At 37.6% G+C, this 144,179-nt stretch overlaps 1 long non-coding RNA gene and 1 pseudogene across 2 annotated transcripts; both read right to left on the bottom strand.

Moving 5' to 3' along the window:
• LOC134367790 (archaemetzincin-2-like) overlaps positions 1–4,335 on the bottom strand; it is a 7,983-nt pseudogene extending 3,648 nt beyond the window's left edge.
• A 13,046-nt stretch (positions 4,336–17,381) lies between these two features.
• Positions 17,382–81,885, bottom strand: LOC134367238 (uncharacterized). Of its 2 annotated transcripts, XR_010022391.1 has the most exons (4): positions 81,806–81,885; positions 81,620–81,707; positions 24,033–24,290; positions 17,382–23,802 (listed from the first exon to the last, which is right to left on the bottom strand). It is a non-coding gene; the product is annotated as an uncharacterized LOC134367238 (long non-coding RNA). The 2 variants fall into 2 exon arrangements; XR_010022390.1 differs by lacking the exon at positions 81,806–81,885 and having other exon boundaries at positions 81,620–81,756.
• Between the last annotated feature and the right edge of the window lie 62,294 nt (positions 81,886–144,179).

The raw sequence follows: 144,179 nt of genomic DNA on the forward strand, positions 1-144,179 counted from the left end.
TAACTCCCCAATGCCAACAATCTCTAATCAGGGCATACTTAAAGCCTTCCTTTCTTTCCACTATAAAGCTTTCTCACTCCTCTGACTGCTTTTGAGTCTCTACCAAAATGCAAATGATGGTGGCTGACTCCTTTGCTATAGCCAGCAGTGAATAAACAGCCTTTGATTTTTCTTATTTGGTTGGTATTTGTTTATTTCCACAGTTTGAATGGGTTAAAGAGCTGTTCTATTGCAAAGTTTACAGGACCCACACATCTAGGCCTGTTCATAGAAGTGGTATGCCGGTGCCCTCCCCTGCCACCAGACCTCAAGACAGTCCATCCACCACCAGATTATTTTCTAAATCAAGATGCTGTCTTTGGACATCCATTAGTGTCCCTTTAGTGCCTGTACATAAAAGTCTGTTGGATCTTGGACAGTGCATTTTCACTACAAGCACTGACAACCATTTGGCCTTCTGAAGTAGAATACTGTCTACATATCAGAATATTTACTAACAAATCATTAACATTTAGACATAAACTCTAATCTCTGCCTTGAAAAATGGAAATTTAATATCAAAGCAAATTTACCTACTTTTTATTTCTCAGGCTGACATGTTACTTCAATTATATTCTCAATACATTGGAATTGGTAGAAGCTTTTGTTATGTCACAGCTTGGAAACTGATTGTCCTTTTTTGAAAAAATTATCAGTTGGGTAGAGCATGGTGTTATAACACAAAGGTCAAGGGTTGGGATCCCCACAGCAGCCAACTGCCAATAAAAAAAAATTAAAAGCCTTAAACCAATCTACCAACAACATGGTAGGTAGATAGGAAAACCTATTAACAAGAAATACCTCCTTATTACAATAAGTAATAAGGAAAAACTCCTTATTATAATTTTCAGCCATTATGGAAAACAGTATGGAATTTCCTCAGACAACTAAAGATAGACCTGTTCTACAATCTAGCAATCCCACTGCTGGGTAAATACACAAACAAATGGAAATTATCATGTCGAAGGGAATACCTGCAGTCCCATGTTTATCAAAGCTCTATTCACAATAGCCAGGCAATGGAACCAACTTCAATGTCCACCAATGGATGACTAGATAAAGAAAATGGGGTATATATACTCAACGGAATACTGCTTTGCCATAAAAAAAGAATGAAATTCTGCCATTTGCAGCAACATGGATGAGCTTGGAGAAAGTTATGTTAAGTGAAATAAGCCAGGCACAGACAGAGAAATACTGCATATCCTCATAAGTGGGAGTTAGAAAAATACGCAAAGAAAAACAAAAGAAAGATACAACAATCACAACAATTCATTGAACTTTCAGAAGGAAAGTACGGAACTGAGGCTACCAGAGGGGAGAAAGTGGGAGGAGAGGGAGGTGGTTAGCAAGAAATTGGTAAAGAGCCACAAAAAATGATTACATTGTGTAATGTTGAATATACTAATTACCCGGAAAAAAATACATAAAATTAATTTTTTAAAGAACTTTGATATATACATAAACTCTAATCTCTGCCTTGGAAAATGAAAATTTAATATCATAATGCACATTTATTTAGTTTTTATTTTTCAGGCAGGCATGTTACTTCAATTGTATGCTCAGTACCGTGGAGTTGGTAGAAACTTGTGTTATGTAACAGTGTAGAAACTGAATGACCCTGTTTGAAAATACATATATATATATATACAGACATATATATACACACATCAGTCGCTTAGAGCATGGTGTGATAACACCAAGGTCAAGAGTTCTAATTCCTACACTGGCCAGCTGCCGATTAAAAAAAATTAAAAGCCGTAAAAACCAAACTACCAACTACATGGGAAACCCTCCTTATCATAATTTTCAGTAAGAAAACCCTTCTTGGGGTGAAATTTCAACTGGAGATTAAAATAAAACAAAATCATCCAAAACTCATTACTATAGTGATGAACAACGGATTGCAGATAGTTCCATTTTCACTACTAGCATGTGATGATAAAAATGGATTTAGGAATTAATGGTGATTTCTCAATGTTGCTTCATAATTTAAAACTGTACATCCTGCTGATGTTTTTTCCCTTTAAATATTTCCCCATGAAAAGCTAAGTAAATAATGAAGTAAATGCCCATGCACAACTTCCAATTCCTCCAGAAATTAGTGACAAAAACGAAAAATGAGAACTAAATCATAATTTATGACTAAAACAGCAAAAAAGTTCCACTTACACTTTTGTGGAATCCAGTTGGGTGAAGTATACCAAACAAGTCAGAAAAAGAAAACACCATGGGGAAAAAAGCAGACAAAGAATATTTTGATTTTTTTTGTTTCTGGACTCCATAAAATAAAGAATGACAAGTTAATAATTAAATTATAGAGAAAGACAACTGGTAAATTATGAAAACCAGTTTAATCAATTTTATTCCTTTTGTGTGTGTGTGTGATAAAAGTACCTAAAATCTACTCTTTTAGCAAAACTCCCAAATACGACACAGTATTAACTACAGTATTAACTATGACACAGTATTAACTAATATGATGCTGTGTAGTAGATCTCCTGGCTTCTTCACTCTGTCTTCTACTTCATATGCTTTGACTCACATTTACCCATTTTCTCTCCACCCCCTTACCCCTGGAAACCCCTTGTTCTATTCTCTATCTCTACATATGCAACTTTATGTTCTTACTTCCACATGTAAGTGAGGTCATGCAGTATTTTTCTCTCTGTGTCGGGCTTATTTAATTTAGAACAATGTTCTCCAGGTTCATCCATGTTGTGGCAAATGGCAGGATCTTCTTTTTTAAGAGTGAATAATATTCTAGTGTGTGTGTGCTTGCATCTGTGTGTGTGTGTGTATGTATACCACAGTTTTTTGTTTGTTTTTTAGTTTGCTTGCTTATTTTGGTGGCTTGCTAGTATGGGGACCTGAACCCTTGACCCTGTTACAACACTGTGCTCTAACCAACCAAACTAACCAGCCAGCACCCCACAGTTTTTATCCATTTACCTGTCTACAGAAATATTGGTTATTTCTATCTCTTAGCTATTGTGAATAATGTCGCAATAAACAGGGGAGTACAGATATCTTTACAAGGTACTGATTTTATTTCCTTTCAGTATAAACCCAAAAGAGGGATTGCTGCATCACATGGGAGTTCTTTTTTAAATTTTTTGAGTAACCTCCATACAGTTTTTCACAATGGCTGCACCAATCTACATTCTCACCAACAGTGTACAAGGCTTTCCTCAAAAAATTATGTTTAAACTCAACACGCTGCAAAATTAGAATAAACAATTTTTTTCAGACGCTAATGAGACATAACACAGAAACAAATGACCATGTGACATGTTCAAAGACAACTGCAATGAATTTTATAAAATAAGTGTGTTGTAGATAGATCTGCGATCCCTATGTAATAAAAGACTCAACAAGCAGGCCCAAAAGAAATAGGCCTAAGAGACAGAATTTTTAATAAATAAGTGAAATAAAATGTCAAAACTTGCAAGAAGAATATTTTTAAAATAGTGGGCACTCATATTAATATCTAAGAAGATGTTGTTCTATACATAGAAGAAAGTAAAACCACTAAGCACTTCTAATACTAATAAAAAAACCCTACAAAATAATTAATAAGACTTCATTTAAAAATGTTAGTAAACAAATTAATATAAAGATATCAGAAGAAAAGTATTCATACAGATTTAACACAGATAAAGGCATAATATTTTCTTTATGACATCCAAAACAATAGCTTTGACAAAGAGTTTCCAAGCAACTAGCATTTGCTACTTAATCAAACTAGCTTAATCAAAGGAAAGAACAAAACTAGACTAAACTGAACCCTATAATATGCTGGTAGGTCCAATCTAGAATTTTCCATCATCTTAATTCAATAGCCTGTAAAAGAGAACCTGAGAAGTTTGGAAGCAAGAGGTGGTTGGATATTACTTGTTTCTATGTATTACTCTTTAGGCATTGAAAATTCAAATTTCTCTGAAGGTGTTATTACTTATTTTTTGCATCAACTTTTTGCCAGAGAACATAGCTGTATTGTTCTCCGTCACTGTGGTGGGGAAGGATGGGGGTCGAGGAAGTTATTGTGGAAAGAAGATGTCACCTCCTCCCTTAACCTGCACTGCTCTCTCCCCTCCCATCTGCTCTTCTCCCTGGTCTTACTCCTCTTTTCTCCCTCATCTCTTCCCTAAGAAACCCATTTCACATTAAGCCGTGGCTGACTCCTGGTTCTTTCTGGCAGGCAAGGAGCAGAGTCATCACGTGGACCTCCTCATCAGGAGAAGGTAGGGCTGTTCTGTGTCTTCGAGGTGCAGAAAGACCAGTACAGAGCGGCATGGTGCTCCCCACATTGAGTCTTCCATTAGCTTTGATGAGAAGGAAGCAGCAACTTACAGTCGGGATCTATTGGAATGGGGGAGGGGATAAAGACAGTGCAGAGAGGACCACAGCGCACTGCAGAGGGGCAAGTTTAAGGTGACTCTCTTTTTCTCACAGAGAAAGGCTGCTGTTTGCTGGGCTGAGTATGGGAATTGTGAAAGCTGAAGCTTGAGATAGGGTTGGAAAATACAGGAAATCAGATGATGTCAAAAATACCACTGCTTTTACCATCCTGACAAAGTATTTATGCCTGGAGACATTTTTTCTCAGTTTTTTTAATAAATGCTATTTGTGATCAGTTGTGCAATTCTTATTTTCTTATTAACATTATTTTTAAAAATATGCAAAGTATAAGAAACTATAACGATGATGAAAAACCATAACCCAAAATACAACCACCCAGATAGAAATCATCATTTTTGTGTACTTATTTACTATCTTTATTATCAAATATTTTTATATAGTTTACATCATTCAGAACATCTTGTCCTTTTAAAAATAGTGAAATCAGGAATATTCATAAATTCAACACTGAAGATTTTTAAATGGAAGGAACAACAATAAAATAAAAACACAAATTGCTCAACACATCCAATATAGCATTTAAAGTTGTAGAGAACCACTACATTTTCTTAATAAAAGTGGGACTATTATATCTTTCTATTCAATTATGCTTGTTTTGAATACGGAGAAAACTCATTTGGGGTGTAATTTTATCCAGCAAAGTCTCCAAATCAGTTTAGTCATTATTACCAATTACTGAGTTAGAACAGCAAGAGTCATTAGCTTATGTCATTGTCAACAAGGGCAAGATTTTCTCACTAAACTGTAGGACGAGAGACACATGAGAAATTAAACAAATAAACAAATTAAAAATTAAAAAAAAATTAGTAGTAGATTAATCTTATAATTATTGTAAGGAGACAACTTTGGCAAGCACTGAGAAACGTTTACTCAGAGTTGGAGAATTGACCTGGCAATAAATTAACCAGAGATATATTGAACTCAGGGCATTCAGCCTCTTAAGAAGAACCAATTTAAATAATGATTTAACTATTCTAGATTTTAGTGTTAATTAATTTTAGAAAAGGTCTTCAAGTAGTATTTTGAAAACAGATACACAGGTAGTATTTTTTGTAAGCATTTAACTTTTCAAAGATTAAATTATTTGTCTCCATGAATTAAAACCAATGTAGCTTAGCTGTGGGATTCTCAAGTCACCACATTTTCCCTCTAGGGAGTCTGAAAGTATAAATTCATTGTTTTCTGCTAGTTCATATTGAAAACAAAAAGTCTAAATGCAGCTTTGTTTTCATTCCTTTGTAGGTCACTTTTTTTTTTCTTTCTGGATGTTTCTAAGCTCTTACATTAAACTTTGTGCTATATCCCATTTGACAAATATCTAGAAGTAGCTTTTCTTACATTGCTTTAGTGGTATTCAGTGACCACTTTGATATTCATGTTCAGGTTAATTTTTTTGTTGTTGTTGTTGCTCTAAAACTAACTTGTCATCAGCTCTAACTGATCAAATGGTTGTTTTTCTTCGTCTTTGTCTCTTCACTTATTTCCATACTTGGTACTGACATTATCTACCTTGTCAGCACAACCATCGCTGCATACAGGAATCTCCTGTCTAGTTCTCAACCTTTTAGAACTTCTCAAGCAACTCAGCTGTAATGGAGCACTGCAAAGAAGATCTGGCTTTACTGCTCATTAGCACAGCTTTGATTCACACAGCCTAATTAACAGATGGTTGTGAAAAGTAAATAATACAGCAAATATAAAGCAAAGGGTCTTACCACCAAATAAACAGTGTATACACAATATTGCCTAGTTCTTTATTTTTTTTTTACAATATTGATCCGAAAACTGCATTTTATTTGACCTACAAACTTTTCTTATTTTTTTAAATTTTATAGTATTATAGCTTTACTTTATTTATTTGACAGTTTTTCTGTTGAAAGATAATTGATTAAATTTTCTTATTTCTAATATTGTCATTAAGAGATTATAGTACAAGCTTCAGGAGACCAGCTAGGAGACTGCTGCAGCCATCTTGAGCGATGACAGGAGCAGGAGAAAGGGGATGGACTCAAGAAATCCTTAGGTCACAAATTTGGTAAAATTTGGTGTTTGATTTAAGATGCCAAAGTCATGGGGTTGAAGTTGACAAGAACTGGCTGGGTGATGGCATCCTCAAGTGAGGGAGAGACCAAAGAGGAAACAGCTGTAAGGAACATGGTGAGTTCCAATTAGGACACAGTGGGTTTGGGGTGCCAGGTGGAACTGGCCAGCAGGGGGTTAAATAAATGAGTCTGAAACTTAGGAGGTAGGCTGGATTTAGAATGGAGACTTGCAAGCACTTAACAATCAGATTTCTATTTGGGCGACAACCACCGAGCCACTGGAAGTGCCCCAGGCTCCCAAGCTGAGCTGGAGGGGCCTCAGCCACAGCCCTCGGACATCTGCATGCAGCCCAGCCACGACTGAGCGGCTGCCTGAAGCCCCTGGGCTCCCCTGCCAGAATGAGGGGGTGCCACAGGCCTCGACCACACCACCTTCCCTCCTTTTTCAACCTTCCTCCCCATCATCCCTCTGCCTTATTCTCAATCCTCCTCCCCCCAAGTGCCCCACAACATCTTAGAATGTAAAAAAAAATAAAATAAATACAAAAAAATGAATAAATTTAAAAAAATTTAAAAAGATATAGACTTGAGGCTGTGTCAATGCTGAAACCACATCATCATTTAAGGAGGGAACAGAGAACGCAGAGTCCGCTTCTGACACAGGAAAGTGAAGGTCAGAGAGAGATGAAAATCATGAGATTATGGTAAGAAGCCAAGGGGGTAGTGAGATTCTGGAACTTTCAAATGCTCGAAGCATCACCTGTAGATAATGAAGAATGCCCATGGACTGTAGTAGTTAGGGTTATCACTGGGCACCTCAGTGACAACAGTCTAGCACAAGGATCGGGCTAATGTCAGAAACCAGTGACATGAACTTAAGGAAAGAGGAGACAGTGGGTGTAAGTCAGTCTTGTGGGGAGTTTGGATGACAAGATGGAGAGAAATTCCCCAGTAGCCATGGGGATTTGGGTCTTGACTGGAGGCATTCACCCATTATTCATTCATCATATCTGTCCTGAGTGTATTTTATGTGCCAGTCCCTAAATAGATAAAAAATGAAAGCAGTGTCCTGCTCTCCAGAAGTGTGCTCTGTGAAGTGATTTTCAAATTTCATTCCATGGACCCCTGGGTTCTAGAGACACCAGCCGTGGGACCAAAGGGAAGGCTAAGTTGTTGTGCTCTGGGACTCCTATCCCTCCCCATATGACTCTGTACTTTTCTTTCTCATGGGCTTCCACATTCAAAATATTCTACACAAAAATACACAGTGTTGCTAACGAAAGAGGTCTGTCAGGCAGTGCTCTACAGGATGCAGCGTTCTAAACTGGGGATTGCAAACTTTTTGTCTGTAGAGAGCCAGATAGTAAGTATTTCTGACTTTGTAGGCCATGTGCTCTCTGTCACAACTACTCTGCCATTGTGAAGGAAAAATAGCAGCAGAGAATATTCATGGGTGGGGCTCTGTTCCAAGAAATCTACATTTACAACAACAGGAGGCGACCAGTGGTTTGCACCCGTGTTCTAAATGTTGACGAGGTGCAGCAGGACTTTTTCAACCTATTATTTCTGAAAGTATTTCTCTAAGCCACAGCATGTCATTAAAGAATAGTTGTGTTCTGGCCCATATAGTTTTGCTTAGTTCCTGGTATTCTCTCACCCTCAGCTGCCAACTTTGATGCCTCCCAACTGGAGTGCTGGTCACTTCCTATCCCCCATGGGAGACTGCTCAGATTAGTCTTTTTCTCAACCTGACCTCCCATATTTATCTTCTTAACCAAAAATTATCCCTCGAACTGGGCAAAAACAATCCTTAAAAATGTTGGCTGAAGACCCACTCCCCTCATCAAAACACCACACTCATGGAATGAGTTTTCATTAATGGTTCTTTGGAGAAACATTGGCCTTGAGAATTCTGATGTTAGGAGCCCAATGTCACACCAGAAATCAGGAAACAGAAAAATGGGGCTCCGTGGGCCAGGCCCTGCCCAGGAGGGAGGCTGCCAGCTCCTTGGGAAACAAATTGGAGGCGTAAGGAAACCTCTGGCCGCTATCCGAGAACAGAGCCGAGCTGGATGCTCTCTGGAGCTGAGTAATAAAACGGTGAAAGGCTAGGGGGAGGAGGCCTTCCCTGTGCAGAAAGGAAACACCTTGTTGCCGTGTTTTGGAAAGTAGAGGAAGGAAGGAGGCAGGGGAGAGGGTGAAGGAGTCCAGGAATCCACCATTTGGATTGGGCTGTAGGGCATGAAGCCTTGTGGCCTGGCTTGTGCAGGCTACACAGGCTGGGAGCAAAGGTCCTTGTTCCATAGTATCTTCCTCACTGGCCTGGAACCATGACTGATATTCCTCTGTTGGAATTTCCCTAGGTATGTCTTGATAATATAATAAAAGGCAAAAGAAAAGCTGAGTCTTGAGAGTGCCAGAACCTGCCCAGGAGCCTTCCTGTGACAGGTAGCTTAAAAACAGGCAGGAGGGCAATGATCTTGATAGAGGAAGGTGAGCAGATGGAAAAGGTTCAGAAGTGTGCAGCTGGACTTGCCAGAAGGGATGGTAAAAGAGGAAACCGGGTAGGAGGGGAAAAAGGTCACCAAGGCACTTTTCTCAGGGGCCAGAAAAGTAGGTAAGAGGCCAGTGAGGTCACGGTCAACTCTTAGGCCTCCAGCCTCTGTTACTACCCTGCCCAGCGACTCCTCCACATCTACTATGCAAGTGATGATCTCTGGCCTTATAACAATGCAGATCACCACTCACACCACAGAGTCTCCTTCAGGAAGTACCCCTGGCGTTTGCCCTTTTCACGTGTGCAGCTGGGGATTCTGAGAACCACCGCCTCCCAAGCCATGGCGACCACCTTTGGGGAAGCAGCCCTTGCAACCCAGCAGACTTCCTTTGGTTGGTTCACTGAATGAACATCTCTGGGTCTGGGGATTCTGGGTGTGAGCCCACCCCCATTCGATGGAAGGGAATAATGCTGTTGTGACTTCTAACACGTCAGGTTTCACAATGTTGTTTGTCATTAGTTCAGCTCTTTTACTCTCAGCAGTTACTAACTGTATCAAGTATGAGGTTTATGGGTTTGAATAATCTCCAGTAAAAGTTAATATAAATGTACACTGTAAAGAATATTTATTTAAATATGATGCCCCAAAAGGGAGAGTTAGCTATAATTACTTCCTTATTATTGACAAGTCAAGGACAAGTGGGCTAAGAAGGGACAGAATGAATGAAGCCACAGCCACACAACCAGGTGATGTTTGATGAAATTTCCAGGTCCACAAGTTCCATTTTGTCCCCCTTTCTCTTGGTTTGGTTTGTTTTAGATTCTACTTCTCTCCTCATTACATTTATGTTTCCTTTAATTTCTTAAACATTTTTGCAATAACTTTTAAATTCCTTCTTAATTTTATCATCTCTGTCAATTCCGGATCTTCTCAACTAATTTTTTTCCACATCATAAGTCATATTTTCCTGCTACATGCATGTTTAGTGCTTGATTGAATCCTGCAAATTATGAATGTTGTCAAGTATCTAGATCCTGCTGTTTTCCTTGAAAGAATATTTAGTTCCATTTTGGAGGTTTATGTACTTGTTGTACATCAGCATTTTGTTAATGAGATTTTTTTTTCTAAGCTTTGTTAGGATGGGTCTAAGTTAGCTTTCATTCTAGGGCTAGCATAGCCTTTCTCCTATAACATGGCCTTTCTGGGGTCTCTACTGAATTCCCAGGGTGATCGATAGGGCTACATTACTTTGGTTATGTCCTGGCCCATGTGAACTTTGGGAACTGTTCAACTGCTAGCTCCCTGATAGCTGTCCTTTGTCTGACCATGTGCTTTCTCACCTTATGCATGTGACACTTATTCAGCCAAATATTCAAGAAGAGCCCGATTCAGATATATACGCCTCAATCAGTGCAGAACTCCCCTTTGCTTTGGTATGCTGTCTCACATATTTCAGCCACCTCTGCTTTGCAAACTTTTATCTCTGTCTCTTAATTCAGGAAAGTTCATGGTTCTCAGTTTGGGATCATCCTCCCTCTACCAGCATCTAACAAGCGCCTCCAGGCGGAAATCTGGGACTACTGCAGGGCTCACCCTTTTTTCTTCTCTCAGGGATCCTGCACTACTAGTTGTTCCAGTTTGAAAAGAGCTGTTTCACATATTTCATCTATTTTTCTAGTTGTTCATGGCAGGGGGCTAATTTTATCACCAGTTTTTCTGCCATGATCATAAGTGAAAATGCTCCATCTGTGATCCTTAAAACTCCTTAGTGAATTCAGATGAGCATTCAACGTTGAGTACCTATGTTCTAGTTGTCATTTATCAACTTAACAGGACACATCTGAATGGATTCATGCTAACAGAATATACAATCACCTCTTTTGTATAATAGATCGGTAACATGTTCAATTTATCTAGAACTTCATATAGGCATTTCTCCACTTGAACCTCTACTATTCTTTGTTCCAATATGTCCTGTGTTCAATTAGTGTATTACTAGTTTCTATTTCCCAGAATAAATAAATTTTGTCAATTTCAAGTTATAAACATTTAATTTTCATGCATCACTGAATAACTTGATATAATTTTCAAATAATTTTTTTAAAACAATTATTGAATCAAAATTGATTATACAAACTTTGGGGGTTCAACATTGGGATAGGTTGATCAAATCAATATTACGAGCATATATATTGTTACAAATCATAATTATTCTTTATACCCATGTCCAATCTCTCCCAATACCCATCCCCCTCTCCCTGCCCCTCTGATAACCCTAGATTTCTTCTCTCCTTCTGAAAGAATAATGGTTACTCTGTTGATTTGTTGCCTAGATGATCTTTCCAATGCTGAGGGGTGTGATCAGGTCCCCCAATATTATCATAGAGCAGATGCTTCTTCTGTCACTCTGAAATGGGCTTTGTGGAGAGAAACGTCCTCTTCTTTTCTTTATCTCTGCTGGTGACTCTCCTTCTGTCAACGCTCTCCAGTGGCTGGCGGACCATCTGCATGGTGTTTGTGGCATCTAGCTGGTTTCACAGCAGCTATGGTTATAGTGGTGGCTGTGGTGGGCCACCCACATGGAGGTGATGTTTTCGCATGCTCCTTGGCCCTGGTGCAGTGTGACTGGATGTGGGAGTTGGATCCAGTCCCCGGCTCCAAGCCTCCATTCCCATGCAAGCCCCTAAGCACTGGTGGTGTGCCTGGATGGAACTAATGTTTTGTCCTTAGCTTACTTCTAAAATGGGGAAACTTCCTGTGGGAACCAGTACTTGAGCTGTGTGATTGTTTAAATTGCTGCTTTGCTGCTGTTTCCCTAGGGAAGGCTTTTTGTGCAGCTCAGGGTTTAATGGTTGACCTTCTAAGTACTTCCAGCTCTCCAGAAACCCGTGGATCTGTGCTGTGTAGAAACTGATCTAGGCCTGAGTTTTTTCATCAAACTGCACCCCATGCAATTCTGCATTCCTGAGCAGTCTCCTCTGAGTGGACCTTTGGTAACTGGGGTGCCGGTCAGCTGTCCTTTTTGTGCCCCAGTGTTCTCCAGGTGGGCCGGTCTCCCCTACTGCCCGTGCTCCAAACACTTCCCATGGGAGAGGCCATGTGCAGGTCCCTTGGGATGACTCACCGGCCTCTGAATGGCTCCCCTTTATCATTTGTCCCGGCTCCTCGCTTCTGCATGGGTCCACAGGCACCCTATTAGTGGTCTTGCTGTCCTGGGGGCCACTAAGGCCCCCTTCTCCCAGGCTGCCTCCAAGTAAGTCCATCTGAAGGGCAGAGCTGTGGCTTCTGCTGTCGCCTGCTCCATGTGCTCAGCAGGTCGAGCCTTAAAGCGGCTATGGCCCAAAACGCTCAGAGCAGTTTTTTCTTTCACTCATCATGGTTTCTCCTGCTTTCATGAACTCTGTAGGTCTCTCCTCCTCTTCCCCTGAGCTCCAGCAGCCCCAGCTTGGCTGATGTTTCACTTTTATAGTTGTAATTTGGTTGATTTGTGGGAGAGAGTGATGCTGCAGACCATCTATCCCACCATCTTTTTCCAACCGTATCTTGTAAAATTTTGTTCTGATTTCATGCCAATGAAAGTTGTCTTGGAAAATACGGGCATGAGAATCCATACTCTAAACAAGTAGTTGACAAACTACAGCCCACAAAACCAATCAGACCCATCATTTGATTTTGTAAATAAAGGTTTTTAAAAACAATTTTTTTAAAGCCATGCTCTTTCATTTACTTATGATCTATGGCTGTTTTCACACTATAAAAGCAAAGTAGTTTAGACAGAGACCATATGGTCCCCAGTATCTAACATGTTTATTACCTAGCCCTATACAGAAAAAAAAAAAAAAAATTTCCAACCTCTGTTCTAAACTCATATATTTGAGTACTCTTCCTTTTCAGTAGGTTGTAAGCTAATGATTCTACAGATATCATACTTTTGCTGTTTATTATTTAGAACAAAATAGCACAGTAAGCATAGGAGGGATCTCATTGTCTCAGTTTCTCTTGTCTCCCTAAATTTTATGGATGGACTCTGGAAGTGGGATTCAAGTGTGAAAGGAGATTTAAAATAACAGTAAAACCTTCATTGGATGTTAGAAGCAGTCATTCAATGGCTTCCAACATTCCTCCTGTAAACTATTTCCTCATCTGTGGAGCACAGCTAATATTTATTGAGTTAACAACACTTATTTGTACCCACTTAAGAAAATATATAAACATCATTTTGTATTATGTTATATTGCATTTATAAATGATGTGTGTAAAATATGTCAAAATTAAATAAAACACAACAAACATGACATATACTAATAAAAAAGGCAATGATCAAAGCTGAAATGATAATGTATAATCCAATTACCACATCTACTGGCTGCAATTAGAGTTTGACTTAGAGGTTAAAGAGCTCTTACAATTTATTAATCCCACAAAGTTCTGACCAGGAACCAGATTTAAGGACTCTAGACACTGTCACAAATATAATTGCCTACATTGTTTATACTGTATTATCAAAATACTTTTTTAAACCTGTGTTACCCTGAAATAGTGAACTACTGCAAAAATTAAAATTGACAAAATATATTTGAATTAAAGTAAGTTTAAAATAAAACCTAATTTTGTAGAGCATTTAAAAATGTTAATGTTTTACAATTCTGTTCCCAAATAAATATGTACAATAAATGTTTCAATAAAATTTTTTTTATGAAGAAAAATGTTAAAAAATAAAAACTCCCCAAAAATGTTTTTCTTTTTCCTGCGGGCATTTAAAAAAAATCAACTTTTTATCTTCAGTCATATTACAATGAAAGCCTATCTGATTGACAGCAAATTAAATCATACGGTAAATTTAGGGCTTTCTTTTTTTTTTTTTTTTTTTTTTTTTGATATCCTTTATTTATTTATTTATTTATTTTTAAATTTTATTTTGTCGATATACATTGTAGCTGATTAATGCTCCCCATCACCAAAACCTCCCTCCCTTCTCCCTCCCCCCTCCCCCCCAACAATGTCCTTTCTGTTTGCTTGTTGTATCAACTTCAAATATAGGGCTTTCAAATACCCTTGTGATAATGAGCCTAATGAAGTAATCAGGTCACTGCTATGAATCGAAAATTACAATTTATATTAAGAAACTGCAAATATATGTTCATTGTATATTTCCATTTTAATATAGTTAATTATCTTTATATTCCTTTTATTTCACTTGAGTGATGTCAATGCACCAGGTATTGTTACACTGTACTGTTTGTAGGAGTGGTCTTATTCATTACCCACCAATGATGTGTAGTTTATTTTGGGTCTCAGAGCAGTTGCTCCAGACCTACCCAACTTGCTGATTGATACAATCTACTGTTTTCACGACAATGGGTTTGGTGGTGGAGATACAGTTTATCACTGAGCACGACGCGTGTGTTGCCTAACCTCAAGGAGCTTACAGTCTATAGATTTATTGATATCAAGGCAGTGGAGATCTCCATGTCCACTCTTTACTTCACTTTCCAGTCTTGTTAGGAAAAAAGTGAAGGTGGTAATAGTGAGCTTTAATCTACTCTGCCATCATTGTGAGCCTCTCCTTATTGTCACTGGCTTGATGGTGTTGAGAAATGAAAATTGGTCCTCTTTTCTAAATAACTCGGGACTTCTCTGATTCAGTAAAAGACATTTTTGGTCAGTTTTATATCTTCTTGTCTTAATTATAAACTCTGACTATGAAGTCAAATGTGGGAAGATTGCAAAATGCTCATTATCATGATAACGTGAATTATTTGGAAAAATGAAGTTAACATTTATGTCATAATGACCTCTATCTTTCAGAGAAGTTACATAAACATGACAACAGTAAACTGATAATGTGTCAATCTCCCGGTCTAAGTATATTATGTCCAACAAACACATATCTTCATTATAACCATTTCTGAAACTTTTCTACATTTAGTTATTTATATATTTTACTTTTTCATTCAAACATAGTTGATTATATTTATTAATTGGGTACAGACTTGACTATCAGGATCTGCATGCAATGTGTGTTTTTCTACATTTATATGACGGGCGGGTCCAGTTCCAAAAATCAGTGTCTCTTTGGGAAGCCTATCAAATACAGAAAAACAGCAACGGAGGTTTCTCAATACATAAATAAATTCAGGACGTTTTTATGCTGCAGTTAAAAAACAAAACAAAAAAACTTCTATTACACATTAACACTATTTTTTGAAATACTCCTTTTGATCAATACATTTTCTGATATTATAGTCCTACAAACATGTACACTTTTCCTTCTCTTTCTTTTAGTTTTCTCTAACATGACAATTCATAAAATTCAGAGAAAGAAAAACTGATCGGATTAAAAATTAAAACCGCACAACCACTGCTACTTTCAACTAAAGTTGAGGTATTTGGATGAAATTTCTGTCCAAGGACACACTAGTGACCTAGAAACCATTGGCATTACCATCCTTTTAATGACTTCCTCAATTTTACAAAAATAGAAATTTCAGAATCTTTTATAAGCTGTCTCTAAAGGATTTATCCTGAAAGCCTTTCCACTGTATGCTCTTCCAAGGTAAGGTCACTTGAGAAGAAAGATGATTATCTGTAAATTTTTAAAAATCAAATGCAGGCCCAGACTTTCATCCTACTGTAATAGACTCAAATGCAACTGTCCAGTCACATACATATATGATTGGATATTATCCTGGTGAAGTACAACATATTATCATTTGCAACTAATCTAGTTTAAGGAGCTATATTTCCGCTAGAAATAAATAGCAAGTTTAATTACTCCACAATATTATATATTGCTTATTGCCTAATGAAATTTATGAATTAATTCATAATGGAGTTCAGGTTACATTGATTAAAATATAACAACAGGAAAAAGTAAATGGCATTATTATGTTATCTTCAAAAAGTTTTATTCTCATTTCTGGGTTTTTAGATGATTAAATGGGATGCTAAAATTTTCAACATAATTTATAAAATGATATTTCAGAAGAAGCTTGTATTTCTTAAACTACCCTGATTTTCCTACTCATCTGAAAGTGGTCAATCCAGTTCCACAACCCCTCTTCTACCACACCCCCTACCAGAATAATTATTTACCTTGACTTTTATTCACTGGAACACTTTATTTTTTTCCTACTTAAATATTACCTGCCTTTAGAATCTACAGTGATGGTGTTTATATTTTCACATTTTATTCTCCATCACTTTAAACTGGTTTCAAAGAACTTTGTGAGGGATAAGGAGATTATAACATTTTTAATTTATGCTGCTTGAACTTTGCGTATCTGCAATACTAGTGGACAAGGCATATTCGCACATTTGATACATAAATAACATGCTTTGAGGGCAGGATATAATTACAAATCCCACTTCCCAGAAAACTTTCAAAACTATTTTTTATAAAATTATAATTTAAAAAAATTTAAAAAGTTATCGTGAATGCAATGATTACCAAAATGCAGAAATAATTTACGTGAAAGATACCTTCCTTAAAACAAAGTCACCTATGCTAAAATTCTTGTTGAACATTAATTTATGGTAAGCTCAAATGTCATTAATTTTCTACATCTTTAAAAAGTATTACTTATGGAACTTCATGAAGAACCAGTGCTTTGTATTTTAACCCTATATCTGCTACTGACTTAATTTCAGTAATTTTTTATATGTGATATATTGCAGTGCTTTATTTCTCATTATTATACAGAATTACCAAGTCGAAAATTCATAAATGATTTTGTACATTGCCTGTCTAAAGATCACCATGTCAAACATTTCTCTCCTTCAAACAATACAGAGAGAATCCATTCAGATACAAACAAACAAACAAAAAAAAACAGTTTCTGAAGGTCAAATAGTATTTGATTTTCTCTGACCTACGTTTCGATGAAAAATGTTAGCGTTACGAATCTGGTATACTAAAACAGCCCTTCACTAGAGAGAAGGAAAATAAAACAGAGGCCAGTCTTTTCATTTAAACGTTTCTGGACAAATAAGAAATCCTTTTGGAAATCTTTTCTATTTATATTTACATTGCATATAGATGACAAAAGATCATTTAAGTCTCGCCACTCTTATTGTGATGGAAGAATTGTTGACACTTTTCATTAGTTAAATAAACTCTTCTTTATTTAGAAACCAAGGAACTCATAAAGATAAAAAGATGATAAACATTTTACTTCTTTTTACATATTCTGCATGCTATCTTCTATTCGTTCCAATAGATTTAACTGAGGAACAATAAAATAGTATTTAATAAAATCAAACAAAAACGTTGTAAGATATATGATTGAAAAACATATTTCTCCAGCTTATTCTCTATTGTGTATAGAAAAATAGATGAAAACTGACCATTGAACATCAAAATTAAAATTATGAGCCCTGGGCATTAAAATAATCAAAAGTATGGTTTCAGGATAGAGTATTTTAAGTACACTCTAATTAAATGAAAATACATACTCTTTAGATATTCATTCAAATCTCCAAATATTCATTTATCCAACCAACCAACCAATAGGTTTCAGCATCTAATATGTGCTAAGAGCAGTAAAAAGTGCAAGGTAAACACTGATAGATAAGAAATTGTATTGTCTACCTGCAGAATCTAACAGGTCTCAATATGGTTATGGGTTCTATGGATGATAACAAAACAAACGGGGTAGATGGGGGCTCCATTCTACCTTGAAAGTTTAAGAAACTCTTCATATATATGCCATTCTTAACTTCACCTTTAAAATTGCAAGTGGAAAATTTAGGAAGTCCTGCTAAACACATCAAGTACTGTGATCCCTAACATGGCTTTCTGAAAGACAATGCTACTAAACTTAAACATGAGGCTAACGAGCTGGTCCAAGGTACAGATCGTGGAGGGATCGCTCAAGGCAACAGGAGCCACAAATGGGTACTTCTACCATGAACAGACATTGTGTTTTGAAGGACCAGGGTAGTGTGATTGTGGATGATGAATCTTAAGGATTTGAGTTTGGAGGCAGAGTGACAAGTCAAGACACCACAGCAACAATCAGGTGACAGCAGTTGAACTTGTGAAAAGCATACATGTTTAAAAAATGTTTATAGGTATAAATGAATGGAATTGTTCACTAATTGAATGTGAAACACAGGGATTGAGGATGCCTCTTAGATTTTCAATTTTCCGAACTAGCACCTCACTTAGCTATCCGTGATAAATTGGTACTGACTTTTTAGATGCTGGGTCAGTCCACTGTACACAAATTTCTGCGAAAATGGTGGAGGAGACCAACATTAATAAAGGAAACGTATTTCACGGGACCTAACTTATAGCTCTGTGGGGCAACAGCCCTGTAGTTTTCGGATTGCACGTAGAAATGGTAAGCTTGGGAAAAACAGAAAACTCTCCCAGGACTAAAGTCTCTGTTGTAGATAAAAAAAAATTGTAACACAGTAAAAATTTTGGCTCTAAGGGCAAGCCCCGCCAGCACTATGGATTATACTTCTTCCCCCGCCATGAGAAAACAAGGTGTCAAAGAAGGATGCATGCATTCATCTCATGGAGAAGACAATCATGACTACCGTGCCAACAGGTGTGACACTGGGGATGAGACTTATGGAAGAAATATATGCAAAGAATTGTACTAAAGGGAATTTCATTTCCTTGGAGGACAATGTCACAAAATGGGAACATACATGGGCATTCCCGAAGCAGTACAGAACAGAAGACAGTCAGACTCCGGGGGAGAGTGTCTTTGAGACAGGCCTTGGAGCCAGGGGAACAGGTCAGAGTTCACAGGAATGGCCAGTTTTCTTCACGGGAGCTGATGGAAATGCGATCAGTGGCCTCAATGGACAGGTCCAGCAGAAATAAGCAGTCAAAAAGGGTAACTGGGTCTGGGGTAAAACTTCCTTTGCCTTCATAGGACTGTGAATCCTTCTTTGTACATAGGTACTAGGTTATATCTTGCCAGGTGTGCTTACCACCATGGTGCACATGTTACCAGTTGCCTGCTAACGCCCTTGAGAGGACTGACACAGGACCTGTCGCAGAGAGGGAGACAACCAGGGGGAATCCAAACCCACCATTCTAAGAATCACCACGATAGGGACAGCCGGTGGCAAAAGAAGCGTGAGGCTATGCACTCACTGAAGGACAACAGGACGAAGACTAAGGGCATGACTTTTCTTCCATTACTGGCAACACCCTTCAGCAACAGAAATACTTGGGAGTGTGCCACCACTTGTCTTCATACAGGACATCGACTGTAACCAGCTCCTTAGGGGACAAGAGCCCATGAGAAACGGAAGGCCATGAGTGATGGGAGTCATGTTTCGGAAATCCAGTACAAACCATTGTATCTTTTTGACCATCACGTTCACCCCCAGGGCACCTTCACATGGTTCTCCTTTCATATCCTACAGCACATTCGGGAACATTTCTAAAATTGGTCCTTGAAGGAGAGTTTCCTCACTGATTCATTCTGCTGTGATGCAAAACCTTGTGTATTCATGAATGGAGCCATCTTTGTGGACAGGCCTAGATCATGCATGGGAAGCTCAGTATAAGACACCCAACACTTTTTGTACTTTGGCTGCAGGGTGCATGCTGCTGATAACTAATAAATTCTCTGACACGGAGCCCTGAAAAAACGTCACACTGGGAAAATACGTGGACGTTCCCGAAGCAGTACAGAATAGAAGATAGTCAGACTCTGGGGGTGAACGTCTTTGAGACAGGCCTCGGAGCCAGGGGAACAGGTCAGAGTTCACGGGAATGGCCAGCTTTCCTCGCGGGAGCTCACAGAATTGCGATTGCTGCCCGCAGTGGACACGTCCCGCAGAAACAAGAAGCAGTCAAAACGGGGCAACCAGCTCTCTGGGATAAAAGTGCCTTTGCCTTCAAGGGAGGGCGAATCCTCTTCTCACATAGGGAATAGGGAATATCTTGGCAGAGGTGCTTTCCCAGCAGGGTGCACATGCTATGAGTACCCGGCTATGAGCCTTGAGAGGATTGAAATAGGACCTGTCCTAGAGGAGGAGACAACAAGGGGGAGTCCTAACCCAGCATTCTAAGAGTATTGTCCCCACTGGCTGTCCCTATGGTAATGATTCTGAGAATGCTGGGTTTAAGCAGGTGGGGACAGAAGCGAGAGGCTATCCACTCGCTGAAGGACAACATGACGAAGACAAAGTGTATGGCATTTCTTCCATTACTGGCAACACCCTTCAGCAACAGAAATACTTGGAAAAGTGCCACCACCTGTCTACATACAGGACATCAAATGTAGCCAACGACTGAGGGGAGAAGAGCACCTGAGAAACTGAAGGCCATGAATGATGGGAGTCATGTTTTGCAAAACCAGTATAAAGCATTCTACCTTCTTGACCATCACGTTCACCCCCCAGGGTACCTCCATGCGGTTCTCCTTTCATACCCCACAGCACCTTCTGGAACATTTCTAAAACTTGGTCCATGAAGGAGCATTTACTCTGTGAACCATACTGCTGTGAAGCAACACCCTGTGTATTCATGAATGAACACATCTTTGTGGACAGGCCGGGCTCATGCACGGGAAGCTCAGTCCAAGACACCCAAAACTTTCTGTACTATGGCTGCAGGGTGCATGCCGTCGATAATTAAAAAATTCTCCAACACCGAGCCCTGACATGCTGATTCGAACAACTCCACAGCCCTCACGTCCTCGGTCTCCCAACAGGCACTTGATTACCAGTCATCATACTGCTGGACGAGAGGACCCAGGACTTCTGGCTGGGTATAAGCTCGCTTTCGGACCCTACAGACAGCATCAGAGAGCAGTGCAAGTACCAGACTTAAGTTAGAAACACATGACACGTAATTCTCCGGAAGACCCACACAACGGATCTGGTTCAGACACCCTCATTTCTAACATAGATGTGGCAAACCCCGGGATTGGAACACGAGTGCAAATGAAGCACTTTGAGGGTAAGGCAAGCAAGTCCCGCCACCACTATGGATCACAGTTCTCCCACTTCTGAGAGAAAAGCTAGTTGTCAAGGAGCAGGCATGTAGTCATCTTACGGAGAAGACAGGCTTGACTACCCTGCCAAGAGGTGTGACAGTGGTGATGAGACCTATGGATGAAATATCTGCGAAGGATTGTACTTAAAGTAATTTCATTACCTTGGAGGATAATGTCTCACAATGGGAACATACGTGAGCGTTCCTGAAGCAGTACAGAACAGGAGACAGTCAGAATCCAGGGTAGAACGTCTTTGAGACAGGCCTTGGAGCCAGGGGAACAGGTCAGAGTTCACGGGAATGGCCAGCTTTTGTCGTGGGAGCTGACGGAAATGCGATCCCTGCCCACAATGGACATGTCCCGCAGAAACAAGAAGCAGTCAAAGCGGGGGAACCGACTCTGGGATAAAACTGACTTTGCCTTCAAGGGAGGGCGAATCCTCTTCTCACATAGGGAATAGGGAATATCTTGGCAGACGTGCTTTGCCAGGAGCGTGCACTTGCTATCAGTATCCGGCTATGAGCCTTGAGAGGAGTGACATAGGACCTTTCGTGGAGGAGGAGACAACCAGGGGCAATCCGAACCCAGCAATCTAAGAATAATCACCATAGGGACAGCCGGTCGGGACAGAAGCAAGAGCCTATCCACTCGCTGAAGGACAACAGGACGAAGACTAAGGGCATGACTTTTCTTCCATTACTGGCAACACCCTTCAGCAACAGAAATACTTGGGAGTGTGCCACCACTTGTCTTCATACAGGACATCGACTGTAACCAGCTCCTTAGGGGACAAGAGCCCATGAGAAACGGAAGGCCATGAGTGATGGGAGTCATGTTTCGGAAATCCAGTACAAACCATTGTATCTTTTTGACCATCACGTTCACCCCCAGGGCACCTTCACATGGTTCTCCTTTCATATCCTACAGCACATTCGGGAAGATATCTGTAACTTCATCCTCAGAGGGGCATTTACTCTGTGAATCATTCTGCCCTCATCAATAACCTGTGTGTTCATGACTGGCCCTGTCTTTGTTGACAGACCTGTCTCTTGTGGGTGAAGCTTGTTGTACAATTGCTGCAATGAACCTGCTTGCTATCTAAAATAACCTTTTGCAATCTGGTTCCGGAAATAATAAGACCAGTATCTCCATTGCCCTCTGTCCTTTTGGAGCAGGAATCATGGACCCAAGAGGGAGGGATTCAGTCCCTTCGCCCAGACCTTCATCCACCAATGCCAGGAACCAAGGAACCCCTGAACCACCAGTACTGTGCAGTGGTGATCAAGGTGGTCTGGCCTGTTCTGAGGAGTAGGTACACCCATAGGGAAAAGTTCTACTGGCATGGCACTCCTGGGATCATTAGGCACGCTTGCTGGCCACCATCAAAGCGGCATGATGCAAAGGGAACACACAAGAGGCTTCAGGATGTTGTGTGAGGAGGTGACAATTAGCCTCATGGGCAACCATTTCCATCTGGCCATCATAGCATTAGAACCTTCATTCCCCTGGGATCTCCAGGAAATAAACTGGTCGCTGTGTGTTTAAAGCCCACATGCCATGAGGCAGGATGATGTGTAGAATCTCTGACCGAGATGCACACATGACCAGTTATTAACCTGAGCACTGCTCCAAGGGAAAGATGGTCTTTTCTTGCCTGTGCACTAGATAGACTTGTGGTAGAAAACTTCTAATAGTGCCTGCGTGGCCCTATCAATAAACAATGAGACAGTGTACAACTTAGAAATCAGTGGCTGACATAGGAAACCTGGAGCATCCCTGTCATCATATGTTGTGGTATGCACTAGACATAGGTTCATATACCACTGCACTTTTTGGCAAATGCAACAACCCCCTTTGATTGTAGATGACAAGGATGTCATTCTCTGTGAGATTCATGTAATGAATGTTCAGCAGAGCCTATAATTTTCCTCATGCTGCTGGTTTAATGAAAATTTAAAATGTAGAAATGAAGAGTTTTAAGAGGAATTTAATCATCTCCTTGATAACGAAATTCTTTCAGTAATGTGAACAATCACTGAATCCCCCATACCTTTAACTGCTAAACAAGGCTTTCTTATGCGGCCCTGTAGTGTGGTGAAAAAATGCTGCAATCTTTGGTACTTTTCCATGTTATTTTTAAGCAATGTACCTGCATCACTCCTGTGGGGAGTCACCATGCTATGGCAGCATGCATGGTAGTTTCTAAATCAGTAGTGGTGGAGGTCAATCTGTCTCTCTCATGGGCATATAATTTTTAGGCCCTAATTCAATCTCTATAGCAGATATAACAAGACCAACTGTTTTACCTCAGGGAGGTGAGGGAAAGAAACAGAACAAAACTCAGTACCAATGTTCACCTAGTTCAGCAGAAATTGAAGGAAGCCAACATATGGCATGTGGTTCTAGTGAAATTATTGCCTGGTATACATAATATGGCACCATTTATTTCCTCACACAGAAAATATTGTGCTGGGTAAGTGTTCACAGCCTGCATCATATGCTGCATATATGACCGTAAGTGGACCCGAGGAAAGTGAACACAGAACAAGTCATTCATATGGAAACCAATCCAATAGACTGACCTTTTAAGTGGCATCCAGCAAAGGGGCAGGGAATGGGATGACAGAGGACAGCACATCAAGCACCATGAGAAGAAGAGTTGGAGTTTCCTGAGTATAATTTTCACTCAGGCACTGGGGAAACCCCCGAAGCAGGAAGGGAATCACCTCTGTTACTATGACGTCCTTCCAGTAATGTGAGGAATCACTGAAGTACCAGCACTGTGAATGTTAGACTGCTAGACCAGTTCATTTTGTCTCACCTAAATTCCTTCTGGAAAAAAAAAAAAAAAGCAACTCAACCTACGGAACACATCGGTAGTAACAGATCTTCTCTGCTTAAATATTTGGCCCTACGTTTCTCCTGTTTCCCATTTCTACCCACTTTACACACCAGGGACATTGTGAGGACCAAATTAAATAGTCATTTTGAAGTTACTTTAGAGTGATAAAGCAGCTTCTTGAACCTAATCTCTGCCGGACGATTACTGGGAGCAGCAATACCATGAAATGACAGATCAGCCATTCTCTGCGGGTTTGGTGAAGTACGCGGGTCCACGGCGAGTTGTAGCTGTCGCTGAGCAGGCCGTGAAGGATTTGGAGACAGTGTGAATGAATCTTGGGAAGAACAATCCAACGCAGTGTATACCTGGCACCATCACTGTCACCAAGCTGAGAGGCACGAAGCAGGCATACAGGAGAGTTCATCGCGTGTTTTGAGCAGAAGGGATTCAGACTCACACCCACGAAGTTCCTCATGACCTATGAGGAAAACTGGAATCAGCATTACAATGACTCTGGAGACTGCCCGTCCTTCTTAGGTCTGATGAAGCACATGAACGCCGGCCAGCTGTGGCCACTGCTCAGCAGGTGCTGAGGGCGGTGAATGCAAAGGGGTTGTGAAGATTACTAGTACGGGTTGAATCTCCCTTTGTGTTCACCACCTATGAAAGGAAGAGGAAAATGTTTCAGAAAATAATAGAAATAATTACAATATAATATGGTTATTGCTTCCATTGAAGATGTGTGGAAGTTGGTGTAAAAGCACAGAGAATGAGAAAAATATTGTCCATTCATGTTTCTCAAACTTAGGCTGCACCACAATGACTTCAGGCTCTTGTTAAAACATAAACCTCAAGAGTTTCTGATTCAGTAATTTTGTTGTGTGGCTTGAGAATTTACATTTCTATCATTTTCCCAGGTACTTATGCTGCCTGTTTGGGGTCACAATGTGAGAATCACTGACTTACACTAATGGGGGACACTTGTAATGAGGTCAAAGTCGAGCTGGGTCTTCCAGAGCATATGGAGTCCCCACGGATGATTTTAGCAGAAGGATGTTAGAGACAACAAACAGGCATCCTTTTAAGCCACGAAACAATAGCTATGGGGAGTACGGATCAGGAAAGACCTCAGAGATAACGGGTTTGACAATTGAAGATGGAGTATATGTTTACAAGTGAGACAAAGGGTAAGAATATTCCAAACAGAAGAAAAATATAACATATGCAGAACAGGAGAAGGGGAAGGAAGCTTGTTCCATTCAAATAATTTCTAATACTGAGATCATTCGTGAGGTCAGCAGAGGTGATGAGGACATGAATGACAGATGTTCCTAGAGTCAAAACCTGAGGTCACAGTAGTGCGTGTGTAGAAGAAGAAATAAAGGTGCAAAACAAGGGAATCCTGAGGAATTCATGACCAGTTAGATTAGAGCGAATGAAAAAGCGAGGTACAGAAAGCGGTCTGATTATTCGTGGACTTTTCAACACGATAGTTTGTAAATGTTAGGTCTTGCCAGAGAAAACGTGAGGAAAACTATTCTGTGAGTATGTGTGTGTGTGGCAGTGCTGGGCAGGGGAGTTTGGTGGGTAGGGGCTGTTCTGTGGAGAGGTTTGAAATGTATCAAAGAGGCAGCAAGATGATGAAGAATTCTCAGGCACAGATTTATGACGTGAGAAAAAAAAGAAAGAAGCCAACTACATTGTACATTGGGATAGTTGTGGTCTGGTGGCATTTACTCATCCTTAAATGACCACCTGAGAAGCTATTTTGCACTTTTGTTGGCCACAGGGAGATAAATGGACAGTATGAGCCTGGGATCTGCTAGGGATCAAGTAAATGGTTAGTTCTTTCTATTTTTGTGATCGTTTGTTGATTTTGTGACTGACAGGGCGTTTTTAGAGACTAAGGAGAAAAAGAAATGGAGAAGAAATAGAAAAGGTGGGAGAAAGACTGCCTTCGAAGAACCTGCCCTAATACCTAACATAAGTATGTTTTCAGCATACGTGTAAGTGATATATTTCTCTCTCTCTCACACACATGCGTGTATAAAACAGAAGGATTCTGGTTTGGGTGTAAAAAACAATCTATTATGTAGCCGCAATGAGTAGCTTTGCCACTAACAAAGCATTCCTTATTGAAGTGTTTATCACTTTGGCTTCCAGGGGTCTGTCAGATTTGGCCTTAGTGAACACTTATATCAACATTTAGGCAATTAATAATCAGAGAATTAAATTGTAATTTTATCCGAAAATGTGCATAGATTAGATTAATTTTAACATTGTATACTGAACTTAAGGAATTTTAATATAGGCATTTTATAAGTATTTTATACTGGAAAAGAAAATATTATCAAATAATGCTACTATGTGAAATATAACAGAAGTATAACTTTGAAAACAGTGAGAGTTTTTATTTTATATAATTTTAAATCTCAAATTATTTAACGAGGTTTTTGTTTTCTCATTATTTCTAAAGAACATGTGCTATTGACTTTCTTCCTGGACTCTAATGGATCAGGCCGCGTCTCTCTGCAGGTGCCCTCACTCGACCTTGGTGCCGCTGTTGTGTGTCAAGAACCTACCGTAGATTCACGGGCGTCCTGACCACTGAGCTTGTTCTCTGTGCTCCCAAAGGATCCTGTGTGGCCTTTTCTCACTACTTGATATCATTTCCTACTCTATGAACACTGTTTGTTTGCTTCTCCATCTCTCTCACTAAATGGTGAACTCAAGAGAAAAAGTTATGCCTTATTTTTCCTTATAAAACAGTATCTGGCAAAGAGTAGATGTTCCGTAAATGAGATGGGAGGTGTACAGCAAATAAGAATGTAGGAAAACGTATACACTCAACAGACATTTTCACCAAACAGTGGTAAAATGATATTTTAAACAATAAAAGACTATAATATTTCACCTGTCATAAGAGTTTTCTCTGCAATAATATAATCTAGTTAGTATATGCAATGACCACATTTGTATCCAGTATATATTTCTAGTTATTTCCCGATGATGATGTGGGCATTTCTTTTTCATTATAATTTTTCTCACGGACACTTTCAAAATTACTACTATATAACGACACACACACACATACATTTTATAAATGCTACTACATAATCTAATATATAGCATTAGAGTAGTATATTAATATATTCATATAATACACCATGTATATATACTTTATTCATCAAATTTAGACAAGGTACCTCAAATTTTAATATATCTGCATTTAAAAAATAATAATCATAAAAAGAAACTTTTTCTGCTTCTCTTCATAAAATATTTTATGCTTTCCTTTCTTCAAACTTAAAGACAAATGTTGACTTTTTTCCCAAATAAAACTCTATATTTATTTCGGGTTACACCCTCTCTAAGAGTCTTCAATTCTCACCAAAAAGCAGTCAGAGAGAACCAAGCTACAGCTCACATAATAGCACAGCAAACAACTAATTTTAATTCAGTTTTTAATTATTGCCATTTTTAAAATTTAGGCAGGCGAATCGCATATTGTAGAGAATAATCATGCTTTACCACTCATATATACTGATTATGATGATGGCTATAAAGATAAAGGAGGAGCAAGAAAAAAGCAAAGGGAAGAAAAGGAGTGGGAGAGGAAAGAAGAAAAGGGAGAATAAAATCCTACACAATTATCAGGATATTATGAAGCCACAATGTCCTTACCAAAATTTCTGTTCCTAAGAACAAAAACTCCATCTGTGACTTGCCTTTACAATGAAAGTGCAAAAAGAGCAACTTCTGGAGTTCATTGTGTCAAGACTTAATTCTCAGCTGCATCAGTTTCCATGGCCAGATTACGTACCCCTTAAACCCCAGTAACGTCATCAAACACATAATATCGATCTGTTAATGTCTGTAAAAATTAAAGTAAATAACACACTGCAAGTTCTACGTGCGACACCTGACGCACAGTAGGCACTCAGAAATCAGGGCCTCTCATTACCACTGGTTCCATTCCTCTGTAAGTCATATCCTTCCCTTTAACACAGTATTGCTGTTGCTTAGGCATTTTGGTGTCATTGGTTAATTTGCATGTCCACTTAAGCAATGCTAAAACACAGTGAACATTTTCATAAGCCTGTAGCTATTTGGGCTTTGATCACATAATTGTTCCTTGATGAATTATAAGTGCCCTTTGAAGCTGAGATCAAGTCATGTTTATCTCCTAATGGAACAAAATAGGATATTCTTTTGATAAATATGCTTTCTGTGACTGCACCCATTTTCCTTTTATTGCTCCTATAAATGGCAGTACCTGGCACCAATAATGAAACAACAGGTTACAGTAAAACCACCCTTTTACAAAGCTAAGGGGAATGCAGAAAATGGTATCACACAAAGAGTACATTAGACAACCGGCTCGCAAAAGTGAATAATTGAGAGAAAAGTTGTAAGGAAATTTCAGCACCAATTCTTACTCTGTTATTACATTATGTGAAGTAAATTAATTCCAAGGCACCATTGTTTTTTCTCTTCTGTGTGGAAATGTAACCATTCTATTGAATAACCAGTACTGAATCTGGGACACAAAAAAATGTATTCCCTGGGCCTTCCACTGCCTATTTAAATTTGTTCACTGTCTAAACTGTGCACCCCATGGATAAAATCTAAGTATGTCCACAAGTTTTTCATTCACTGATAGAAAAAATTATCTTCTGGCCACTTTGGTATCCAAAAAAAAAAAAAATAGACTCATTTTAGTAAGTAAAATATTGAAGTACATATAATAATGGTAAAAACTCAAATATTTATTTAAAATTATATCTTCTCTGTCTACCCTGAAACTCAACAACTCTGCTCCTAGCATGTACCCATGAAAAATAAGTGCTTATTTTCACCAGGACAAATGTACCACAATGTGCATACACCCTTATCCAAAGTAGCCACAGACAGGATAAATTCAAATGTCAGGCAACAACAGAATGGACAAATATCCATGTGATGGAACATTCAGGCAATAGAATACTACACACAAAAAGCAAATGGAAACTGATCCTACAAACGACTACAAAGATATTACTCTTAGAAAAAGAAGCTGGATACAGAAAGTACATATTATGTGTCCAGTTAAAAGAAGTTATCTCTTTAAAATGTTTTATTAGCAAACTATATATGTGGCATACACATGAAATACAGAAATAATTAATGAAGTGAACGCATGTATACCTACCAGAAAGAGAACATTACCAATGTCTTTGGAACCCCATATATACACTTCCAAAATTTTACCACTCTGCCTCCTAGAAAAACATACACAAACATACAAACACACATACACACACACACACACCAAACATTTAGTGATGATATTTCCTTGGTTTTCTAGGTAATATTTATTGTATTTATATGTCCTATGTATTTGTCTTTCATAACATAATATAAACAGAGAAGAGTGAAAAAATACCAAATAACTAGATCCATGTACTTAAGAAAAGAGAACACAGCTTATAAACACCACTCGGGTGGAGAATGAAACATTGTCAGACTTTCAGAAGAAGAAAGAGAGATAATTCCCTTTACCACCTCCCATCACAATGCCTTCCCTTTTCTCCATAGCTAATCACTGCCCTGCCTCCTAACATTTTAGACGGATTTTGCATGTTGTAGAGCAAAGGAATAAAAGAAATCCTGTAACTATTTCTTCTCTACCTGGAAAGCCAGGTGGGAGGAAATGACCTCCTTATAAAAGTGCTAATGACATTGGTAATAACTCTTTGTAAACATGCTAATAGTTATCACTGTCTTACCAGAGCGTAACTTGTCTAGCTTGTTTATTCTAAATAAACCTAGAAGGGCAGACTTCAGGAGAGATGTGCGAGGATCTGGGTGAATACTAATCCCTGTAAAACAATCATTGAACTGGTGAATATTATATCAAAAACATTTGAAGTTTCTGGAAGTTAATGGCACATAGCAAATAGAAAAAGAAACATTCAATAAAATCTACTAAATCTTGGTAAGAACAGTAAGAGTCTATGACTGTGACATTTGAGTTATGATCTGCTCTCATGCACCCTCCTTCCAGCTCTGTTACAGAATCTCTACTGCAGGAAGTGAAGACAAGAAGACAATCACTCCCTCCTCTCACAGCATACAATGTAGAGCTCCAATTTCACTTTGGGAGGACAGGCTATGTCTCTCATTCACCACCTCCCCTACAAGCCCTCTGCTGAAGAAGCTCTATTCCAGGAAAGCACGGTCAAGATGACTGGGGTACATTTTTCTCACCTAGCTCCCACTTGTAGGGCAAGGGCTCTGCCCCAGGAGGTAATTTCCCTCTCCTGTGTGTCTTGTTGGGCAGAAGTTGAGTTTTGGAGAAGGCAAGCGAAAAAGGCCAGGTGCTATCTCCTTCCCCCACCAGTGCCCATTCTTACAGCAGAGATGTCACTCTGGCAGAAGTGGATCTCTATCCCCTACCCTAACTAAGAGACTTAGTAGTAGTGAGGTTTTGCCTACGGGAAGAAGTAGGCTGTACGGACTAGTATATCTGCAGCTCTGCCTAAGGGTACTGACTTTGTATGGGACAGAATGTGGACAGTTCATACCCACGGGCTTCAAAAGCAATGGAGACATTGGTGACAAAATATTGAGGGGCTGCTGGCTCCATGGAAGTAGTAGCAACAGGGAAGTTGGAGAGCAGCTAGAAAATTAACAGAGAGAACCAGAGATAGAGAAAGCCAGGAAGGGCCTATTTGTGATCACACTTATGCTTGGGGGTCCAGAAGGATGTTTGCATGTTTGAGGCTGCATCCACTGAGAAGTTATTGGAGTAGGAGGTGGAGGAAGACTTTAAAGCATTCCCAAATTACAAACAGGTCAATCAGCCAAAGGTAAAAACCTCAAAGGCTCAAGTTGCTTAAACATAATCTGACTAATCAGGGGCTGAAAAATAAGCTATTCTGAACCCGGGGGATTCCTATAAAGCCAAGCTGAAAAATAAAATTATATTCAGTCTGTTCTTTCTGATGCTAAAAGATAAAACTTTGAACCTGGAATGATGAAAGCAGTCTCCAAGCAGCAAATAGATCCAAAAGTAAAGGATGAACATTTTTCCACTTTAGGGGCTCAAGTACAACTTTTCACCAACAAGTGTTTTCTGCCGATAAAGGGAGGATCCCTAGGAAGCCAGGCTAAAAAGATAAAAACAGAGAGAAAATCTGAGCAAGGATATCAGAAGCTGCACTATGAAGTAGAAACAGACTTCCAGTCAAGTCACTCAACAAACAATAAGCCTGTTTGGAGAATAGTATCCAGATTTAAAATATTACTAATATGTCCAGTTTTTAACAACAACAACAAAAAAACCTGAACATGCAAAGAAATAGGAAAGTGTGATACATATACAAAACAACAGGCAAACAATAGTCAATGCCTTTAGGGGAAACCATATGTTGGACTAGCAGAAAAATAGTTCATAACAGCTATTACATGGGGAGTTATTGTTTAATGGATCCAGAGTTTATGTTTACAATGACAAGAAAGATTTGGAAATAGAGGTGATGGTCACACAGCACTGTAATTGTAATTAATTTCATGAATTGTATGTTTAAAACTGCTTAAAATGACAAACATTATGTTATATACATTTTTACCACAATGAAAGATATATGTATATCAGCTTCAAGTAAGTAGAGAGATTAAGTGTGTTTAACTGAAGAGTAAGTTTTACATATTCTTTAAGATCATTAAATGAAAAAATCAGCTTTGATAAATAAGTTCAAAGTAGTAAATAAAACTACGTTTAAAGACTTAAGGAAAATGTGATAACAATGACTAATCAAATAGTGAATATCAAGTAAAAACAAATCCAGACTTAGGGAGAGACTTTCATTAGAAAAAAAGGAAAAGAAATCATTAGAAAGAAAGGGTAATAGGGAGAACACTCTGATCTCATTCTTTGCAAGTACACATAAAACATTGTCAAGAATAGACGATACATTAGGCCTAAAGCAAAGCCAAATTAATTCAAAGGAATTGTAATAAAGCAAAGTATGTTCTCTGACCACAACGGACTTAAATTGGAAAACAACAGAAGGAAAATAGAGAAATTTACTAATAAGTAGATATTGAACCACACCATGAAAGACACAGTGGGACAAAGAATAAATCACATAGAAAATTTGAAAATCTTTGAGATGAATGAAAGTGCAAACAAAACATCACAGCAAATTAGGGGATGAAGCTGAATAAACAATTAGAGGAAAATTTATAGCTGTAAGCATCTATATTCACATAGTGAAAAAGATCTCAGATAAATGACTTTACCATAACTAGAAAAAGAAAAGTAAATTAAAACTAATAAAAGCCGAGGGTAGAAATAAATAAAGATTGTAGAAGAAATAAACGGACAATATAAAAAAATAAAAACATCAATGAGAGCAAAAGTTGATTCTTTAAATATACCAACACAATTGATAAATGTTTAGGTAGACTGACAAAAAAAAAAAAAAAAAAAAAGCTAAAATAACTAAGATCAGCGATTAAACAGAGGAAATCACTCTCAAATTTGCACAAACAAATAAAAGGCTTATAAGAGTTTACTATAAACAACTACATGCTAAAAATTAGATAACTTACACAAAATTGACCAATTCCTAGAACGGCATGAACTAATCAACTCTTTCAAAAAAGAAAAAAACAAAACAAAACAAAACAAAACAAAAAACCAGAACTTCTGGATAGAAATATAACAAGTAAAGATACTGAATTAGTAACTTCAAAGTAATATCTTCCCATGAAGAAGAGCCCATACCCAAATGGCTTCACTGGAAAATTTTAAAGAACACTTAAACAATAAATAACAGTGATTCTTCACAAAATGTTCCAGAAAATTTAAGAGGAGAGAACACTTCCCAACTCATTCTATATTGCCAGTACTACCCTGCTACCCAAACCAGACAAACACATCACAAGAAAAGTATAGACCATTATCTCTTATGAATACAGATGCAAAAATCCTTGACAGTATATCAGCAAACTAAATCCAGCAACATATGAAAGATTAAACATTATGACCAAGTAGGATTTATGCTAGGAATACAAGATAGTTTCAATATCTAAAAATCAATCACTGTAAAACACCACCTTAACAGATTAAAAAACTAAAATCATATGATCATTTCAAGATATTCAGAGAAACACATGACAGTATCCAACACACTTTCATAAAAGAAAACAAACTAGGAATAAAAGAGAACTTCCTTAACCTGAAAAAATGCATCAACAAAAAACCTACAGCTAACATTGCACTCAGTGAGAGAGGGTATGTTTTCCACCTAATATCAAGAACAAGATAAATATGTCTATTCTGACCATTTTTTTCAATATGTTTCCCAGAAACAGACATAAGGTATACAGATTGGAAAGAAAGAAGTAAAACTATCTCCATTGGCAGATAACATTAAACTATATGAAAATTCTAAGAAATCCACTAAAAATTAGGAATAATAAATCAATTTCACCAAGGATGCAGAATACGAGGAAATACACAAAATCCATTGTATTTTTATACTGTCAATGAATAGGCCAAAACTGAAATAAGGAAAACAATTGTTTACATCACAAGATATTAATTACTTAGTAATATATTCAATTAAACAAATGCAAGACTTACAGATCTAAAAGCACAAAACAATGTAGAAAGAAATGATTAAAGATTTAAATAAATGAGAAACAATCATATTTATAGATAGCAAGAATAAACAGTTTTTTTTTTTTTTTTTGTCTTTTTGTGACCGGCCGTACCGCACCCAGCCAGTGAGTGGACCGGCCATCCTTATATAGGATCCGAACCCGCGGCGGGAGCACTGCTGTGCTCCCAGCGCTGCATTCTCCCGAGTACACCACGGGTTCGGCCCGAGCAAGAATAAATATTTTTATGATGGAAATACACGGAGAGCTGGAGAAAAATGGACCAGCATCTTTCCAATGCTAAAGAAAAAATAAGATTGTCAACTCAGAATTCTATATCCAGCAAAATTATCCTTCCAAACTGAGAATGACATAAGAAACCTCCACATAATCAAACCTTAGACAATTGGCTGCTGGATAACCTGTAATGCAATTAATACTACAGTAAGTTCTTCAGACTAAAGTGAAGCAACACTTCATGGAAATTAAAAATTACAGGAAAAAATGAAGAGCACACACAAAAAAGAAAATAGGAAAATATGTGGTGAGTGATCTTTTTCAAGGGCTGCTTGATTCAGTTTGATAGTATTTTGTTGAAATTTTTTGCATCTTTCTTCATGGGGATATTGGTCTATCATTTTCTTTTTCTGTTTTTGTTCTTGTCTGTTTAAGGAATTATCCCAGGGATGCAAGAATAGTTTGACATTTAGGTTGGTTCTGCATTTTGGCTATTTTAAGTACAGATGTGATGAACATGGGAGTGCAGGTAACCTTCCACATGATGGTTACCATTCTTTTGCATATATTCCTAGAAGTGGGATTGTACCCCCAAAACATGTACAATCAATTATGCTTCAGTTAAAAAACAAGAGTGGTTCAACAAATGCAAATCAACAAACTGATACATCACAGCAGCAAAATGAAGGACAAAAAGCAAATGATCATCACAACTAACACAGAAAATGTATTTTATAAAATTCAATATCCCATTATGACAAAAACACCAACAAACTTGGTATAGAGAGAACATACTTCAACACAATAAAGGCCACATATGACAAACTCACAGCTAATATCATACCAATGTGGAAAAGCTGAAAGGTTTTACTCTAAGAACAGGAATGACACAAGGATGCCCACTCTCACCACTCATACTTAACACAGTACTGGAAGTTTTACTCATAGCAATTAGGCAAGAGAAAGAAATAAGGGGTATGCAAATTGTAAAGGAGGAAGTCAAACTGTCTCTGTTTGCAGATGACATGATCTTACATATAGAAAATCCTAAAAGCTCCACCAAAAACTCTTAGAAGTGAATAATGAATTCAGTAAAGTTGCAGGATACAAAATGAACATACAAAAATCAGTAGAGTTTCTATAAACCAATAACGAGCAAGCTGAAAAAGAAATTAAGAAAGCAATTCCATTCTCAAAAGGTACAAAAAAAGATAAACTACCTAAAAATAAATTTTACCAAAAGCATGACAGATCTGTACAAGAAAAACTACAAAACAGTGATGAAAGAAACTGAAGACACAAAGAAATGGTAACACATACACATTCCACATTCACAGACTGGAAGAATCAATAATGTGAAAAATACCACACTACCAAAAGATGTCTATAGATCCAACTCAATCCCTATCAAAATGCCAATGACATTCTTCACACAAAATAGAATAACAATCCTATTTGTTTGAAACCACACAAAAACCCTAATAGCCAAATTAATCCTGAGCAAAAGGAACAAAGCTGGAAGCACCACAGTACGTGACTTCAAAATATATGCAAAGCTATAGTAAACCCAAACAGAATGATAGTGGCATAAAAAAAGACTAGAAACTAATAGAACAGAATAGAGAACCCAGAAATAAAGCCACATATTTACAGCCAACTGGTTTTATTTTCTCTTTCTTCAGACTATAAAATGATTAGTTGATAACTTTAGTTAAATCTTGAGTAATTCTTTTTTCTGTTGCACATCACAAATTATATATGTCATAGAAATGATTTTTTCTTCTTATTTTTATTTATATATTTATACATATTTAGGGGGTTCATAGTTGATTATCAGTATTTGCGTATGGTGTGTGATGATCAAAACAAAACTGATTATGGACAAAAACACTAAGAATATTCATTAGGGAAAGGACAGTCTCTTCAATAAATGGTGCTGGGGAAACTGGATACCCATATGCAGAAGAATGAAGTTAGACCCTACCTCTCACCATATAGAAAATAAACTCAAAATGAATTAAAGGTTGAAATGTAAGACCCAAAACTATGAAACTACTAGTAGAAAACATAGAGGAAATGCTTCAGAACATTGGTCTGGGAACCGACTTTATGAAGAAGACCTCAAATGTACAGGCACTAAAAGCAAAAAACAAACAAACAAACAAACAAACAAACAAAAAAACAGACAAATGGGATTACATCAAACTAAACAGCTTCTGCACAGCAGAGAAAAACATCAACGGAGACAACCTACAGAATGGGAGAGAATATTTGCAAACTATGCATCTAACAGAGGATTAATATCCAGAATAAAAGAAAAATTCAAAAAACTCAAAAGAAAAAAACAGCAAATGAAAAATCCACTTAAAATATGGGCAAATAAGCTGAATAGACATGTTCCAAAAGACGACATGTAAATGGGCAACAGGTATATGAAACAAAGCTCAACATCACTAATCATCAGGGAAATGCAAATCAAACCTACAATGCAATATTACGACATTCCAGTTAGAATGGCTAATATTAAAAAGACAAAATACCAAAGGCAGGCAGGGAAGCATAAAACAGGAATTCTTACATACTGTTGGTGGGCATGCAAATTAATATAGCCATTATGGAAGGCAGGACAGAAGTTTCTCAAAAAACTAATAATAGAACTACCATGTGATCCAGCAGTCAGTCCCACTACTGGATTTATATATATAAACAAAGGAAAGGGAATCAGCATATCGAAAGGATGTGCGCACGCTCATGTTTATTGCACCACTGTTTATAATCACAAAGATATGGAATCAACCTAAGTATCTATCCACAGTTGAATGGATAAAGAAAATGTGGTATGTGTACAGGCGATGCTATTTAGCGATTAAAAACAATGAAATCCTGCCATCTGTGGCAACACGTATGAGCTTGGAGGACATTGCATTAAGTGAAATAAGCCTGGAGCAGAAAGAGAAATACCACATATTCTCACCCATATGTGGAAGCAAAGAATTTTTATCACGTGTAAGTAGAGAATAGAATGGTGGTTACCAGAGATTACCATGCTGAATTGTTACCAGAAGGATAAAGGGGTAGGGGATAGTGAGAGTTGATTATCAAACACAAAATTACAGCTAAGTAGGAGGAATAGGATTGAGTGTTCTATAGCACTGTAGGGTGACTGTAATTAACAACAATTTATTGTATAAATTCAATCAGATGGCAAAGAGGATCTTGAATGCACTTGACACAAAGAAACAATAAATGTTTGAAGTAACAGGAAAAAAATACCAGTGGTTACCAAGTTCTCAGGGAGAGAGAGAGATACACAGATGAACAGGTGGAGAACAGAGGTTTCCTGGGGCAGTGAAACTATTGTGTATGATACTGTAATAGTGAATACATGACATTACACATCTAGCAAAACCCATAGAACTATACAACACAGAGAGGGAATCCTAATGTAAACTTTACTTTATAATAGTTTATCAATATTAGTTCATAACAGTAACAAATGTACCACAGCAATGCAGGATATTAATAATAGGATAAACTGTGTGTGTGTAGGGGGGTATTTTCTGCTTGATTTTCCTGCAAACCTAAAACTGCTATAAACTAAAGTCTACTACTCAAAAAAAATAATAAAATGTATGGGGAAATATAAGAAAATTTTTCTATTGTTTTTAAAATGCATTTCAATGTATAAAGCAAAAAATGAAAAAAATAATATCGTATATGGAAAATATATGACACCAAGACCACAAAGTCCCATGTCATGAGGGTACATTTACATGGAGTGGTACAAACATAACTCTCAGTACACCAGGGCAAGATAAAGGTTGATATGCCACTCCCTAGAGCAAAAATTCGACATGGTGTAGATAGTAATCTGGTGACTGTGTCTGTATAATTCATTCCCCCAAACTAATCTGTTTAGTACACTCATTATTTACTGTTTTTGTTTCCTAACAAACTGTACCTCAATAAAAGTACTTGCATCATATGGCTCATACCCTGTGCATGTTAAAAACTAAAGAATAATTTATTAAATCTATGAAATATTTAACTTGAAATAATTATGTATAATGAAACAGAGAAAAAGCACTCTTCAGGAAGATCATTTGCCTTAACAGCAATTGTTTATCTTATGGAAATATAGACTGAATTAACTTTCTATAAAAGAAATAAAATGTACAGATTCAAAAGTATTTCAATAACTAGTATTTGTAGAGATAAACTCTTGCTTAATAGCTGTGTCACATATAGTTCTGGAAGGTGAATTACTATGTATTACTGAAGGTTAATTTATACTAAGGTAATTTATACTAAGTATAGAGCCTAACTAATAGGCAGTTGCCCATTTAAATTTATTTTTGTATATCCTTTGAAGGATAATACTAATCCCACTTTTAAGAACTCTATCAGTTCATAATTATTTGATTACCGAAATTATTATATATGAAGTCTATATACATTTATATATATACACACATATGAGTCATATATAGATAGTATTACATACATTCATAAACCATCATTGCTTTTACTTATGTTCTATATATTGCATTGTACCAAATACTTTTGTATTCTATTTATGTAAATAATTTTACACTTAAAACAAATTTTGCCAAAGCACAACAGTACTGTATACTACAAGAAGCAATACTACGTAACTCTAGGTAGAAAATAAAAAGTAAATAATTCAAACATCAATCCCTTGAGAAACCACTAAAAGTAACACAAAAATATACATTACTATACTAGTTACTATTACTACATAAAAAATTACCACAAAATTTATCTGCTATTATATATTCCACATTTAATTGTTTGCTTTCCCACAGGGCTCTCTCAATAATAAAAATGCAGCACATAATCCACACCAGAAACACGACCAATATCCCTTGAATATAGACACAAAATCCTTAATGAAATATTAGCAAATAGAATTCAGCCATATATAGAAATATTATAAACTATGACCAATCAGCATTAATTCCAGTGACACCAGGTTGAGTCCATATTTGAAAAACAATGAGTGTAATCTACCATAATAATGGGCTAAAGAAAAATAAAAATCACATGATAGTATATATATATATACACACACACACACACACACACACACACACACACACGCACATATATATATGTGTGTGTGTTTTTGGCAACTGGCTGTTACAGGGATACAAACCCTTGACCTTGGTGTTAGAATGTCATGTTTTAAGCAACACAGCAAACCAGTAAGCCATTTAAAGGAAATGTATTGTTTCATTAGGGAATCTAAATCTAATATTTTATTTGTGAAAAAGCCAGAATATAATATGTGCACAATTCTGTCCTTGTTTACCGAATTTTTGTATTAAATTTATTAATTTATTTATTTTTCTGCGGCTGGCCAGCATGGGGATTCGAACCCTTAACCTTGGTGCTATAACATCACCCTCTAAGCAAGTGAATTTGATTGTATCAACTGATGAAGAAAAACAATTAACAAAAAATCAAAACCCATTTATAATTTTTTAAAATACCCTCACAAAAACAGGAGCAGAGAAAAACTTCATACTTTACAAAGAGCATCTAGAAAAACCTATAGCTAACATTATACATAATTGTGAAAACTGAATGCTTTCCCTCAGGAAACAGGGAGGGTACATGTACTCTCTCTATTCTCATGCAATACAGTGATGGAAGGTAAGTTAGGGTGTTAAAGGAAAAAAAAGATTTAATAGGCATACATACAATTGGCCCTATTTGCAGAGGGCATGATGTCTACATAGAAAATCATAAGGAATCTAAAAAAAACCTCATAGAAGTAATGACTCAATTCATCAAGGGCACAGGTCAAGACAAGCTTACAAAATCAACTCTATTTATGTATACAAGCAATGAACATATATACACTGATATTAAAAATACAATAAAATTTATGATTGCTGAAAAAATAAAGCACATTGGTATAAATCAGATGAAACATGTGTAGGCCTTACATGTTGATAACTTCATGATGCTGATAAAAAAAAATCAAAGTAGATCTAAACAAATGCAGAGACGTACCATGTTTGTTGATGAGAAGACTGAACACAGTAACGTTACAATTCTCCTCATATTGATATATTGGTTTAGTAAATTCGTAACAAAATCATAATAAGATTTTTCTTTTTACATGCATATAGGGTAGTTCCAATAAAAATGCAAATGCAAAGAAATGAGAATAGATAAATTTCGAATTAAAAATAAAGTTAGAGGAATCACAGCACTTGATTTCAAAATGTATTGTATAGCTACAGCAATCAAGAAAGTGAGGTACTGGTGAATGGATAAACATACAGATCAATAGAATGGAAGGACAACCTAAAATGGCCCCACAGCAAGGCCAGCTGATTTCCAATCAAGCTGGAAAGGCAAATCAAAAGAGGAAAGCATAATCTTTCAACAAATAGTTCTGGAACAATATGATACCCAGAAGCAAACACATGAACCTTGATCTAAACCTCACAGCTCATACAGAAATTCACTCATAATGGATCATAGATTTAACTGTAAAACGTAATTAAATAAGAAAAGGAAATCTCTGGAATACTGCAAAAGAAAGAATCCTTAGGCTTGATACCAAAAGCATGATCCATAAAGGGAAACACTGAGAAATTAGGCTCCAAAAAACTGAAGACTTTTGCTATTCAAACAGTTTTATCCTGTGCTAAAAACATGAAAAGACCAACTGCAGACTGGAAGAAAATATTTTCATGCCATATGCCCCAAACAGACTTCGATCTAGAATATATAAAGAACTCTCAAAACTCCACAGTATAAAAGGAACAATCCAATTTGAAAATGAGAAAAAGACATAAACAGTAACTTCACTAAAGAGGATGTACAGATTGCAAATGAAAATGAAAGGATGCTACTGGCCATCGCATCTTGGGCACAAGTGGTGACAATCAGCTCTGTATCTCATGAATAATCATAACCAATACAATAACGTGGTAAGAAAAAAATTTAAAAAGAAATAGAAAATGAAAGGATGCTCAACATCACAACCACGAGATAAATGCAAATGAAAACCACAGTGAGCTATCATTACACGTATATCAGAATTACTATATTTTTTTTTTCAAATAGTGACCTCACCAAAGACTGAGAAGGCTGTAGGCAGTCCAGATCACTCACACATTGCTGTGGGAATGTAAAATGTCTCATTATGGAAAACAGTCAGGTTCTTTAAAAATAAAGAAACTAAAATTGCAAATATCATACAATACAGCAATTGCAGTCTAGGGCATTTATCCAAGAGAAATGAAGACTTTTGTTCACTTGGAAACTTGCACACAAATGTTCATCGCAATTTTTTTTAATTTTTAATTTTTTTAAGTTTATTGTTTTCATTGTATACATTTATGGGTTACAGTTTTTTTTGTTTCAATACATGCATATATTCTATAATGTCTAATCAGAATACTTAGAATATCTATTATCTAAACAGTTATCACTTCTTTGTGGATATTACATTCAAGATCCTCTTTTCTGGCTATCTTGAGATATACAATACAATATTGTTAACTATTGTCACCCTAGAGCACCAGAACTTATTCTTCTATGTAACTGTAACTTTGTAACTTTCTACTGGCCTACCAACCTTTCCCCGGGTCCCCCGTCCACTCACTTTCCCGGGCTTTGGTAATCACTATTCTATTCTCTATTTATCTCTTTTTTTCTTCTCTTTGTTATTTCTTTTTCTTAATTGCATAGTAGATTTATCTGTATTGCCTAAACGTGAAACAATCTGAAGTCCATAGAAGTGTAAATGGTTAAACTAAATGTGGTACAGCCATATCAGGAAGTACTATTTAGCAAGAAGTAGGAACAATCTACTGATACATGCAAAAACCTGCGTAAATCTCCAGCAAATCACGCAGTGAAATAAAAGAAATACCAAGCTGACATACAGTATTATTCTATTATACAGCATTGCTGAAATGAATCATTCATGTATACACATGCACACACACATACATATATGATGAACAGATTATTGGTTGCTGGAAATCAGGGATGAAAGGGAGGTGGGGGCTGGAGTGGTGGGATGTGGGTGGATTTGTAAAGTGCAACACGAAGATGCTTCAGACGACTCAAACATACTTCAACCTGGCTGGATCAGTTTTAATACCCTGGTCGGAATATTGCACTATGGTACTGTAAGATGATAAAACTGGCTGGAAGTGGATAAAGGATTCTTGGGACGTCTCTGTATCAGTTCTACATTTGCAAGTGAATCTAGGATTATCACAAGATGAAAAGTCCCAGTGACATTTTCCAAATTTAATACCCCTCCCTCCCCATAGTATCCTAACTCAAAGGAGGATATTGAAGACCCAAGATACTAAGTAGGGTGACACGATATAGCACTGAACACCTATCTGCATTTTAAAATAATGACCATAACAAGTGGTAACAAGAATAGAGAACAAATGTAAATCTCATACACTGCTAGTAATCTATGTAGGGTATAAAATACTCAAAAATAGGCAAAAACATTAAAATTTTCTAACATAGCCATATCATGTCTTCATGTTTACACAATAAAATAAAAACATCCATCATACGAACACTTGTAAACAGTGTACACCTTATATGAGAAGGACAGGGTTATGGCAGGAGGAGGAGCAGGAAATATAAAATTGCACAATGAAACTGAAGTGGAGGGATGAATACACACATGGCCTGGCTTTTATTGATGGTTTCACAAATAAATGTACATATGTATGTGTGTACATATCTACATACTGATTTATACATGAGAGAGTACTTCAAAAAGTTCATGAAAAGATTCCTGTAATCTCTTCATTGTACTTTTCACGAACTTTTTGAAGTACGCTTGCATACACACATATGAAGCTTGTATTATTTGAAGTTGAAGATTTTATTGAAATACAATTATATTCCAATGAATCTGTTATAAAGTGTAAGATGAACCAGTATATGCCCTAAAGGGACATCTATAGCAATAAATGCAAAATGGAAATCCTGGATATTTATGATCTGATAATATATCTCAAGGTATTGAACAAAAAGCAGTAATTTAATACTAAAAACTGGCAGAAATGAGACAAAGACCTCTAGTTCCTAGGAGACATGTAAGGTGCTTGGAAGGTGTCACTCTCATCCTCACAACAAGAAAAGAGCTGAACAAACTGGAAATTAACTCTTCTTAATCCATTACACAACTGATGATGTTACAGTGTGAAACGCTGCCCCAAATACTGAAGAGAGGAAAACACAGAGTCACAGCTTGCTGAAGCAAAAGCCCAGGAGCAGAAGGCCACCGCTGCAGCTAGTACCAAGGGTATTACAATGCAAAGAACTGCACATCTCAAACCTTATTTAAGTCTCTAGGGAAACTAAAAGACAACAGGGAGTCCAAACAAGGACCCTGGAAAAATTTTTGACCTATGACACCTACAGCTACAACTAACAGTAGATGCAGTCTAACACTCAGCCAGATAAAAACATAACACCTTACACTAAAGACTTATTTACCTCAGTTCCTTATACCCAATACCTTATGTTGGGCTTTCAACTAAACATTACAAGGCACACTAAAAGGTCAGAAATAAAATAAAATAATAGTTTGAAGAGTCAGCATCAAAAGCATCAAAATAAGATCCAGATATGGCAGATATTTTGGAATGCTCAGACTGGAAATTTTAAATAACCATAACTAATACGTTAAGGGTTCCAATGGAAAAAGTGGACAACAAGCAAGAGCAGATGGGTAATGTAAGCAGACGGATGGGAAACCTAAGACAGAAGCAAAGGCAAATAAAACAATATAAGATTAGTAAGAGATATTAATTTCAAATTAAAAAGAACAAGTCATCTAAAAGATTTTATTTTCTTAAAGGATTAAAAAAATTGATAAGTCCCTAGCAAGACTGATCAAAGAAAAAAATCTGAATAATTTATATCAGCAATGTAAAGGAAATCCTCACACAACATCCTGGAGGTACACACATAATTATATAGGAACATTTATACTAATAAATTTGATATTTCACACAATGAAAAAGTTCCAAGAAAAACAGAGCTCGACAAATCACAAAACTAGGAAATCTCAATTGCCCTGCAGCTCATAAAAAAATTGCCACTATATTGAAAAATACTTTTAACAAATGAAATACAAATGAATTCTATGCCTGAAATCATAAATTTTCTATATGATGAAAAAAAAATAAGAACAATCTTTTAGAAACTCTTCCACATAATAAAAACTGTAGAAACACTGCCCAGATATTTCATGTGACCTTTATAAATTTTATGCCACAATGACAAGTACATTAGAAGAAAATAAAATCAAATATTTATATTCCTCACGAAACCACACTGCCCAACCAACATCTCCTCCAGCCCCCCCCCCCAAAAAAAAAAACAGAAACGACTTATGTTTGACAAACAGAAACAAAAGCTTCCACGATATAAGGTCATGAATAAACTGGGTAGAATGCAAGCACGAATTATTGCTGGATTAGCATTTTGGAAAGAAACTACTTTAATAAAGCAAAGGAGAGAGTTACATCACCATCATAATAGATACAGAGAAACCATATGACAAATATACCATTCTGTTATAATTTTTTAAAAAACTTACTAAACTTAAGTAAATATCGTAATTAGTGGTGAAACATTGAAAACCTTCCCCCTGAGATTATAGAGATAAGAATGCCTACTATAACCAGTTCCATACAAAATTTTAGGTAGGTTACATAGCCAGGACAATAATGCAAGAAAAATAACAAAATGCATAAACATTGGAAAGAACAAAATGAAACCCCCTTTACTCACAGATTGAATGATTATGTTCGCAGGCTATTAAAAAGTGGTCTATAGGTAAATACAGTAGAATTTTGAAGTGAAATTAGCAAAAAAGCTGAAATTCACAGAGTTAAACCTGAACATATTTTTTCTAGGAATAGCAATTCTTATTTAAATTTTTTAACACACATCATAAGAAATGGCACAAAAATCATACAAGTTCTTAATTTAAACATTTTTTTCTAGGTATTCATCAGCCAAAATTCAAAAGTCATTCTAACCCTGATTCCTGTTACCATTTTTTTCTATTATCATGGGAACAGATGCCTCTAAATGTATGATAAACTGCACAAAAGCATACTTAATATTTAATCCTAGTGGAACAAATAAAAGGGCACTCATTGTGACAATTTTACCTTTGGCCACTAGGTTAATGATCTTGCTGAGTAATTAGAGATCAGCTGCTTCTAAATGTTTCACTATTAAATTATATTCTTTTTCTACATAAATTCTTTATGTATTTTATTATTTCTTTTTTTTAACACTTTACTGTTTCTGGCTTTAAATGTTAGTGTCTTACCTGTTCTGTACTATCTTACCAGGAAAAAAAAAAAATGAAAAAAAGAAAAACAGTAGATCCTCCAAAATTATCACCAGTGATGTGCCTTTATATCACTATTTCTTTGATTTTTCTCTTAGTAATTATCAACCTGTCATGTACTCAATGTAAAATTTAAAAAAAAATAATGTAACTGTATATTCCTTCACAGAAGGAACCATGATTTGCAGTGGGGAGTGTTTTTAAACAAGATACATACAAAAATATTTACATATGTAATACATTTATACTCTCGTGCACATGAGTGAAATAAAGTAGATTGCTTCCCTTTTTATTTCCTTGTGATTGCTTTTGCAAGTATATTAGATCTACCTGACTGGTTGTAAAAGTTACATAGTATTCATTGTATTAACACAGTATATGTTATTTAAAAAATATTTGTTTTGCCTTTTTGTATCCACACTTTTATGCACACATTTAACAAGGTCTGCCAGACACAGTGGTAAAAAGGCAATTACCATATAAAGGACTAGGCAAATTTAAAACTTTGCTAAATATACCAAATTAATTTTAAATATCCAAGACCATTTTATACATCTTCCATAATCTTGTATCAATAAAAAATAGGGCATCTGGTTATTTAATTTCCATTAAGTATTCAGCATATTTTATACACTAATTGCCAATTCATGATTATTTTTGTGTATATCCTTAGTGCATTTTATTAATTCCACTTGTTAAAGAGACTATCATTTCATAATTACTTGAATACCAAAACAATTAAATAGTAAGCCCATGTATACACCTAAAATTTTGTTACTTCCACTTATGTTTATATATTTCATGTTACTTAATTGATTTTTATATATACTACATATAAATCACTTCTCATGTAAAATATGTTTTTCCAAAGAAAAAACTGAACAAATATTAAAGAGTGTTTTATTTCTATTATTTCATTAAAAGACAAATAACACTTGAAACAAAAATGTGAGTAATTACGTAGAGGGAAAATATGTGAAAATTCATCAAATTATAAGGTTAAGATTTGTGTATTTAACTTAATGGGTTTTAAATCCTTTACCAAAAGTAATTGCACTGTTGTGGTTATACAACTTTTTACACAAAGTGATATGATCCTAACTTTAAATAAACCAAGATAAGTAAAGGAATCATATGCTAGCCCCTTCAGCAATGACTGAACATAATACAAAGTGGTATAAGTAATATTCTGGTTGCTATGCCTGCATAATAACAAATCACCAAAAAACACACTGTCTACAATATATTCCATTCTTACTTCTTAGATTTTAATAGATTATACTTCTACCACATAATCCATACCTGGTACATGATGGGAACTAGGGAAATATGTAGAGTATCAAAGGAAAAAATTTAACTGGAGTACATTAAACAAATTATGACAGAAAAGCTCCACGGCTTGGGTAGGTTATTGCCATAAAATATTTTTATATTATTAATACAAATATTATTAATTGTCTATAGAAGGAGAAACATCTAAAACCAAAAACATATTTCAAAAAGAGTATGTGTAGTATTGTCTGCTTTCATTAAATGGCAAACCAGACATTTCCGTCCACCCTTTTTGCCCTGAAAAACCAAGAGAGTGGGTAGATATTAAACACATTGTATGAAAGCACCATAAACCCAAGGAAGCAAGCATTGGAGGAGACTGGATCTCAGTTGGAAGAGAAGCCCAGATGGTAAGACCCAAATGTGATATTCATTTTCCCTCAAGGCTTATACTAATTCAAAAGAGGTGACTGAGAAGCCAGGATGCTATGTAAGAAGTTTTAGATGAGAAGTTAAGCACCTGACCAGGGCTTTCAGCAGCCTCACCTAATCAGGGGACGCACATTGAGTTCAGGGATCACCATGGCAGAGAAGATCTGGAAAACAACCCAAAGATTGACACAACATCCGTCATAGGCTATATTTACTTAGTGGTGATTTAAACTAAAAATGAAAACTCTTTCCAAATCATGACATCCAGCTTCCAAAGGACTCAATCACTGATTGAGATGAGATGAACTACCCCACCCCACCTCTGAAAGCAAAAACAAAATACTCCCAGGATAAAAATAAAATGATCCAGAGCATATAATTATCTTTAAAGTATTTCATACAGAAAATTCAGCACGCAATAAAACATAAGTATACATGCAAAATGTAATGAGAAAGGGTTAGTTTCAGGCCAACGATCTATTTTCTTCATTTGCTGGGGGTACCTGAGACAGAAAGACATACGACGACCTGGTAATTTACAGTCACGGTGAGATACAACTGCACACCGACAAGAAAGCTACAATCAAAAGAACTAACTATAACAACTGCTGGCAAGGAGGTAGAGCAACCGCAACTCTTACTGCTGGTAGGATGGAAAATAGTACACTCACAACCCAAGACACTTTGACATGTTCTAGAAAAAATTAAATATACAACTCTCATGTAATCCAGTCATTTCTTTCCTTCATGTTTTTCCAAGACAATACGAAACAAACAAACAAGCAGAAATACCCAAAGCATATGTTAATACGAAGTTCTGTGCAAGAAGACTTTAATAGCATGTGACTGGTGAAAGGGCTTGAGCAGAAACAGGAAGGAGAAATATATAATGGACAACAAAGAAACTTGATGAGGGCGGATGGACATTTACATTATTTTGCTTGTGGTAGGGATTTCATAAATATATAAATATTAGAACTTGTACTGTTTCTTTTAAAGTTGTACAGTTTAATTTAAATCAATTATAGCTCAATAAGTTATCAAAAACTGTGTAGATGCATCAACACATGGGCATAAAGGAAAATTCATGCCATTATTGCAAAAGAGGATGTACTGAAAATTTAAGACTTGATAAAACACAAAATTAGAAAATAAATGAGGAATATAAATCAAAACTTGAAATAAAAACTTAAAAGTATGATCAATTAATCAAACTAAAAAATATTAAATAATCAACAATACTCAATGGATTTTTCCCAAAGGTTAAATATGTTACATAAACCCTGGCAAGACTGAGCAAAAAAGAACACCACCACCTGCACCACCAGCATCACCAACAGACATACAGAAGGGATCATCACTATAGATTCTGGAGACACAATAATTATATTACAATCAAATTTATGCCAGTAAATTTTAATTTCATGTAATATCAAAAAAAACAATAAAAATAAAAACACCACTCATAAAACAGATAAACTAGGAAATGTCAGTAATTCTCTATTTATTAGATAAAATGCATCTGTACTGAGAACCTTCTTACAAATGAATTCCATGTCCTGATGCCTGAATCCCTATCTTCTCCATGTAACTGAGAAAGATGTAACCACCAATCTTGCACAACCTCTTCCACAGAAAAATAATGTCAAAACACTCCCAAAATGTTTTATGAGACCCCTATTAACTTTGGACAAGGCTGATATAGACATTATACACAGGGAATCTACAAAGGTTTTTATGCCTCATGTCAAAAAAACAAACAAAAATAAATAAATAAAATGTAAAGCTTTCGTTTTACAAAGAGATCAAGAAAAATACCCTATTCAAAAAATGTGTTTCATCCAAGAGAAGATTTTTGTTGTCTTATCATTTTGAACTCAAACTACATCGGCAAACAAAGGAGTAAAATCTTATCACTATCACAACTAAAGATTAAGAAAACCTTTGGACACAATTTACTAATAATTTATGATTTTTAAAAACTTAGAAAGCTGCAGCAAATATTGTAACTATTGGAGAAATATGGAAAACCTCCCCCTGAGATCAGAAGACAGAAGAATGCCTACTGTCACCAGATCTATTCAACATTTTCTGGATGTCATAGCCAGGGCAATAATGCAACACAAAGAGGGGGAAAAGGCATAAACACATTTCTCTGAGAATAGCAATTCTTTCTTTTTTATACACATTTTTTGAAATGGCACAAAAACCTACACAACAAGGTTATATTTAAATGTTTTTTCAATATTCTTATTAGATAATATTTGAGAGTCATTATAACCCTGATTATTGTTGTCGTATTTTCTGAATCCATGTGAATAGATGCCCCAGAATGTAAAATGAACTTGATAATACACTTGGTGTTTAATCCAAGGGAAATGAAAAAGCATTCTTTTTGAGAAGTTTACTTATGGCCTCCAGTATATTGATCTCATTTACTAATTAAATATTTGCTCTGTCTCACATTTAGGTTTGTCTTTAAGCATAACTTCTCATCTATTCTGTACAACTTTAAAAGGGAGAAAATTACATCATTAGTGATATCCCTTCATGTGACTATTTCTTTGATTTCCTTTTATGAATTAAAAATTTAGCAGGTGCTCGGTGTAAAATTTCCAAAATTGCAGATCATATCTCTTCACGGAGGTAACAGTGATCAGCAGTGAAGTTTTTATATGAACAGATATACACATACACATTCACTTGCACATAGGATATAGTTATATACATGCACACACGTGTGAATCAAACTACAACTTACTTTCTTTTTTCATTAGTAGTATAACTTGGACATATCTTCTGCAAATATATAAGAACTACCTGATTGGTTGCTAAGATGTAAAGGCTGTAAACCGTAATAGTCATGCATTGAACACAATATAATTAACTTAAAAATAGGTCTTTGGTCATTTTTTAACAAACTTTTATGAACATTGCTAAGTAGCTATGTTGACTGTAGTCCTAGAAGGAAAATTACTGTTTATAAACGGTTGACATTTTCTAAAATATCTTAAACATACAAATATCATGGGACCCAGCCATTCTATTCCTTGATGCTTTTCCAAGAAAAATGAAAGTGTCTGTGCACATCAAGATTGTATTAAAATTTTCAGAGAATGAAAATGGGGAAGGGCCCGGGCTGGACCAGAAGGGGTAAATCCAAAGGTGCACCTGGAAACCTGGGTGAAGAATGAATATGTTCATTCTATTAATTACGATGATGGTTTCACAAATATGTACATATCTCAAAACGTTATATTATTACAAAGTTCTGTAGTTAATTTTATGTCAACTATAACAAAATAAAGTTGCTAAAAATGTGTAGTACCCATCATAATATGAGTCTAAAGAAACATTTCAGCATTAAAAGCAATAGAACAAATCCTGAAAATTTAAGGTCTGACAGCCACCTCAAAACTTGTGAACAATAGAGTCGATGTAAACCAAAAGATAATTGAAATAAAATAATAAAATTAGAATCAGTTAATGAAACTCAGAGGAAAAAGGTAAAATCAACAAATCCAAAAGTCAGTTTATTTTTAATTGCTTTCTTTTTGAAAAGGTTCAAAAATTATAAATCCTGACAAGACTGATTGGGAAAAAAAAAAAAAAAAAAGAAAGGAAGACATACATTATCAATTCCAGAAATGTAGAGTAGATCATCATTAAAGATGCTGGTGATGCTTATATAATAAATGAAATTATACGAAATGACAAAATTCCAAAAAAAAAAAAATACATCTTAACAAAATACGAAATTCAGAAAATCTCAATGATACTTATGTGTATTAATTGAAGCCCATAGTGAAAATCCTTCCTACAAAGTTTCCACAGCCTAATGCCTGATTTTGTGAACTGTGCCATACAGTTAAGAAAGAAAGAATACCAAACACGCACAAAATCTCCGCAGAATAAAAACAGTAAAAACACTCCACAGAATGTTAGTAAGATAATTATCAACTTTACACTTAACTAATAAGGACACTAGTATAAAAGAAAATCAACAGCTAATATGCATCATGACAAAATTTGTTAAAAAATCATATGTTTGACAAATGGAATCCAAAGACACTTTCAATTATAATACCCCACGTACGAACTGGGTTTAATCCAAGGGACTGGTATTGGTTTAACACACTGAATCTCTTTAACAAAACAAAGGACAAAATCATGTCATGATCACAACAAATACACAGAAACCATTTGATAAATTTACCATCTAGTTATGGTGAAAAGAAAAAACTCAGCATACTGCAGCAAATATCATAATTAGTGATGCAATGTTGAAAACCTCACCCTGAGATCAGGATTGAGACAAGGGTGTCTACTATTTCCATCCATTGAACATTTTACAGAGGTCATAGCCAGGGCAAAAATGCAGGAAAAAAAATGCGTAATGACTGGAAAGGAAGAAATGAACCCACTTTTGTTCACAGATTTTATGTTTATGTTTCTAGCATATCTAAAAGCCATTTACAAATAATAAATTAGAATTAATAACTGCATCCGGCAAAATTGCTGGATTTCATACAGTTAAATCTAAACACACTTTTCTGAGAACAACAATTCTCGCTATTTTACAGATATCATAAGAAATGGCATGAAAACCCTGCACAACAAGGCTATATTTTAAGTCTTTTTTCATATACTAATTAGATAAAAATTGAGAAGATTTTAACCCTAATTATTGTTGTCAATTATTCTGATATCATGACAACAGTGGCTCATGAATATTAGGTAAATTCTAGCTTACACTTGACATTTAATCCTAGCAGAACAACAAACAGATCATTCTTTGTGACAATTTCTCTTATGGCCTCCACTTTAATGATTTTAATGACTAATTAGAGGTCAGCTTCTTATAAATCAATCACAACTAAATTAAATTATTTCTCCACGTAAATTTTCGATATTTCTCTTATTGTTTTTTTTCCTTTATACCTCTGTTCCAACTCTGGCTTTAAGCATAACTTCTTACCTGTACTGTAATGTAGTCATTAAAAGAAAAAAAAAAAAGATCGCCCAAAAGAATCATTAGTAATATGCTGTCACGTAAACATTTTATTTTCCTTTATTAATTACAAATAAAATGTTCACCCAATGTCAAATTTCCAAAAAATACAGACTCATAATCTTTCACAGGACCAATCATGATTAGCAGTGAAGTGCATAATTTAACACATATACATATCACTATATACATACATAAATAATACATTTATGTACATGGGAACACGTGGAAAAATTAGAGTTTGCTTGTTTTTTCAATAACACTATATAATGAAGATATCTTCTATAATTATTAAAGATTTACCTGATTGGGTGTAAAATCTGCATAGTACTTATGGTATCAACTCATCTTATTTTATTAAAAATAGCAGTTTTGCCTTTTGATATCCATATTTTTATGCACTTTTCAAGAAGAGTTCTGTCAAATACAGTCATAGAAAGGCAACTACTGTGGAATAGGACAGGTGAATTTAAAATATTGTGTAAAAATATCATACTGATTTCCAAAAGAGTATTATTTATGTGCTCTCCAGAATCTGGTATCAATGGATAACAATGTGATATCTTGATATTTCATTTACACTAATTAATAAGTATTTTGATACTAATAGCCAACTAATACTTATTATTGTGTATTTCATATATGAATTTTACTAATATCATTTATTAGAGTGTCATTTTATTATTATTTACATACGAAAATTATTACATATTATGTACATAAATATATGCATAAATTGTTACTTTCACTTACATTCTGTAAATTCCTTGTTACTGAATTGGTTCTGATATGCACTCTGTTTACATAAATCATTTCACTAATAGAACATGTTTTCCAAAGCATAAAGTTATTATATATTATATAAAGTAATTTAAATTATTTTGCTAAGGGTAACACAAGTGTGTCATCTTACAGTTTCTCACACTATTCAACATTAACATCAGATCAACAATTATAACGATTGACTTTAATATATGCTTGTAAATGTGCTTACATTCATTTAATGTGTGTACATATAATCGATGCAGATTTTTAATGTTTTTTAGTGAGAAATTAAAAGATGGGATGTTTGGCTTTTGTTTTTTTCTATACGTGGGGTTTTATTAGCTTTTGTTTTGTTGCTATTTACAATCAAATAAATTATCCTTTTATTACACAAATGGGAAAATTTGAATTGAATTGCTATTGAAAATAGCAATAATATTTGAAAAATTTAAGCTGCCAGATAAAAATCTAAAAGAACAACTTAAATATAATAATAAAAAAATCCAATAAACACAAAAGTAGGTACAAAAAGAGGGACAGGAAAAAAGTGAGGGGAAAAATAGAAAACAAACAGCAAGATGGTCAATTCTAAAACAAACTATATTAATAGTAACATTGACATTAGAAGGAGCAGGTCAGGAAGGGTGAAAGCAATTCAATTCAAAAGGAAACTCTCTGAGAACTAAAGATACATCACCTGTCCAGGAATGACGATTTAAAGATGGCTGCCTTCACAACAGAATCCATGGAGTACCAGAAATAATGAGCACAATATTTCCAGTGCTGAAAGAACAAATGAAACAGTCCACAGAATTCTATATCCAGCAAAATTTTCTTTCCAAACTAAGAAATAAGACATATCCACATACACAAACCTGAGACAGTTTGTCATGGAATTGTCAGTAATTTCTGTTGCTACAGGACGTTCTACAGGCTACAGGAAGTGGCACGTGATGAAAACCGAGAATATCCCATAGGCCAGAAAAGCCCTGGGCAGAAAGACTGAGATTGCGCCCTCTACTGACAGAAGTTAGTAATGGCAGTGGGCTGGAACTTCAGTCTAAGAATTTATGTAGCATCACAACTGCTGCACTGTATTACTGGTCTTGAGAGAGTCACTAAGCTTGGTCCAGAATCCAAGCAGGGGCCATAGCTCCATCTCCTTTCTCTTTTCATGACTTTCGCTTGTTTGTTTGTTTGGTTGGTTGGTTTGGTTTGGTTTTTGTGGGTACTGCGATCTGGCCCCATGACCTTGGTGTTATAGGGCTCAACTCTAACCAACTGAGCTAATGGCCATCTCCAAACCCCATCTCTTGGTGGAATGTATGTCAGTGAATGTGTGGGCATATTTTTAAACCACCACAGGTAACAATCCAAAAGAGAAATTCAAATCAAATAATTTAAAAATTTAACAACCATAAAAGTAGGTATAAAAAGAAGAACAGAACAATAAAAAGTGATGGGAAAAACAGAAAACAAATGGCAAGATGTGTAACTTTAAAACTAACTATATTAACAATAACAATGAATTTAAAAAGAGAGGGTCAGGAGGGGTGATTACACAACTCCATACAGAAATTTGGCAGATAACAGTTATGTTTATTATCTTGATTATGCTGATAATTTCATGAGTGTAGGCATATTATAAACTGCATCATATTGCACATTTAAAAACTGCACTTTTTTTTGTATGTCAATTATACTTCAATTAGTCCATTTTCAAATGTGTGGAATGAGCCTCAGCATACATCGAAAGAAAAGTTCCCAGATTAAATAAAAAGAAAAAATGCTGAAAAAAATCCCCAAAAGCTAAAATATCTAAGATCAGGGATTAAACAAAGGACATCACTCTCAAATTTGCACAAACAAAAACAAAGGCTAATAAGAGATTAATATAAACAACTACATGCTAAAAATTAGATAACTTACATAAAATGGACCAATTCCTAGAATGGCAAGAACTAATTACCTGCGCAAAAACAAACAAACAAAAACAAACAAACAAAAAAAAACAGAAATTAAATAGAGTTACAACAAGTGAAGATATTAAATTAGTAATTTGAAATTAATTTCTTCCCATGAAGTAGAGCCCGTACCCAAATGGCTTCACTGGAAAATTTTACAGAACACTTAAACAATAACTAACAGCGATTCTTCACAAAATGTTCCAGAAAATTTAAGAGGAGAGAACACTCCCCTACTCATTCTATATTGCCAGTTTTACCCTGATAACAAAACCAGACAAAGACATCACAAGAAAAGTATAGACCAGTATCTCTTATGAATACAGGTGCAAAAATCCTTGACAGTATACCAGCAAACTAAATCCAGCAACATATGAAAGGATTATACACTATGACCAAATAGAATTTATGTTAAGAATACAAGATAGCTTCAATATCCAAAGATCAATCATTATAAACACCATATTAACAGAAAAACAAAAATCATACCATCATTTCAAGATATGCAGAGAAAACACGTGACAGTATCCAACACACTTACCTAACAAGACAACAAACTAGGAATAAAAGAGAACTTCCTTAACCTGACAAAATGCATCAACGAAAAACCTACAGCTAATATCACACTTAATGAGAGACTGTATGTTTTCCACCTAATATCAAGAACAAGATAAATATGTCCACTCTGACCAACTTTATTCAATATGCGTTAGCAAGAAACAGACACATAAGGTATACAGATTAGAAAGAAAGAAGTAAAACTACTCCACTTGCAGATGACATTAAACTGTATATAAAAAATTCTAAGAAATCCACTAAAAATTAGAACAATGTTCAATTTCATCAAGGTTGCAGAATACGAGGAAATACACAAAATCCATTGTATTTCTATACAGTCAATGAATAAGCCAAAACTGAAATTAAGAAAAATAATTGTTTACATCACAAGATATTAATTACTTAGTAATATATCCAATTAAACAAATGCAAGACTTACAGATCAAAAATCCCATAACAATGTAGAAAGAAATGTTTAAAGATTTAAACAAATGAGAAATAACCATATTTATAGATTGCAAGTATAAATATTTTTATGATGGAAATACACCAATGGGAAAAGAATATTTTCAACATGTGGTACTGGGACAACTGGACATCTACATGCAAACGAAAGAAGTAGGACCCTTACCTCACATCAGATAGAAAACAAAACTGAAGTGGATCATAGAACTAAATGTAAGGGTTACAGCAAAAAGGCTCTTGGAAGAAAGTACAGGAATTAACATGTGTTACCTTAGGTTAAGCAATCGTTTCTTAATTATGACAGCAAAGCATAAGCAATAAAATAGAAGACTGATAAGTTGTAATTCATCAAAATTGAACATGTTTTTGTTTCAAAGAACATCATTAAGGAAATGAAAAGACAATTTACAGAATAAGAAAAAATCTTTAAAAATCATATGCCTGATAAGGGATCTGTATACAGAATATGAAAAGAACTTTCTCAATAAGAAAACGACAATACAATTTTTTAAAAGTTGGCAAAGAATTCCAATAGGCGTTTCTCCAAAGAAGATATATAAATGGTCAATAATCACATGAAAAGACGTCAAACATCATTAGTCCTTAGGGAAATGCAAATCAAGCCCACAATGGTATACTACTTCATATTCAAAAGTATTAGTTTAAGCAAAAAGACAGATAATAAGTATTGGTGAGGAGAAATTGAAACCCTCATATATAGCTCTACAGTTTGGTCATTCTTCAAAAAGTTAGACAGTTAGTATATAACCAAGAATTTCCAACCTTACCTGTCCACTCCAGATAACTGAAAACATATGTCCATACAAAAATTATATCCGATTGTTCATAGAACCATTATTTATAACAGCAAAAAGTAAAAACAACCCAAATGTCTGTCAACTGATGAATGAACAAACAGAATGTGATAGACCCATATGATGGAGTATATTTGCCATTAAGAAACCTGAAATACTCGTCATTCTGAAGCTTGTAAAACTCCAAAAATTAGGCTGAAGTTATTCCTTGCCCCAAATAGTGTATACTTGTCTCTCCTTGCTCCTTTCCACTAGATATAGCCAAAAACTCTGGAAATAATACAAAACACAAGTAGAAAGAAACTCTGAACAGTGGTAAGAAGAGGGCAGGCTTCTAAGTGGAGGCAAAGTGTAGGAATAACAGAGCAGCAGGCATTTGATGACCACCCACCCTACAAAAGAAGGTGACCTAGACCTGGTATTTCTCAAAACCCAGCATAACAACCTATTTTGGCCCATACAGGCTCCTTTCTCCCCTGGACCCAAGAAGAATTCTGCCCAAATCGCTGGACCAGCCAATTAGAATCAGAAAGAGGGGTGTTATTGGCAATACTGATGACAATAAATAGCCAAGGAATGTGTTAGCCTTCCCACCTTGACCTGAGACCCTGCTCCATTCAGTGCATGGCAGGATGCGCTGGCAGGGATCACGTCTCAACAACAGTTTGTATGCAGAAGAAGTCTGTTCATATTCATTGGTGAGTGGCAGTATATTGTGTGATATACCGTATTTAACCCATTCTTAGAAATGGTGAACTTTTAGATTTTGTCCAGCTACTAAGTATTAGTGTTTCTATACACGTTTTTGGCACAGACGTGCATTCTTAGGATAACTATGTAAGTTAGAGTAGAATTACTGAGTCATATTGTATGTATCTATTCAGCTTAATAGAATCTGCCAAAATTGTGCCAGAGTCCTGGCTCTAATTTCTCTTTCCACAAACTATGTATGAGAGTTCCTCACTGATACAAGCTATTGCCAAGGTGTGAGATTTATGTTTGTCCAGGCTCTCTGGATGAGGCAATTTCACCTATGGCAGGGAGTTTGAAACAGGTAGAGCATGGCAGAGTTGTTAAGCTGATGAAACAGAGATTAAAAGTCGAGGCTGCTGTGCAGCTGATATTTACCTGGTACGACACTCTAGATGAGGGAGCTGTTCACAGGACCAAGGCAGAAGTCTGTGTGGAAGTTTACAATAGGTCCTTGGTCAGGGCCTGGGCTGAACATGTGCACAAGACTCATCAAGGCATAGCAGGCAGTGGCTGTGAGGCTAAGAGAGGAATGGAAATAACAGAGGTCTTGCAGTGCCCATTGACTGTGGGAAAGTACAGCAACCTGTAGCAATCTGTTAGATAATATTCAGTCATCAAACATATGCTTTAATCAGAGTCCAATATGAGTAGGAAGAGTAATGGATCAGGGAAAAAAACATATGATTATAGAAAAGAGGTCAAAAATTCCCAACTTTTGAAAAATATATTCTAATTACAGATCCAAGATTAGTGGAACCAAAAATCAAAATAGATATGCATGTGGTACATCATACTTAAACAGCTAAAAGACAAATAATAAAATTAAATGTGCCAGAGAAATACAAATTAATTGCCTTCCTATCTGGGAATAATGATGTAAACAATGGCTGCTTTCTCAAGAGTATCCACAGAGAGCGGGAGAAAAACGGACCAGCATCTTTCCAATGCTAAAGAAAAAATAAGATTGTCAACTCAGAATTCTGTATCCAGCAAAACTATCCTTCCAAACTGAGAATGACATAAGAAACCTCCACACAATTAAACCTGAGACAATTTGCTGCTGGATAACCTGTAAGGCAAGTAATACTGTAGCAAGTTCTTCAGACTATAGTGAAACAACACTTCATGCAAATTAAAAATTAAGGAATAAAATGAAGAGCACACACACAAAAAAGAAGATGTGAAAATACGTGGCGAGGGATCTTTTTAAAGGGCTACTTGATTCAGTTTGCTAGTGTTTTGTTGAAAATTTTTGCACCTTTTTTCATCGGGATATTGGCCTATAGTTTTCTTTTCCTGTTTTTGTTCTTGTCTGTTTTAGGATTGATCCCAGGGATGCAAGAATGGTTCAACATTTAGGTTGGTTATTTATTTTGTCCAGCGTATAAATAAAGCTGTGATGAACATGGGAGCATAGGTATCCGTTCAACATGATTTTCATTCTTTGGGTATATTCCCAGAAGAGGGATTGTACCCCCAAAATATGTATAATCAATTATGCTTCAGTTAAAAAACAAAAGGGTGGTTAACCAAATGGAAATCAACAAACTTGATATATCACAGCAACAGTATGATGGACAAAAACCAAACGATCATCTCAACTAATGCATAAAATGTATTTTATAAAATTCAATATCCCATTCTGACAAAAAGCCCAACAAACTGGGTATAGAAAGAACATACTTCAACACCATCAAGGCTACATATGACACGCCCACAGTTAATATCACACAAATGTGGAAAAGATGAAAGTTTTTTCTCTAAGAACGATGCCCACTTTCACCACTCATAACACAGTACTGGAGCAATTAGGCAAGAGAAAGAAATAAAGGTCATGCAAATTGTAAAGGAGGAAGTCAAATTGTCCCTGTCTGCAGATGACATGATTTTATATGTAGAAAATCCTAAAAGTTTCAGCCAAAACTCTTAAAACTGATAAATGAATTCAGTATAGTTGCAGGATACAAATGAAAATACAAAAATCAGTAGTTTCTGAACACCAATAATGAGCAACCTGAATAAGAAATCAGGAAAGCAATCCCATTTACAGCAGCTAAAAAAAAAAAAAAAACTACTTAAATATAAATTTTACCAAGGGAATGACAGATCTGCAGAAGAAAAACTAAAAAACACTGATGAGAGAAATTGAAGACATGAAGAAATGGTCAGACGTGGACATTCCACTTTCACGGATTGGAAGAATCAATAATGTGAAAAATACCACACTACCAAAAGCTGCCTATAGATTCAACTCAATCCCTATCAAAGTGCCAGTGACATTCTTCACACAAAATAGAAAAAACAATACTGTAATTTGTTTGAAACCACAAAAAAACCCTAATAGCCAAATTACACCTGAACAAAGGGAACAAAGCTGGAAGCACCACAGTACCTGACTTCAAAATATATTGCAAAACTGTAGAAACCAAAACGTCATGATACTGGCATAAAAAAAGCCTAGAAACTTATAGAACAGAATCGAGAACCCAGAAATAAAACCACATATTTACAGCCAACTGGTTTCTTCTCTTCTTTTTTCAGATTATAAAATAATTTATTGATATTTTTTTTAATCTTCAGTAATTTTTTTTCTGTTTCACATCACAAATTATATATGTCCCAGAAATGATTTCTTCTTATTATTATTTGCATTTTTACATATTTATGGGGTTCAGAGTTGAATACCAGTATTTGTGTACGGTGTGTGATGATCAAATCAAAACTGATTTCGGACAAAACCCTAAGAATATCCATTAGGGAAAGGACAGTCACTTCAATAAATGGTGCTGGGAAAACTAGATACCCATATGCATGAGAATGAAATTAGACCCTATCTCTCACTATATGCAAAATAACCTCAAAATGAATGAAAGGCTTAAATGTAAGACCCAAGACTATGAAACTACTTGTAGAAAACATAGAGGAAATGCTTCAGAATATTGGTCTGGGAAAAGACTTTATGAACAAGACCTGAAATGTACAGTCAACAAAAGAAAAAAAAAACAAAAACCAAGAAACAGACAAATGAGATTACATCAAACTAAACAGCTTCTGCACTGCACAGAAAAGCAATCAACAGACACAACCTGCAGAATGGGAGAAAGTATTTGCAAGCTATGCATCTGACAAAGGATTAATATCCAGAATATAAAAAGAACTCAAACAACTTAACAGCAAAAAACAAGCAAACTAATAATCCAATTAAAATATGGGCACATGAGCTGAATAGACATGCTTCAGAAGAAGACATATAAATGGCCAAGAGGTATAGGAAACAATGCTCAACATCAGTAATCTTCAGGGAAATGCAAATCAAAACTACAATGCAATATCATGTCATTCCAGGTAGAATGGCTAACATTAAAAGACGGAAAATACCAAAGGCAGACGAGGATGCACGGAATGTGGAATTCTTACACACTGTTGGTGGGAATGCAAATTAATACAGCCATTATGGAAAACAAGATGGAGCTTTCTCAAAAAGGTAATAGTACAATTAAAATGTGATCCAACAGCCCCACTACTGGATATACGTTTAAACAAAGGAAAGGAAATCAGTATATCAAAGAGATGTGTGCACACTCATTTTTATTGCAGCACTATTTATAATCACAAAAACATGGAATCAACCTAAGTATCTATTCCCAGATGAATGGATAAAAAAAATGAGGTATGTAAACACACAATACTATTTAGCCATTAAAAAGAATGTAATCCTGACATGGGCACATGTGTGAGCTTGGTGGATATTATGTTAAATGAAATAAGCCAGGAGCAGAAAGAGGAACACTACATGTTCCCACTCATATCTGGAAGCAAAGAAAGTTGATCATGGGAAAGTAGAGATAAGAATGGTGCTTACCAGAGATTACCATGTGGAACTTTTGCAGAGGATTCTTAAAGCAAATGCTCTTCAGAGGTCCTGGTTTTCTAAAGCCGTGCAGTTTCAAATATTGACCTTGCAGAGGACTGGACATTTTTCTCAGGCTATAAAGTCTTTGCTGTAAGATAAAGATTTGTGGAACAGCAAGGCTGCTGGCTCAAGGACAGGAGGATTACTGATTGTTATGTGAAGACACTGGAAATTTTCTGGAAAGAGAAGGAATGTTTGCTAAGATCAAGCTTTTCGTCATGGATCACTTAATTGTCTAAGCGCATGTCATCTGATTTGTTTCACTGAAAGTTACCAGCCTATATTGTTAAATTATATCCCCACCTTTGTTCTCTTCCTGTAACTTCCTGCTCTGGAAGATAAATGCATGAAGAGAAACCCAATTCGGGGTAGATTTCCTAAGGAAGGGATGCCTCTCGCTTGTGGGTTCTGGGGAAGTTAACCACTTCGGCGCTTCTCACTGCACAGAAGAGATGGGCTTTGAGTAATCCTTTGTGGCTCCATCACTCAGGGGAAGTGGGGTGACAAATCCGGGGCCAAAGCAACAAGTTTTTAGCAGAAGGATAAAGTGGTAGGGGATAGTGAGAGTTGATTAACAAATACAATATAAGAGCTAGGTAGGAAAAATAGGATTTAGTGTTCTATGGCACTGCAGGGTGACTGCAATTAACAACAATTTATTGTATACATTCAATCAGCTGGAAAAGAGGATCTTGAATGCACCCAACACAAAGAAACAATAAATGTTTGAGATAACAGGCAAAAAAATACCAGTGGTTACCAGCGTATCAAGGAGAGAGAGAGATGCACCGATGAATAGGTGGAGAACAGAGGCTTCTTAGGGAAGTGAAACTATTCTGTATGATACTGTAATAGTGAATACATGACATTATGCAGTTAGCAAAACCCATAGAACTATAAAACACAGAGAGGGAATCCTAATGTAAATTTCACTTAATAATAGTGTATCAATATTGGTTCATAACTGTACCAGCAATGCTGGATATTAATAATAGGATAAAGTCTGTATGTGTGTAGGGTGGTATTTTCTGCTCGATTTTTCTGCAAACCTAAAACTGCTATAAAGTAAAGTCTACTACTCATAAATAAAATAAAATGTATGGGGAAATACAAGACAATTTTTCTACTGTTTTTAACATGCATTTCAATGTATAAAGCAAAAACTGATAAAAACAGTATCGTATACTTAAAATATATGACAACAAGACCACAAAGTAAAAGGGATTAAAAGAAAGGACTAAGTCATGAGGGTATATTTACATGGAGTGGTACAAACATAACTCGAAGTACACCAGGGCAAGATAAAGGTTGACATGCCAATCCCTAGAGCAACCATTCGTCCCGGAGTAGGTAGTAATCTGGTTACTGTGGCTGTATAATTCAATCCCCCAAACTTAGCTTTTTAGTATACTCATTATTTACTGTATTTGTTTCCTAACAGACTGTACTTCAATGAAAGTACTTGCATCATAGGACTCATACCTTGTGAATGCTAAAAACTAAAGGAAAATTTATTGAATCTATAAAAAATTTAACTTAAAATAACTAGGTATAATGATAATAAAGAAATGCACTCTTTAGGAAGATCATTTGCCTTAACAGCAATTCTTTATCTTATGGACATAAAGACTGAATTAACTTTCTATAAAAGAAATAAAATGTACAGATTCAAAACTATTTCAATAACTAGTATTTGTAGAGATAAAAAAAACTTGCTCTAATAGCACACCAGCCTTTTCAGCTCAACCATCCTACTGAGAAAAACTAGGAAAGCTGGAAGATATTAAAGATGTTGTTGGAAGGCACCACAAATCAAAGGAAGAAAGCATTCAAAAAGACACAATCTCAATTAGGAGAGAAGCCTTTGTCATGAGAACCACTCACATTTGTTACCGCTTCTCCCTTGAAGGCCTTTGCTGATTCCAAGGATGTGAGTGACGATCCAGGAGGCTTCAGCAGAAAGTTGGAGCTGAGCAGCTAAGCACCTGAGAATGACTTCTGGCGGTCTCACCCAACCAAGAGGACACAGGTTCAACCTGACAGTTCACAGACGAAACGAATCACAGAAAACAAATCAAGGGTTCATTTGGCATCCCCAAGGGGATATGTCCTAAGGTCAATATAAACCTAAAATAGAAAACTCCACACAAAGCTCGAGATCCAGCTTTAAAAGGACTCAATTTCTGACTGCAGTGTGATTAACTGTCCCCACCCTAACTGCTGGTCAACTGCAAACGTATGCCAGAGAATGATAAAATCACCCAGAAACTCCAGTTACGTCTACACTATTTCATACAGAAAATCCAGCCTGCAATCAAAAGTACCCACACATGCAGAAAGCGAATGGGGTGGGAAAGGACTAGCATCAGGATTGGGATCCATTTTCTCCATATAATGAAGTTGCCTGGAACAGAAAGAACTAAGACTTGGTGATTCCCACACAATTTACAGCAACAGTGAGATACCACTACAAACCTGCTAAATGAGAAACAATGAAAAATAATAACCATAATAAGTGGTGACAAGTACTTAATCAAAGGTGACTCTTTTACACTGCTGCTAGGGTTTAACACAATATGTTCACTGCAGAATATTTACACAAATTCTAAAGAATCTGAAAGGCACAACTATCATGTGATCTAGCCATTCGGTTCCATGAAATTAAAAAATAAATAAATAAATAAATAAAAATTTACATCCATACAAAGACACCTTCAAGAATATCCATAACACAGGAAAGGATGGAGGGCTTTGGCAAGATGAGAAGGGAACAATATGAGGTTCATAAGGAACCTAGGTGGAAGAGGAAAGGATATTTATGTTATCTTGATTGTGATGACAGTTTCATTAACACATGAAAGTCTTTAAACTTTTTTGATGGCTTTAAAATTGTGTGCTTTATTTTAAATCAATTATACCTCAAAGAATTGCTCCAAATGTGCAGTATGCACCAAATATGTGTCGCAAAGAAATTTCAGATCATTAAATTTAAAACAGGAAGTACTAAAATCTGTAAATCTGATAATCAAGCTCAAGTATTTGTAAAATTACCCAGTAATCTTAATCTAAAAAAAAATGAAAAACAAAATTAAGATCAATGGATGAAATTTTTTCAGTTATAAAAAGCAGAATCAACAAATCCAAAAGTTGTTTTTAGATGTTACTTTTGTTGTTTTTCTTTTCTGTAATAGGTTTAAAAATGATGAGCCCTTGAGACATTTATCAACACAAAAACCAGACATTATTACCAGGAATGGAGAATTATCTGTCCAGATCCTTGAGACATACACATAATATTTTAAGCAAACTTACGCTGATAAAATTGAAGTTACATTAATTCAGTAAATTCTTTAAAAAAATGAAATTAGAGAAAAATTAAGAAATCTCAATAATCTTACATCTATTTGACAAATTGCATCTGTAATGAAATATTTCCTACCAGTGATTCTATTCTACACCCTGGTGCCTGAAGACTTGCTGTTTTCCATTTAATGAAAAAGAACCCCAATCTTGCACAATATTTTCCAGATAAAAGAAATGCTTCTCAATTATATTATGAGACTGGTATAAACTTTACACAAAATCAATAATATAAGAAAGATAAGAAAATAAAATCAGTGGTTATAGTGGAGAACAGGAGAAATATAGCACCATCTTTCCAATGGTGAAGGGAAAAGTAAAACTGTCAATTGAGAATTCCATACGTAGAAAAATTATGCTTTCACTGAGAGTGAAATAAGAAACAACCAAGCTTGAGACAATTTACCACTGGGAAAACTGTAAATGAAGTAACGCTAAAGGAAGTCATTCAGGGTGAGGGTAGAGTTATCTCTCCTGGTGCAAACTAAGAACCGCAGGAAGAAGTGAAAAGCTCTGATTAAGTAAAATATGTGAATAAATACACGATTATTTACGATTATTTAATTCATAACTGAGTAGAGCTAACTACTCTGTTCAAGCAAAACATCACAACAAAATAGAGTTCCCATCTTCAACTACGTTATCAAAGGTCCACCCAGACCACGCTGTATGTACCTAGTTAACTCAAATCACCATCACATGGCATCCATAGCGGTGCAGTTGGAAGATGGTACGTTCATACTTGCTATTACTAAAGAGTGCACCCTCCACCACACCACAGTGTTAATGGAGAGCAGGTAGAAAGTTTGGACTTCTACTCTCTGGGAATTAATGATATACTGCTCCCGTTCTTGCTGAAGTGCCGTAAGAGGAAGCTCAGAGAAGAGTAACAGTTTTCACCACAGCCCATGCTAAAGAAGTCACTCTAGATGGTGTGAGTAGTATGCACATGAGGAGCTGTGACCTGCCACTCTCAGTGGAAGCCTAGTTTGGGGACAGAACTTCCAACCCTACCCAGGATTAATGAGGAACATCCCCCACTCAGGAGTCAATGGATGCCAAGGGTTGAATCTGGACTTCTACAATCACCTGGCAACAGAGGCCGTGCCTTCACTTTCCCCCTGTTGATGTGGTGCAAAGGAAATAATCATTGACACTGAAGGCAGAAAAAGAGTAATTACCCAGTCAGGAAACAGAAAGGAAATATGAATAAGGGGGTGGGTAGGAGAACAAAGTCTCAGAGACCTGTGGGTCAATAACAAAGGTTCTAACATTCCTGTCATGAGAATCCCATAAGGAGTGGACAGAGTATAGTACTGTGAATACTTTTATAAATAATGCCTGAAAGCTTCCCAATTTGTCAAACAAAATCTATACGTACACGGCCTTAACAAAATTCTCTCAGGATAAACCTGAAGAATTCCAGACCAAGATACATCATGACCAAAATTCTGAAAACTAAAGACAAAAAAAATATATATATAAATAATTATTGAAAGCACCAAGAGAGAAATGGCATCATACCAATAGAGAAAAAAATATGACAACATTCAAATTATGTTGAATTTATCATCAAAAACCAGGGAAGCTAGACGAAAGTGCCACATTTTTCAAGTGCTGAAAGAAAAGAAATGTGAAATTCTAAACCCCTGAAAAGATCCTCAGGAATCAAGTGAAAACCAAGACATTTTCAGATGAAAGAAAACTAAGAGAATTTATTGTCAGCACAACTACCTTAAAATAATAGCTAAAGGAAGTTCTCTAAACAGAAAGAAATTTAAAAATCAGAAATCGTGGAATATCCAAGAAGAAGGAAGGACAAGGTGAGCAAAAGCCAGGTGAATACAATAAACCAAGTTTCTCTTCTTTAGTTTTCTAAATAAGGTTTTTCATTAGAAGTAAAAATTGTAACATTTTCTTATGTGGACATCAAAGTATGAAGAGGAAGAATTTAAAACAATTATATTAAAAATAGTGGGCGGGTAAAGAGATGTAATATGAGATAAGGTTTTTAACACATCACTAAAAGTTGTGAAATAATGACACCAGATTGTGATAAGTATACATATACATATATTTGTGTATATATATATATTGAGATATAGATATATATATAAAGTTAATAGTAATCAGTAAAATAGTAATGCAGAAAAACACACTTAAATACACTATACATAAATAAAAATAAAAAATCAAATTACAAAAAATTTTTAAAATACCCTCAGGAAGGCAGACAAAGGAAAATGAAGAAATAGAAACAGAGAAAACAAACAGAAAAAAAGTTATAGCGCACTTAAATCCTAACATACAGATAATAACATTAAATGAAAATGACGTATACAATTGTATAACAACTGAGAGATAAATACCGGCTGAGTGAATTAACAAAAAAATGACTCAACTATTTTCTGTCTATAACAAACTTGCTTTAAATATAACGACATAAGCAGACTGAAAGTAAAGGATATGGAAAGATATACCAAAAATTTTCAAATAAAGCAGGAATGGCAATAAGAGTATTACATGAAGCAGAATTCAGAGCAAAGAAAATTAACAGAGACAAAGATGGACATTATATTATAAAATAACAAATGGCCAGTTTAACAAAAAGATCTAGAAATCCTGAATATGTATTTACCCCAAAACAGAGCTATAAAGTATGAGAAGCAAAACTGATACAGTTGAAAGAATAAATAGTTGAATTCACAATTATAGCTAGAGACAACAGTCACTGTCTCTCAACAGTTGACAGAAAAATTATATAGATTCAGCAAAATTTCTGAAGAAATCAACACCACCATCAATCAACAGGATGTGTTCCACAATTACAGAACACTGCGCCCAACAACAGCAGGAGACAAATTTGTTGCCATTGTCCATGGAACATACACCAAGACAAATCATATTGTCAAGCATAAAATAAACCTCAAAAAATTGAAAAGGACTGAAATCACAAGAATGTGTTCTGTGACCTTAATAAAATCAAATGGGAAATCAATAACAGAAACATAACAGGAAAACCTCCAAAATTTGCAAACAAAAATATTCACTTGCAAATAATCCATGGGTCAAATAAAATTTATTTTTAAAAAACTCACTGAAATACATATAAAATAAAATAAATCAACATTTAAAGTAGAAAACAGAAATAGAAAAATAGCAAGCTAAAGAGGCGGAAACACTTCTCAGTTCAATTTATAAAGCTACTATTATCATTATATCAAAATCAGACAAAAATGCATCACAAAAAACACAATCTACAGACATAAAACCACAAAATCCTTAAGATAATGGCAGCAAATAGAACTCAGCAATATATTAAAAGTTTATGCACCACAAACAAGCACATAATTCCAGGGATACACACAAAAAGGTAACCGTGGAATGTGATGGGTATGTAAATTAGTTTGACTATAGCAATCAGTTTGCTATGTCCGTGTATATCAAAAAATCACGTTGTACACCTTAAATATATACAATAACTAAAAAACACAATTAATGTAATCTACCATATTAACGTGCTAAGAAATGAAAATAACATGAACACAGTAATTGATGAAGCAAAAGCAATTAAACAAATTGAATACCCATTTGTGATAAAAACTCTCAGAAAAACATGAATACATGGGGGTTTCCTAAACTTGACGGAGCAGCTGAAAATGCCTACAACATTCAGTATATATAATGGTGGAAAAATGAATGCTTCACTGGTAGGTTCAGGAATAAGGCAAATATGCCCAATTTCACCACTCTTTATTCAAAAGAGTGCTGGATGGTGAGTGAGGGCAACAAAACAAGAGATGGAAATAAAAGGCATATAACCCTGAAAGGAAGAAAAAAAAAAAAAAACTACCTATACTTGCAGGTGTCATGATGTGTACAGAGACAATCTCAACGAAACTACAAAAAAAAAAAAAAAAAAAAAAAAACCTTTAGAAATAAGAAGCAACACTGGCAAGGTTATGAGACGCAAGAGGAACATATAAATCCCGCTGTATTTCTATATACTCATGATAGACATATGGACACGGAAATAAAAAATACAACAGAATTTACAATTGCTTCAAAAGTTAAATACTCAGTGTTAAATGTAACAAAGCATCTACTGGCATTCTAAGCTAAAAGTTACATAACACACATGAGAGAAATCAAAGATTATGGAAAGACAAATCAAACAAATGGACAGACATACTCTGCACATGGATTGAGGGCTAACCATGGTTAAGATTTAAATTGTCACCTAAGTGATGTAAAGGCTTAATACAATTTCTAAGTAAATTCCAACAATACTATTTGGAAATATTCAGAATACTGTCCTAAAATTGATATAAACGGGAAAAAGAACTAGAATACTTAACATTTTGAAATAACAAATTATGTGGGACAACTCACTCCACTTAATTTCAAGATGTATTATACAGCTATAGTAATCAAGACAGTGTGGTATTAATACTGAGATAGACACACAGATGAAAGAAACAGAAAAAGAACCCAGAAATAACCCTACACAGCATGGCCAATTAATTTTTGATAAAGCTACAAAACAATTCTATTGAGAAAGAGTATATTCAAAAATTATGCAATAGCAATTGGACATTCATAGGTCCATAAGTTGACCTCGATCAAACTTCATGATGCCTCATACAAAAATAACATCAAAATGTATCATAAATTTAAAAAAAAAATCTATAAAATAGACTTTTAGAAATGAAATAAGATTAAAAACCTTCCAGACATCGGGCAAGACAAAGAGTAATCAGATTTCACATCAAATATACAATCCATACAAGGGAAAAGTGAGAAATTAGTCTTGGTCAATATTAAACACTTACTATGCTAAGAGCTTTATCTTCTATTAAGCAAACAGAGAGACAAGCTACATACTGCGACAAATATCTATAAGCCGAATATGTGACAGAAAACAAGTATCTGTAATATAGAAAGTAATCTTATAACACACATTTTGAAAATCCAACTGTAAAATGGTCAAAAGAAATAGAGATTTCACCAAAGAGGATATACAAATAGTAAATAATCACATGGAAACATGTTTAACATTATAATTATTTGGTAAATGCAAATTAAAATCACAATGCGATATCACTACACAGCTATCCGAATGGCTAAAATAAAAAATAGTGACACCATGAAATGCAGACAAACTCAGACACTCTTTCTTGGAATGGAAGATGGCGCAGCCACTGTTACAAATTTCAGCAGTCTGAAAAAAAAAAAAATCGCTGAATATGCTAGTACCATATGACATAGCATTGCACTCTTTGGAATTTAGCAAAGAGAACTAAAGACGCATGTTTCCAAGGAAACATGTACAGAAATGTTTGACCCAGATTTATTTGTAATAGCCCCAAACTGAAAACACCCGGATGTCCCTCAAATAGTTAAACAAAATGTGGTATATCCATAGCATGGAATTCTACTCAGCAATAAAAACTTTAAAAACCTATTTATACACGCAAAAATCTTTATGAATCTCCGGATAAGTATATTGAGAAAGAAAAAAAATGTCCCAGAGGTCACATACAGAATGATTCCGTGAATATAATGTTAATAAATTTTTTAAATATTACACTACTGAACAGATCATTAGTTGCCAGAAGTCAAGGATGGGGAGACGAACGACAGGGGCCTGCCTATATCAGGGAAACGAGAGGGATTCTTGTGGCGATTGAAATGTTCTCTATCTTGACTGTATAAATATAAATATCCTGCTTGAGATAGTGCTCCATGGATTTCAAGATGTTAAACCTGGGTAAAAGTAAGTAAAGGGTACATGGATCTCTTCATATTAATTCTTGTAACTGCAAATGAATGTACACTTACCTCAAAATAGAAAGTTAATTTTGTTCATAGTCTTGATATAGAAATTGGGATTAATTGGCTATGGGAGGAAAACAACTATTAATTAAAACTGATTTTAAATAATAGGTTTAGGGGAAAAAAAAAAAAAAAAACCCTGCCTCCTGTAATAATCAACGAGTCCAAGCATCCTGCTGAGAAAAACTGGGAAAGCTGGAAATATATGAAAGATATCCCTTTGAGGTATTACAAGTTTAAGGGGGCAAGAATTAAAGGTTCACAATCTCAGGAGAAAGTAAAGCCCAAGTGGTGAGATCTAACTTTGGTATCATTTTCGCCACAAAGTATTTGTTAATTGAAAGATCTGAATGAGCACTCAAGATGCTAACACAAAATTGAGGCTGAGAAACTAAGCAACTGACCGTCTTCCAGTACTATCTCCATCACAGGCAGCACAAATTCAGCTCAGAGCCCACCAAAGCAGAAGGCTAATTAGTGTTTTAAAATTTTAGGTTCTTTTGACATCCTAGAGGGGATATGCACTAAATGTCTATGTGAACAGGAAATACAATATAACTTGAAATCCAGCTTCAAAAGTTCTCAAGGTCAGAAAGGGCATTTCACCAGGTTACTGCCTCTCAATAGCAAAAGAAATGGTCCCTGGAGGAAGATATAATCACCCAGAGCCTGCAATTATCTCTACACTACATCAAGCAGAAAAGCCAGCATGCAATAAAAAAGAACTATACATGCAAAACATGAATGGAAAGGATTCGCATCAGGCCTTTAATCTGTTTTCTCCATTTACTGGGAATGCTTGGAACACAAAGAACTATGACTTGGTTACACCTTGCAACATAAAGCAACAATGCATACCTATTAGAAGGGCTACAGTTAAAAGTTCTGACCATGACAAACAATGGCAAAGATGTTGAGCACCTGTGACACTCATATTGCTGGTAAGCTGTAAAATGGTATAATGTTGCAAACTACTTTGTCATACTGTATAATAACTTAAAGAAACACTAATCATGCGATCCAGTCATCCATTTCTGGAAGTTTAATTTTTTTTAAGAAAATGAAAGTATATGTCCATAGAAAGACTTACACAAGAATGTGCATAGCATGGGGAAAAGGTGGAGTGTTTGGGCAGAATCAGCAGAGAGGGGATACATATATGCACAAGAAAACTTGGAAAAGTATGTAAGATGGATAGTTACATTATCTTGATTATGGTGACTGTTTCACAATATATAATATCTCAAAACATATATTGTTCATTTAAAAGTTGTGCAGTTTTTTAAGTCAATTACACCTCAATAAAGCTATTACGATGTATGAGTTGCCCCAAAATATATGCAAATGAAAATAAATAGCATTAATTGCACAAGTGAAAATACTGACAATTTAAGATATGACAGCTGACCTCAAGCAATTGAAAAATGAGTAATTTACTATAAAAATAATTGAAGACATGAAACAATAAAATTAAGATCAGTGAATGAAATTTTAATGATTGCAAAGAGAAGATTGACGAATCCCAAAGTTTTTATTGAACTGAATATAAAATTGACAGATCCCTTGCACAAATTATGGAGAAAAATAAAAGAAACCTATTACCAGTACGAGAAACGTAGATTGAATCACCACTACCAATCCTGTAGACAAACACATAATACTACAAATTGATATTTATATAAATTTTATGCTAACAAATTTTAAAGTGTATGGAATGACAAAAAATTTTAAAAGTGGGAAATCTCAATAGTCCTTCAATTATTAAATCAGTAGTGTTTATAAAAAAAACCTTTTTTACAAAAGAATTCTATGTCTTAGTGCCAGAATTCCTGAACTTTTCTGTATAATGAGAAAGAAATAACACCAATCTTGTTCAAAGTCTTCTGCAGAATAGAAGAACACTCTCCCAAATGTTATAGGAGAACTTTGTAAACTTTACATCAAATTGATGAGGATATTATAAGAAAGTAAATCAAACGTTCATATCCTGCATGACCAAACCACAGAAAACTACAACTTATGTTTGATATAAAAAATCAAGGATGCATTAATTATAAAACACAATGCTCAAATTGAGGTTAATCCAAGAACGAATTCTTGTTGGTTTAACATTTTGAAATCAAACCACTTTTTAAAAAGCAAGAAAAAAATGTACTATTACAAAGGGAATAACCATTTGACATAATTTGCCACACTTAAGATTAAAAACTAAAACTCAGAACACTGCAGCAAATATCCTACTCAATGGAAAAACATTGAAAATTTACCCCTGAAATCAGAAAAGATACACCAATATCTCCTGTCCCCAGTTCTACGCAACATTTTATGGCAGTCTTAGCCAGGGCAATAATGCAAGAGAAAATGTAAAAGACCTGAAATTTAAAAGGAAGATATGCAAACATCATTATTAAAACATTACATGTTTATGTTTCCAGACTATCTAAAAGCAATCTGTAGCAAATGTATTAGAATTAATAAGCGTTAGCAAGATTGATGGACACTAAAGAGTCAAACATAAACACATTTGTCAGAGAATAGCAGTTCTTTAATGAACTTTGTATACATATCATCAGAAATGGCAGACAAACCCTAGAGGACAAGGATATGTTTTTAAGGCTTTTTCTATATACTTATTGGATAAACTTTGAGAGTCGTCATAACCCTGATCATTGCTGTCAATTTTCTCCGATATCACGGTAACAGAAGCCCCTTAATATAAAGGAAACTATATAATACACTTGACGTTTAATGTCAGTGAAACTTCCAATTCTGTAGTTTTTAAGCATAGCTTCTTTCCCTGTTCTGCAATAACTCAAAAAAAAGAAGAAAAGCATATGCCACCTTTTGTCTATTTCTTTGATTTTTCATTTATTAATTACACATACATCGTGTGCTCACTGAACACTCTCCAAAATGCAGATCTCCATTCCTTTCACAAGTAACCATGACTAGCAGCGAACTGTGTGTATTAACAGATCTACACACACATATGTATTCACATAAATAGTATATTTACAAATTGTGCACAGATTGGAAAGTAAATTATAATTTGCTTTCTTTTTTAGCAATATATCCTGGAAGTTTTCTCCATAAGTCTAGCTTTAAATTGGTTGAAAAAGCTACATAGTATTCATGGTACAGACAAAGAATAATTTACTCAGAAATAGCAGTTTTGCCATATTCGGACCCATAATTTCATGTACATGTGTGAATAATTGTGTCAGATGTGGTATTAGGAGGTGAATTACATTATAGAAGTTTAAGTAAAAAAAAAAGCCAAATGACTTTCAAAAAACCAGTTCTATTTTATACCACTTTGACAACCTCGTAGCAAGATATTATATAGAGTCTTGCTATGAATAACTTGAACTAAGTATTAAGCATATTTAAGAGAGTAATTGCCAATTTATACTTAGCTTGTGTGTACATCAGTACTTAGATGCAATGTTAAGTCCATTTGTTAACCTATCATTATAATTATTTTAAATACCAAAATTATTACATATTAAGCCTATCGAATTGTTACGCATATCCTCTCATCATTGGCCTCTGTTCTATCTGTCCACAGAAAGTACATGTCCATGCTGATAGATTCTGCTTAGTACTCACAGATTCTGATATTTGCTACATTTCTATGAATCGCTTCTGATATGGTTCTGCCAAAGTTTAATGTTACTGAATGCTGTAGAATAGCCTTAGATATAAAATATTTTGCAATAAAAGTGTCAATTCCTTATTCTCCCTCAAGGAGTTTTGGCATTTCTCATTCAATTTCTCATCCAAGTCACAAGTAATACCAGATCAGAAATAAGAATAACAAACCATTTGGATATTTTATGTGGAAATGTGCTTAATTCATTTCAAGTTGTGCACATGCAGATATCTTTACGTATTGAAGATAAAATTAAATGTTTGCTTTTTGGCTTTTCTTATTTTTCATACCAGCTATATGTTCTGCTTTTCTTTGTTTTATTGTTACTGTCCAATAAATTACCTTCTATTTACACATATGGAATAACCTGCATTGACATAAAATATATTGAAGTTTTTGAAGTCTTAGTAAACTGTATATTTGGCACCTATGTGAAATATAAGTAATATTAATGAAGTAAGCTAATGTATACCCAGGAAATACTTCACAGAAATAGATATAGATTACCCACCCATGAACAATGATTTAAATGACAGCTGCCTTCTTAGCAGGATCCACGGAGAACAAGAAAAATGGTATGCAATCTTTCCAATGCTGAGGAACAAGGTAAAATTTGAAACCCAGAACCATGAGAGCAGTACCCAAGCCACACACATAACCAAAGGTAAAGGATGAATACCTTTTTGGTAAGAAGCTTAAAGATAAAACCTGTGACAAAACAGTGTCTTACGCTGACCAGACGAAGAACTCAAAAAAGCCAAGCTAGAAGATGACAACATGGGGAAATATCTGAGAAAGGATATCAGAAACCGTACTCTGCAGTAGAAACAGACTTCATAAAATTAGTCCAGTTTTGTCACCAAACAAACACCAGACAAATGGCAGCACCAAGCCAGCTGGGGGATAAATGTCCATGTTTCTTATCTTATATTATGCAACATGTCCACTTCTTAACAACAAAAAAAGTTATGAGACATTGAAAGAAACAGGAATGTGTGACACATATAAAGGACAAAAGGCAAACATCAGACACTGCCTTTGAGGGAACCCAGATGTTGGACTAGCAGACAGATGTTACAACAGCTATTATGAATATGTTCAGAGAACAAAAGAAAACCATGTTTTGAAATTTAAAGAGATATACTATTAGCAATGACACATCAAATACAGAATATTAATAAACACTTAGAAGTTCTTATTTTGAGAAAGTACTAAATTGAAATTCTGAAGCAGAAAACTACGATTAACAAAATTAAAAATTCACTGGATGACTACAAAAGGAAATTTGAGATGACAAAGAAAAATTACCAAACTTGAACATAAATCAATAGAAATCATGCAATTGAAAAAACAGAAGGGAAAAGGAATGAGGAAACATGAAAAGAGCCTCAGATAAATTCGGGACACAATCAAGAATACCAATATACACATAACTAAGTACCAGAAAGAGGCAAGAGAGAATAGGATAGAACATATATTCAAAGAAACAATAGCTAAAAACCTCCCAGAATTCAATGAAAAACACTAATCTACACACCTAAGAACCCAATGAATTTCCAAGAAGTTAAATGCAAAGAGATTCACTTCAAGAGATATCACAGTCAATATGCTGAAAGCCAAAAATGAAGAGAAAATATTGAAAGCAGGAAGAGAGAAGTAAATCAGCACATAGAAGTGTTCATGGGTAAGGCCAGCAGATTATTTTTCATCAGAAACGCTGCCAGAATGCACTGGCATGACATATTCAAAGTGCTGAAAGAAAAAAGAAACTGTCAACCAAGATGCCTGTTTCCAGCAAGGCCATCTTTCAAAATGAAGGAAAAATTAAAACTTTCACAGATAAATAAAAACAAAGAATTTATTGTTAATATCCTGCAATGTAAGAAATGTTAAATGAAGTTCTTCAGCCGGAGAGGAGTGATAGTAGACAGCAGGTAGAATCTATATGGAAAAAAAATTAAGATCTCCAATAATAGTAATTGTGTAGGTAATGATTAAACAAAGCATAGTGACTTACTGAGGTTCCTTTCTACTCATAACTGACTTAAAGGACAATCGCACAAAACAATATAAAAGAAATTGTATTTTGGTCATATAGCATATATCAATGTAATATATTTGACAATAAGCACATGATAAAGGGGCTTTTGAATGAAACTACATAGGAGTAAGAAATTAAGACCAGATGGTAACACAAATTCACAGAAAACAAATGAAAAAATTCAGAAGTGGTACATAAGTTTAATACAAAACCAAATGAACTCTACAAATATAATTCACTCTCCTTTCTTCTACCTTCTTCAATGGACATTAGATTGTATACAGCAATAAACATAAACGTATTTTGGGGTGTGTAACATACAAAAACATATGAATAAAAAACAGCATGAAAATGAGGGAGTTTAATGGTAGTAAATATTCTGGATCCTACTGGATGGATGTATAGAATGGATGTATAGATTAATTTCGTGTAAATCTCAGAAGTGGTGGACCAATGAGTACAAAACTATGCTCTCTGTCCTAAGTTAATCATTGGGCAGTATATGCCTGTATTGAATCAACACACCGTACCCCACAAATATGTAAAACTAAATGTTCAAATTTTAAAAATAGTGTAAATCCAAACTAGATTCTGATAAAATTTATACTGTAAGTCACAGAGAAACCATTAAGATAATAACCTGAAAGCATGATGGAAATTATTAAAGAAATTAAAATGGTACACAGAAAAAGTCTACTTAATAAAAGGAAGTAAATGCGGAGACAAGGAAAAAATAGTCATAAGTCATATGGAAAACAAAACCAAAATAAAGTCAGACACAAATCCAACCATATCAAGCACAATATTAAATGTGAAAGGATTAAGCAATACCAGCAAAGGAAAAGATTGTCGGACTAGATAAAAGAACATATAACTCCATGCTGTCTACATGGGACACATTATATTCAAAGTTGCAAATATGCTGAAAGTAAAAGAATGGAAGAAGCACCATACAATGAACCACTCTGAGAAAGCTGGAGTGGCAGAACAGAATATGTAGGCACAAAATCAGGCAAAAAATCAACAATTATATGCAAGATGTGAACAACATCATAAAATAAGAAGGCCCAAAAGACACCTGTATAATACTCCATCCCACAATTGCAGAATAAACATCCTTTGCAAGTATACATGGAACATTTCCAGTGCAGACCTCATACTAGGCCGTAGAAAAAACCTCAACAGAGTAAAAGTACCAAAATGCAACAAAGTATGTTTTCTAGCACAACACACTGAAATTACAAATCAACAACAGACAGAAATTTGGAAAATTTTAAACATGTAAAAATTAAACCACATTGTACAACATAAAAAATATGTCAAAAAAGAATTCAAATGAAAAGTTAGAACATTAAAAATAGAACTAATTTTGCTAAGCAAAATGTTAAGTAATATTTTAAATATAAAATATGATTTATAAACTTCATTGAAATGTTAGATGAAGATCTACACATTTAACTGAATATTCAAGTTTCTCATTTAAAAAAATAATGGAAAATTTCCACAAGACATTTAAATAAAATATAGGACAAAAAGACCACAAAGAAAAGGGGGATAAATGGAATTTCCCTGTTAGGAGGTTGCATTTATATAAACTGCTATTTTCTTAATTCTATGTAGACCAAGATAAGTAAAGGATTCATTTGCCAAACTCTATTTCAACCAGTAAACATAACTCACAACACAAACAGACATAGGTAACATTTTGGTTACTAATGTAGCTTAAAAATTACCACAAAACTTATATCCTATAATATATTCCAAATTTACTTGTCTGCTTTACACTATGCTATACCTCAATAATGTACCCCCACCACATGATCCATACCTGGCACATGTTGGCAACTGGAGAAACATTTAGGCAATCAATGAAAACATTTAAGTGCAGTACATTAAGCAGAAAAAGACAGAAGAGATGCACTCTTCAGAAGATTACCTGCCTTTAAAGTAAATTTACCTTATTGTTATAAAGATTAGGTTAACTTGGTATCAGAGGAAAAACAACTAAACGTCTACCAGGCTAACCATTCGCTGAGAAAAAACTAGGAAAACTTGAAGACATTAGAGACATTATTTGAAGGCACGACAAACCCAAGGAAGCAATCATTTGAAGAGAAAAGATCTCAGAAGAGAAGCCCAGGGCATGACATCCAAGTATGGTAACTCTTTTTTACTCAAAATATATGAGAACTCAAATGAGGTGATTACGAAGCCAAGACGCTAAGCAAAAAGGTGTAGTTTAGAAACTAAACAGCTGAGCAGAGCTTCCAGCAGTCTCAAAAGCTCAGCTTAGGGGACACAGGCAGAGCTAATGGTGAACCAAAGAGAAAAGTTCTGAAAGACACCCAAGGGTTCATTTGGCATCCCTGAGGGATTATGCCCTAAATGTCAATACCAACCAGAAATAGAACACACCTCACAAAACCTGACATCCAGTTCAAAAGGACTAATTCTCTGAGATGAACTATGAGATGAACTTTGTGCCTGCTGACTGCCTCTCAGAAGCAAAAGCAAATGCTCACTAAAAGAAGTAATATTATTTCAGCGTTCTAACCATTTCTATTGCATTTCACACAGAAAATAAAGCATATGATTAAAAATATACATATACGCAAAAGCCTAAATGTGGGGAAAGGATAAGCATCACGATTGTGATTCATTCAGTCCATTTATTGGCGATAACTATGAAAGAAAAAATAATGACTCGTGCATACCTGTACAATTTAGAGTGACAGCGAGATATCACTGCTCACCTATTAGAGGAGCTACAATTAAAAACACTGACCACAAACATCTCTGAAAGAACACCTCTCATATGATTCAGCCATTCCACTTCTTGAAGTTGATCCAAGAAAAAAAGAAATTGCAGATCCATCAACAGACTCATACAGGAATGTGCATAGCATGGCAAAGGAGGGAGGGCTTGGGCGGAATTACGAGAGGAAAGTCCAAAAGTACACTAGGAAATCTGGGGAGAGGGATAAATATGCTCATAATCTTAGCTGTGGTGATGGTTTCTCTCTCACACACACCAAAATATATAGCGTTTATTTTAATTTGTGCAGTTTATTTTAAATCAATTACACCTCATTTAAGCTCTTAATAATTGTGTGGTACATACCAAAATACATGTCTAATGGAAAATTTAGGGCATTAATGTAACAGATGAAATCGTGCAAATTTAAGATTTAAAAATATTTTTTCATAAAATTAAAAAATAAATCAGGAATTTAAACCAAAATTTTTAGCATGAAAAACTAAAGTTAACGTCAATTAATGAAACCGAAAACAAACAAAAAAAGACAAATGCACGAATTTTCTCTTTTTTTTGGTGAAAGAATAAAAATGTGATGAATCCCTGGCAACAATGATCAAGGTGATAAAAAAGAAGACGCACATTATCAACAGCAGGAATTTACAAGGAATCATCATTAGGATACTGAACACATGTGCACTACGTTATGAGCAGATTTGTGCCAATAAATTTGAAATTCATGAAATGATAAAATTAAAAAAAATAGCAAAATAGTTAAACTAGGAAATCTCAAGGATTCTTTATTCAGTAAACTGCATCTTTATAGGGAAACTTTCCTACAAATGAATTCCAAGTCTTCCATCTAGAATTCCTGATTTTTCCCGTATTTGAGAATTAAATAACATCCAATATTTCACAACCTCTTAATAGGAGAGAAACAGCAAAAACCGCCCAAAATGTTTTATAGGACCCTTTAAAATTGACACCAAACTGATAAAGACATCATATGAAAAAAATCAAAGGTCTGTATTCCTCAGAATAAACATAAAAATTTAAGTGGAATTAAAATTTTACGTTTAACAAACAGAATTCGAAGACACTACAACTACAATGCACCATGAACAAGCTGGATTTAGTACAGGAAGGCTGTTCTTGTTGGTTTCACACTTTCAAATCAAACATCTTTGACAAACAAACAAAATCAGGTCACTATGACAGCAGATACAGAAAAGTCATTCGATAAAATTTATCTCCTACAAATGAGGGTTTTTTCTCCTTAAAACAACCCCCCCAAACCTAGAAAACTACAGCACATATAATAAGTGGTGAAATATTGAAAAACTTCTCCTTCATATCAAAATAGAGACAAGGATGTCTACTACCACCAGTTCTATTTAGTCAGGGAAATCATGCAAGAAAAGAAAGAAAAAAAGCATGAAGTTTGGAAACAATGAAATGAGCCCCGCCATTATCCACTGCATAATTATCCCTGCAGAGAATCTAAAAGCAACTTCTAGATAATGCAGTAGAATTAATAAATGAATTTATCAAGATTGATGAATACCGTACAGTTAAACAAGACACATTTTTCAGAGAATAGGAATTCTTAAAACATTTTTCATACACATCATAAAAAAGAGCAGAATAACCACACTGCACAAGGTTATACTTTGAAGATTTTTCTATATGCTTATCAGATAAAATTTGAGTCACTATAACTCTAAAGATTGCTATCATTTTTTCTGATATCATGAAAACAGAGATACTAACATATAAAATAAACATTTATAGAACACTTGACATTTAATCCAAGGGCAACAATAAAAAGATCATTCTTTGTGCAAATTTTCCTACAGTCTTTTGTTTAATGATCTCACTGACTAGTTAGACATCGGCTTCTTTAAAGTGAATCACAATCACTTTTTTTCTTATTTCTTAAACTTTTTTTTTTTTTTTTCTTATTTCTTTCGTTTCTATTTTCTAGTTCTGCATTTCAGCTTGAGTTCTTAACTGTTTCTGTAGTACATTCTGTACTACTAAAAGGAAAAAGAAAGCAAATGTTAGTTGTTTAGAAAACAATCACTAGTTTAGTCCTAAAAGGCAGTATTATTTTTAAGTAGGTAAAAAAATACTTTGCTAATGCTAAATTAATTTCTAAAACACCAGTACTATTTTATACTCCCCTGATATTCTGTTATCAAGATAAAGAATCATCTTGTAATTTATTTAATTTGTACTAATTATTAAGCATATTTTAAGAGTTAATTAAAATTTATGCTTATTTTGTGTAAATTGTTTGATGTCTCTTATTATTACATTTTCACTTTATAATTCAAAATTATTTTAAACACCAAAAATTTTATATATTGAACTTGTGCGTATACTCTTCTCACTTTCACTTATGTTCTGTATTTTTGCCTGTTAGTGAATCAACTCCTATGTGTGCTATATTTAATCTATTTCAGACACGAAATATGATTTGACAAAGCAAATATTTTGCTATAGGTAATACAAGTGTCACTTCATTATTCTTTATAAAAAGTTTTCATTCCTTCCCACATATTTTCTCATGCATGACAATATCAGCAACACATGAGCAATCATAAAAACAACTTTTAGGTTTTTCTTGGGAATGTGCTTAAATTATTTTATTTTGTATATAATTTGTAGATATTTATCCATTTAAATAAAAATGAGATGTTTCTCCATTGGAGCTTTTCCTTTGCTTTTGCTGTGTTTTGTAGTGATTGTCAGTCAAAACATGTTTTATTTTCATTTACATAAATGGAATCCTTAGATTGACACCATAGGTGCTGGAATTTTTGAATTTTTTTTATTAAACTATATGTTAGGCATCTGTATGAAATATACAGAATATCAGTGAAGTGAGCAAATGTATACCAAGTGAAAACGTCTGAGAAATAAAGATACATTACCTATCCCAGAGGGACGATTGGAAAGACGGCTTCCTTCGAGACAGAATCCATGCAGAACGGGAGAAAACGGAGCAGAATCTTCCCAGTGCTGAAAGAAAAAATAAAACCGTCAGCACAGAATTCTACATGAGGCAACATTATCCTTTCAAACTGAGAGTTAAATAGGACATGGCCACATAAACAAACCTGAGACAATCTGTGGCGGGACAACCTGTACTTTGCGTTGTTAAATGAAGTCCTTCTGGCTGCTGGAAGCGACCGGTGATGGGAACTGAGAATGTCGGGAATCCGTGAAGAGCACCCGGCGCGAGGGCTACGACGGCGCCCTCCGCTGGTGGCAGTTGGTAATGGCGGGTGATAGAATTTCTGCCCAGGAATTTGTGTAATGTCACAACTGCCCGCATTGTATGGGTGACCAGAGGCACTAAGCTTTCTCCAGAGTCCAGACAAGGGGCCATAAACCCTACTCTTGAAGGAAGGATGTGGCAAAAAACGGGTGGGTGTATTTTTAAATTGCCTCAAATAAAAATAAAATGAAGGAATTTAAATTGAAAAATAAAAAAGTTTCAATAATCCCAAAAGTAGACACGGAAGGAGGAATAGACAAATAAAAAGTGATAAAAAAAAAATCAATAAAAAAGACTGGCAAAATGGCCAACTTTAAATCAAACAATATTAATATAAACATGAATTTTTTAAAAGTCTAAACATTTCAATTAAAATGCAGAGTTTTTCAGATTAGGAAGAAATAAGTCCCAATTATATGCTAAATGAGAGGCAATTACATGGAAAGGCACAGTAAGGTTGAAAGTAACAGTACAGACGATAACATACCACGTAAAATTAAGCATAAGACAACCGGAACTGGTAGAGTAATGCCAAACAAAGTAGACTTTCCGGAAAGGAAGGTAACTAGAAGTAGAGAACACTGTCTTATGATTAAAGAATCCATTAATCAAAAATGGAAGAAAGACATTATTTATATAAGAAATATCAGTACAGAATCTGGAAACAGACAAAATATAACCATTTACATGCCAATAAATTTGAAATTCTTTGAAATGTAGAAGTCCAAGTAAACCCACCTTAAAGAAAAATAAAACTGAGAAGGTCTGCATAGTCTTAAGTTTGTAAAATAATTACACTTATGATGGAAAACCTTCCTCTAAGTGAGTCCCATGCTCTGGTGATTGAATTGGTGAATTTTCCTCTACAGTTGAGAAATACATGACACTAATCTTACACAAGACAATGCAGAGAATAGAAACAGCAGGCATCGCCTCCAAATCTTTTAACTTTACACTGAACTGACTACATAAAAGGAAAATGATAGAGTTATATCTTTAATGACCAAATGGAAATAAAAAGTTAGTTTGACAAACTGAATCCAAAGTTATATCAAGTCTTTTTTTTTTTTTTTTTTTTTTTTTTTGGCGTTTTTTTGTGACCGGCACTCAGCCAGTGAGTGCACCGGTCAGTCCTATATAGGATCCGAACCCGCGGCTGGAGCGTCGCCGCGCTGCCAGCGCAGCACTCTACCAAGTGCACCACGGGCTCGGCCCATATCAAGTCTGATACACCATGAAAACCTTGGGTTTTATCCCAGAATTGATTCTTGTTGGATTAACACTTTGAAATCAAATGACTTCAATAAAACAAAGGAATATATAATAATGTTATGATTATTACAATAGATGCAAAATATTGACACAACTTATCTCCCACTTAAGATTAGTAAAAAACCCATAAAGCTGCAGCAAGTGTCATAATCAGTGATGAAATATTCACATCTTCTTCTGTGATCAGGAATGAGGAAAGGATTCCTACTATCACCAGTTCCACTCAATATGTATTTAGGGCAATAATACAAGAACAAGAAAAAGAAATACATAAGGATTGGAAAAGAAGAAATGAAACTGCCCTTATTCACATATTGAATGTGTATATTTCTACACTAACATCAATCTATATGTCCCAACTAGAATGAATCAGTGAATATAGCAAGATTATTGATTACCTGGTTACAAAACAAATTGTAACTGTAATTCCAAATACCAGCAACAAATAATTAAATTAATTTTATTAAAATTACCATTTACAACTCCATCAAAATTTCTCGAACTCTTAGGTAAAATTTTAATGAAAGCTTGGCGAAATCATCACACAGCAAACTACAGGGAATTATTGAGGGGAATTCATGGAGATATGAATAACTGGAATGGTTAACAACATTTATTAATGGAAGATTTGGGTTTTTTAAGGCAATCAATTCTTCCCACTTTGAAGCATACGCAATCCTATTCAATGTAAACCCAGGTCAAATCCCAACAGTAACTCAGCATGTCTTGTAAATACTTTAATTTAAAAAATGGGCTAATGTAGAGTAACATGTTGGGAAACGATTAATTAGGCCAGTTCCGAAAACTGCGGATTCCTGAAACTGGTGTTCAACTACGAACTGTACGGACCGTTGATGAAGATGTTCTACTTGGAAATTAAAGATAGGGTGGCTGGCGGCTTGTGACACTTACACTTTATATTATATCTGAGCTGATATGATTCCATTGCTTAAGAGTATTTGGGTATCTGATAACCTACCTACCGGATTTTCTTTCCTTTTTATTTTCATTATTTTTTTTTTTTAATTTAGAAAACTTTTTTAAAAATGATGACATACTGAATTTGAATATGTATGAATATATATGAATTTGATTGTATATAGAATTTTTTATAGCATATTATTCAACAGTGCATCTTTTAAACCATGGAGAGGGTTTTCATTTTTATGATGATTTTTAAATGGCATGCTTATCCAAGGGTGGACATTTATCGACAAGTGTGCTTCCCTGTAAATGAGAGGCAGACACATTCAAAATCATCACAATCAGATTCTCGAATTTGCGTTAAGTGTTGTAATTGAGATCTAATCTGGCCCAGGTCACAACTAATCATTTTTTTCATTTCTCCAGTATGTAATCACAAACAAATGAAGCATTGTGTTTTTAAAAAGTATTTCTGAAAGCTGGATCTTTTTATTCACTATATTCCTCACTTTCAAAATAAGCTCAAAGGTCCAGTGATTTTAATGTCGCCTACATGGTTTTCTGCACTTCACTATGACCCTATCATACAGTCTAACATAAAAGCATTTTTCTCTTTTTAAATTTTAAATGTTTAGATTTTAAAAGTTCTTACGACAAAGAAGCAATAAGTATATGAGGTGATGGATGTTAATGAGTCTGATTTGGTCATTCCACAACGTATACATGTATCAAAACATTACATTGTACCCCATGAATACATGCAATTATTATTTGTCAATTTAAAATAAAACAGTTTCGTTCTTCAAGTTCTCTGCCTCAACTAGCAGGCCGAGCAAGCTGTCCCTGGAGTGTAGTACTGTAACTGCTTCCCCCGATAGCCTAAGGTTTCTGTCTCCCCAAGTCTGCTCCCATAAGCAGGCTATATCCGGAGTAGAAAACTGTGACCGTCTTCCTAGGCTAGGCCAGATGACAATCTTATCCCTAGAAAAATGACACCCTGCTGTCTCTCGGCGCTGACGCCATTTCTCGGCTCAGGCAGGCAGGTCTGCATGTTGCTTGCTAACAAAATCTTCTCTTCTTCCTTTACCTGTCTAGTGTCTCTTTCCTCAGCGACCTTACACAAAGTACTAAAACTTGAAGTGTTTGTAGAGACATAGCTTTTAATAATGGCAGAGAGACTTTATAGCCCAACCATGCTACTGAGAAATACTGGGAAAGCTGGAAACTTTAAAAACATATGTTTAAAGGCACCTTAAAGCCAAGGAAATAAATATTTCAAAAGACAGGGTCGCAATTAGAAGAGAATCCCAGGTGGTGAGACCCAAACCTGGTACCCTTTTACTCCCAAGGCTTTTGCTAACTCAAAGGACATGACTGAGAAGTCGAGATGCTAAGAAGTAAACTGGAGCTGAGAAGCTAAGCAGCTGACCAGGGCTTTCGGCAGTTTTACCATCCCAAAAGACACAGATTGCACCTAAGTGTGCACCAATGAAGAGAGGTTCTCAAAAACAACCCAGAGGTCCATTTGACATCCTGGAGGGGCTAAGACCTAAATGTCGATATGAACTCGAAAGAGATCATTCCTGACAAAACCTGAGACTCAGCTTCTCAGTTCCTGACTGCTGTGAGATAAACTGCTTCCATGTTAACTGCCTCTCAGAAGCAAAATTAAATGCTCGCTGGCTTCAAATTACTTTCATAATATTTCATACACGTGATACAGTTTGCAATTTAAAAAGAACCATACATGCAAAATATGAATAAGAGGGAAAGAATTAGCATCAGGCCTTTGATCCATTTTCTCCATTTATTGGGATGCCTGGGAAAGAAAGGACAATGACTTTAGAGGGACAGTGAGATACCACTGCATACCTACTAAGAGAACCACAATTAAAAATACTGACCATCATTTTGTACACATGAAACTTATAAAGGAAAATATAGTGCTGACCACTGCAAGTGCTGCAAGGATGTACAGCAACTACAAGTCTCATGTACTGCTGGTTGGGTGTACAATAGTATAAGCATATTGCCAAACACTGACATTTTCCAAAATAACTTAAAGGTACACCAATCATACAATTTCATTTATTGAAGTTTATCCAGGAAGAATGAAATTATGTATGTATACAAAGACACAAGAATGTTTATTTCAAAGGAAAGGGGTGGGTACACAGGCAGAAATAAGAAGGGGGAAATGAAAAGATACAGAAGAAACCTTGGACATGTGAGAGAGAGATTTACATTTTCTTAATCGTGAATATGGTTCTACAAATATACACACATTTCAATACTTGTTAATTTAATACTTGCTAATAAAGTAACTTTTTACTTGTTAAATTCAATACTTGTTAGCTTAATAAATATGGATTATTTTAAGTCAATTATATCTCCATGAATCTGTTATAAAATGCATGTAAATTATACGAAAGTACATGTCTAAAGGAACTTATACACCATTTCAAAGCAGCAGAGGAAATCTAGAGAATTTAAGATCTGATAATCAGCCTCAAGAAGATGAAATTTAAAAAAAGAGTAATTTAGTAACAAAAAAAAATAGAAACAAAACGGTAACATTAAGATCTAGAAAAGAAATTTTGAACAAAATTACAGAGAAGATAAACTAATTCAACAGTTGGTTTTCATTTTTGTAAGAGTTCAAAAAAGTAAACTCATGGCACAACTGGTTAAGAAAAAAAGAAGGCTACCGTTAGCAATACCAGGAATGTAGAAAGTATCGTTAACTACAGATTCTGGAGACATAAACATAATACTATAAGCAAATTCATTTTAATACATTTGAAATGACACAAAATGATGAAATTCAGACAAGCACACATAATATATAAGAAAAAACTTTAGGAACTATAAATAGTTTGATATCAACTAAGTAAATTTTGTCTAATCAAAATCCTTCCTAAAAATAATTTCCATGCCCTGGTGCCCTAAGCCATAAACATTTCCATAAAATCAATTGAGAAAGAAATAAAATCAGTCTTGCAGGAGTTCTTCTACAGAAAACAAAGAGTAAAAGCACTTCCCAAAATGTTCTATGAGACCTATATAAACTTTACACCAATCTACTAGGGACAATATGTGGAAGGATAAACTTATCTCTGATGGAAAACAGCAATCATAAAAATTACTGTGATATTTGTACATTTATCATTAACTTACAAAAGCTAAAATAAACAAACAAACAACAACAACAAAAAACTTATTTCTGGGCTGGCTGGTCAGCTCAGTTGGTTAGAGCACAGTGTTAGAAAACCGAGGTCAAGGGTTTGGATCCCCATATCGGGCAGCTGAAAAAAGGAAAATAAAAAACAAAAAGCTTTTTTGTGAGAAATGGATTCCCAAGACACATCAAATATCATGTATCTTACAGCACTGTTCATATGACAGGGAAATCTGGGTTTAATCCAAGACTGAATTATTGTAGATTTAACACTTAGAAATCAAACAACTTTAAAAAACCAAAGGAACAAAAATGTGTCACATCACAATAGATAGAAAAACTATTTGACAAAACTTATCACTCACTTATTATTAAAAAAACAACTCGGAGAATTAAGAATAACATGATTAGTGGTGAAATATTGAGAATCTTCCCCCTGAGATCAAGAGTGATAAAAGGATACCTACTATCACCAGTTCAGTCAACATTTTATAGAGTTCCTAGCCAGGGCAATAATGCAAGAAAAAAAAAAAGAGCATGATCGTGTTTGGAAACTAAAAGGAACCTGTAGGTCATATATTAAAATTTCTTAGAGAATTTATCGAATTTGTTAGATTACATTCAGTTAAACACAAACATATTTTTCTAAGAATATCAGTCCTTACAAAACTTTTATTACACATTACCAAAAATGGCACAAAAAGTCTACATAATAATGCCATATTTTTTGTATATACTTATCAGATAAAACTTGAGAGTTTATTATAATCCTGAATATTATCATTATTTTCTGACATTATGGTAACAGAGGTTCTAATCTTTAAGATAATTTACAATACATTCGAAATTTAATACAAGTGAAATAATAAAAGAGAATTTTTGTGATAATTTTACCTATAGTTTCTTGTTTAATGATTTCACTAACTAACTAGAGTTCAGCTTCTTTTCAATAGCTCACTATTCATTTAAATTAATTTCTCCACATATCGTTTTTCTATTTTTTTCTTAAAATTTTTCCTTTTTAACTGTTGTTAAAAATCTCTATATAGGCTTACCTTCTTAAGCTATCCTGTACTACTCTGAAATAAAAGCTGTGTAGGTTTTTCAAAAAAGGTATTAATAAGAAGTCATCATGTGACTGTTTAAATCTCTTACTGCATACAAATATGGCATATGCTGAAAGTAAAATTTTCAAAAAATTGCTAATGCAGACGCCTTTTAAGAAGTGATTATAAGGTGATATCTCAGAGTGGTTTTGATTTGCATTTCCCTGATGAATAGTGATGTTGAGCATTTTTCATATACCTGTTGGTCATTTGTATGTCTTTCCCTGAGAACTGTCTATTCAGTTTCTTTGCCCATTTTTTTACTGGGTATTTGTTTTTTGCTGTAAAGTGGTCTTTGCTCTTTGTATATTCTGGATATTAATCCCTTGTCAGATGCACGTTTTGCAAATATTTCTCATTGATCAACAGACACAAAGAATTATCACATATTGTAACAATGAATAAGCTAACTATACTGATCTAACCACCACACATTCTACACAATTATTGAAAATCAACGTTGTACTGCACATGTATGTACAATAGCAAATAGAAATAAATAAAAAAAGAAAATTTAAAAAAGAAGTGGTTATGATTAGCACTGCAGTTTGTACACAAGTATACACATGCACTTAAACAAACCATATATTTACATTTTTGTACTCAACTTTGTAAGTAAATTACAACTTGCTTTATTGTTATTAGCAACATGTCTTGGAGATATATTCTGTAAGCATTTAATACCGAAACGAGTGTAAAAGCTGCACGGTATTAATAGAATAGACATAGGATAAGTTATTTTTAAAATAGCAGTTTGGCTGTTTTGCTCTTTTTACTTTTTCAAAACTGAGGTAAAATTTACATAGTTAAATTAACCAACACAAAGTGATGAATACAGTGATTTTTTTTGCCTTTTTGTAGCATATGCGTAAGTAGCCTTTTGTACCATATATGTGTAGTAGTTTTTGTGCACGCGTGTAACTTTCTCAGAGAGTCCTTCAAGGAAAATTAATATGTCAGTTAACAATTGAACAACAACGAAAAAATACTTTTCAAAACCCAGTACCATTTTATACTCTATCAGTAATCTGTTATCAAGATAAAAAGGGTATCCTGTTACTTAAAATTTTTGCACTAAGCATTCAACATATTTAATACACTAATGGCCCATTTATATTTATTCTCCTTAAATCTTTGGATGCAACTTACTAATTCTGTTTGATTTTTTTTTGGCAGCTGGCCAATATGCACATTTGAACTCATGACTTTGGTGTTATAACACCATGCTTTAACCAAAGGAGCTAACTGGGCCCACCCAACTAACTCTATTTTTTAAAGTCTATTATTTCATAATTACTTGAATATCCAAACTATAAATTAAGCCTCCCTTTTTTCTCTCTATCTTCTTCTTTATATATATATAGAGAGAGACAGAAAGGGAGAGAGAAGAGAGGTGCTTAATTCATAAGAGTATTTATAACATATATTGTATATATACACCCATATATAAACTCTTGTTATGTTCATTTATATTCTATGTATCACATGTTCCTTAATTGATTGTGACATTTTAGTATATTTAAATAAATAATTTTTCATAAAGAACATATTTTGCCAAAGCAAAATGTATTGTATATTATATAACTATATTAGACATAAAATATTTGCTGTAGTAAATATAAGTATCACTATCAGGATATTTTGGCTATCATACAATATCAAGTCCAGGATACTTAATGATCACATTATAAGTTGTAGCAACAAACTTTTTCGATATTTTGCTTGTGAATGTGCTTCAATTAGTTTATTTGGTTTATATCTATGCAGGCATTCTTACATATTTAAGTAAGAAATCATTTTTTCTATTTGGTGCTTTTCATGCAGACTATTGCTTACGATTTTTTTTTTTGCTCTTTTTGATTAGGTTATTTTCTTATATAAATAGAATAATTTTCAGTGGTAAAATAACTAGTTATGTTTTTGAAATATTTAATAATAAATTATACATTGGACATCTATATAAAATATAAAGTACATTAGTGAACTGAACAAATGTATATCCACCAAAAAATTCAAATCCATCTGTGCTTGGCACTTTTTTGAGGGGAATAGTAAAGTGCTTTTGAAGGGAGAATTCTCACAATTAGCTGTTTACTCTAGTAGGCCGGTAGGCTAGTTTCTCTTATAATTATACCCTCCTGCTTTTGTGATTTAAGGTGAATACTGACCAACCTTTTTTCATTCCCAAATCTACTTTGGACAAGTGTATCCGTTATAGTTATTTCATTTAATGTTATATAAACTAATAAAATAAGAGCAAACAAAAAATAAATAAAAGAAATAAGCACACAATACATTCCCAGGAAAAATGATTTAAATGGTGACTGTCTTCTCAACAAAATTCATGGAAAACAAAAGTAAATGGGGAGGCACCCCTCCAATGACAAAAGAAAAGATAGAACTTTCAACCAATATTATATATTCAGCAAAATTATCCTTCCTAATTTAGAGGGAAATCAGGCATAGATACATAACAGAATCTGAAACAATATGTAGCTGGCTGACCAGTAATAACAGTCATGCTAAGGAAAATTCTTTATGCTAAAGGGAGATAATACCTGAAGAAAAACATTTGGATAAATTTAAAATGGCAAAATTTCGAATATTTTTGAAAGACAACTGATTCTTTAAAGCACAATGATAAATCTTATTGTAAATGAATATTATATAAGAAGAACATAAAGGAAAGGGTGAATATATGAAATTGTAGTATTATGAAGTTACATTTCTAAAAAGTGATTCTATTTAACTCTACATGGACCATGAAAAATAAATAATTCAAATGCTAATCCTTGAATCACTGAATCTGATGCAAAAAGTTAGGTAAAATCTTAATTAGTATTACTGCGTAATAAATTAGCACAAAATTTATCCTCCATAATAATACCCACATTTACATGTCTATATTCTTACTAGGTTGTTCCTCAATAACATAATTCCAGCACATTGTCTATACCTGGGATGTGTCTAAAACTAAAGTCACATTAATAAGATGAATGAAATAATTACATTAAGAGAATTAAACAAATGAAGCTCCCCCCCCCAAAAAAGATCCGCTGCTTCTAAAGGTAATTTAGCTAAAAAATATTGCTGGATATCTATGGCAGAGAAGATATAGTCAACGTCTTCTCCCCATATTTTACCCGAAGGTCAACTAAAAAATCTGGATATTATATATAAAACAAACGTAAAACTGTAGGTGGAGAGAATTCAAAACTACTAGGGAACTCAGGACCCAAGGAACAATAGGATGGTAAGTTCCCTTTTGTTTTGTTTTGCTTTGTTTTGCATCATACATGCCAGATCCAGACCTGAAGAATCAGGCAATCCCAAAATGCCAAAGGGTATAAACAAAAACAAGAACAAAAAATGGAAGCCAACAAAAGCCCACTCTCTAGACAAAGAACTAAGAAAGACACAGCCAAACAAAACAGATAACCTGTAGACAATAACTACTCTTCTGTAGCCAAACATCATCTTCACCTACACCATGAAAGGTCCAATTGAGAGTCTAGACCTCCACTCTCAGCCCAAATGTGCCCTTTCCTTACCCCAAATGGCTCCTCCCCATGGTGATCTATTTTCTCAATTTACTGAGAGTGACCAAAAAAAAAAAAAAAAAGTATGACTTGCGTACATACATGCAATTTAGATAGACAATGAGATACCAATGAAAACCTATTAGAAGGGCTCAATAAAAAACTTTGATTATAGAGGTTTCAAGATGGCAGTGGCTGCAGCGGTTGGCGCAGAGTAGCTGAGGTGGAAAAGGCAGCCACTGGGCCTCAGGCAGCCGGGAAACTTGTGGACCTTCTTCTTGCCATCTCTTAAGGGAGGACCGCAGCTGCTGGCCGGTCATGGGGGCTGACTGCCACTTTGCCCCCGGCAGGAGAGGCTGCCTCATTTACAGGCAACAGCTTTGAAGTGTGGAGCAGGAAAAGAACTGTTTCTTAGCTGCAGTGAGTCTCGAAACAGGGAACACGGCGCCAGGGCTGCCATGGATGCAGACAGGATCCTGGAGGCCAGGGCCGTGCTGAAGGCGGCCAGCTGCCCTATTCAGAATCTGAGGTTTCAGGCCGGCATTAAAGAAGATTCCTGGGAGCGCCCGAGCCGTGCCGCGACAGAACAACCCGAGGCGGCAGCAGCCAAGAACGGGGAAGGCGGCAAACCAGAGGCAGAGAGTGAGCGCTGGACCTGGCACAACCCTGTGAGTGAACCCTGGACCAGCCCTGTTTCAGGGGCTGACGCCCACCTGGCTCCCGCCTGCATCCATTTTCCCAGGTGCTAGCAGCTCCGTCCAGCTCGGTTGTCACTGAGCCTTCCCACTTACTTGGCCCGGCGCGGCTTTCCGGAGCCTGTGGGCTGGCCTCCCCTCCCACTCCCTCCACGGTTCTCTGGCAGGTTGGTGGCGTGGAGCATCCCTGGCCAGTGTTGGGAGGGCAAGGAAGTACGGGTGGGCCGACTGTCACTCCACCAAACCCAGGACTCCGGCCCCCGGTAAACTTCCTGTTATTGGGAGGCAGATACCATCACTGCGGCCACCAGTTTGGAAAAAAGCCTAACCAATTTCTGGTTGGGAATAGTGTGGTAGGAGAGTTCCCAGATCCGCTTGAACCTGCCGGAGAGCTGGCTGCAGGCGGGCGCTAGACTCGGTTTATACCGGGGGGATACAAAGGTGAACAAGTCTCGAGAAAGATCTACACAGTACTACAAAGGCACCCAGAGCGACCGGTCGTCTGTGCCTACAAGAAACCTGGTAGACTTCCTGGGCGAGGCGGTGCTGAGCAGGGTCTTGAAGGCCCAGCTGATAGATGAGGGTTGCAGAAGACACGCCCCAGCCCAGCACAGTGCGCACAGAGTGGGGAGAAGTGCGGCCAGGGAGGCGGAGACTTGACAGAAACCACACACCCTGTAGGGTCACCACTGCACGATCCAACAGCCTGGGCCAGAGCACACGGAACAGGGAGAAGTCCTGCACAGGAAGTGAAAGCTCAACAGCAATCACACACCCTGTGGTAGGTGATCCACCAGCCCAGCAGAGTCCAAGCTGACCAGAAAGGTGGCTCCCCAGAGAAGCCCAAGACCCGAGGCAACCACACACACAAGGCACTAGAGGCCAACTGAGCAGCCACGGAGGTAGCCATACGAAATTGGCAACCACAGCAACATCCTAGTTAGTCATTAGTCTCAAACCGGTGGACTGTGAAATCCCCTGCCACAATGAATAAACATCAAAAAAAAGATACCAGAAATACAAAAAATCAAGAAAGTACACCAACAAAAGTTAATAAATCTCAAACCCTAGATCTTATAGAACAAGAAGCCCTTGAAATGACTGACAAGGAATTTCGAGTGATAATTCTAAGGAAACTGAATGAGATACAAGAAAACATAGCTAGACATCATGATAAAATGAGGAAAAGTATACAGGATCTGAAAGAGGATATGTACAAGGAAATCAATGTCCTGAAAAAAAATGTAGCAGAACTTGCTGAACTGAAGAAGTTATTCAGCGAAATGAAAAACACAACAGAGAGTTTAACCAGCAGGCTTGTCGAAGTTGAAGAGAGAACCTCTGAACTTGAAGATGGGCTGTTTGAAATAACACAAGCAGACAAAAAGAAAGAAAAAAGAATCAAGGACATTGAAGAAAATCTGAGAGAGATATCAGACAACCTTAAGCGCTCAAATATCCGAGTCATGGGTATTCCAGAAGGGGAGGAAAATGGAGATTCCATTGAAAACATATTCAACAAAATAGTGGCGGAAAACTTCCCAGGTATAGGAAAAACCACAGATCTTCAGATCCAGGAAGCTCAACGATCTCCAAACGTATTCAACCCAAAAAGGCCTTCTCCAAGACATGTCATAGTCAAATTGGTAAAACTCAGAGACAAAGAGAGAATCTTAAAAGCTGCAAGAGAGAAGCGTCAAATCACCTATAAGGGAGCCCCAATCAGGCTAACATCAGACTTTTCATCACAAACACTAAAAGCTAGAAAGGAATGGGATGATATTTTCAAATTACTAAAAGACAAAGATTGCCAGCCAAGAATACTCTACCCTGAAAGGCTATCCTTCTGAAATGAAGGGCAAATAGTATATTTCTCAGACAAACAAAAACTGCGGGAGTTCACTACCACAGGACCACCCTTACAAGAAATCCTCAAGGGTGTACTGGGTTTGGTTCCTGAAAAATAACTACCACTGCCGTAAAAACCCAAGAAAAATAAATGCCCACTAGTATAATAAAAATGGCATTCAGGAAGAGAAAACAAGCAAAGAAAAATGCTATCTACAACCTAAGGAACCAACAAACACAGAAACCAAACAGTAAATCAGAAAGCAAGGAACAAAAGACACCTAAGACAACCAAACAACCAATAAAATGCTAGGAATAAATCAACACCTTTCAATAACAACTCTTAATGTAAATGGCTTAAATTCCCCAATCAAAAGACACAGACTGGCTGACTGGATCAAAAAGGAGGACCCAACTATATGCTGCCTACAAGAGACACACGTCACCCATAAATATTCACACAGACTAAGAGTGAAAGGATGGAAAAAGATTTACCATGCAAACAGAAAAGAAAAACGAGCTGGAGTAGCTATTCTTATATCTGACAAAATAGACTTTAAACTAAAAACCATAAAAAGAGACAATGAGGGACACTACTTAATGATAACAGGACTGATGCATCAAGAAGACATAACAATCATGAATATGTATGCACCCAATGTTGGAGCAGCCAGATTTATAAAACAAACTCTATTAGACCTAAAGAAGGAAATAGACACTAATACCATAATAGCAGGGGACCTGAACATCCGACTGTCAATATTAGACAGAACATCTAGGAAAAGAATCAGTAGAGAAACACAAGATCTAAACAAGACTCTAGACCAATTGGAATTGGCAGATATCTACAGAACATTCCACCCAACAACCTCAGAATATTCATTCTTCTCATCAGCACATGGATCATTCTCCAGGATAGATCACATATTAGGTCACCAATCAAGTCTCAATAAATTCAAAAAAATTGGAATTAACCCATGTATCTTCTCAGACCACAATGGATTGAAATTAGAAATTAATAACAAACGAAACTCTGCAAACTATACAAACACATGGAAATTAAACAGCATTCTAATTAATGAGATATGGGTCCAAGAATAAATCAAGCAGGAAATCAAAAAATTTATTGAAACTAATGAAAACAATGATACATCATACCAAAACCTGTGGGAAACTGCAAAAGCAGTACTTAGGTGGAAATTTATTGCATTAAACGCTCACTTCAGAAGAATGGAAAGATGGCAAGTGAACAACCTAACACTTCACCTTAAAGAACTAGAAAACAAGAACAATCCAAACCTAAAGTTAACAGACGGAAAGAAATGATTAAGATCAGAGCAGAACTGAATGAAATTGAAAACCAAAAAACAAGTCAAAAGATCAACGAATCAAAAAGTTGGTTTTTTGAAAAGATAAATAAAATTGACAAACCATTAGTATGGCTAACAAAAAAAAAGAAGAGAGAAGACTCAAATAACAAAAATTAGAAATGAAAAAGGCGATATTACAACTGATTCATCTGAAATACAAGGAATCATTCGAGACTACTATAAACAACTATACGCCAACAAATTTGAAAATCTGGAGGAAATGGATAAATTTCTGGACACACACAAGCTCCCAAAACTGAACCAGGAAGATGTAGAAAATTTGAACAGAACAATAACAATAAAGGAGATTGAAGCTGTTATCAGAAGGCTCCCAACAAAGAAAAGCCCAGGACCAGATGGATTCACAGCAGAATTTTACCAAACATTCAAAGAGGAATTGACACTGATTCTTTACAAACTATTCCAAAAGATTGAAACGGACGCAAATCTCCCAAACTCATTCTATGAAGCAAACATCATCCTGATACCAAAACCAGGTAAAGATATAACCAAAAAAGAAAACTACAGGCCGATATCCTTGATTAATATAGATGCAAAAATCCTCACTAAAATACTAGCAAACAGAATACAGCAACACATACGAAAAATTATTCATCACGATCAAGTGGGATTCATCCCAGGGGTGCAAGGTTGGTTCAACATATGCAAATCAATAAATGTGATACACCATATTAATAAACTCAAACACAAGGACCATATGATCATCTCTATAGATGCTGAAAAAGCATTTGATAAAGTTCAGCACTCATTCATGACAAAGACCCTCTATAAGTTAGGTATAGAGGGAAAGTATCTCAACATAATTAAAGCCATATATGTCAAACCCACTGCCAATATCATCCTGAATGGGGAAAAGCTGAAAGCTTTTCCTTTAAGAACAGGAAGTAGACAAGGATGCCCTCTCTCACCACTCCAATTAAACATAGTGTTGGAAGTACTAGCCAGAGCAATCAGAGAAGAGAATGAAATAAAGGGCATCCAGATTGGAAAACATGAAGTCAAACTGTCCCTGTTTGCAGATGAAAAACAGCCTATATATAGAACAGCCTAAAACCTCTACAAAAAAACTGCTGGAATTGATAAATGATTTCAGCACAGTAACAGGATACAAAATGAACACACAAAAATCAGTAGCATTTCTTTTCTCCAATAGTGAACATGCAGAACGAGAAATCAAGAAAGCCTGCCCATTTACAATAGCCACCAAAAAAATAAAATACTTAGGAATTGAGTTAACCTAGGAGGTGAAAAATCTCTATAATGAGAACTACAAACCACTGCTGAGAGAAATTAGAGAGGATACAAGAAGATGGAAAGATAGCCCATGCTCTTGGATTGGAAGAATCAACATAGTGAAAATGTCCATACTACCCAAAGTGATATACAAATTTAATGCAATCCCCATCAAAATTCCAAAAACATTTTTCTCAGAAATGGGAAAAACTATCCAGTCATTTATATGGAACAATAAAAGACCACGCATAGCCAAAGCAATGCTGAGCAAAAAAAATAAAGCTGGAGCCATAACACTACCTGACTTTAAGCTATACTACAAAGCTATAATAACCAAAACAGTATGGTACCTGCATAAAAACAGACACACTGACCAATGGAATAGAATAGAGAATCCAGAAATCAACCCACACACTTACTGCCATCTGATCTTTGACAAAGGCACCAAGCCTATTCACTGGGGAAGGGACTGCCTCTTCAGCAAATGGTGCTGGGATAACTGGATATCCATATGCAGGAGAATGAAACTAGATCCATACCTCTCACCGTATACTAAACTCAACTCAAAATGGATTAAGGATTTAAATATACACCCTGAAACAATAAAACTTCTTAAAGAAAACATAGGAGAAACACTTCAGGAAATAGGACTGGGCACAGACTTCATGAATACGACCCCAAAAGCACGGGCAACCAAAGGAAAAATAAACAAATGGGATTATATCAAACTAAAAAGCTTCTGCACAGCAAAAGAAACAATTAACAGAGTTAAAAGACAACCAACAGAGTGGGAGAAAATATTTGCAAAATATACATCTGACAAAGGATTACTATCCAGAATATATAAGGAACTCAAACAACTTTACAAGAAGAAAACAAGCAACCCAATTAAAAAATGGGCAAAAGAGCTAAGTAGGCATTTCTCTAAGGAAGATATACAAATGGCCAACAGACATATGAAAAAATGCTCAACATCACTCAGCATCCGGGAAATGCAAATCAAAAGCACATTGAGATACCATCTAACCCCAGTTAGGATGGCTAAAATCCAAAAGACCCTGAACGATCAATGCTGGCGAGGTTGCGGAGAAAAAGGAACTCTCATACATTGTTGGTGGGACTGCAAAATGGTGCAGCCTCTATGGAAAATGGTATGGAGGTTCCTCAAACAATTGCAGATATATCTACCATACGACCCAGCCATCCCACTGCTGGGAATATACCCAGAGGAATGGAAATCACCAAGTCGAAGGTATACCTGTTCCCCAATGTTCATCGCAGCACTCTTTACAATAGCCAAGAGTTGGAACCAGCCCAAATGTCCATCATCAGATGAGTGGATATGGAAAATATGGTACATCTACACAATGGAGTACTACTCAGCTATAAAAACGAATGAAATACTGCCATTTGCAACAACATGGATGGACCTTGAGAGACGTATATTAAGTGAAACAAGTCAGGCACAGAAAGAGAAATACCACATGTTCTCACTTATTGGTGGGAGCTAAAAATTAATATATAAATTCACACACACACACACACAAAACCGGGGGGGGGGTAGAAGATATAACAACCACAATTACTTGAAGTTGATACGACAAGCAAACCGAAAGGACATTGTTGGGCGGGAGGGCGGGAGGGAGAAGGGAGGGAGGTTTTGGTGATGGGGAGCAATAATCAGCCACAATGTATATCGACAAAATAAAATTTAAAAAAAATAATAATAAATAAATAAATAAATCAATAAATAAATAAATAAAGCTTATGTCTCATTATGTAGTAAAAATGATAGATGACTCCTGCTAGTGTAACTGTGTATAAACTATTAAATCTCCAAGGACAAAAGTATCTCCTGCATTTTAAACAAAATAAAAATTCTTATGTGAGTTTTTTCTTATGTATTGGGAATAAATTGAACTATACCATATTAAACACGTCAAGCTTAAAGGTGGGTTTCCTTATTTAGCCTTTAAATATATCATTATGTCATAACATTAGCTATCTTCAAAAATAATCATGGTAGAACAATTGTTTATGCCTCAGAAGCATCTTTGTGATTTATATTCTGCTACTTATATTAATATTCCTATCAGTAATTTCAGCAGAAACTGTATTTACCCTATTTTATGGACATCAAATTCATTTCATGAGGGGTAAAGATACACTTACTAGCAAACTCAGACAGCTTGAAATGCCATTAAATCTCTCAGTGTTTTCCCCCTAATCCTCCTTCCACAACAGATTTCTATATCATAACACCTCCAGTGTAGAGAGATGAAATTGTGTTTTTGAATCATTCCTGAGAAAAAAGGTGTGGAGAACACATGATCAAGAAACATTATATCACTAAAATCCAGACAGTGACAATCCCCCAGCTGGCCACATTCAGCAAATTGTCTTCTCTTTAATGCTTCTTAATGAAATGCATTAGTGGAATTTTTAAAAGAATGCTTCAACTTACTCCAGACTTGGGAAGAATAAATCTTCAATAACTCTTCATTACTCAAAACCCGAAGGCAGCTTTTTATCTTCTAATGGCCTGCTTTCCTATCCTTGCAAGATGCCTGCTTTGTCTTAATCAGTTCAGCTATATAATAAGCCTTGCGAGAAATCCTTCTTTGCCACCCTATGAAAATTGTAGAAAAGCATGTAAATTTTCTTGGAAAACAAACCAAACAAACCTGACCAGAGTTTTGAAGTCAATTGCATTGAATCTACAGGTCAGCTTGAGATAAATGGGGCACTTTAAAATTTAATCTTTCAAGATAAGAGTATGGTTTATTTCTCCTGTGTTTTGGACTGACTTAATTCCTCTCAATAATGTATTATGATTTTCTATGTATGATTTTCTATGTAGAGGTTTTTACATATTTGTTTAGATTTTTTCTAGCTATTCAAATTTTTTAAATTTCTTATTCTGTTTGTTTCTAATAAAGAAGTGCTTATTTTTCTTTAATTACTTTGTATCTAACAAACTTAATGAACATATTTATCAATTCTCATAATCTTTTCATATAGTCTTTGTAATTTTCTAGAAACACAACCCTACCATCTCTGGAAAAAATGATTTTTATATCTTATTTTCCATTCTTTGAATTTTATGTGTGGTATATGGTTACAAGAAAAGTTTCTTTTCAGAGTACTGGTTTTCATTTGTTTTGGATCATTTATTGAAAAGGCTATTCATTCCCCATTGAATTATCTTGGGACCTTGGCCCAAAATAATTTGAGCATGTGTATGTGGGTCTGTTTCTGGACTCTACTCTGTTCCATTTTGTTTGTGTCCAGGGCACACCCCAATACAGACCTTCTAGACAATGATGGTGACTTGGTCTCTTTGACACAATTCCATGAACGGAGCTCACAGGTCATTTATATTGTCTGCTCCAGTGCCCCTTCCTCCTGGGTATCTGATTATCACTGATTAAGTGTTAATCATTTTAGCAGAAAAATTGAAAAGAAAAATAGATCCTTCTTCTCTTATTCCACTGAACTAAGATGAGAAGTAAGAAAGAAATATGTTTGCTCTGTTAGGTGTCTGCAAACTCCAAACACTTGGGGGTTCTCTGGGCCAGTTCCAGGAGCTGAGCTGCCATCAGTGGGAGGACCCGGTCCAGGTGCACTGTCCTCCGCAGACAGCACATGAGCTTCCTGACCTGACCCAGCGCAAGGTGACCACAGGCTCTGCACCCCGCCCCTCCCCACCCCATCGCTAACGTCCAGCCTCTGCATCTCTGCAGCTGGGAGACATCCCAAATGGTGCTCGGCGGTCACACAGAGCCGCTGTCTCTTAGGAGCCCAGGAGGTGATATCACCAATAAGATCCTGACCTCTGCGACGGTCGTGTGGGGAAAGATGTGGACACTAAACAACTGCAAAAGTTTTGAATAACGGGCCGAGCCCGTGGCGCTCTTGGTAGAGTGCTGCGCTGGGAGCGCGGCGACGCTCCCGCCGCGGGTTCGGATCCTATATAGGACGGACCGGTTCACTCACTGGCTGAGTGCCGGTCACGAAAAAACGACAAAAAAAAAAAAAAAAAAAAAAAAAGTTTTGAATAACGACATATTTTAAAGCCACATACAACCCTCAGTTAAAAGCTGCTCGTGCATAAAAAAGTGAGTGGCTTTCAACTGCGTAGAGTCCTCGTTGCTAGTTATAACTCCGCTTATATCTTCCTTCCATCGAGCTCTTTATAAAAACAATAATTTCATTTATGTAGCTTTTTTCATGTAAATAATTCAAAGTCTTCTGCCAATAGTACATTAATGTTACCTTCCTTCTCTGAGATCATCGAGGAGGTAGTAGAAAGTTTGATATTTAATTTTAACCATAGAATTGCAGTTTTAGAGGGAATCGAAGGTGATTTTCAGTCTCACTCATGCTGCACTTGAGACACATCGATAAAATTCTCATTGGCTGTTGGTCCAGGATTTGATTAAAACTAACACTGGAAGAGTGGCCTTTCCTGCAGGACGGTGATCCTGGCCGGTGGGCCCCACTGTCTCCAGGGCTGTCCATCTCCAGCCTTTGCTTCCAGCTTTCCCTGGGGGAAGCCTTCCCGACGGTGCCTCCCAGGACTTGGTACACTACGGCATGCCCCGTCTCTTCCTTTTCTCTAGGATACTTTATGCATTACTCATCCCGTAGTTCTGAGTCCTCTCTCTGTCCCCCTCACCAGCCCCAGAGCTCCAGGGGACAGTTGTCCTCTGGGCTTCTGTTGCCCACGGGGGGCATTGGGTAGTATCTGGATGCATCTATGGTGTCACCCATGGCCTATATGGGTGGGAGCCAGGATGCCACTAAACACCCCACGAGGCACAGGACAGTCCCTATGGCCAAGAAGGACACCAAACTGCCCAGGTGGGGAAAGCCTGGCCTGTGCCCGCAGGATGCCTTCCCCAGCAGCTGCTCTCTGACCACTAACCACAGAGCAACGCTTATTTTACACCAGCCGGTAGCCTCTGTCCGTCCAGCATGTGGTTATAGAGTCACACTGACTCCTGTGGCCGAGGACAAATCGAGACTGGATGTCCAGGGACGTCAACCGCCTCCTCCCTGTGCTTACCAGGTGGACTTTCAGTCCATGTGCAGGGCCATAGAGGTGACAAATAAAAGTGTGTGTGTGCACACGTGTTACATGTGAGGGCATGCTGTGTGACACACACACAACAAGCTTGCGGTGCACCTGCCGCAGATGCATGCACATCTGCAGGACACGCTGGGTGATCTCCTGTGCCGACAGCTGATGCACATCTGGTGTTTCCAGGTGGTTGCACAGACTGTCTTTGGGAAGACCCCATCTTCCTGGGGGTCTCCCCTCTCGTCCTTGCCGTGGACTTCATTCCTCCTCATCCAACATCCATGTGCTCCACCCTGACCTGTCCTCAGAAACAGGCTCCTTTCCTTCCCTCCTCTCAAAATTACCAACCCTGTGTCCTGCTGCTCACCTGCTAATGGGTCAGCTGAAGCAAGGTGTCAGGGGACAGCTACGGCTCAAAATGCTCCTTTTGGGGGGAATATCTGAATTTTAATAAGAACTTTCAGTGACCTGACCTTAAAAAGAGAGTTCTGTGAGGATTTTAGGTACAGGTTTGGTGGAGTGGGGACAATTGTTTTGATAACTTGTTTCTGAGACTCTCAGATGGTGTGACCGCTTGGAAAGCCAAGCTGAACTGTCCTGCCTCAGGAAGGTCTGTGCAGGGCTGACCACAGCAGCTAGAGTCCTGAGCACAGTGACAGGCTTGGATGGATGCAGCCGCCACGCAGCTGCCATGGAGCTCCGCAGTGGAGACTCGTCTTTGGCTCTCGCTTGCTTCAATGGCAGAGCAAAGTACAAGGAACATGGGCATCAAAGATAATTTTCAAAGAAAAATAGTGACAGAAGGTCTTTTCTATCAGGAGAGAAACTAATGTGAAATGTCATTTTTCTGACCATTGGACTGAATAATCAAATACCTAAAAGAATTTTCTCATTCATCAGACATAAAAGAGGCAGAGAAAGAACAGTATTAGAGAATCATGGCCTCACTTTGTGACTTTAAGTTTAGAAGAAAAGCTCTGGCAAAATGCATGGTTTTGTTTAGCTAAAGTAAGGATCTGTAAGATATGCACAGCACTCTATAAATACTAAGATGGGTGAGGATAGCATAAAGGATTTCCAAGTGGGTTCAGTGATAATCAGTTATCTGGACTATTTGCTGATAGCCACCAGATTACAGACCAGTGATCACTCAGTGATTGTGGTGTTGAGTTCAAGCACTCAGGAGTCAGCCAGGCACACTGGCCACACACGTGTTTGCATCAGTAACTCACACGGAGTGATCTAGTCATGCATGGAGGCTTGGCTCAGAGCCGGGGTTTGCTGCCCAGGAATCCTCTTTGTCAGAGACATGTCTCCTTTCCTGCTGTCATCATATATAAAATCACTTTGTTTTGAAGATCATGTCTAGGGACATGGGATCTGTTAATGGGATCTGTTCAATGTTGAGTGAGTGAATCCATAACTGCTTTCATAAGACACCAAACCCACACTCAGGATAGTGAGAGAAAACCATGTCACAGTGGGTCTGAATCTATAAGCTACCAGAATTCCAAATAGCATATAGAAAATCATATCCAGCAATATATGAAAATCATAGAAAACTTTCACTAAGTAGGTTTTACCAAGAATGGCAACGATTTCAACACTGCAACATGGATGCACCTTGAAGACATCACACTAAGATAAGGAAGCCAGTCCCACACAAAAAAACACACGTCGGATGATTCTGTTTATATGAAGTACATCCAAAAGAGGCAAAAACATAGAGACAGAGGTAGATTAGTAGTTTGCTAAGGGCTAGGGGTGAGAGGGTGAGAGGAATCGGGGTGATAAGTAACAGGTGGGGGTTTCTTTTTGAGGTGATGAAAATATTCTGAAATTGATGCACAGTTCTGCAAATATACTAACAAAATAGATGTAGAACCCCCCAAAATCAAATTATTAGGAATACAGTGAGGTTTCCACATTTACCAAGTGCAATATTAAGAAATAAAAATCAATAATATAATACTAACAAGTGAATGCTAATAAGAAAATGCAAAAGAATAAAGGATTGTGTCTATAACAATGAAATACACAAGACAAAATAATGAAAAGGAGCTTTAAAAAGTCGAATGAAATCACAAGTCATGATTTAAGAGACAATATTATTAAGATACCTGCAAAGGCAATTCATTAGCATAAAAATAACAAAACAACTTTAATTTGACAGTGATTCTAAAATTTATATGAACGAGCAAATGTGCAAGCGAAAACAAGACATTTGTGAGTGGAGGGAGAGGAAGTGGTGGAGTGACGGGTAGAAAATGGGTAGAAAACAGTGCCATGTACCCTGAGTGAATCACGGTGCAGTGTGTGCGTGTACTGAAACACCACACTGCACCACACAAAACTAAACATAAACAAAATTGAAAAAATCTTAAAAAAAAAAAATTATGAGAAAATAGCACAACATGGTGACATATGCCCTACCAGAGAGAAATACATACTATTAAATTATTGTTAATTAAACATTATGTCATTGGCAAAGAGACAAAATTAAATGGAACAAGTGTTTATTCACTAGGAATCTGTGTGTGATGTAAGTTTCACTAAATAAATAGGAAAAAAAATGAATATACTATTTAATCAATGGTGCTAGAACAACTCAAATCCAAATTGGGAAAGATAATAGTGACCATTCTCCTATTATCCACATGTAATAAATTCAATGACATCAATACGTTAATAAATTCAATGATAACAAAAATCTTTGAAAATAAATCTTTAAAGTTATTAAAGAAAACAAAGTTGTGGCTTCATAATCTTATAATTAAAAAACATTACTGAAGACAAAATAAAAAGAGCATTAAAAAATTAATAAATTTAAATATGTCAAAAATAAAAGTTCTTTAGTTATTTAAAACTGTACTGTCAACATAGGTAAGGAAGAATCAGTATCCAGGATACTTAAAGATCTCTCATAGACAAATGAGAACAAAGTGAAAAATACATACACATGTGTAGGTAGCTTATGAAAGGATGTTCGGATGCCCAGCAACTGTATGTAAAAAAACTTCCATCTATAAAAATAAGGAGGTGGTTTAATTAGTTTATTTGCCTTTCTATTACTGAGTTGTAAGAATGACCACACGCAATGACCACAAAAGTAGACCAAGTACTGACAAACGCCACAATGTGGATAAACCTTGAAAATGTTACCACGAGTGAAAGAAGCCGTCACAAAAGGCCGTGTCGAGTGCTGTGTGGTGCCATTGACAAGAAACATCCAGAACGAGCAAGTCCACAGAGACAGAAAGTAGGTTAGTGGTTGCTTAGGACTTGGGACAGTCCAGAAGAGAAAGCCAGAGGGGTGGGGTTTCTTTCTGAGGTGATGAAAATCTGCTAAAATTGATTGTGGTGATGTTTACATATACTAAATATGCAAAGATATATGAATATGCTAAAAAATCATTATTTTTGAATTGTGGACTTTAAATGGGTGAATTGTATGGCATGTGAATTATGTCTCAATACAGTGGCCACCAAAAATAAAAAAGTAAAAAAGAAAAAGAGGTCAGCCTAACCACATACATTTTGTTATGAAACTATAAAATTGGCAAAATTCATCAAACTGTATGGTTAAGATGGGTGAATCTTACTGTTTATAAATAACGACGCAATGCAACTCTCAAACACACATGGTGCACACACACACAGACAGGAAAACCAGGACAGTCTAGATTCACCCAGCAGACTGCCAAATTCATAGATGTTGACGCCACATGTGGCCAATGGCCTGGGTTGCAGAGCTCACCTGGCTCAGCGACTATACTTCAGAGTGTGTGTCTCAGGCAGCAGGTTAACTTCCAGGTCAGAACACTCTACACAGGACTGTTTGCAAAGACACGGCAATAGCTCAACCTCCATGTGCAGGGGCTGAGAACACAGTGTCCACAGGCCATTTCCTGGGGCCAGAACTGGCACTGAGAACCACAGCAGAAGAATCTAACCCAACACCTGGGAGTGATTTGGGGAACCAGCCCCTCCCAGGGGCTCCATGAGGTGGCAGTCTCAGGTCCATGTCTGCCCACCATACGGTGGGCCTGTGGGGCTCCTGGACAGAGACACCACCCCGGGCCATGCAGGGCCTCTCTAAGGGGAAGCTCGGTCTGGGCTGTCCACACGCTAATTTCCTGTGTGCTGATCTAAGCTCTGGAGAGAATAACAGGAGTGGGAAGTCCAGGTGGGGTCCAGGGCGGTTGCTGCCAGAGGGGCTGAGGGCCGAGAGCCGAGCTGACACTCCGTCGGCACCGTGTCTGGAAGGAGGTGAAGCCCTTAGGGCCTGGGAGGCAGTCCAACTGCGATGTGCCTGCAGGTCTCCCCCGAGTCCTCGTCCCAACTCAAGCCTATGCTTGGGGAGGAAAAGGGACACCACATAAATGGAATTTATGATTATGCTCTCAAACAGGGATTGGGTTGGTGACTGAGATGACCAGCAAGGTTAAGGGGTTTGTTAGAGGTTTCCTTTGGGGATGCGAGTAAGAGATGAACTGAGTTTGCTTGAAGGACATTATTAAAGGAAAAACCAAAAAAGCTTTTCTTGTTATAACCTACCATGCTGAGACCACGGAAAACCCAGTTAAGACTACAGTGGGCTGCTATGTAGCCCTCAAAAGGGATCCCTCAGGTCTGTGTATCGACATCGTGCTGGGGGTTAATGTTTGTGCCCTCCCCAAATTCGCACACTGAAGCCCTAATCCACAAGTTGTTGGTGTTTGGAGATGACACCTTAGGGAAGACATTAGGTCGTGACGTGGAGCCTTCATGATGGGATTAGTGCCCTTATAACAAGAGGCACCAGACAGATAATCTCTCTCTCCACATGTGAGGACATGGCCAGAAGGTGGCTGTCTGCAAACCAGGAAGAGAGTCCTCACTGGGGACTGACAGGCTGGCACCTTGACCTTGGACTTCCAGCTTCCAGAGCTTGAGGAGGAAACGTCTGCTGTTTAATCCACCCAGTCTTTGATATTTTGTTATAGCAGCCCAGGCTGACTAAGACACATGAGGAGATTTCAAAATCTATTACTTACGATAAAAATAAATCTGCACAATGACACAAACAACACATCACCATCAAAAATGATACTACATACCTTCTACTGACACACCTGTGCACACAGTTCTTATGCACAAGTATAGGAAAAGGCTGGATGGACACACACAAGTTAATGATGGTGTTAAGTGGGGAGGAGGGAGGGCGTTGAATGGGGGTGAGTGGTGTGCAGTCCTTTACAGGTACTATTCTCATTTTTAAAATGCCAAGTACGATTGTATTATTTATGCAATGTAAAAACATGTACTTAAAGAACAGAAGCCAATATGAACACATGTTCACTGAGGTTAAGGCTGACTATTACTTTCTATTGCGCTCTTCTGCATTTGCATATTTTTTTCAAAAATCATTATTTTAATGTTTGCTTTTTGAGCAAACCATAAAAAATGAGTGATGGAGAAATATAGTTTAAATGAAACTGAATTAAAATTGGTTCTCTTCAAAGGGAAATCGTGTTGGTCTGACGCTGCTGTGGTTTCTTTGAATAACAAGGCATGTTTTGAGGTCTTTGGTCTCGTGCTCTCCTCAGCCTGGAAGGCTTTTCTTCTCAGGCCTCCACTCAAATGTCATCAGAGGAAACTCCCTGACTTGCTTGACTTGCTTGAAAGAAAGCACACACACCCCTGTCCCCCTCCAGCTCAGCTTTCTCTGTAGCCCTGTCATTCTGTGACTTCGTGTATGAATTTTCTAGATGCTCAGCTTGGGGAGGCAGAAGATTGAAGGTTGTGTCCTGGTTATAAGCCCAGAGCTATGCTCAGACATGAAATTAACACTTTCAAATGCATCGTGAGTTTTACTAACGGCACCTGTGTTAGTTTGCTGGGGCTGAAATAGCAGGGACTTACACAGCAGACACGCCTCTTCTCACGCCTCTGGAGGCTGGAAGTGCGAGATCAAGGTGTCAGCTGGGCTGGTCTCTCCTGAGGCCTCTGTCCTCGGCTTGCAGGTGTGTCTTCTCCCTGTGTCCTCCTGTGGCCTCCCTTCTGTGCACACACATCCCTGGTGTCCCCACCTCTTCTTATAAGGACACCAGTTCTGTAGAATCAGGACCCCACCCGTATGAGCTCGCTTTAAGTTAATCACTTCTTTAAAAGCCCTGTTTCCAGAGACAGCCACATTCTGAGGTCCTGGGTGTTAGGGCTTCGACATGAGTGCTAGGAGCACACAGTTGAGCCCAGGACAACTCCATGCTCACATTTCCCTTCTGGGAACAGCCTGGCTGCACCCAGAGAGGACGGCAGTTCACAGCTGCCTCCTCGAGGAAGGCCCGGGTGCTTCCAGCTCAGGGTTCCTCCAAGCCCATGTCTGGAAGCCCCCTCCGAGCAGATCATGAACAAAGCAGGCTCTTTCATTTCTCCCTCAAAACCGCCTTTGCCCTCTGGGTTTCCGTCTGGTGCTTTGAGATCAGCCTGGCACATCCACTGAATTCTGTCATAGAAGAAAAACCACATTTGACCTCGATTTCTTGAAACAGACTCTGAACTGCACTGAATCCAATGAAGGTTGTAATTTTCATGGCAGCAGAAAGCAGCATTTTTGAAATTGTTGATGGAGGGTGGTTAGCCTCTGGCTGAGATGGGGGCAATTTCCCCTAATGTGCATCCACATATTTTCCTCTGAAGCAGGGAAACCAGCAGCAGGTAAAGGATTCAGGCCATCTGCATGTGGACACAGGAGCAGGTGTTCCACCAGCTGAAGTTTCCACAACATTTGAGCACTTTGAAGACATGGAGTCTTGCAATGTTGTGACGGGGCTGACGGTGGCTGCAGCCGTCCTGTTTTCACGTGGTTTTGTGCTGACAGAGACAGGGCACAGCTGCCAGCTCTTCTGTAACACTCTTTAGGTGCTAGAGGAGACATGGGCCCTTCTGCTGTGATTGATGTCACAGAGGTGATTCTCAGACCTGAGAGGCCACCTCTGGACAAGGCCCTCGCCGAGTTCTCTCCAATTATTTCCTGCCTTGGCAACATGATAAACAACTGCATAGGCCCTCGTACAGAGGATTTCATTTTGGAATATGTCCAAGCTTGGTAATATTCTGCTGTCTTCAAACCGGGCCTTTCTTTTCCTAGCGAAAGCACCTCCAACAATGAGAGTGACTGCAGTGAGCCGTGTCAGCTCATCAGTCACTCACAGTACAGGGCTCCAGTGAAGCAGCCGTTCCATCCTGTCCCGGGTGTCCACGGGCTGGGGACCTGGGAAGGACTCTCTGGGGTCCCTGGGCAGCTGCAGTCAGATGCGGCCTCTGCTCATGCTGTCTCGGGCTTCTCTGTGTCCCCCCAGTGTGCCCTATGGGCTCCTCACAGCATGGTGGCCTCGCGGCAGGTAGACGGTATGTGTGGTGGCTCAGAGACAAGCACCAGCGTGCTGCCCCCAAGATGAAGCTGCCCCATCAGGACCAGCCTGGACAGCACAATGTCGTTCCTACTTCATTGCAGTGGCTGTCCCATCATAGGTTGGTTGCTCATTACTGCGGGGGTGGGGGTGAAGACCCCACCTCTCAGGGGGCAGCTCGGAGAGTTTGCAGGTGTGCTCACATCTGTGACTCTCCTGTGCTGTTGTGTCACATGTGCCTTCCAAGGGGACGGTGTAAGGCCTGATTCAGCCTTCTGTGCTTCACGCTTTCACATCCCGCTATGGCAAAAGGGCTGGAGCGTGCACGCGGTTCCACTTGCTGTTGTAGACAAAGACCAGCAGCACCACCTCTTCAAACATGCCGCTGGGACAGCATCCTGAGGATGCAGATGTCTGTGAAATGGTGACAGAAAAACACAGGCGTGAAACTATGTGTCTGATTTCTTTTTTTTTTTTTTTTTTGCCTCACGTATCTTTCTGTAGGGTGCTGAATAACAGCCCCCAAAAGAAAAGTTCACGTCCTGATCCCTGCAACCTGAGAATATGTTACCTTACATGGCAGAACAGGACTTCCAGATGTGATGAGATTGAGGATCTTGAGGTGGGGACATAGTCCTGCACTCTGTGGGTGGGCCCCAAATTCCATCACATGTGTCCTTACAGGAGGGAGAGGCAGGAGATTGACGGGCAGCAGAGGCAGAGGCCGCGTGCCTGCCGAGGAGAGACTAGAGTCTGCACCACAGCCCAGGCACTCCTGCAGGGGCAGGACAGGGCCTCCCTCAGAGCCTCTGGAGGGAGCACAACACTGCCAGCTCCTTAGTTCTGGGCTTCTTGCCTCCAGAACTGTGAGAAAATAAACTGCTGTCCTAAGCCACCGAGTCTGTAGTGAGTTGTTACAGCACCTCTAGGACACCAGCGTGCTTTTCACACCTCGCACAGAGTTCCTGAGATGTCCAGCTGGGACCAGGCCTTTGTTAGGGAGGAATCAATATAAAGTGAATGGCTTAGTAAAAAGTCTATTTTATTTTTAAAATTTTTGATGGAGTACAACATCATTGTACTAAGAACTCTTTGCATAATTCCAGATCATAAAGATTTCCCCTCATGTTTTCTTCTGAAACTTTTATATGTTACATTTTACATTGATGTCAAGGATTGATTTTGAGTTATATTTGTGTATGATGTTAGGTTCAGACTGAGTTTTATTTTTTTTGCCTGTGGACGTGGACGTGACCCACAGCTGTTTTTTGGAAAGACTTCCTCCTGCCATCATTCCCTTGGCATGTTCGGGTCCGTTTGTGCTGATATTCTGGATGCTGTATTCTGTTTCATGGATGTGTGTGTTTGTTACTCTGCCAATGCCACCGTCTTGATTACTGTAGTCTTACAGCAAGTTGCAGAATGGTGTGATGTAATTCCCCCAACATTGTTCTTCTCCAGTATTAGGCAGCATGTTCTAGGTCCTTTTCCTTTCTATGTAAATCTTAAAATCAGCCTACTCTAAAATTTCTGGTGGGGTTTTGATTGGGATTGCATTAATGTACAGATCAATCTGGAAAGAGTCAACATATGAACATGACACCTCTCTCTCTCTCTCTCTCTGCCTCCCTACAGCTTGTATGTAATGCTTAGAGATCCTGTGCATGTTTCAGTTATATCTCAGTGTCTCATTGTTTGGAACTATTGTAAAAAGGTGTGTAAAAAAATTGGATCTCCAATTAAACATTGCTATTATATATAAACGTGATTTGCTTTCTATGCATATGTAAAATTATGGTTTGTTGAGCATAGATCGTACAACTTTTCTAAACATTCATTTTTTCTGAGAGTTATTTATTCATGTATTTCTTGAGATTTTCTGTGAATAAAATCATGTCATCTGCAACTAAGGACAGTTTTATTTTACTTTTTTCCAATCTACAAGCATTTTATTTTCTTGCCTATTGTACTGTCTAGGATTCCCAGCATGGTATTCAGTAGGACTAGCATACTGGACACCCTCAGCTTGCTCCTGATCTCATCGGGAAAGCACCCAGTCTTTCATCATCAAGTGTTAACTGTAGACATTGTGTACATACACGTTCTCAGGCTGGGGAAGTTCCTCTCTAGTCCTTGTTTGCTGAGTTTGTATCATAAATTGATGTTGACTTTTACCACATGCTTTTTGGTATCAGTTGATATGATCAGGTCATTTTTCTTATTTAGACTGTTAATATGGTATATGATATTAATTGATTTTATTTTTTAAATAAGAAATCAGGCTTGCGTTCCTGGAATAAACAACACCACTTGACTGTAGTGTAGTATTCTGTCCATATACTGCCAGATTCAATATGTTAATATTATGGTGAGGACTTTTTTGTCTATGTTTATGAGAGGTTTTGATCTGTAGTTAATTTATTTGAATGTTCTTTTTCTGGTTTTGGTATCAGAATGACTTGGCCTATTAAACGGTTTGGGAAACCTTCTTTCTCTTCTATTTTCTAGAAGACATTCTTTAAAACTTATGACTTTTTTTTATTAAAGATGAGTGGAGGCCGGAGAGGCCGGAGTCCTGTGGAGACCACCCCCCCCACAGTGCCAGTGCACGACCGAGCAGGTAGGCCTCGCCACCGCTGGACCCCATCCCCAGCCCGGCTGAGTGTGCGCCAACCAGAGAGGCGCCCGCCAGAGAGGCCCGAGTCCTGTGGAGACCATGTGCCCCGTGGTGCCAGCAGGTGACTGAGCAGGTAGGCCTCGCCACTGCCGGACCCCATCCCCGGCCTGGATGTGTGCGTGCTGACCAGAGAGGTGCCCCCCAAGAGAGGCCCGAGTCCCATGGACACCATGTGCCCTGTGGTGCCAGCACACAACCTAGCAGGAGGCCTTGCTGCCATCGGACCCCATCCCCAGCCTGGCCAAGTGTGTGCTGACCAGAGAGGTGCCTCCCCAGAGAGGCCCAAGACCTGAGGTGACCACGTGCCCAAGGCACCAGCAGGCAACCGAGCAGACACTGAGGTAGCTGTACCAAATTGACAGCCCTGGCAGGATCCTACACAGACAGTAGTGTTGAACCAGTGGACTGTGAAATCCCTTGCTACAATGACTAAACATCAAAGGAAAGATACCAGAAATGTGAAAAATCAAGAAAGTACACCAACAAAGGGTAATAACTCTCAAGATCTAGATCCTACGGAACAAGAAGCCCTTGAAATATCTGAAAAAGAATTTCGAGTGATAATTCTAAGGAAACTAAATGAGATACAAGAAAACTCAACTAGATAACATGAGGAAATGAGGAAAAGTACAGAGGACCTGAGAGAAGAAATGTACAAGGAAATCAATGCCCTGAAAAAGAATGTAGCAGAGCTTGCAGAGCTGAAGAATTCATTCAACGAAATAAAGAACACAACAGAGTTTAACCAGCAGGCTTGCAGAAGCAGAAGAGAGAACTTCTGACCTTGAAGATGGGTTGTTTGAAATAACACAGGCAGACAAAAAAAGAAAAAAGAATTAAACACATTGAAGAAAATCTAAGAGAGATATCAGGCAACCTTAATTGCTCAAATATCCTAGTCATGGGTATTCCAGAAGGGGAGGAAAAAGGAGATTGCATTGAAACATATTCAACAAAATAGTGGCAGAAAACTTCCCAGGTATAGGAAAATACACAGATCTTCAGATTCAGGAAGCTCCAAAATCCCCAACTGTATTCAATGCAAAAAGGTCTTCTCTAAGACATGTTATATTCAAATTGGCAAAACTCAAAGACAAAGAGAGAATCTTAGAGGCTGCAAGAGAGAAGTGTCAAATTACCTATAAAGGAGCTATAATCAGACTAACATCAGACTTTTCATCACAAACCCTACAAGCCAGAAAGGAATGGGATGATATGTTCAAAATACTGAAAGACAGAGATTGCCAGCCAAGAATACTCTACCCTGCAAGGCTATCCTTCCAAAATGAAGAGCAAATAGTATATTTCTCAGACAAACAAAAACTGCAGGACTTCACTACAACATGACCACCCTTATAAGAAATTCTCAAGGGAGTACCGGGTGTGGTACCTGAAAAATAACTACCACTGTCATAAGAACTCAAGAAAAATCAAAACCCACTAGTAAATTAAAAATGCCAACAATGAAGAGAAAAAAAAATTATCTACAACCCTAAAAACAAGCAAATACAGAAGATAAAGAGTACATCAGAAAGAAAGGAACAAAAGACACTTAAGACATCCAAACAAATATTAATAAAATGCAAGGAGTAAATCAATACTTTTCAATAGAGACTCAATGAAAAGGATTAAATTCTCCAATCAGAAGGCACATTCTGGCTGACTGGATTAAAAAGGAGGACCTAACTATATGCTGCCTTCAAGAGACCCACCTCACCTATAAAGACTCACATGGACTAAGAGTGAAAGGATGGAAAAAGATTTACCATGGAAACAGAAATGAAAACTGATCTGGAGTAGCTATTCTTATATCTGACAAAATACACTTTAAAGTAAAAACCATTGAAAGAGATAAAGATAGCCACTGCTTAATGATAAAAAGATTCATGCATGAAGAAGACATAACAATCGTAAATATATATATGCACCCAATGTTGGAGCGGCCAGATTTATAAAGCAAACTCAATTAGACCTAAAGAAGGAAATAGACTCTAATTCCATAATAGCAGGGGACCTGAGCAACCCACTATCAATACTGGACAGATCATCTAGGCAAAGACTCAGCAGAGAAACAGAAGTTCTAAACAACACTCTAGACCAACTGGACTCGGCAGATATATACAGACCGTTCCATCCAACAACCTGAGAATATTCATTCTTCTCATCAGCACATGGATCATTCTCCACGATAGATCACATGGTAGGTTGCAAAGCAAGTCTCAACAAATTCAAAAAAATTGGAATTATCCCATGTATTTTTTCAGACCACAATGGATTAAAATTAGAAATCAATAACAAACAAAATTCTGGAAACTATACAAATGCATAGAAATTAAACAGCACTCTATTTAGTGACATATGGGTCCAAGAAGAAATCAAACAGGAAATCAAAAAATATCTTGAAACTAATGAAAACACTGATACATCATACCAAAACCTGTGGGATACTGCAAAAGCAGTTTTAAGGGGGAAATTTATCACATTAAATGCTTACTTCAGAAGAATGGATAGATGGCAAGTGAACAACCTAACACTTCACCTTAAAAAAATCTAGAAAAACAAGAACAATCCAAACCCAAAGTTAGTAGACAGAAAGAAATCATTAAGATAAGAGCAGAACTTAATGAATTTGAAACCCCAAAAATGATACAAAAGATCAATGAATCAAAAAGTTGGTTCTTTGAAAAGACAAACAAAATTGACAAACCATTTGCATGGCTGACTAAAAAAAAGAAGAGAGAAGACCCAAATAACAAAAATTAGAAATGAAAAAGGTGATATTACAACCAATACATCTGAAATACAAGGAATCATTAGAGACTACTATAAACAACTATACACCAACAAATTTATAAATCTGGAGGAAATGGATAAATTTCTGGACACACACAAACTACCAACCTGAGCCTAGAAGATGTAGAAAATCTGAACAGACCAATAGCAATAAAAGAGATTGAAGCTGTTTTCAGAGGCTCCCAACCAAGAAAACCCCAGGGCCAGATGGATTCACAACAGAATTCTACCAAACATTCAATTCTCTACAAGCTGTTCCAAAAGATTGAAACAGGGGCAATTCTCCCAAACTCATTCTATGAAGCAAACATCACCCTGATAGCAAAACCAGGTAGAGATACAACTATAAAAGAAAACTACAGGCCAATATCTTTAATGAATATAGATGCAAAAATGCGCAATAAAATGCTAGCTAACAGAATACAGCAACACATATACAAAATTATACACCACGATCAAGTGGGATTCATCCCAGGGATGCAAGGTTGGTTCAACATATGCAAATCAGTAAATGTGATACACCAACCATATCAATAAAATTAAACACAGGGGCCATATGATCATCTCCATAGATGCTGAAAAAGCATTTGATAAAATTCAACACTCATTCACGATAAAGACTCTCTACAAATTAGGTATACATGGAAAGTATTTCAACATAATTAAAGTCATATATGATAAGCCCACTGCCAATAACAACCTGAATGGGGAAAAGCTGAAAGCTTTTTCTTTAAGAACAGGAACTAGACCAGGAAGCCCACTATAATCACTCTTATTCAACATAGTGTTGGAAGTACTAGCCAGAGCAATCAGAGAAGAGAAGGAAATAAAGGGCATCCAGGTTGGAAAAGATGAAGTCAAACTGTCCCTGTTTGCAAATGACATCATCCTATATATTGAACAGCTTAAAGCCTCTACAAAAAAACTCTTGGAGTTGATAAATGAATTCAGCAAAGTTGCAGGATACAAAATCAACACACAAAAATCAGTAGCATTTCTATTTTCCAATAGTGAACATGCAGAAAGAGAAATTAAGAAAGCTTGCCCACTTACAATAGCCACCAAAAAAATAAAATACTTAGGAACAGAGTTAACCAAGGATGTGAAAAATCTCTACAATGAGAACTACTAACCACTACTGAGAGAAATTAAAGAGGACACAAGAAGATGGAAAGATATCCCATGCTCTTGGATTGGAAGAATCAACATTGTGAAAATGTCCATACTACCCAAAGTGATATACAAATTCAATGCAATCCCCATCAAAATTCCAATGTCATTTTTCTCAGAAATGGAAAAAACTATCCAGATATTTATAAGGAATAACAAAAGACCATGCATTGCCAAAGCAATTATGAGTAAAAAAAAATAAATAAATAAACCTGACTTTAAACTATACTACAAAGCTATAATAACCAAAACAGCATGGTATGGCATATAAAAAGACACACTGATCAATGGAATAGAATAGAGAATCCAGAAATCAACCCCACACCTACAGCCATCTGATCTTTGACAAAGGTCTCAAGTCTATACACTGGGGAAGAGACTACCTCTTCAGCAAATGGTGCTGGGATAACTGGATATCCATATGCAGGTGAATGAAACTAGACCCATACCTGTCACCATATGCTAAAATCAACTCAAAATGGACTAAAGAATTAAATGTACACCCTGAAATAATAAAACTTCTTAAAGAAAACATAGGAGAAACACTTCAGGAAGTAGGACAGGGCACAGTCTTCATGAATACGACCCCAAAAGCATGGGCATCCAAAGGAAAAATAAATAAATGTGATTATATCAAACTAAAAAGCTTCTGCATGGCAAAAGAAACAATTAACAGAGTTAAAAGACAACCAACAGAGTGGGAGAAAATATTTGCCAAATGCACATCTGAAAAAGGATTAATATCCAGACTATACGAGGAACTGAAACAACTTTACAACAAAAAAACAAGTAAACCAATTAAAAAATTGGCAAAAGAGCTAAACAGGCATTTCACAAAGGAAGACATACGAATGGCCAACAGACACATGAAAAAATGCTTAACATCACTCAGCATCCGGGAATGCAAATCAGCCCTTCAGATGAGTGGATATAGAAAATGTGGTACATCTACACAATGGAATACCACTCTGCAATAAAAAAGAATGAAATATTGCCATTTGCAATGACATGGATGGACCTAGAGAGAATTATATTAAGTGAAACAAGTCAGGCACAGAAAGAGAAATATCACATGTTCTCATTTATTTGTGGGAGCTAAAAATAAATAAATAAATACACAAATAAACTGGGGGGGGGGGGCGGGGAGAAGACACAACAATTACAATTCCTTGAAGTCGATAGGACAAGTGAACAGATATGAGGTTGTTGCGAGGGAGGCGAGAGAGGGAGCAGGAAGGGAGGTTTTGGTAATGGGCCACAATAATCAACCACACTGTATATTAACAAAATAAAATAAAATTATCTATCTATCTATCTATCTATCTATCTATCTATCTATCTATCTATCTATCTATCTATATATATATATATATATAGTAGAATTTCTCAGCAAAACAAACTGGGCCTGGAGATTCTCACGTTACAAGGTTTGGAACTATGAATTCAGTTTCTTTACTAGTAGCCCGGTCCTGGTCTGTCTTGGTAGTGGATGAGTTTGTGTTTTCTGGAGAACTTGTCTGGTTTATCTGAGGTGCTGAACTGATGTGTGTAGACCTGTCACATCGTTTCCTTCTTTCCTGTGATGTCTGCAGTGTCTGCGGTGATGTCCTGACCTCCTCTCTGGACATTGGCAATCTGCGTCTCCCCCACCCCCCACCTTATTTTTCCTTCAACAGTGTTGCTAGAGGTTTATCAATTTTGTTCCTCTTTTCAGAAAATCAGGTTTTGATGTCATTATTTTTCTGTGTTTATTTTTATTTATAATTTTATTTTTTTCTGCTCTTTATTATCTCCTTCCTCTTGCTTGTGTTTGATTTTTTATTTTCGGTTTTCTTTTTCTACATTTTTAAAAGTGGAAGCCTACATTATCGAGAAGTTTTTCCTTCCCAGTATAGTTATTATCAATAGGCCAGTGTTAATACCCTGACCATAATTGTGTCTTTGTCTATTTGTCCTTTCAGGTTTGTTAATTTTTGCTTCAAGTATTTTGAAGTTCTGTCATTCGGTGGATTCACGTTTCAGGTTCCTGTTCCTTTAACCCTTTCATCACTGTATATTTTTTCTCTTTATTCCTGGCAATTTTATTTACTTTAAAGCCTACTGCGTTTGGTGTTGTGCTCGCTTCGGCAACACATATACTAAAGCCTACTGCGTTTGGTGTTAGCACAGCTTCCCCATCTGCCTTTGATTAGTGCCTGCATGGGATATTGTTTGAAGTGATTTAATTTTATATGGTACATAGTTGTCCAGAAATTAAATTATACATATTTAACTTTTCACAGTTTGCTTAGAATCAACATTTCACTAGTTGGAATTTATCAACCTACAATCCTCTAGGTCTCCTTTACCTGCCTTCTCCATTTATAGTACAATTATCTTGTGTGTTATATCTACACGTGCTGAAAACGCCAACAGACAATATGATAACTTGTTAACCATTCTTTTCTTAGTGTTTTTTTTCCTTGTTAATATTGGATAATTTCTATTCACTTGTATTCCAATTCACTGACTTTTTCTTCCATTCTGCTATTAATCCACCTTCTCCTACTAATCTCACCTGGTGAGGTTTTTAATAAACTTGTTCTTTTTTGAATCCCCACTTCTACAATGTCAATTTGGTTTCCATATGTCTTCTATTTCCTTCCTGAGGTTTTCTGTTTTTCCCTTGGTTGAGGAACATGCATGACCTCAGGTTGGAGAGATTTTATCACAGCTGGTTTTGGGCCTGTGCCTTTGTCAGCAAATTACAACATCTCGATCATCCTGGTGTTGGCACATGTTGGCTGTTTCCTGTGTGAGTTGAGGTTCTCTGGGTTCTTCACATGCCTAGTAATTTTGGATTGTGTTTTGGACACTATGAATATCATGCTGTGAGATGCATCTTGTTTAAATCAAATGGAGAATATTAATATTTTTTGTTTTAGCAGGGAGTTGACCTGATTAAATTTAGGCCATGGGTTCCAACCCACCTCTTGGGGACTGGGATTCCAAAGTCATTTCAGTTTTCAGAGGCTTTGCAGGGCTCCTGCAACTGTCCTGTGCATACGCCAACCCGTGCTGGAACCCATGCACACTGCCATTTATGGAGCCTCCATCCCTCACTCCTCCCTCTCTACAGTCTCTTGGAACTTTCAGATTCCAAGGAAATTCCTGAAGCGTGATGAGACATCACTTCTTTAACTTGGGCCTGACTCACATGCTGTATCATAAGCGCCCAAAGGTCCTTCTTTCCATGAATGTTCACCTCAATTATGTACCAGGCAGCTGAGGGGAGGAGCCAGGTCTGTTATTTCTTTAGGATTGCCCCTCAGTGCTGACAGTATTCCTGAAGGCAGACAAGGCCACCGCAAAACACTAGAGTTGCCTCTCCTGTAGCAGGGAGAGCAACCAAGCTGAATCTAAGCATGTACTTATTGGGGACAGTCGCTTTTACTATTTCTGTTTTTGGCGGCTGGCTGGCATGGGGTCTAAACCCTTCACCGTGGTGTTATAACACCGTGCTCAGACCAACTGAACTAACAGGCCAGCCCCAGGAGAGTCACCTTTAAGGTTGGATCTCATCGACCAACTGGACAAAACAGGGCAAACAGCAGGGAGGTAGAGGAAGGAACACTGTCCACCATGCATTCCAAAGGCGGGCCCCTGTTTGTCCCTCCTCTCTATCCTAGAGCACTCCCTCACCTCCGGGATCAGCCCAAGAGGACTTTGTAAGCAAGTCCCAGCATCAGGCTGTGGAAGGGTTGAAATCGACTCTGTTTGCTCAGCCAACTGTGGGTACAGTCCCTTCTGTAGCCTGAAAAAGTAGTGCTTTTCCTCCCAATTACTAGTCTCAGTCTTTATGTATTAATTTTGCGCAGTACATAAGCATATGGCATTTTTACTCTTATGGACAGAGCCCTTGGTTTAAAAGTTTGGGCAATCCCACTCTAGAACATATTCTCTAAGACATTCTAAGGATGAGAAATCACATGCGTGGAAGATCAAAGCAAATGCTGGGTGTGTCTGGAAGGTCTTAGAGCTCAAGGTGCAAAATTCTGCAGGCTAGAGAGGGTCAAAGGATGGACTGAGAGGCAAAGCTAGGGGAAAGATCACTTTAAACACCTGGAAAACTCACAGGAAAGAGAAAGTACATGATAGTCTCTGCACTCAAAATGTACAAACCTTACAGAAATAAAGAGGGGCACTGAATCATTCAATTCTCAGATCATTCAACTTGACACACTGTTCCAGCCAGCTGACTATCAACCCTGGAGCCTCAGTCAGGGCCCCCCCTGTCTCTAGTGGAAGTTGGGCCACCTATAGGCAGAGGGACAAGAGCCGGAATATCAGGGAGGCAGGTCCTGGGTCCCAATGGTAAAAGAGTGGCCAGAGTTTCCAGCCAGATGTACAGACTCAAACAGGACGAGGTATCTGGGGGCACTGGCAATTTCTAGCATGCTCGCATAATCAGTGATATCTGAAGTAACAAAGCTTTGGAGCACAGAAAAAGGTCACAGATTTAATTGCTTTTGGGCCCCCTGGGGTCGCATTTAAGGTCCATGTCAGAGATCAGCCCTTTGCTCCTAGGCATCTGTTTACCAGTAGTATCAGGCAGATTTTAAAACTCTAGTATTTGATGTAAAAAGCCACAAACCTACTAAAGTGGCTTTTTAAAACTTTTAACTAGTTCACGCATGAGTGTAGTACAGGGAAGGTAAGTAAACTTAGTTCTGAGTCTCTGACATCAATCGTTGCAGTTATTGAACTTTATTATATTTTAAAATCAGAAAACAGTAAAACAGTATTTATACTAACACCTGAGGACTGTTCAATTGGACACAGCATCTTCCTACAAATAATGTGAAACAAGACTAAGTTTAAGTAAGAATCTCGACTTCTAACATAAAAGGAATAACACAGGCGAAGCCTTCCTTTCAATAGCTGCCTTCATGTCTAAAGTACATTTGGCTTTCTAAAAAGAAAATGAACATTCTTGCCTCAGGTGGGCATTTTACTGGCATTTACAACAAATGTCGAATACTTTTATAACTGATTCTTATGACGTATAAATACCACACCAAAGTTACACATAGTAATATCAACGAACATATAGCAACATTTCCCCTTGAAAGTTCTAAGTTATAAAATAAAACCCCACACAGTAAGTCAGAACTAACGTATCTTTCCAAATGGAGCAGAATAAATGGCTCAGAACCAAGCAAATTAATTAGAACGTTGTATAGGACAGGGAATTCCCTGTATGGACACCAGTCTACAGATCGTTTCTAATCCCCTGAAGAGTAAGCTGAGAGGTGCTGGGGAGAGCAAACGCCGTGTACTTCATGGAATAGAAACATCTAACCGTATACACAGCTCACCAGTACTTCTGTGCAGTGCAAGTGCCATATTACATTCAAAGAGAAAAAGGTGTACTTGTGTGTATACTTCAGGCATAGAATAGACATAAACATTAAACAGCACCCGCACGAGGAATAAACAAATACAATAAAATATATCTCTTCAAGAAATTTGGACATAGCGATCGTCATAGAGAGATGTGAACAATACTTGCCTAGTTAAATGTCCAAATTTAGCCAACATATGTAAGTTTCAAAATAATAGGTATTTCTTTGTACAAAATACAGTCGGACTCTATCAAAACCATCCTTACAGTACAGTATCTCTCACATAAATCTATTCTATCTATCCTATAATTTATCCAAAAAGGTGTAAGAACACTTCATGGAACTTTATAAACTTGTTTCTGTTCCCTCTAAATTTGAATACAACAGAGAAATGATAAACGAAAGGAAATTAATTTCTATGGCTATTCCCTTTCTATAAGCTGGTAAAACATGAACAGGACACTGTCGCATCAGACACATAAAACACATGAGAGAGAGATGATATCTACACGTGCACCTTTAAACTCTCTTCTGAGGAAAAGTTCTCATGGATTTAATCATAGAAGTTGTCAATCCCTGATATTTCCTCTTTTAGCTGTTTTGGTTCCAGATATAAAGATGAACCAAAGTCATAGGTTTTTCACTATTTCCTACATGAAGTATATTTGTAGATTATGCACCGAAAACAATAAACAGACATAAAGGATGAACTTCCAACTTAACTATGCAAATACTAACATGTTAAGTGGATTTTAAAGAACTAGACTGAACTTGTGGTGATAATACATCTTTAGATGATACTTACACAAAACAAAAACTAGTAAGGGCAAAAAAGTGATTTCACACCAAGAAGGCACTGGTCCCCCCAGAAATAAGCCCCATCTAAACTGACACATTTTCTTCAATTGTTGTAGAATTTTTCTTCTTTAAACTTTCAATGTAGTGACACAGCTTCATGGCTGGCCCGAGCTTCAGCCCCATATCTTTCATCATTTTGTCACTCGTGAGTAGTAGCAGGGCCTGTCCATCAATCCCCTACAGAGAAAATAAAATTATAATAATTAATAATGCTTTCATATTTCATCAGATAGAGGTTCCTTCTTTATATACAAGAACATGTAAAACAAAGTAGAGAGCAGCTCATTTCACAAGTATATTCTTGGAATATGCATCTACTTTATGAAAACTATTAAAAATATAGTTTGGACAGTGACGCATCATTTGATAATTTAGAAATTCACTTCAAATTTTAAGATAAAGGACATTTAACCTTAATACCTTAAAAAACGAACTGTGTCAAACTACCTAATTTTAAAAAATGAGTTCTGAATAAAATACTACATATCTCCAACAAAGAGGAACAAGTATAAGTGGTAGAAATGAATTTCAGACAGTCAACTTTCTGAGCAGGGCTGGCAATAAGAGTAAATTCACATCAATGCAAACTGTGAGTGTGCTATACACAGCTGTCCTTATGTTGAAACCCAGTCAGTTGTCCGAGGCTAATTAGATACTAAAACGAGTTACTGATTTTCTCACCATACTGAAAACGGTACATCAGGCATGTGGCCAGTAACTTTATACTCCAGGACACACTGTCAAAATATTACTTGATAGTCACAAGGCATCCTCCTAAAAGTTCTTCTTATTTTAATGGACCAACTTCTGCTGCTGAAGCATATTATTGGGTTTTCACAAATTCCAGTTTAAAAATAAACCTTTACTTAATCATGTATGACTGTCTGAAAAGACCTGAAATCCCTTACGACACCTCCTTTGTCACGCAACTTCTATACGTTTCCGACCAAGTACAACAAGAAATTTAAACAAAAGAGAACTTGGAAAAACGTAGACCATGAGCTTTCTTTGCAAAGCAGGAGGGTATCAGCATCACAAATGGTGAATAACCATATAAGGTCAACAGAGGCAATGGAATCAGTTGCTGGATTCATTGGGTGTCATAACAAGAAGGCCACCCTGTTACCGCTTATGGTCACCCCCTCCTCTTCATGGTCCTGGGGTTGAGCTGGGAGCAGGTGTGTGTGTGTGGGCAGGGGACCCTTGTATCTGTCATCACAAAAGGGAGGTCCACCTGAGGGTGGCGAAGCTGAATCATCACCTTTTGAGAACTTGAGGCCGTGTAGTATAGTAGACACTAGGACACCCATTGAAAGAACAGATCGTTAACCTACGATTTAAGGATCTAACCTTTCTCACATATGGAAAAATCAGTTGATAGGGAGCCCCCACCATCCACACGACTCTGTATCCAGCTGAAAGGCCTACACAGAGGTCATTCAAAGGCATTACGGTAGCAAAACTGGAGAAAAAGATACATTACATGGTGCCTGAAGAGGTTGGCGAAGGGGCCTAATATCTGAGGATCTGTATGTTGCAAAAAGAGGATCACTTCATCGACGGACCAGGCTGAAGGGTCCTCAGAGACATAGGGGCCAGGCTCCACTGGTGAACTTGTAGCTTCGATGGGGAGAAAGAAAGACAAATCATACTTGACCTGCTCATTATGCTGAAAGAAGAGATATTATTAGGTAGGGAGTAACAGTCTCATTCCTCGAATCTTCTGTAAAATACCCCAGCAAGGACTCAGGACTCCAACTGCAAAATCTAGTGAAAGCCTGTGTAAAGATGATGTAAGGATGGCTGCACAGGAGGGTCCCACCTGACCTTCCCCAAACAACAGAAGCAGCTTCAGAGGTTACCTTAAATCCTCACACATAACAGGCACTCAATAAAAGTTAGTTATCATTACGAATATCACCTAAAACCATCCCTCAAAAGAAAACACACAGCTTCCACTACCTTGCATCAAGAATGTTGATGAATACAGTTAAATAGTGCTATTTGTAATATGTGTCACTTCAAACTCACCACAACCAGAAGGGCCGTAGATAGATGGTACAGTATGTTTATTCCCCAGGAAGACTGAGTGACTCTTCATTTCATGGGTATACACTGAACTGGACTCTCCCTGTGTCAGCAGGGCTGCAGGTGCTGCCCCGGAAGCTGGGGCATTTGGAAGGATGCTGTTGTTAGCTGCCCCTGGGCTGGTACAGGAGGGCATTAAAGAAGTGCCCAGCAGAGGGTTATCAGGCACGATAGGAGGCTGATATGAATCTGCAGACAAGAGCAGAAGAGTCTGTTTGAGCATCAGCTCCCGCTCCTTCTGCTTCTGCTCCTGCTCCCTGAGCAGTGACTCCTGATCTGTTTCCTGGGATTCCTCCGACTGATTAAATCCCCCTTCAGGGATGCTCTGGGAATCAATCTCCTGGCTCCCCACTGGTGAAGTTGGGCTAGAACTTTCACAGTAGGAGAATGAACTGGAAGGCCCCTTCTTCCTCATTCTCTGGAATTTACGTCTTCTAGACAGCCGGTACTTATAATTTCTGAAAGCAAATCCAAATAGCTTCTGAAATGACAAAAACCCACCATAAATTAACAGTGAGGAAAAAAGGAAATAAAATTAGTACATACACATTAATATTTATTTTCCATGCAACATTGCTTTGTATTATTAAAAATAAAGGCTCTATTTTGATTATATAATGAAGTTTTATGCCTCTTCAACCCTACATTTTAATTGTATTCCAGACATTACAGTTAGAAACATGAAAATGGTCACTGTCATGCATTTATCAGACCTAAACTTCAGCATTCTTCCAGCAGAGCCTTAGTCGCCATCTGCTACTAGAGCAAGTATCGATCAGCCTCGCTAATCTCACAGAGTGACTAGTTCTCTATCAATTGTAGCAGATTGGCAATTTTAGAAACCAGAGGTTTTTCAGAGTTGTGAGAATAGTGTTTATAACACTTACCCGATGTTGCCTCACTGATTTCGCATGGAGACGTTGGAGTTTTGAAACCTTTGCATGAATGACATCAAGTTTCCTGTCCAGGTTTCGAATAGCTTCACGTACGCCCTATGATAATACAAGGTATTAGTAGTTCCTATGTAAAACGAAAAGGAACATATGTGAAAACACCGTTAAGCCAGGGCCGGTCCGTGGCTCACTATGAGAGTGTGATGATGACAACACCAAGGCCGTGGATTTGGATCCCTCTATGGGGATGGCCGGTTGGCTCACTCGGGATTCGCAGTGCGGACACCACCAAGTCAAGGGTTAAGATCCCCTTACCAGGCATCATTTTCTTAAAAAAAAAAGAAGAAGAAGTAGAAGAAAACACCGTTAAGCCAAATTTTAACTCCTAGATAAAACAAAATTTTTCAAGCCATCAGAATAGTCTTGTTTCCTACTTTAGGCCTGGTTGTAGGTGACACAGAGCCAAACTGGCTGTGATGAGTAACCCCAACATTTTCCCTGCTCTTCAACTCCACGTAGACTTTTTAAAACGCTGTGATGCTGGAAAGTGAAGGTACCACAACTCCTACAATCATCACCTTTATGATGGGAATATTCCACACCAAGAAAGGTGCTATTTTAGGAAAGAAATCTTCAAATGTGCTAAAAGGACAAAAAGTCCCTTTTCATATACACACGTGCGTCACTTAACAATGAGGACACATTCTGACACACGTATCATTAGGCAATTTCTTCCGTACGTGAACATCAGAGAGTGCACTCACACACACCTCCATGGCAGAGCCTACTGCACACATCCCGCTCCATTATAAACTTTGAGGACCGTCATCCTAATACGTGGCCCACTGTTGACCAAAACGTCAATATGTGGCACATGACTGTCATGACTTATGACCTGAGAAGACTGAGTACACTACTTTGGAAAGAACATTAAGCTAAACGTGGCTTTTGTCTTCAAAGTATTTTAAAATCATGCACTCTACAGTTAACCTTCCAAAACCATTAAGGACACATCATCTCTATGCCAAACAGATATGTGACTGTCTCCAGAAAAGAAGAGGCAGGACTGAGGGTGTGGAGCTCATGGAGGCCCTCATGAAGGGTTAGCAGGCAGGGGACAGCCCGCACAGGAGGACGTCGTCCCCTCTGCTCCCAGCCTGCAAAGGGCTGGGGTGGACTAAAGCGGATGCCGCGCTCCGTTGAGGGAAGAAGAAAACGACAATACTGAAGTAGTTTGGAAGGAGGTGGAGGAAGGACAGAGCCAGCCTATTCGGAGAAGGAACAGGAGCCGTGATGGCCCACTTCAGGGTGTGACTTAGGAACCTGGGCCCTCCTCATCCCAAACGCTGACCCCACCCGAGCTGGCACAATTGCCTAGGGGGCCCCTGGCTGAGCAGTGCAGACCTCGGCCTCCAGGATGCTTAGGTAAAGCTAAGGCAGGCCAGGGAGAGCCCCGCTCAAAGCAGAGCCCTCTGCCTCCTACCGCCCGCCTCCGCACACCCTACCCCACAAGAAAACAATTTTATGCGAATATTCAAAGTCTAATATACACTCATTAATGACATGTCCACGTTCTTTCCAATCAGGTTTTCATCCTGTTTAGGAAGATTTATCAATAAACCAAAAGGAAATAGGGAAAAAAGAATTGAAGGAAAAGTTCAGGACTTCTGTTTTGTTTTCAGGAAGTGTCAAAGGCCTATTTGTGATGTCAAAGGACCTTTGCCCACTGAAGAAACTACAGCAATATGAAAAGGTGCACTTGCAGAGCTGTGTTCTCATTAACCCAGCTACACGGCACAACCCATGACACCACTTTCCATCCAGCTTAACCCCTTATGTACTTCAGGATAAAAAGGCTAGTCTTCCAGTAACTAACACCAGAACTGATTTAAAAAGCAAATATTTCTAATGAGGAACAAAGAACCAAATGTTACATGGCTTTTGATTTTCAAATAATCCAAAAGTGACACACTGTGGACCAGATAGGAAACACTTAACCACCTATTTTTCTTTCTTATTTTTTAAAAAGATTTTTTCAAATTTTTATATTTTATTGTTAGCACATTCATTCGTACAAATTGTGATATTTCTTTATGCCCTTTACCCAACCTCGAAATCATCTTAAAATATTTTTTTGGAAGAAGACAACGTATAAATAAGTAAATAGATAATAACTACTATATTTCAATATAATAACTCTTTAGTCAAAGGAAGAATTATGGACTGTAAGAATAATCTTATTATAGTCATACCAAGTAGTTATCAATGTCCTTGTTTGAAAATACATGAAAAAAAAAAAACCTGAATTAGACCTGCATTACGAACATATTAGGAAACAAAATTATATGAAATTGTAATATAGATTAATATTTATAAACACAATATTACTATTTTACCCTCATAGAGTGCTTCATGCTTTCCAAAGTGCTTTCACATAATTACGGCAGAAACCATGACGCTTGATGAGCAAGTAACATCCCCAAAGATGAAACTAGTGGGACTGATAGAAGTTGAGAATTGCCTTTGTTACTTATGTGGTATTAGTATCCACACCCTCACATAAGGATTTTCTGTTCAGCCAAATTATATATAATTTAATCGTCTATTTTATTTAACTCCAGAGATCAGGAAACACGGCCAAATATAAAACTAAAAAATAGTACAACCACTTCAGAAAACTGTTTGGCAGTTTCCTATAAAGTTCAACTTTCATCTACCCCATCACCCAATACTTTCACTCTCGGGTATTTGCCCAAATTAAATGTAAAAATAAGTTCACAAGGAGACTTCCATAAGTATATTCGTAGCCACCTTACTCATAAGAGCCCAGAACTGAAAACAACCCAAATGTCCATCAGAAGAAGAATGGATAAACAAAGTATGGATATTTATACAACAGAATACCACTCAGCAATAAACAAGAGTGAAATACTGAGACTATAAAATGAACCTCCAAAACATTATTCTAAGGAAAAGAGACTGTGACACAAGAGTACATTCAGTATGATTCTTTTTATATGGAGTTCTAGAATAGGCAAAAGTAAACTAGGCGGAAAGAATATCGGAAGGTTATTACTCCCAAGGTTAACAGAGATGGGGACCTGCTGGGAGAGGCATGAGGTGACTCTCCGGGGTGAGGGAAATGCTCGTTATCTCGATGGGGTACATGTGTACATATTTAGCAAAACTCATTAAACTGTACACTTAAGCTCTGTGCTGTTCCCTGGATGAAATTAAACTCAACTTTACAAGAAGAAATATAGCAGAAAGAAAAAAACAAAAATTTTCACTTTAATATACAAACCGTATTATTCTCCTTTACAGTAGATGGTTGTCCTATTCTGTTCAATGGGATAAACTTGACTGAGTTGGGGTTGTATCTTTTAAAATTCGCTGGACGGTTCATTTGTAAAACTGCTTGGCCACCCTGGACTCCTAAACCTTCAGCTCCTGTAAAGCAATGCATAAAAAAGTTATTTCACACACATTACTTTAATAACCTTAATATGGACAGGTTCTCAGAATGCTACCTCAAATTGGAGTCCTCGTTGAATTTTCAAGAACGGCAAAACAAGAATTCTTCCATTAGTGATTTAGCATGTCTTTAAAAATTGAAGGGTTATATCGCCCGTGAGCAGGAATAAGAATCAAATCAAACACAATACCAAATTGTGAAGCGAATACTTTGCAACTTAAAGTCTACAGAGTAAATGCTGGAAACAGATGAACGAGAGAACACAATGGCTAACTGCTTTAGCTGCGATGTAGTAAAGTGATTGGCTTTTGTGTATTAACCTGGTTTCTTGCAACCCTGCTATAATCGCTTACTACTTCCAGGAGATTTTTGTTGATTCTTTCAGACTTTCTACCCAGATAATCATGTCATCTGCTCTACAGACTCTTGACCTGAGCTGTTATTCCTATACGTTCAATTTTAGCTTTCCACTTTTGCTTGGCCACCAAATAGTGATAATTATAGTTGTCCGATAGAAATAACTTTCAGAGGCAGAGCATGTATTCTCCACAATGTTTTCTGAGGCTGTTGCCCCATAGAGCAAAAAGAGTAAAGGGCACACGTGAAAGATTAAGTGAAGGGAAAATGCAAGCACAACCAACCTCTGTGGTATTACCACAAAACTTGGCCTTCTGCTAAACACTTATTAATGTAAAGGTTATCGGAATATTTCAGCAACTCACTGAAAATGGGAACCAGAGAGCAAATTTTCACCCAGAAGGAAATTTAACAAAATTACCATATGACATTCGGGATGGCTGCTGATAGTCATCACTGTCGCCTTCAATCTTTGGTTGTACAGTCAAACTGTCGTCAGAATCTTCTATTATGATGGCATCATTGTTATCAATCCTACTGTCACGGTCTTCTCCATCACTTACAACAATATAAACTAAGGAAAAGCAAAGAGAAAGTTTAGATCGGATACCACATTAAATAAACAATTTCTAGAAGAAACTACCTTATAAACTTATGGATTGTTTAAAAAACATATTTTAGATGGAAAAATTACATTAAGTATTTTTAAATCTATAATCAGTACAGGTTAGCTAACAAACCAATTGTTTAGTATGAAGCTTTGAGATACATATATAGGTAGGTATGTATGTATGTATGTATGTATGTAAACACACGCAGAGTATTATTTCTACTACTTTCAAATTTGTAGAGCAATGAATTTATTCTCGGTTATGAATTGTGACCACCTGGCCCACGCTCTAATGCGTTCACTGATATGCTTTAACTTTGAAACGATGCAACTGGTGTTACATAGCTACATTTGTGGTGACCATGAACTTCCAAACTTGTGCTCTAAAAATTAGTATTAATAGTTATACTAATTAATAATGCAGAAATAAAGTGCAAAGTACATGATCTTATAAAGCAAATTCAATTCAATTTGAATCTCACAGACCTTGAAATAGGTAACTACAAATAAACTGGATGTGAAATATCTACTCAGTAAACCATTTTCATATATATGTGAAACAACCCAGTATGCATACTATCTGATATCTACATGGGTTTATTTCTTAAATTTGGCCTGGAAAAGAACATGTTTAAACTTGAAGTATTTACTCACAGATCGCGTGTACACAGACAGCATGATAACTTGGATTCACTGTACTTATTCCAAATGGACCAAAACAGAAGAATAAGGTAATTAGCAAGTGTGAGGGGTATGTGATGGTGTGAATATGGTACTAAATTAGAAATCACATAATGAAGTTTCCGATTCGACCTCTGGGCCAGAAACATCGACTCTTTCCCCTTGTTTTCTCATCCATAACACGTGCCGTTGGGTTTGAAGAGCCACTGTGAATTCTACTGAATAGTCTTAATGGGGGGGGGGGGATGGAACATTAGAAATTACCCTAATTATCTAATAATTATCTAAACAAAAAGGTTAAATAAACAAAAGCTTAAATAAGCAAAATGTGAAATAAATTACGGCATTTCCCTAATATAGAAGGTACGCTAGATAAGCATGTTCTCAAAAAACATTTCTAACGACATGGTAGAAACGCTTGTGATATAATGTTAAAAGGGGAAAAAAGGTTTTAAAACAGAGAAATACAGTATAATCCCAACCTTGAGAGCCAAAGAGAACATCAATGGTTATCTAGGTGGTTATCTCTGAATAGCAAAATTATTACCTTCATGCGACTTCCCTGTAGATCCTCTGCAACGAATTTTGACTTTAGCATCAGAAGAAAATGGTGGTCGAATTACAAAGGTAACTGAAAATCTATTTTTAAATCGAGCGTTTGTATATCGACAGATTTTTCAAACTACAATTAGTTAAGGCTACTGATGACTCCACTAAGTTTTCTCAATAAATGTGTAAAATTCCAATTAATTTCTTTAGGTATACATATAACCTTCATAATGAAAATTTAAAGGCATTATAATATTTAGAAGTTTTTTCAAAATTACGCTCCCAAGGTGCAAAGCATTCACTTGTATTCAACTTATCAGATAAGGCATGGTTCACAATGATGACATTTCACCCCAGGACCACTTCAAGGAATACACAGCAACCTGTCACAACGGCCAGACAACTCCAGTTTTTTTAAAAAACAAAACTGAGGGCTGACGTGGTGCTCAGTTAGTTAGAGCACAGTGTTACAAAACCAAGGTCAAGGTTTCGGATCCCCTCATGTCCAGCCACCAAAACATAAATACAATGAAATAAAATAAAATACCGTATGTTAATACACTGACCAATCCCTTTCTGAATCTTCTCGCAGGACTCTAAAAAGCAGCCCTTTCATTGTCCGTGTCAAACTTTAGAGACCACCAAGTGCTATCTTTAAAATGGGCGATACTGCAGCCAAAATTGTATCCCATCGTCCAGCACGTGCTGCAGGCCAGACAAGTGAGCTTGGGAAGTGCGTCTAGCCGGTGCTTTGCTTTATAGAACGCCCTGCAGAAAACTTGTTGGGAAAGTCGCTAATTGGAAACATTGAACCAGTTTGCCACCTCATGTTATGAACCCTAGAGCAGTCCGAACTCGGGAGAGCAGGATAGAGGCGGGAGGGAAGCCACCTCCTACAGACCTAAGGTAGAGCCTTTTCTATCAAAGGCCTGTTCAGCAGGCAGGCTGGGCCCTGGAGCTAGCATGGAAAAGCTCCCCGGCTTTACAGGGATCCCCACATTTTGAAGCATTTCCTGACTCTGGCATCTGCCCTCTTCAAGCAAAAGACAGGAGCTATAGGCGGGGACTTCTCCACAACACCCCTACACCTTTGTTTTCGTCCTCATACGTGTATTTACAATGAAACACCGAAGCTCCACTCTCTGTCTTTGACCAAACGCGGTTACCATCAAAGTCTCCAAATCGACGTCTCAATCTCAAAAGACCTTAAAGGAATCAATTCACGGATCTGTCAATTCTCAAAACCCAAGTCTGAGAGTCTGGGTCCTTCCCCCGCCCCCCTGCACCAAGGAAGAGAGAGGATGGAAACGGATCAACTTGGCCCAGAAAGTCAGCACCAACCACCTAATAAATGGCCCAAATCCGAAAAAAAAAAAAAAAAAAAAAAAAAGACAGAAAGAAAATACAGACCATCGCCCCCACGAAAAGAAAAAAGGAAAATGCACTTTTCTGATATCCTTCTTTTAAAAGCTTGATTTAATCATACCACATTGTATACATATATCAAAACATCATTGTACCCCTTAAGTGTATATAGTTATGATTTGTCGATTAAAATAACATTAGTTTTAAAATAAACAGATAAAAAAGCTCCCACTCACAAGGACGTGCTGCCGTCCCAGGAGAGCCGTGGGAAGCACCCAGTGCACCCCGCCGCGGCGCCGCTGCAAGTTGAGGCTGCAAAGTGCAGACTCGCTCGCAAAGTGCAGACTCGCTCGTCCCGCCAAGCAGATTTCTACTCCCAGGAGCGCCCCAGCCCAGAAGCCAGATCGCTTTCCGGCTTTAACAAGGCTGTGCTCAAAAAGAAACAGCACAGAGGGACAGACCTGCCCTGGCGCCAGACGCCAGAGCCTGCCACGCCGAAGCTCCAGAGGGCGCCAGAAACACCTCGTGCTGGCGCAGTCTCCCCCTCTCGGTGACTGCCCGGAATGTTTTATGGCCCCTCGAAGCTCGTTCTGGAAAAATCCCTGGGCCCTGGATGCTGGAAACCAGGCCCACCCTCTTGACCCGCACTCGTGGATGGCCCTAGTCACCTCAAGCCCCTGAGACATCACAAGCACTAGGATCACTGTGAGCCCTAGGGTCACCTCAAGCCCTGTGATGCCACAAGCCCAAGGGTCACCTCAAGTCCCAAGATCAAACGAACCTAGGGTCACCTCAAGCCCCGAGACAAAACGAACGTATGGTCACCTCAAGCCCCGAGAGGCCGCGAGCCTGAAGGCCTCCTCCAGCCCTGAGACACCACAAGCCCTAGTTTCCCCTCGATTCTCAGGGACACCTTGAATGCCTAAGGCACCCTGGACACTGGAACATACCCGATAGGGGCACCCGGGTCCCCACGCGTGATCTACACAGTGGGGACAGCACCGCTGACCCGTCAGCAGGTGGAGGCCGGCGGCCACAGGCGGAAGCTCAGAGGCACCGTGGCCACGCACTGACCGTTGACCACCTGATCGGACTAGCCCGTGAGGCCGTCTAAGTGGGCGAGGTCCCAACCCTATCAGAGCCCGAGGCAGAAGCTAGTGGGGACAGCTGCATTGAGGGCCCCTTACCCTGCTCCTCAAAGTCTGACATGCTGAGGTGCTGGTGCAGGCTCTGAGGCCTTAGGCTCGGCGTCTGCCCTGCAGTCGGGTAGCGACTGTGCCCACCTGGCGTCCGCTATAGACAGAGGGGCCAGACGTGGCGGGTGCAAAACTTCCTGCATAGAAAGTTTCTGCGGCTGCGCAGTAGCTCGCCGCACACGAGCGGAGCACCGCTCTGTGGGCGGCTGAGGTGACGTCAAGCTCGGCGCCTTGCCTCCCCACTTTCTACCTTTTTTTGTTTCTTTAGTGTACGTTTGCAAAAGCATAAATATATATTTATATGAACCGGTGGCCAACAGTGCAATTTTGCTCTTCCCAAAATGCTCTTCACACACAGCACAATATATTTAAAAGTATATAATGTAAGAGAATTGAGCTCAGACTCTAATGTTTTCCCGGGTTGCATACTCACTCACGAGCAACGCCACCTTTGGGAACAAAGCTGAAAACAATCCAACTTTTAATAACGCCACCATGTCACCCTGTTCTTCACCTGCACCACTCTCTCTGCTTGCCATTTTCCAAACAGCCATGTGCTTCCTTCCTTCGTAAAGTAAGAACATAGTAAGAACATACGATCTTCAGAGTAATCAACACAAGCCAGTTAACATGTCTGTCCTTAGCTGGTCCCCAATCCCGTAAGAAGTTGGTTATCAGTGGCCCATTTTAAAGATGAGAAAACTGAGGCTCAGAGAGGTGAACGTGCTCAAAGCCTGAAGCTTTGTAGCAGCGTTCTGATTTGAACACTCATATCAGCCCCATAACACATGCTCATACCCCCAATGTCATTCTACCTCCGGCTCACTTACATCTGGAAACTCTTAACATCCTTCAAAGCCTGTTCCAGTACTGCATCTGTTCTAATAATACCACCAGCAGGACACTTTCCTATATAGCCCCTGGCAAGAATGAGTCAGTCCTCTCGGCTCCCACCTCACCTTCACCTCACTTGCAGCACGTTAATTACATTGCCTGATACTAGAAATCCTTGTCAACATGCCCCTTTCCCTCTAAGTTCCTGGACAGCAGCACCGTGTCTTACTTATGTTTGAACAGCAAGTCCCTCCCAAGGTACAAAGAGTTAAACATGACAAATTCAAAAGCACCCAGAACAGCACCTGGAATTTCTGTTCCATTCCCTCACCGTGTCAGTGATTCAGTGATTCTCCAGACTGCACGTCTCCTAGTCTGGGTCAACAGTGAGAATTTATTTTCCTGTAAGAAGGAAAGGTGTATCTTGTTAGGTAGAATCAGAGTTGATTTGCTTCTGTATAGGAGTGTGAATGTGTGCAGGAGGATATATGCAGAAACTGGAATGGATGCACGGTGGTGGTTGTTGATGTATTTTATTGACTCTGAGACCCAACTGCACACCCTTTTGCCAGCTCTGTGAAAATGGATATGGGCCCTTAAATACTTTTCCCTTTGCTAGTGGCACAATTTAAGCTTTTGTCAGTAGAAGGTGTGGGACAGTGGTCGTAGGAGGAAAGGGGGTTGTTTCCTGGTACCTATGAGCTCTCTGGGCAGCTGTTGCACAGCACATCTTTCCCCTGCACCTTAGAGGGCAAATTTGGATCAAGTTCTAGAGGGCAGATTTCCAGCACGTTCCAGCAGTGCAGCACACAGTGACTTGTCTGGCACTCAGTGAGTCTTGGACACTCTATCTCAGCCCTAACTCTTCTTTACATTAACCTTTCCCTGTTCAAATGACGTTGGTTCTTGCCTCGTATCAGACCCAGACTGATACACTCACCCTTCTGGATTTCCTTGTCGTACATAATCCTAAATCGGTGTCGAAGGTTTGTTCATGAAATGTGATTGAAGATCCAACAGATACTCAACAATCCCCTTCGGTTTCATTTCCGGTCAATCCTCCCATTCATTTACTTGACCCCTCTTCTCCGTGGAGGGAAATGGAATACAGAAGGAAACGCTTTCCTGACCGTCACTCCTAAGGCTGGCTTTCCAGTTCCTGGTCTCCCTAAGCTGCCTTAATCTGAGTAGGGAAGAATTATAGTGACCAACAGGCGTGGGAGATCTCCCAGCAATGGGACGAATGGGGGCAGGTGCTGGAAGTGCTATCGACCTGTTCTCGGGTACAAGCTGGACCACAGAGGCAATGGACAGAGCAGGTAGTTCTGCCAACACGCAGTGCAGACGTGGCAACCTGTATGTCTGCTGCTGGTAATGTGTGACTGGGTAATACAGGGCAGCTATTTCCCTGAAAGACAACTAGAAAAGCTGCATGAAATGTTTTTAAAATGTTATCAGCGTAAAGAACATCAAAAAGTTCACAAAATATCACCTCTCCGCCACCGTGATGGACACGCAAGGGACTACTCAAAGCCCATTTCTTCGGAGCAGTGAGAGGCCAGAATCGGTTACCCCCAAGAATAATTCTGTCAAGAGAACAAAGATCCCGGGAATAGTCCCAAATGAGGTTTTCTCTCCATTTTTATTCTCCAGGCAAAAAAGTTAGAGAAAAGGAACATAGGTGGCTACGAAAGGAACAGTAAGATATTCGTCATGCCAACAATCCGTAGGTTTAGCTGCACCAAGGACATCCGCCCTTAGAGTCAGCATTTTTGCTGTGTTACAATATTTTTGACTACAACAGAGACTTTAGCCATGGGAAAGTTTTCTGTCTTTCGCAAGCTGAACACTTCTATGTGCAATTCCAGAAGATTAGGCTATACCTTAAACTACAGAGCTTTGGCCATGCTAAAACTAATGGTCTTCACTCTACTAGGCTAAAACCTAGGCTAAAGGGCTTTGCCCCTTCTGAAAACTAAGAACTGTGGTCCTACTAAACTATAAGTTAGACTCTGTAAAATACATTTGCTTTATTAATGTTGGAATCCTGCATAACAAAACAGTGGGCAATTGCTGACCTCAGAGCTTGGAAGAATCAGAAACCTAGAGAGGAGTGAAATGCTGAGAGGATTGCCTTTCCTCCTGGGCGTTTACTCCTCTAGAAAAGGCCTAAAGTGCCTGGGCTGCAGTTTTGCTGGCTTTGTGGGACTGAGGGACAAAAGTCACAATCTGGAACCCACCACAGGAGGGGAACTGGAAAAGCACCTCCTGCCTTGGGCTGGGACCACAAAGAGCGGTATCTTTGGAGTAAAAGTGACCCAGAACTAACCAACAGTTAACCACATGGTCTGTAGTTCAGGCTCATGACAAAAGGGAATTTAACCACCCCAGGTGTCTGGAATAAGCAATCAAAAGTGCATTCCTGTGTAGATAATGTCACGTTATTTCTACAAAGAATTTTTGAATAGAATTTCTGGCATGAACTGAAATACAAGCAGATATAAGAGAATATAAGACAGCAGGAAAAAGAAGCAATACAAACATCTAGGTTTCGGGAGGCACAGCCCTCTGCTGCAACCCCCTCCCACCCTCCAACAACCACTGGGAACTTCCCGACATAGTGGTCATGACACAGGCACCTGGCTAGCCACCTTGGTGCTCTGTAGGAGGCCAGTTTGTGAGCATCTTAGCACATGCATGGGAAGGGTCCAGATTGAAAATGCTGCAGGGGCCCTGTGTTCAGAAGGGAGACTCCCCCACCCTTCACGAATGGAAAACCGTGTAACAGCACAGCCTGGGACAGAGGCGATCTTCAGAGTAAAGAGAAAGGTGGTTGTGCTCAACTGTTTGCTCACTAGGATTGACACAACAACCTGGGCTACCCTCAGAGACACCGACTCTTCTGAGAACAGCCCAGGAAAAGGCAGGATGAAATCGCTGGAGGTGACCCCAAGGGAAACACATGGATGGGACGTACGTGTCCGGGTACAGAGGGGATGTTCAGTTCCTGTTTGCTGAGAGCTCCAATCCCACACCCAGTAGCTGCCACAATGGTGTGTCTAGAATGCACATCTGATTGTGTGACCTTCCCCCATTTATCGTCTTTTAATTGCTTCCCACAGTCCTTGAGATCCCATCCAAAGCTGTCCCAAGCAAGGTCCATCCTGTTCTAGGCCCTGCTTAGCTGTCCAGAACCCATGCTGAAATTTATTTTGAGAAAAAATTTAAAATCTTCTTTAATAGGAAGGCCACATAGCTGCTTTCCTGCGGCTCTGGTACAATCGGGGGTGAAGTGTGGACAGGTGAGCTCTGGGCAGGGACAGGGGCTGGGGAAGGGGAAATGTGGAATAAAGAAAGGAACAGGTTGAGCACTAGCTGTGTCAAAATGCTTCCCCTTCTTGATATCCCTGAAGTGTCACAACCCTGGAGGCAGAGACAACACTCATTTGCCAATGAAAAAAGAGACTTGGATTGCTTGAGAAATGTAATTGAAGTCACATAGACAGAATGTGTCACAAGGGTGGGGGCCCAACCATGAATACCCTGGAGACCACATTTCCCATTCATATCTCTTTGTACCATATCTGGAAAGACTCTGATGCTATTGGATGGAGGACCTGTTCCAAAGGAGAGACAAGGTGAAGGCCACGGAGTGGCCCTGCGATGACAGGGTAAAGTGAGTAGGAGGCGGCCCTCAGGACATGGGGCGCAAGCACCTCACCTTCACAGACCCCCACAGTAGGGCTCTCCAGAGTGGGGACCTGAGATTCCCCAGGGGGGCGCAGAAGAACATTGTAGAACACCTACTTGGATTTCTGACTTCATGTCGATTTTGTAACACACACATATATTGTTACCAGAGTCCACGTATTGACTTTCAGCCAAGGGGCTCGCCTGGCCTGGACTATCGCCTCCTCGGTTTCCAGGGCTGGGACCCCACTTACCGTTGCCTCGTTACCCTAGTGTGCTCTGAGCCTGGCTTGAGAAGCCTCAAACTATCCTCTCAGCCCCCGATTTATCCCAGCGCCAAGAGAGGCCAACTGCAGTCGGACATCGCCTGTCGGGCCCAAAGGCTATTTGGAATGGTCTCCATTTCTATCGGCTGCGCCATTCCCACCGCTCCACCAGGAGCAGATCAAGCTCCCCAGCCCTTTTACTGAGCCTGAGGCTGTCACTAGCAAGTTTCACCCTCTACAAAGCTATCCTTCTGCCTCTAAATCTCCCTCTGGGAATGTTCTCCTTTAAACACCTCCATTCCGCCGGCTGCTCTTCCTTCTTGTCTGTCTAAAGACTGGGGATCCTGCTGCCTGAAGCCAGGCCATCCGTCTGCACACCAGAAACCCCAGACATCCTCGCCTGATGCCAAACATATTTAAGTCTCTTATGTCTTCTAACCCCCAGCCGTGGTTCTCAAACTTGCATGTGAATCAGAATCACCTGGAGGGCTTATTAAAACAGATTCCTGGGTCCCCTACCACTGTCCATTTCTGCAGGTCTGGAGTGAGGCCTGAGAATTTGCACGTCTAGCAAGAACCCAGGCAAGGCAGGTGCTGCTGATCCAGGGACCACATTGTGAGACCCACATTGACGTCTTAGACCAGGACCTTACAATAGCGCAGCCACCAGCTCATCCACTAACGGACAGGTGAAAAGGGTAGATCTGAATCAAATGTCCCCTGGTGAATAATACACATCAGCCTTTAAAGACATCACACAAACACACACACACACAAAGGTAAAATATCTCTAAAAATCTCATATTAATTAGACGTTGAAAAGAAAATAGTTTAAATATCTGAAAGAAAATTATACAGTATTCTAAAGTCCATTTCACACATTTCTTCCTTTTACTGTAGCTATTATGGTATTTAAAATTACATGTCTTGCATTAAATTTCTATTGGGTAGTGCTGAATCAGACAATTAAAAGCACTAGGATATCAAACTATAAAAAAATGAGTACAATTATTAGCTATTTGAATACTGCATGAATGTTTGATGAAAACTAGGAACTGTTAAATTGTAAATAAAGTTTTAATGTTAGAATAGTTTTAGATTCACAAGTTTCTAAAATAGTGGAGAGAGCACACATTTACCCCATAGCCCTTTCCCCTTATTATTAATATCTTACATTAGGATGGTGCCCTTGCCACAGCTAATGAGTCAATGTTGATACATAATTATTAACTAAGGTCCATGCTCTACTCAGATTCCCTTAGTTTTTTCCTAATGTCCTTTTCCCCTTCCAGGATCCCATATTACACTAAGTCGTCATGTCTCCTTGGGCTCCCCCAGGCTTCAACAGTTTCTCAGACTTCCCTTGTTCACGATGACCTTGTCCGTTTTGAGGAGGACTGGTCAAGTATTTGGCACAATGCCCCCAACTGGGATCTGTCTGATGTTTCTCTCATGATTAGATTAGTTACGGGATTGGGGGAGGAAGACCACAAAGTGTCCTCATCACATCACATTAAAGATCCAGGCTGTCAACAGGACTTCTCGTGGTCGATGCTGACCCTGATCACCTGGCTGACACAGTGTTTCTCAGGTTTCTACACTCTAAAAGTACTCTTTTTTCCATTTTACATGCCATGCTCTTTGGAAGGACATTATTATGGGCAGCCCACACTTAAGGAGTGGGCAGTTATGCTCCACATCCTGGAGGGCACAGTAACTACATAAATTATTTGGAATTCCCTGCACAGATTTCTGCATTCGCCGTCATTTGTTTATGTATTCAATCATTTATTGATGATGGCATGGACTCATGCACATTGATTTTATGCCTTGGGTTCTAATCCAATGCTGCTTCACTTATTTTGTTACTCAATTCTTCCAGATTCAGACATTGGGGACTTTCTGGGTTAACTCCTGTGTCCTTTTTACATCCCCCCATCACTGTGCTTCCTTTGAGCACAACCCTCTCATACTAGAAGACGCTGCAGGCTCACCTTGTGTATTCCACATCCCAGGCCTAGAACCAGCCATTTCTCTAAGGACACCCAGTTCCTTTTATTAGAGAATGGTGTTAGAAATTTATTAATAGACGAATATGCCAACTATCCTGATTTGATCGTCACATACTGTGCACATATACTAATAATCAACTCTGTATCCCACAAATATGTATAATCAGTTATGTGCCAATTTAAAATACCCAAGTACTTCTCCAAGAAGAATGAAACAAATTACTTTTGTCTACATTTATGATTTTATAACATTGAACTTTTTAATTCTTTTGTGTTCTACTAAAGTCTGAAAGGTTGAAAGTACGATAATGATGTGGTTACTATTTTAAAACTTTATCTTTGAAGTACACATACTTACATAGTTACAGATGAAATTACAAGTCTCATCTGCCTCAGAGTCACATGGAATTGGGGACGTGGGTGGACATAGAGATGAAACACGATTGATCGTGAGCTGATCATTATTGAACCTGTAAACTTGTTTCTTCTCTGGCCATGGTAGTGAGTCTCACATCCCAGTGAGTTACAACCATAAACATCTATTCTTGCTCACGTCATATGAAGGAGGCGACAGGATGGCTCAGGCCCAGCCCCACGTGGCTTCTCAGTCCACAACCCCGTCTGAAGGAGCAGTCCCGATTCAGAGCCTGTGCTTGTCACAGCAGAGGGAGAGGAATGAGAGAGATGATCTCTGCCACTGCAGAGCTTCTACATGGACGTGGCGTTCTTCAGGTCCACTTCATGTCCCAGGGGCCAAAGCAGGGTTCAGCGTGAAGCGTAACGATGGGGTGGGCAATAGATTGTGCCTTCGGGGAGTGACTGCAAGTCCTGGCCATGGAGAGGATGCTATATCCTTTGTAGGGACAGTACAGGACTGCGAACAATATATCCAACCAGAAGTTCAAGTGACATGGAGAGAATGAAGCAGGGAAGGAGGCTAAGGGGAGCCAAGTACGTGAGTGTGACGGGGAGACCAGGGTGTCACGAGGAAATCGACAACTTTAAAGGAGGTATCAATGGCTTGTGTTCTGCTCTTAGGAAGGTGACGTATGGTCGAGACTGTCAGTTACGTACCAAAGACCCATTTCCTCATCCTCTTGAGCACACACATAAGTCCCGGCCACCGTTCCACTGAGGTATGGCCATGTGACTGCGTTCCAGCCAATGGAATGGGAACAGCACTGATGTGTCCCCGTCCACCTGGAATCAAAGGACCCTGAGGCACTAGCAGTTGATGGACCCACAAGATGGAAGGACTCTTGGTCCCCAAATCACCATAGTGAAGAGGGACACCTCCTTTGGATAGTGAGGAAGTAGTAAGCACCTAGTGTATCTGGGACATAATGGATGTTGTGTCTGTCACTAATGGCAGCCTAGGATACCCTGAGCCTTCTTGTTTCCTCCAAAAGTACACTTTCCTGGCAGATGCTTTATTTGTAGAAGTTCAACAAGAGGAAAACTCAGGGCAGGTGGGGCAAAGGCTCTGAATTTCCAATTCCAAAACCCAGTCTAGCTTATCAGGTAACAGTCGTGCCAACAGCTAACAATGTGTCAAGGGCTTGTGGAAGATACTGACATTAATAAAACACATGTGTTTCACACGGCCATAGCCTATAGCATAGTAGGCCCAAAGTCCTTAGACTAAGCTGTACCATGGTAGGACCAAAGTCCTTCGTTTAGCAGGACCAAAGTCCGGTAGTTATAGCCATAGCTCAACTCTTAAAAAATACATATAGAAATGCTAAGATTGGGAAAAACCGAAAAACTTTCACAGCACTAAAGTCTTTGATGTAGAAAAGAGACTTGAAACACAGCAAAAGTGATTGCTCTGGGGGCAGTTGCCCTTGATGCAGCTAAACATAAATGATGGGAAAGAATGTGAGCGAAAATCTTCAAGGCTATTCTGGTAGTTAGTGGTTGGGGAATGTTCCACATCTTACCCTCAGATGTTTCTTTAAGTTTCTTAGGGAACTAAGCATTGCCATGATGATCATCCATTGTTTCTTTTGTATGACACATAGCTAAGTTCTATGAATCCTTTTGATGGTAAATGGCTTGAACTATTTTTAAGTTACACCTGCTTTAATGAAAATTGTCATGTAGCCAGTTTGTTCATATTTTCACCATGACTGATGAACCACCTGTGTTTGTTCTGTAACTCTTTTGCCCCCACAATAAAAACAGAGAGAAAACCTGACTCGGGGCTGTGCCTGGGGCCCTTCTCCCCTGAAAGAGTTCTCCCTGGGTACAGTCACCTTTGGGACTGTCACTGCTCTGGATAAGTGGGCTCTGAGTCATCCCTTCTGTCTCCATCACCCTACAAGAGGTGACAACAGCTGATTAGAACAATTAAGGCAAAGGACATGTTTTTCCAAAGTGTGTCAACTACCAAGGGGAAAACAGGGATCTTATGATAAATGGAAGCCACGTGGTAGGGACAGTATTTACAGAGATGGTGACTTCAGTGAACTCTCGAGGGAGGGAAAGACTTGTGAATATGGGAACAGGGTACATTAGCAAATATGAATTATAAGGGGCTTTTGTAGGTATATGTAAGAGGATTACATATGGGGGAAAAAGGAATAGAAGGAGGAAATAGATCCCCTTACTGGAAAGGAAATATAATTAGAGAGATAATAACTAGAATGACCAAATGGAGAGAGCACGAACAACTTTGAAACAACTAGGCCTTGCACTTGGAGGAAATCAGCAGAAGGCGAGGTGAACAGGTGAGAGGTAAACAGGCACCTATGGGCAAGGCAGAGTGTGGAGGGTCGTGGTGAAGAGATGAGGGGCTTCCCTTTCTGACAATCGCTCTTCCAGAAAACCACCCTCAGGATCTACCTGAACCTGATGCGTTTTAGAAACATCTGTATCTTCACTCAACAGAATGGCAGACCTGCCACGTGCAAATTATCCTAGTGTTTGTTTCTTCACTTCCTCGCTGTGTTTTCTCCATATGCCTCCCAACAGTATTTGCTGACAGAGAGATGCGTCTATGCTTTATACCATTTCACTTTTACGTCTATTACTTCAACCTCGTTTCCTGTCTTTGACCATTTCGTGCAAAACAGGTGTTTCACAGCGGTAGGTGACTGAACTGTTCGGGGGTAGTATTAAGCAACCTCAAGGAAGACGTCTAAATATTTACCATTAACTAACTGAAATTCCCTGTAGATTGACTGTTGCTTGACTTTAGACTTCTGTGGGAAAAAATACAGAGCTTGGTCTTCATATTCTGGATACTTTTCTTCAATTTTTTTTTTTTTTTATTATGGAAACTTCCAACATACCTTAGAGGGATTTGCGTAATGGATTCCCACGTATGTGTCATTGGCCTTGACAGATATTGGCATAAAGTCAATCCCATTTCATCTGCACCTCCTCCCGTGCTGGATTATGTCAGAACAATCCCAGATGTCATCTCACTTAACCTGTAAAGCTTTATTATGCTTTTGCAGGAGAAAAGGACATCTCCCTTTCAAACTAAAACTGTAATACCAATAGCACCATTGTTACAAATGAATAATAACCCATTAGTGTCATCTTAATGTCCCCTAGGCATTCACCTTTTCCTGGAGTGTCTCATATATGCCCCTTTACTCTTGGCTTCTTTTCATGAGGATCTAAAGAAGCTCTATGCTTAACATTT

Source organism: Cynocephalus volans, chromosome X (assembly GCF_027409185.1).
Source record: "Cynocephalus volans isolate mCynVol1 chromosome X, mCynVol1.pri, whole genome shotgun sequence".
Lineage (NCBI taxonomy): Eukaryota > Metazoa > Chordata > Mammalia > Dermoptera > Cynocephalidae > Cynocephalus > Cynocephalus volans.